General features: G+C 40.2%; 1 protein-coding gene across 2 annotated transcripts; it reads left to right on the top strand.

Moving 5' to 3' along the window:
* Positions 1–42,623: 42,623 nt before the first annotated feature.
* On the top strand, positions 42,624–143,942 carry ITGB6 (integrin subunit beta 6). Of its 2 annotated transcripts, none has more exon segments than NM_001131561.1 (15): positions 42,624–42,924; positions 43,669–43,748; positions 46,495–46,526; positions 47,301–47,547; positions 68,760–68,925; positions 70,171–70,332; positions 73,563–73,658; positions 100,783–100,872; positions 104,658–104,792; positions 105,006–105,423; positions 116,286–116,508; positions 119,005–119,102; positions 130,318–130,437; positions 135,759–135,925; positions 141,774–143,942. In NM_001131561.1, coding segments are annotated over 15 exon segments (2,148 nt in total). In that variant the 5' UTR covers positions 42,624–42,909; the 3' UTR covers positions 141,873–143,942.
* The last annotated feature ends 237 nt before the right edge of the window (positions 143,943–144,179 follow it).

The raw sequence follows: 144,179 nt of genomic DNA, 5'->3' as shown, positions 1-144,179 counted from the left end.
GTCGACTTAGCCAGGTTCTAGTACACTGTTATTTAATCAAACACTAATCTAGGTATTTCTGTGAAGGTACTTTGTAGATGTCATTATTATTTACAATTAGTTGACTTTAAGTAAAGGAAATTACTCTTGATAACAAGTAGGCTATATTCAACCGTTCAATCAATTGAAGGCCTTAAAAGCAAAAAGTGAGGTTTCCCAGAGAAGAAAGAATTCTGACTCGACTGTAGTAGCCACTTCTCCCTGAGTTTCCAGGCTGCCAGCCCACCCTGCAGATTTTGGATTTGCTAGCCCCCATAATCGTGTAAGCCAATCCCTTAGAGTAAATATCTCTCTATCTCTATCTTTATGTATCTATCTAATCTTATTGATTCTGTTCGTCTGGAGAAACCTGACATGATAGACACAAATCCATGTAAAATACACCATTCATTCTATTGATTCAACACAGATTTTCTGAGTGCCTACCACATGCCCCACATTGTGCGAAGTGTTAGGAGTAATGGTAGAAAGCAGCAGTCCCTGATCTCGAAGAGTGGTTTGATTTAAGGCAAGTCCAGGGCAGTGCTGGAAGTTTCCTAAAGAAACGAAATCAGCCCAGAATCTACAGGAATTAGACTCAGACAATGAGTCACCTCCAGCTGCCTTGGCCTGGGGCAGGGACAGCCTGGACGGGCATGGAGCCAAGAGGAATAAAACACATCTGCCCAGGCATCCAGGGCACCCAGGCTTCATGGTGCCAAAAAGAAACAAAGCATGGAGGAAGAGAAACGATCAGGATGGTTTTTCTCACTCTAGGCAACCTTAAGCTTGAGAAAGCTTTCTTCCCCGCAAGTACACAATAATTCCCCTTCCTAGTGTGATGGAATGAACTCACCATGACCTTACTTCCTTTCCAGGAAGTCCAAGAGGGTTCTCATCAGTCCAAAAGCTTCAGGGAAGGCCTGGCCTTGGGCCAGTCATCACACCTTAAGCACTTTAACCTGGAAGAGTGGCTGGTGGGGGAGCAAGAAGAGCCTTTACTCTCCAGCCTTTACTCTAACCATGGCACCTTTTAAATTGGCTTTTAAAGGGAAAATGTTGTCCTGATGTTTGTAAGTCTCAGTTGAAAAGAAATAAGAGAAAAACAGTGTGAAAACAAGACTAACCAGATGATTCAAAGAGAAGGTAGAGGCTTGTTAGTTAGCCTTTCTTATAAGCTAGGTGGTATAGGCCCCACTGGCCCTAGGAAGGCTGTCACCATCGCTTTCTTCCTGAGCAAGAACATGACCATCCCTTTCCTTCTCACCCAAAGGGGAAGTAGCATGAAGAGAATGCAAGGCTCAAATTGGGTGCCACTGCCTGTGTGAGCGGCTCAAGGTTTGGGAAGAACTGGGTAAGCCCATATAGCATCATTTGTGAATGGAAAAAAATGTCACCTTCCTTCAAGACACTTGACTCCCATCTGCATAAAATAGTCTTAAGCAATATGCTAATCTATGATGAGTATAGTTGAAATATCGCCCCCTAGAGTTTTGCAAGGCATAAGCATTCTGGGTGGTCCTGGAACCATTTGGATTTCCTCCTTGAAGCTGCAGGATCGTGCCTTTGCAGTTTCCTCTATTTCAGGGAGTTGCTGTCTTTGGCAGCTTGTCCCATGATCTGTCACCAAGGTGGTTCTAACCCTGCAAAACTTTCTCCAACTTCCCAGTGACCACCTTCCCCCAGGTACACATTACAGCTTTACATTCGTGGTAGCCCTGAGCAGATCCTACTGCAAAGTCCATCACAGTCTCATTCTCTCCCTCATCTGCCTCACCATTTCCCCACCCACCCACGCACAGATTTGGGCTGAATTTGTGTAAGTCAGGTGTAATATCTGTTTACAGGGCTGTTGTCCTTATAAGACTATGAGCTACTCAAGACCAAGAGCCAGGTCTTCTCTCTATATCCTCTATGGCTCCAATAGTACCTACCATCTAATCAATATTAGTAAGTATTAGCTTAATGAAAGGGAGGCAAGTTTTACAACCAACATTTGAATGTGTGACCAAAAAAATGATTCTGCTAAAGTCCTGACTTCCAGTGGCCACCTAGGTGATCTGAGATAGGTAAAAATGCTTTCATAATTATAAGAGCTTACATTTTACAGCACTTCAGTTTATGGAGTCTATACACATATATTTCATTTACTCTTTAAAACCACTCTGTGAATTATTATTAATATATAAATTGTACAGTGGGAAAGCCCAAGGCTCAAAGAGAGCACGTAAGAAGGTAGTAGAACAGCAGTTCACACCAGCCTGCTGACTTCAGAGCCCTGGCTGCTTCACCCTCTGCCACAGTACCTTCAAACCCAGCAAGACTGTTCTGGACCGAGCCCAGTTTCACTACGAGGCATCTGCAGGCTCAGATCTCTCTCCAAAGGAGACCTAATCCCCATGGATTTCCCTTAGTGATACATCAGCCCAGAGTGAAGCCCAGCAGGGTGACCAGCAGGCCAGCTGACCCTGTTTCGCTCCCCTTTCAAGGGCTCCTCTGGGGGATGCCACATCTAGGAGGGTCATGCCCCGGGACACTCTCACAATCCACCATCCTCCAATGGGTTCCTGCTGAAAATAAAGACCCAGACATACTCTCCTCTCAGCCTTAACTTGATCAGCCTGGACTGTGCCATCATTATCCTTCTGAGAGAGGGAGAGAAAAGGCGTTCATTTTGCCTTCATCCTACGCTTCCATTATGATGCCTTTTTGTGTAGTTTGGGGTGGAGGAGGATGCACATTGCAGCTTCGAGAAAGATTCAACTCAGTGTTAGGTGGGCCCCTTTCTCGGAGGGCATCAGATGTTCCAGTCATCAAGCCCTCCTCTCTTTCCCGTGGAGTCTGATAATCGACAATTCTCACCTGTATTGGCCGACAGACCCTCTTAGTCTTTTATTCCTGGCCTCTCAGACTTGTTAGTGAAAGGAAAGAAAAGCTACTTTGATGTATGTGTGCCCTTGGCTTAATGCTGCCTTTTCTCTCCAGATATGTTTTCTGTGCTTACAAGCAGTCCCTGGGAGAGGCCTTTCCCTCAGCCCTTCCTCCAGGCTTCTCAAAGGAATTGCTGCAAATGAGCCGCCGCCGTAAGGAAACCCTAACAAGTGATCAGAGAGCACTAATGGGTCCCAGTAGCACTTCTGAGCCTTTTCACAAATGGAAAAGCAACGTGGAAGTAAGCCTCTAACTGGAAGACTTGAGATATAGATTTGAATTCCTGCTTCACAAGGTTACTGAGAACTTTAAATGAGTGGGTACAAAATAAGTATTAGTTTCCTGCTCTTAGAAAGGTTCCATATAAATCTCAGTTATAGAGAGATCTGTGGGGTATGCATTACCAGAGTGGGGTGACTAAGGCAAGCCCCTGAAAGATAGACCCCTGAGTTTGAGGCCATCATCTGCTACTTAATAGCTGTGTGAATTTAGCAGGGCTATTAACCAATCTATGTCTCCCTGGATTGGGTGAATTCTAGAGCAGTGCCAGCTTTGTAAGGAGCATCTACTAATGCTGTCTGTTGCTATACTATGTTTTATGCTATTGACTATTATTCTGTCTCTATATATATGCATGAATTGTGGTGCTATCAGCAGGTTAGTCCCCAATTTATTTCACAAATATTCTTGCACACCTACGTCATCTAGGAAAATATAGTACAATTCTGTTCTGCAAAATTGTAATTTTTCAGAGTATTAGGAAGTACTCCACAGGGGAAAAATGGTTCAGTAGTTAAAGAAATATGTGATTCTTTGGCTTGATGATGCTCAATAGGTATTTTTACTGCAGAACTTCACAGAATATTTAATATCCTGAATCCACTTCAGGAAGAAGTCTTTCCCTCCACAGACCCATTCCCAGAATTGGTGTCACCAGGATACACTTTGGGAAGTGCTGGTAATAAATAGTTTGGATACAAGTTAATGAGACTTTCTGGCTTGGTCAGGAAAGTGTGTGAGCATTAAAGGTAGGGACACAAAAAAGGACCTCTTGGTGCTGTGGGGCATGTCCAACAACAAAAGCGCAAGGAAGAGCCAGGCTGGGAAGAACTTGGCAGAACTTGCCTGGGAAGGACAAAAGCTACATTGCTGTGAGTTAACGACACCCAAAGGTAAATCAGACTGTAGCTCAGTACAAGCAAAAGAGTGAAAGTAAGAAGGTCAAGGAGTGTGGTGTCAGCTACCATTCAATCCTTTCTTCCTCCTAGCTCTGAATTCAACTCTTATCGAGCACACATGACACCGCAGCACTGTCCTGGAAGCAGAATGCCCTGCACACCCAGGGTTCCAGTGCACTCACAAGTGGAGCCAGGTGGACTGAAGGTAGGACTCTAGGGAAAGACCAGAGAATAAAGAGCTCTAGGCTCCAGGAAGGGAAACATGCTTCAGGCAGAGGACTGGGGAAAAATTCCAAAAAGGATTTTTTTTTTTTTAACTGAGTCTTGAAAGAGGCATGTTATGTCAGGCAGAGGTAGGTGACAGGAAGGGCATTCAAGTATTAGGAATCCCTTGAGCAGAAGTGAGACAATACTGGCAGTGGTTGGTGACAGATGAGGAGTGAATTTGGTTAAGGCATGTGGGGAGGGAGCAGGGACAGCCATGAGTTAGGACTGGACAGTCTTGCTCAGACAAGACTGTAGAGAGCCTTGACAACCCCCTGCCTCTACTCTTCATTCATTCATTTATTCATAAATATTTAGTGAGTACCTGCTATGCACCAGGCATTATACTAAATGCTTGGGGATAGAACAGTGACAAAATGGACAAAGCTCTCATTCTCACAGAACTTATAATTCTGGTGTAGAGAGAAACCATAAACAAATAAACAAAGATATACTACAACATCATGTAGCAATAGGTGCTATAAAGCAAAATACAGCAGGGTTGAAAAATAGACAGTGCATGGGGCGCCATTTCTGATGAGGTGGCCAGGGCTTGCTAAAAGGAGATGACACTTTCTTAGGAACCTGAATGAATTCCTGAATGAAATGAGGGGGTCAGCCAATCAAACAAGCAGAAGAGCTCTGGAGAGTCAGTGCTGATGCCCAAGGCAGTGCCATACTTGGAGGGTACAGGGTATCTAATGGACCACTGTAAGAACTGTGGATTTTATTCTAGTGCAATGGCAGCTTGGGCTTTATTTCGCTGGCCAAGGGGTATTGAAGGTTTCAGAGCAGGAGAGTAATGGAGTAATGTGATATGAGCTGTTGTTTTTGGGCAGTGACTTACCAGCTTTGGGGGAAAAAAAATCACATAGAGGCATCATGCTTGATTCTAATATCCCATTAGACATGCTTAAATGTCCCGTCTCAGCGAGGGCTTTCGAACCCATTCTACCTCCTTGACAGTTCCTATTTCCCTTCCCAGTATTTTTTTTCTCCTTAGCACATTGTACTATCTAAAGTTGTATATATTTTGTTTTTTAAATAGAGTTTACTATCCGTCACCTCCCTCATGATTTAAGCCCTTTAAGAGCAGGGACTCCTGCCTGTTTCACATCTGCCATACCTGCAACAGTGCGCAGCAGAGGGATTCCATAGAGCCTTCTGGAATGACTGAAGGATTTTTCCTTTATGAGCAATTGTCATATGGTCTAGGGCCAGCAAATAATTTATTATTATAGAGGACTTCTGTTATATATATAAATATTTTTTTCAGCATCAAAGCACATTTGTTGTGGGCTGTGTGGTGATCTGAATATAATTATTTTATACCTTGATCTGTTAAAAATACAGAAACATAGGCTAAGCATGGGGTATATTAGTCCCCATGGGATGTAAGACTTCTTCTGACCATATTTTCTCCAGAAGCTCCCAATGCCCCCCATGCCAGGGACTGGGGTGCAGTGGTAAATGAATGTGGTACACCATTGAATACTAGTTGGCCTCTGCTGTTTCTTAAAGCAATTCTATGATTCATAACCTGCATTTACAATTCACTTCAGGGTTGTCACTGTACTTACCGACAGTCTTCAACTGACAGGTTGTATTCCTAAACATATTTTTAATTCAACTGTTTGAACATATTGTCTTATAGAACTTGCATAATAAATGGGGAGAATTTCCAGGCTGGGCCACAAAAGCGCATTTAAGAATAAGGCAATTGATAACCATAAATTTAAAATGAACACTAGAAAATAATACTGTTAGATTACTCACATCAAACAACAAAATAGAAATTGAACTCAAAATGTGTTTTTATGTACCTTGGGTGGCCATTCTTGAAAGAATCTTTGGATTCTTCCAGGTGACCTCATATTTGGTGTCCTATACCAGCACACTTGTCCCCCATTCTTGACTTGTTTGGTCTTCTGTTTGCCATTTCCCTTCTCTTTTGCCAGCTACAGACTTTGTCATCTATTCCTGCCTTGTCTCTCTGAGAGTTGAGGCCTCTCCCACCTCTTTCTTGAACTCTATGGCTATTGCAAAATATTCTCTCATTTTTTTTTTGTTTTTACTTAAAAATAGAGAAAGGAGGTCATAGGAAGAGAGCCAGTCAAGACCACCTGTTTTTTGGCTGCTTCTGTTTGGAAGGATGTGGTCTCTCATTTGGATTCCAATGGAGAGAGGAAAAACTTTCCCATGTCATTCAAGAGTATCAAAAATTGTGGCAAATTTTTTGTTTTTGTTTTTTTTTTTTTGAGATGGGGACTCACTCTGTCGCCCAGCCTGGAGTGTAGTGGTGCAATCTTGGCTCACTGCAACCTCTGCCTCCTGTGTTCAAATGATTCTCCTGCCTCAACCTCCCTAGTAGCAGGGATTACAGGCACACACCACTATGCCTGGCTAATTTTTGTATTTTTAGATGAGACGGAGTTTTGCCATATTGGCCAGGCTGGTCTTGAACTCCTGACCTCAGATGATCCATCCACCTCAGCCTCCCAAAGTGCTAGGATTACAGACATGAGCCACCGCGCCCAGTTCATTGTTTTTTATTTCTTATTTGATTTTTTTAAAATGTAGTGTTATAAATAATCCTTATGATTTAGGTCTATAGATATAATAGGATCAAAATGAATATGAAGGTATATATCGGTTGGTCTCTTTTTTGCCCACAGAATATCTAAGGCAATGTAAGAATGTATTATGTGGTAATGGTGTTCAGCTCTGCTTGGGAATGTGAGCTACAGATTTCTTAGGTCCTCATTGCTTCACATAATAGAAAAATCTATGGGGATGGGGAGACACTTTGCTCCTGTCATCTAGGTGGGGCACACAGTCAGTCTCCCCGGGCTGAACTTTCTTATCTTTCAAATGTGAATAATAATCCCTGCTTTTCCAATCTTATTAGACAGCTGACAGGGACAGAAAGCATAATATAAAGGGACTTCACAAAGTTAGTGGAAAATGGAATTAAAAGATAAAAACAGAAAATATAAACTTTATTTTTCAACATAAGCTTCTGGCTCACAGCTGTAATCCCAGCACTTTGGGAGGCTAAGGCAGGTGGATTACTTGAGCCCAGGAGTTTGAGACCAGCCTGGGCAACAACCCTATCTCTACAAAAAATAAAAATAAAATAGCTGGGCATGGTGGTGTGTGCCTATAGTCCCAGCCACTTGGGAGACTGAGGTGGGAGGATCACTTGAGCCTGGGAGGCAGAGGTTACAGTGGGCGGAGATCATGCCACTGCACTCCAACCTGGGTGACAGAGTGAGACCTTGCCTCAAAAAAACAAAACAAAACAAATGAAAACATAAGCTCCATCAAGTTCAAGACACTTTTATAAGTGATGATACCAGCCATTTAATTCATACCTAAGGAACTGAGAGTCCTGGGAACTTAAACATGCCAATGCAGTCATTTTTACGTTTAATACTTCAGTTAATACTGAAGAAAAAGGAGTGCCCTTTAAAAAATATTTTTAAAGTTAGGAAACAAAAATAAGTCAGAAAGAGCCAAAATCAGGACCATATGGTGGATGCCTAATGATTTCCTATTGAAACTCTCACAACATTGCCCTTGTTTGATGAGAGGAATGAGCAGGAGCATTGTCATAGTAGAGAGGGGTTCTTTGGTGAAGCTTTCCCGGGCATTTTTCTACTAAAGCTTTGGTTAACTTTCTCAAAACACTCTCATACTAAGGAGACCTTGCCGTCCTTTGGCCCTCCAGAAATGCAACAAGCAAAATGCCTTGAGCATCCCAAAGACTGTTGCCATGACCTTTGCTTTTGACTGGTCTGCTTGTGCTTTGACTGGGTCACATCCACCTCTTGGTAGCCATTGCTATGATTGTGTTGTGTCTTTAGGATCATATTGGTAAAGCCGTGTTTCGTCTCCCGTTACATTCTTAAAAGAGATGCTTCAGGATCTTGGTCCCATTTGTTTAACATTTTCATTGAAAGCTCTGCTCTTGTCTGCAGCTGATCTGGGTACAACGGTTTTGGTGCCCATCAAATGGAAAGTTTGTTCAACTTTAATTTTTCAGTCAGGATTGTGTAAGCTGAACCAGTTGAGATGTCTGTGATGTTGCTATTGTTTGTGCTGTTGATCATTGGTCATCTTCAATTACGGCATGAACAAGATTCTTTTCCTCACAAATTGATGTGGATGGTCTGCTGCCATGGGCTTCATCTTCAACGTTATCTAAACCCTTCCTAAAATGAGTTATCCATTTGTAAACTGCTGATTTCTTTGGCGCATTGTCTCCATAAACTTTTCATAAATCATCAGTGATTTCACCATTCTTCCACCCAAACTTCACCATAAATTTCATGTTCGTTCTTGCTTCAATTTTAGCAGAATTCTTGATGCTCTGATATGTGCTCTCTTTGAATTTATGTCTTATCCTCCTTCTTCTTCTTTTTTTTTTTGACAGACCCTTGCTCAGTCACCCAGGCTGGAATGCAGTGGTGTGATGTTGGCTGACAACCTCTGCCTACCAGGCTCAGGTGATCCTCCTACCTCAGCCTCCCGAGTACCTGGGACTAGAGGCGCACACCACCATGCCCAGCTAATTTTTATATTTTTTGTAGAGATAAGGTTTCGCAATGTTGCCCAGGCTGGTCTTGAACTCCTGAGCTCAAGTGAGCCACTCACCTCAGCCTCCCAAAGTTCTGGGATTACAGGTGTGAATCACCTTGCCCAGCATATGTCTTATCCTTCCTAGTCCCTTAAACTAGATCATCTTCAGATATATTGTAACAAGTTAATATGAGCTTATTTTGGTGCAAAAAAATTGAAATGCATGCATAGTTTTTTTCATAATATGCATTTTTTATGAACTTTCGAAGACCCTTCATAGAAAAGAAATTGCCTCTAAGACTTAAAAACCCTAGAAGCCATGATATTACAAATTATCAAAAAAATAACTCTGCCTATCTCTGCAATGCTCTCATAACCTAGAAAGCTCAGTACTCTTACATCATCTAGGAAAGTCCCAGAGTTTGTGCAGGAAGGGTTGAAATCACTTAAAGTCTGATATTTGTTTTGGAACCATTATCAATAACATAAGTAAGTAGTTTAATTCTTAAGAGCTCTAAAGATGTATTTGCAAAAGGAGAGGCTAGAATGAACAAATGCCGTGTTGAGAGAATGCTAAATTTCATATCTGCATTTTTTTTTCTGCTGTCTGGGTTAGGCCATCTGCACTTTAGAATTGGGAAGAGGACAGACACATTGAGAGCATGACACAGACAGAAATCTTCTTATGTCAACTGCAGATTAAGGAAACTTTCTCCCTCTAGGCCTAACTCGGGTGTCTAGAATGTACACCTGCTCATAAATAACAAGAGTATTCACCAGTGTGGTGATTTTCTCCACCTGGGTTATTTAGGGGTTTCAGCTCACTCTGTACATGATTAGTGTATGTCCTTATAGAATAAGTTCTATGATGTATGAGAGAAATTCATGAAGAACATTAGCCATTTGTACCATTCGCCTAGCCAGCCAGAGACCAGTGTGGACACAGCATCTTTTGCTCTAAGACTTATCCACCTGGCAGAGTGTTCCAGCTCACCAAGGGCCTTTCTCAGAGGCAAACCTTGGGACAGACAGAAGACATTGACTGTTGTTGTTGTTGTTTTTCTTTTGCCAAATCAATAGCTGCCTACTGACTGTTGTTTTAAAGACTGAGGACTCAGTGACTTTGAAGTCACGGAGAGTAGGAGTCTGGCATTCTTTTTTTTTTTTTTTTTTTCTGAGACAGAGTCTTGCTCTGCTGCTCGGGCTGGAGTGCGATGATGCAATCTCGGCTCACTGCAACCTCCACCCCAGGTTCAAGTGACTCTCCTGCCTCTGCTTCCTGAGTAGCCAGGATTACAGGTGTGGGCCCCCACGCCCAGCTAATTTTTGTATTTTTAGTAGAGACGGGGTTTCACTGTGTTGGCCAGGCTGGTCTTGAACTCCTAACCTCGTGATCTGCCCACTTTGGCCTCCCAAAGTGCTGAGATTACAGGCATGAACCACTGCGCCCAGCCGAGTCTGGCATTCTTGGCCTGAGGGAGTGATAGTGTGATTGAGAGTGAGCCATTTGTCTGCTCTTAGTATCTATAACAAAGCAGGACTCTTCCAGCTCTACAAATGTCAAGAGCCAAAGCCAACGTCTTAAGCACTATCTGTTCAGATTACCACACACCTCACCAGGTGAGCCTTGGTAGGAAGCTGAGGCCAAGTAGGCCAAATGGAACCTCTGGGCAGATTTGATAGGCCATTTACAATGCTTGTTGAAAGTATTTCATCACAAATCTTTGAAAATCAGAAGACATCATATAAGAAACTAGATTTCTGGCTGCCCGTAAAAAAATCAAAAGATTGTCCACATTGGGCCCAAATTCTGATACGGCAACAGTTAGCTAGAGTTTGGTGGTGGCTGTTCCCTTTGAATGAGGCATGTGTTCTTCAGTTTGCCACAGTCTGCACCACTCCCTATTGCAGGCTGCACCTAGTCTACTTTACAGTATCCTCCTGACTCCTGTAGACATTTGAAATTCCGATCCTTGCCTTAATATCTCTTCCACACCCAGGTGTATTAACCACCACTTTCAGTATCTTTTCTAAAAGCAGACTTTCTGCAGAAAGAGAAATTAACTTCTTGGCATGAAGTAGGTGAGCAGAACACTATTCGCCAGATAGGAGGATCTTGGAGTCCTGGTGAGGAAGGAGGAGGGCCAAGAGACCAGGGAATACCTTTAGAAGGGCAAAGGGTTACATAAAGTAGCTCTGTCCAATAGAAATATAATACAAGCCACAGATGTGAGCTACATATGCAACTGAACATTTTCTAGTAGCCACATTATGAGGAAGTAAAAAGAAACAGGTGAAATATTTAACTGAACATACCAAAATATTTTCATTTCATTATGTAATTGATTTTCAAAATTATCAGTGAGATATTTTACATATTTTTACATGAAATCTCTAAAGTTCAATGAGTGTTTTATACTTGCAGCACATCTCCATTTGGACTAGCCACATTTCAGGTGCTCATAGCCACATGTTGGTAGTTGCTACCATATCAGACACACGGAGGTAGAAAATTAAGAAATTGTTGACCAGCTTACCAGTTTTGCCTAGAGCCCTCACTAGTTACCTTATGAGATTCGGAAGCAAACCACATTTATTGAATGCTCACTATGAATTTTATGTAATAAATATACAACTTATTTCCTTTTAGTTTGCATGTCCCACCACAAAAGACAGCTAGAGCAGAGGGTAAATGCCATTGAAATAGGCCTGATAGACTGCCTGACTCTGTCTGCTGCTGTAGCATGGCTGTGGTATTTCTTAGCCTCAGTTTTCTTATCTCCAAAACTGGTAATAATTGCATCTATCTTAAGAGGTTATCATGAAGTTCATGAAAATGCTTTATAAACTGTAAATAACTATACAGGTTTAAAGAAAGGAAAAATAGCTTTATTTTATTGAATTGCCAAGTTCTGTTCTAGGCACTTTGCACATGTTATCTGTCTTCATCTTTGTAATACCTTTAACAAATCGTACTATTATCTAGGCTTTAAAGAAGAAGAAACTGAGCCTTATAGAAATTCAGCATCTTGTACAAAGTCAACAGGTAATGAGTGGCAGAGCCAATCACAGCTTTGAAAATAGGGTATCTGATATTCATGGCACCACCCTAGTTAGAGAGAGATGGAGAAAAAGAGAATATAAATCTTAGACTTCATTTTCTGAGACATTTGGGTAAATGTTTTAAAGATGAAGAAACTGAGAGCCAGGAGCAGTGGCTCACACCTGTAATCCCAGCATTTTAGGAGGCCGAGGCAGGCAGATCATTTGAGGTCAGGAGTTGAAGACCAGCCTGGCCAACATGGTAAAACCCTGTCTCTACTAAAAAAATACAAAAAAATTAGCTAGGCATGGTGGTGTGAGCCTATAATCCCAGCTACTCAGGATGAGGTTGCAGTGAGCCAAGATCACACCACTGTACTCCAGCCTGAGCAACCGAGCAAGACTGCATCGCAAAATTTAAAAAAAAAAAGTGAAAAAGAAAAAAGAAACTGGGGCTTTATAATTATATCTAGGATCACACATGTGGCAAATTAACAGCCCAGGTAAATTAAGAATTGGACAATCTCTAGGGTTCTCATTCTGGATTTAAATCCATTGAACCACTGAGCTGAAGAAATCTCTTGATTATTAAGATTATTTTTTAATCCCCTCAAAGAAGATTTCATCCCTCTGAAATCAAACCTCTTCAGTGAAGGAAATTAATGTATAGGACTGGCAGGTAAATACATTACCATTTGGTGACTTTGCCTCTCCTTTGCTCAAATAACTACAATCTGTATGTCCATCTTAATTCCTCTTCCTACTTACTGAAGAGTGAGTTACTGCTTCTTTAATGAGTTGATTTTTCATCAATTTTTCTAGCTCCAGCCTAACTCATGCAAATAGATAAGAAAGATTATTTGTGACTAAGCTCCTCCACAATTGCATATAGACACAGTGTCAGCCAAGGCATTATTGTCTCAGAAAGGATGTTATTTCTATCCCAGCAAATGACACTATTCGTGTTAGTCTACTTTTTTTTTAACAATGTCCCCACAAAACCTTCCCACCAAGTGGGTCCCTTTTGCTATGTGCACGCTTGAATCCTTCCCAGGTGGTACCTTTGTGTGTGCTATTCCTCCTGCCTGAAGAAACTTGTCCCTTAGTCTCTCCCACCCAAATCTTGCCTGTCCTTCAAGGACCATTTAGCTGAGGTCAGAGACCTGACTATTTCAGGCAGGAAACAGTCTTTGACCTTCAAGCACATATTGGCCATACCTCTCATTTGAAATCATCTCACATTTCACTTTGTGCTGCCATTGCACTAGTTCGTCTGTGTTGTCTACCCAACTAGATAAAGGTTCCTTGAAGATGAGGCCCTTATATCCACAGTGTTTTACACGTCAGTAGTACTTAAAATATTTTATTGATAAAATGTGTGAATACTTATTCCGTATAGTAGGGCTGGATATAAAATGGGTGTGTAATATGTGTTGAATTAAATAAATTTCAGATTTTGAAAATCATATAGAGTAGTTCTTCTAGGGTAATAAGTCCCTGTCATGTTTTCAAGGTTCTTAATTGTCTTATTCTCCTTTCCTCTGTCACATCTCTATAGACCATGAATGTGAATCACTAAATCTTGCTGGATTTCAAGTTTTCACCTCTGTTTAAGAGTACTTTGATAATGCAGCTCCCCATTTATATTATGCATTATTAATATACTTCAGCAAAAGGCTGGATTATCCTGCAAAGTATGTAATCAGAGTAATATGAAAAGCAAAAAATTGATAAAGAGATTGAAAAACTTTGTTCCTGGTGAAATTGAAAAACTAATTGAAAACTATGACTCAGCTGTCTGCATTTTTTCCTGATTTAACAAAGCAGCACAAAATGTACAGCGGCTGTGGATAAACTCTTAATGCCCTTCAAGGTAATGAGTAACTACGTGTGACTAAGATGGAATTAGGAGAAAGTCTCAGACATTGAAAAAACACAGTTCCCATGTCTGGTTAGTTCTGGATACTCCCAGTTCTGGGAAAGATTATCATATCATATGCTTGAGTGACATCGGCATTCTTATTTGTCAACGAGAACCTGGAAGGAACAGTTATTGTCTTTAATTTAAAAGTAACTACAGTGATAAAATTCAGGGATCTGTAAATTCCTTGGGCTCCCAGAGGGTCTTTCTCTCATACATTCACCCTTTCTCAGGTCTTTCCATATTTTCATCAAGTTCTGCTTGTGAAGTCAGCAAACACCAGGACAGTGAATGTTGGCAAAGCACAACATTCCTTTGGGGTCTGGGTTTTCAGGTCCTTAAAGAATAGATTGAGCAGGCAGTTTTCATGAGAATAGTGCTCAGGCTTACCTTTAAGTAAAACAAATTAAATTCCAATGTGAAGACTGTTATCAGAAATCCCCAAGCCCAACCCAGCTCCTGAACTCTCTGTACTGCTGCCATGGATGTTTCAGACGGTAAACAGAACTTTTAGCCACTTTGATTCACTATACCTGCCTTGGGCTATTTTAAAGTTATTCGACTTTCTAGCCTGTGGAATTGGCTATGGTTTGCTTTCAAAAGCTGCTTTTTAAGTATCTGAAACCAACAGATTGCTCTAGCAGTTTCTCTCCAATCTTCCTGCAGTACCCACACATGTCAGAGAGAAAAAGAGAGGTGCTAGTGCCCCTTCGCCCTCCTGTAGGATAAGCCACTCTCCTAACACTTTGGTCACCACCCTGATGCAGGCCACCTGCATCCCAATCTGGTAAGAGGCTTCTGGTTTCCATAGTTGTCGCCCAGGAAACTTGGAGCCTCCTCTTTCCTCGATCTCTACATCCAATCAATCAACAAGTCCAGTCAGCTCTACCTCCAAAGACCCCAAATCTGTCTATGCTCTCCAAGTTGGATCTTGGAGATCCATCACCATCCTGCCAGATCAGACTCCTGCCTGGTCTTCCTGCTGCCTCTCTTGAGCCACTTCAACCCCTTCCTCCCACAGCAGCCTAAGTTCTCTTTTTTGAACATAAACCAGATTATGTTACTCCCCTGTTTCAAACTCTAATTGCTTCCCATTACGTAAAAAGCAGAAAAAAAAGCCTCCCCTTTTCCTGGACTCCATCATCAGAGCTTACCAAGCTCACCCCTGCTCCTTGCCCAAGCTGCTCTTCTGCCTGGAGTCCTCTTTCCTCTGACCTTTGCGTGGATGACTCCTCCTGCAATCTGATCTCGACTTGTCACTGCCTCCGGGAGGCCTGACCTGGTTTCCTGCTCTAACAGAACCACGTAGTCACCCTCCATCACATTACTCTAAGTCAATTCTCTGAAGAGCATTAGTCACAGTCTGATATTTTCTTATTTATTGTTTTTAACTAGTTTATTTAGCATTCATCTTTCCCCATTAGGATCTCTTTCTTTTTCATCCCTATATCTCCCATGTCTAGAATAGAAACTGTCACATAATAGATGTTCAATAAATATTTTTAATGGATTACTAGAAAAATAATAAATATCATGGCCACTAGTCATTCAGTATTGGTATCTACTGAGCATTGACGCATGCAAGGTTTTAACCTTATACTACACTGACATGGCCATTTGCAATTTAGGTATAACTTTCACCACATTATGTCATTTTTATCCTTTTAGGAAACAGGGTGGGGAAATTAAGGAAAGGAATTAAGGACCTTGCTGTCAAGAAGCTGTAAGCTGCTTTCTGTCTAAAGCCAGAAAAAGGAATATGCATGTTAGAAGCTCAGTGCTTTTCTTGCAACAGGGCCAGTTGAAACTAGAACCCATCCGCAGTCTCCAAGTATTTATTTGCACAGTTGATCTGCGCCCTCTTGATTTTTAGCTGGAGCATCAAGGAGGAGTTTAATGAACAGTGGATGGGCACTAAGGGAGAATTGGGGGAGTTGCAGGACGATGGAGGGAGGCCCAGTAGGGCGTCAGCCCCTAAGGAGGGCAAAGCCAGAGCCAGAAACTGAGGAGCTGTCAGCACAGAAAATTTTAGATCCTCAGGTGCAAGCAGAGCAGCTTTGGGACTCAAACTATAAGAAAATTGCGCAGGGTGGGGTGAGGGTCTTTTCCCCAGTTCTGCGAGGAATGTGGCAGGACCACAGCACAAGAAGGAATGCAGGGAACACAGAGCTCTGTGGCGCTTTGCAGGTGGGGCAGAGGCCAAGGGCTATTTTCGTGACCCTGGAAGACAAGCCCTGAATGAAAGAAGCCTCACAGGAAACAGTTTCATGAGAGATGTTGCAGTGCTCTCTTTTGAGCTGTGCCATAGTCGCAGCCCACTGAACGACATCCCTGAGGTCCCCAGGGAGTTCTACATAGCTTGGGCACCTAAAAGCTCATGGGTGCCCCAGCCAGCAGCTCAGCCACCTGTGCCAGGTGCGCTGAGCCAGAGACTTGGCCCTGAGCAGGGGAATTGAGACACAGGGTACTGAAAGAGGGGCAGTTTCAAATGGTTGACAAGCCATGAACATCCAAGAGCTGCAAACTTATTCTCTGCCTACTTGATACATTCTGTGGGCTCCCCCAAAAGAAGTAGACAAACTTTGAGAAAGGGGAGGTGTGAAGGACAGGAGTCATACAGGTGGAGCAAGTAGCTAGCTAACTCTCAGTGAAAGTGGCATCTAATTGGCTCCCGCAGGCTGGTGAGGCCTGGGGACATTTGGTTACATACCTGCCAAGGAGGCTCAGAAAACAGGTTCAGACCTACCCAGTTGGGAGGCAATTAGGAAGCAATGCCAAGAGGGAGCCAAAGGCAATGGTGAGCAGAACAATAGCCCTGTTGTGGCACCCAGCCCTCCACAGGCTGCCAGACGCAGCTCCAAGCCTGCTGGCTGCTCTGCGTCTGCACTCAGATAGGCATAATTAATTAATAGGAGCTCGCTGTAATCACTTCTGCCCTAGGGCTGCACTCTGCAAAAGTTTACAAAACATAGAAAAGAGTTTCCTTCATTGCAATGTCACTGTAAATTCCCACAGAAATGAGCCCCAAATTGTCAAAAGATCTGTGGCAAAGGGTTTCACTGAGATTGGATCCACGAAGTTATCTATTTAGGAGTTAAATATAGACATATGTAACTTGTCTTTCATGTTGCCAGCAAAGACATTCAAGTTTTGTTTATCAGAAGGCAGAGAGTTTAGTCTATCTATTCTTATATCCTGAACAACCTAGCTGGGATCTTGCACACAGTAGGCACTCAGCATCTGCTGCCTGAAAGAATCAAATTCCAAAAAGAAATGAGCTTTCTTTCTGACTTGGGAGCTCATCTCTAGAGGCAAAACCATGGAGCTTGGTGTGAAAGAGATACATTCCTAATGACACAGAGAGAATCAGGTTCCTTTCACAGTAACCCTCCCTGGAAAAATAAAACAATTCTACTGAAATAACAGTTGAATCCAAGTAAAATAAGAAGATAATGAAACAATTCTATCTTTTGGTATGGGCAACTAGCCCTCACTCTGGAAAAGAGTCACACATTTGGTTTATTGGAAACCTCTGTGTGTGATGTGTATATATGGTTTGTGGGGTGTGTGCACATGTGTGCTTGTGTGCTGTGTCACCAGAATGGCAGAAAGCATGAGTCTATGACCATTGAGCCCTGAGAATGCCACTGCTAAGCAATTGGAATAAAAGTTCATCAGTGGGCAGGACGAAGACTTAAAAGCTAACTTGAGAGCAAGCAATGGGCTATTAGCCATCGTGGAGTAGCCCAGGAATCTCTGAATAGGTCTAAAAGAGAGCCTTAGGTTAGTGTTGGAGGAGGTGAGTGGGAGGGTGGGTCTTTGTGATGAAAGACGATGACAGTGTTCACTGGGTTGGCAGATGTATGCTGCAATGAAATGAGGGACTCACATCTGCATCTCATTTACCTTTCCACAGACAGCCTTCCCTGGGACCGCTCAACAGACTAGCTGGGCACACTAGTCCAAGTAGAATCCAGGCAGTATCACCACCAGCTCTGGGAAGTGTGCTTATCTCAAAGCTTGACTTCATCAAATGAATACCAGGGACTGTCAAGCAAACTCAGATGGTTTTGGGATTGTAGTACCTCGGGGTGTGCCGTAATTGTTACTATTGTATCACTGCAGCAGCTATTACCAGGAAGGCAATGTGTCTTTCAGGAAATGTATCAGTCCTTAAGTGGTAGTGAGACCTTTTAGAGAATTCAGGCTACCCAAGACCCTGACATCAAATTCACAGAATATGTGGCTCCTATGCAACTGGATTTCCTAGAACACCACAAATCTCAAATATCCTGCACCTTGTCCTGTGAGTACTCCATGGGTAGCCCCTGCCAGGGCTTAGTGCTTGCTTTTGGTTGAGAATATGTAATAACCACCCTAGTTTGATAGCAAAACTGAGATTCTTTGCATCAGTTGTTGCTTCTGAAATGATGATGACTCATCTGTCTCTTCTAACTTCAGAGCTGAACGTGAGTCATCAGGGAGAGAAGAGGTGGCTGTACAGACCCTGAGGACTCGGGTTAGGGATTAAAGAGCCATGTCAGACATGACAGGAACAAGTCAGAAGTCCTTAACCACCCTCCCTGAGCTGAGCCCTGTGAAGGGCTAGTTTTAATTTCATCTAGTTTTTCTCTCACCACTTTCATTTTTACTTATTACTACCTATTGAGCCAGAAGTGGAATGGTCAAAACATTTCAAGTGAGGCTGATTTTTCAGGGTATTTACAGTCAGCCTGGAAGCAGCAGGAAGTAGAATTTATAGATTTGCATTACTAGGCAGGCAATTTCCCAAACCTCAAGATTTGAACTTGTTTTTAATTAAATAGATGTATAGGCCTCAATGGGACTAGGTCTCTGAATCCCAGGAGGATCTCCCTATAGATTGAGATAAGATCCTTAACCCAAAGGCATTTGCATGCCTGAGAGATCACCAGCAGTTGGGTGCTCCTATCAATAAGAAAGTTGATTGCAGAGTGAAGTCAATCCCTGGGAGATCAGAAAGGTCTTGGCAGGTATGGAGGGTGTTGTCACACCTAGTACTAGGCTTGAAGGAAAATGTTCTTGCAGCATGACGAGTTTTTTCAGCCATGGAGAGGGAGCATCCATTGGTGATTAAAAGCAGGGCTCCTGGTTGGGTTCAAATCCCAACTTCCATTCCACTGTGGCTAACCTTCGGTAAATTTCTTAAATCCTTTAAGCAAAGCTTTCCTGCTTTTATGATGGGGATAATAACAGTACCGCCATGAAAGACTGCTGTGAACAAACCTGCAATGGCTGCTGATTTAAAAGCCTTTATCTGCACGCATCAAACCACGTTACTCCCTTGCTCAAAACCCTCTCATTTCATCGAGAGGAAAACCTCAATGCTGTCTAGGACCTTCAAGGTTCTGGTTTCCTACTATTTCCCTGGCCTCCTCTGCATCCCTGTCCCATACTCACTGCCCCACCCTCACTGGATGGCCTGCAGTTCTTGACACACAGAACAGCCTGATGTGCAACCACGTGATTCCTCTTCCTGAAATGCACGCCTGCCCCATGTTGGGCTACTTTGTCAGTCACTTTCTACGAGAGGCCCACCCTGACCACACTAGATGACAGAGCAAACTCCACCTTCCCCAACACTCCCTAAATATTTGCTGAATGTAAAGCAGCAGGATCCCAGCTTCCCCCACAGGCCCCCAGCTCTTGCTAGGTGGCTATCTCCAATGTCTGTGAGGCTTGTAGATATGCCCACAAAAAAACAGGGAATTACCACAATCTCCAGGTAGCATCTGTCATTCTGAGTTCCCATGGCTCCATGTTTCTCACTCATAAGCCATTGCCCATCCTTGGGTAGTGAGGGTTCCTGCCAAGGGTACAGTCCCTGCCTGTCCCCAAGGCCTGCAGTTCTCCAGTGCCACAAAAGTACTGGATGCTTGGCAGAGGAGAGAAGAGCCCCTTTGCCAGCAACCTGCCCCTGGGCCCTGAGGCAGTTCACTACTGAGACTCAATGAAGAGTTTTTTATCTGCTTTGGCCATCAGCCCCATGACCACTAGGCTAGAGAGTGGAAGGTATGCCAGCCTTTCCATCTTCCCTACTTTTCTCCTCAGCAGCTTCTTCCCCAATTCCCCTCTCCAGAAGGGGACAAGAACTTTTATGTATGTATTATGTACAAATACCAACAGATACACAGAAATCAACAGCAAGGGTGTGTGGGTGAGGAAGGGGGATGGTCCTAGTAGACTACTAGTGCCCATTTGGTGCCTTTATGCAAATTAGGCAAAGCACCCCTTCCTCAAGACACTTTACCTTCATCTCCTAGGAAACTATCGTAATAAGTGGACAAATCTACAATGTCAAATGTCGACAATACAAATTCTGTTTCCCCAAGTGCCCTGCTATGCAAGACATCTGAATTAAGCTGGCACCTTCCTGCCAGTGGCACACTGTAAGCAGTCAGTACACTTTGACTTGGTCAATTGATAAAGTTTTTCAACGTCAGGAGCACAGTGAACAATCCGGCCCTTCTCACAATTCTGAGTTGTTTGCAGATAACTGATTCTCCAGCCTCTCTCTCTAAATCTATGAAGTCAGGCACAAGGGCACTGTGAGTGTCATGAGGGTCCTGCCTGCCTCCCAGGCCACCCTCAACCACCTTCCAGGTGTCAGCTGGATCATCCCTGGCCCAGAGCCAGGGGGAGTAGGCAGGAGGACCATGAGGGGAGGGCAGGCCAGGTTAGGCCTGGTGCTGACTGAGCCTGGCTTTTTCTGGTCTCTGCTGAGGAGTGCGCAGGGAAGGGTTAGGTCACGCTGCCTGGAAGCCTGGGAGGGAGCTGGGCTGAGGCTCACCCTTCACCCACATTCCACCAGGGCAGCCTCACCCACAGCACATGCCACCACATCAGACCTGCAGGAGACTCCCAGGCCTGGAAACTGGTGGTGGAGGGGAGGGAATGTTTGCATTGTTCTGTTTGTTTGGCTCGAAGAGGAACACTCCAGCTTGGGGCTAAGCAAAAACACATTAAACTGGGATGGCTTTATCCATAGAGGACTAAGATTTAAAAGTGTCTGCTTCCTTCCTGAACAGAGAAGCCAAACACTGAGGAGTTCCCAGCAGGCCTCACTGCCTGTCCGCTCCAGCCAACCTGGTTCCCTCCCCGGGCTGCTTGCTGTCCACACTCTGGTGCCCCACTTTTCTTCCAAAGCTGCCAGCGGAAGCTGAGCAGAGAGAGCTCTCAGTCAAGGGCTGCAAAGGAGGTCCTGGGGTGCCAAGTCCTAAACTCATGACACCGTAGATGTGGGCACCAGCAGCAGCCAGCCATCTCTCTGATTCCGACACGGCTGCAGTGATGCCATCTATAGCATGCACCCCCTGGGCCTTCCACCCTGCACTCAGAGGGTGGGGGAAAGAGCAGGGCCTGCTCCAGAGCGGTCGCCCAGTGATGGCAGACACCAGACACAAAAAGTGAGCAAGATCGTGAGACCCCAAAGGAAGCAGGGATGGAAGCAGTTACGACCAGGGCTCTGGAGTTAAAAGAAAAATCTGAATTCTGACTGGAATCACTTATTAGCAGTATGACAGTGGGCATAATACTAAGCATTGGCTACATTATTTATACAAGGGAAAAAGTAACATTTACCTCAGAGCACCAGTCAGGGTCGCAGCAGGAGAGAGAAACAGCACGTTATTTCAACAGAAAGAATTAAACATAAAGAATCATTGAGTGGGTAGAAAGTTGTTAACTAGGCAACTGGAAGGGTAAAATGCTGAATCTGAGATATCACTGAGGTGGGAACTGCAGGAAGTAGCTGCCACCCTGAGGGCTGGAGAACAAAGGCAAGGAAGCTGGAATTACTAAAACTGAGAAACTTAGAAGAGGCTTCCTGCAGGGCTGACACCCAGACCTCTGAGGACGCACATTGCTGGGCTGGTACAGGGTTGCTGAGTGGGCATGATGAGACTGGTTCCGTGACGGTTGAAAAACCAGCAAACTAGATTCCACTATTGCTACTGGAATGAACCCACTGCCAGGGCAAGGAGGCATTGATGGGGAGACATTGCTAAAACAGGAAACAAACAAGAAAGAGCAGGTCCTCCTCCCTCCCCAAGACTCACAGTCCTCCTCTGTTGCCCCTATTTGCAGAGCCTAACATGAAGCAGCTGGCAGCAAAGTATCAGTGTGACTTGCAGAGTCTCAGCTTCCGCATCACAAAGCGGAGTATGGAGGGCTGGGTCTTGAGCTCAGAGACATTAACTTAACAAATGACCCATTCTCAGGTGGGATTAAATGTATAGAAAATGCTTAGCACAGCACCAGGCACATAGTACCATACTAGATGCCAAATAACTATTATTATTATCATCAGTATTATTTTGATAGATAAGTGGGCTTGGCCATTAGATGGAAGATAAGACAGGCTCTGTGATAAGCTATGAGTAGAGACTAATTTCTGGATTTCAGTTCTGGAAGTTTCATTGAGAATATGATATTCTACGTGTAATATAAAGGGCAAATGTGATATCGAATAGTAGTAAGTCTGTAAATGAGTCATGCAACTTTGATCTCAGTGACGCCCCTCCCTCTCCATTCCTGTGCCCTGCTGTAGCTCACGCATACTTCACCCCTTGCCCAGAGTCATTAATACCCTCTTCCCATTTCCAGTCCATCAAAATCCCTGCCCTAGTTCCACATTCACTCCTACTACACAGCTCTCATCTCATTAGACTCCTACCACCTACAAATGAAAAGCCAAATTCCTAGGACTGACATTTCATATGCCCAGCAATCCCATTTGGAAGCCCGGAGATGGTACTTTCCATTGGCTCTAGCCCCCTCCTCCTCATACCAAGATCAAATGAGAGAAGTGAGGAGTGGGAAGAAAGTCAGGGGAGGGCTGACCTCCAAGGGCTCTCCTTTTGGACGTCCTAATATCAGCTCTACCTCAGACTGTCAACAACGGGATTCATGATCCCTTTGCTTCCCACCCACCTCCAAACCTTTAATAGGACCCTCATCACTGAGGAGGTAATGTTCTAATGCCTTGAACCCAAGAGATGCTGCTCAGCTCTTCCTCATTGCATTAGTGACTTTCTTCTCTCTCTCTTTTTTTTCTTTTTAATGGTGTCTTTTTTTACAGTCATCGTCTACATCCATCAGCTAAGGCTAAAATAAGCTGCAGTGACAATTCCAAAATCTCAGTGGGTTACAATGCCAGTGTTTACGTCTTACAAATATGTGTTAGCTGTGGTTCAGCTGCAGCTCTACCCCACACCCTCTCACTTCAGTACCTAAGCTGAAGGAGCAGCTCCTATCAGTGACGTTACTAGTTTCGTGACAGAAGAAAAAGAGAAGATGGTGAGACCTTGAAGTGGCTCTTCAAGCTTCTGCTTGGAAGTAGCATGTATCACATCCACTTATATCTTATTGGCTAAAGAAAGCCACATTAATTCTGAGTTCAAGAGGATGATAGGCACGATACTCTTTATAATAGGGGCATTGCAAGTCACATGGCCAAGCCTGAAATCAGGGAGCATGAATGCATAATAATCTCCTAGAGAGACTAAATGAATATTTATTTTATTTTAAGTTCTAGGATACATGTGCAGAATGTGCAGATTTGTTACATAGGTAAATGTGAGCCATAGTGGTTTGCTGCACCTATCAACCCATCACCTAGGTATTAAGCCCAGCATGCATTAGCATAAATGAATATTTTGATCAGTAAAACAATCAACTACACCAGCGGTCCCCAAACTTTTTGGCACCAGGGACCAGTTTCATGGAAGACAATTTTTCATGGTCTGGGGGCTGCAGGGTGGGGATGGTTTTGAGATGATTCAAGCATATTACATTTCTCATAAAGAGAGTACAGCCTAGATCCCTCACATGCACAGTTCACAATAGGGTTTACGCTCCTATGAGAATCTAATGCTGTCACTGATCTGACAGGAGGTGGAGCTCAGCTTCACTAGCTTGCCAGATGCTCACCTCCTGCTCTGCAGCCTGGTTGCTAACAGGCCACAGACTGGTACAGGTCTGCAGCCCAGAGGTTGGGGACCCCTGTACTATATTATCCTAGTCAAGGATACCATTACCTCACTCCTGGATCCCAGGGTGTGAAGAAGCTAATCTAATCTGGATCCTACAGAAGTGTTTCCACAGATCCTTTTGGTTGTCCCTGCCTCTAGCATCTCCGTTTTATATAGACAGCAGAGTAGCTGCCACAATATACTTCCCCAAATGCTAATATCACCCTGTTACTCCCTTGTTCAGAACCTTTAGCAGCTCCCTATTGCCAATCAGTTCAAATCTAAATTCTAAGGCCTAGGGCTTGAGGTTTACATCAACTGGTCCTCCCTTTCCTGTCCCACTGCATCTTAGCCCCAACTCCCCACATCTAGCCAGGGATCTGATGGTTTTTTTCACAGCTACTCCAAGATTTTGCCCTGATGTTAATCTTCCTTTGTCTGTGCTTCTTTTGGTCACCCCCACCACCCGACTCTCTCTTTTCCAACCAGTTTGTGTTCTTCAATTTCTTCAAGAGTTGTCTTGAATCATATCTTCCTAAAAATTTCCTGGAATAACTGCCTTCTCTTTACATTCCTCAAAATTCAGAATTACATATCTCTACTCTTGTTTTTATTTTCTGTTTCTAGAATCATTGTGTGGAAAAAGATCTTGGGATTCTCTATTCCACACTCACCACCTCCCTCCAATTTGATATGAGGAAAGTAAGACCTAGAAAAAGAAGGAGCAGGAAAGTCACTCATTTGTTGAGAGGCTAAGTTGAAATGAGGCTTAGGACTTCCTGCTCCTTGTTAGTATTCTTCCCCTACACCAATTTGCCTCTTTTAATTTATATCAATTTCTCCAACTAGATGATATATTACTTTGGGGTAGAGATGACTCTTATAATATTTTATACAAGACCTTTGACTTATATTATCTCTAATTATAACAACAACTTTGCAAGGTGGCAATTATTATCATTTTACCAATAAGAAGGCTAAGGGTTAGATAACGCGAGTAACAGGCCCAAGATCAAATAATCAATAAATGACAAAGCCAGGGTTTATTGAATACCTACTGTGTGTTTGGAATTGTGTTAGTTCTCAATTCAAAGAAATTAAAATAGGGCTGGGCATGGTGGCTCACACCTGTAATCTCAGCACTTTGGGAGGTTGAGGTGGGCGGACCATTTAAGCCCAAGAGTTCAAGACCAGGCTGGTCAACAGGTAGAGACCCCATCTCTACCAATGTTTTTTTTAAGTAGCTGGGCATGGTGGCATGCACCCATAGTACCAGCTACTTGGGAGGCTAAGGTAGGAAAATCACTTCAGCCTGGGAGATCGAGGCTGCGGTGAACTATGATCACACCACCACACTCCAGCCTGGGCAACAGAGCAAGAGCCTGTCTCAAGAAACAAACAAACAAACAAAACAGAAATTAAAATACAATTTAGTTAAAGAACATATGTCACAGCTTCAACGTAGTTCATAAAAAGTCCCAACTGAATAACATACTCAGGACTCTGGAAATTCATATAGGACAGGCATTTTAACCAAAGATACTTGAAGAGATATTAGACATGAACTTGGCAGTTAAGGATGTTAAGGATAAGTATAATCTAACCAGATGTGGTGGGTGGGAGCAGGTATTTCTATGCTGGAAAAAATGGGTTGTTTGGGAAATGGGAAAATTTCTATTTTTCGGGAGGTATAGCTTTCACAGGAGAGTCATGCACATTATGAGAGCCATGCACGTTATGGAAGTCATGCAAAATTATGGAAGGCTTTGAATGTCAGGTTAAGATATTTGGATTTTGTTCTGTAGGTTATAGAAACTCACCAAAGATAGTTGACCTATAAAAAGAGTGTTTTGGCCAGTTGCATAACATGTGAGTGGAGGGAAAGGGCTGGGAGATGTCAGACCATTTAAAGGCTACTTAAAGTGGGTTGAAGACAACTTCATCATCTACCTATGAGCTAAGAAGCTTGGCATGGAGCTGGGCAGGTTTTAGAGGGTGATGGAAATAATTTTTTGGGTACAAAAATTATGACTACCATTTAGGGAGGTGGAGGTTGGAAGAGTGAATTTTTAAAATTGCTTGTCAAAAGCAGACAGGCTGTTTTCTGAAGCATGTGTGGAAGTTAAGGGTATAAAAGTTTGCTCTAAGGGGACATGGAATAAGGGAATAAAGAGTCTGTTCCTAGAGAGTTAAAAGCTTTTACACCCCCAATTCCATCCCACCCTTTACTTGGGCTTCAGGGGTGTTTCTATAGGTTTTTAAAATTGTACCCTTCTCTTTCATTCAGTGGGCATCCACGAGGCTAAGTGTGCACTGCTTTCAACCTAATGACTTCCAGGTTCATGACATCTCTTCTTGCAAATAGCATTCACACACCTTTATCTTTCCCATCCAATTACTTGAAATAATCACATCAACCAAATTTATTTAATTTAACACAATATTCAATTTATTGCCTGAACAAAGATGGCACTGCTCACTAAATGGAAGTGTGGGCCACCCAGATAGGACTATATACAATAGCTAATATTTAAGATGTTCATTCATGGACTGGCACATGGAAATGCAAATGTGGCTCACCACAGGTCATTTAGTGGTGAGCTAGCCTAGGTCATTCAGTACTAAAACTGTAGTATCTGGGCTACAGTTACTAGATCAAGGGCTGGGTCTGAGTCTAGAGGTCAAGGTGTTTTATCTACAATAAAAGTAAAAAAGTATGGGCTGAACAAAAGTTGAATTTAAGATAAATGCATAAATCAATGCATTATTTATGTACATAAAAATTTTTTAAACTTTTCTTTACTGTGTTTTAATTTTCAACCTTCCAGTCATTGATAGGACTCATTTCTGTACTCTCTCAAAACCCAGGGTCTCTCTTAACTTTGTGGTTAAGAAAAATCTGGAAGTATCAGCCTAGCTAATGTCAAGGGAAGTAAAAGTTGATCAAGTAATTCCCAAGTACTATACCCTACTCTGGAAACCCAGGTTATGTTTGTTACTTTCCACAGGGAAAACCTGTACATTTAGTTGGGTGATCCAGGAACAGTTATGTGACCTGAAACTGTATAGCACATGTCTCAATATTATTTCAGAGATAAAAGAAGGAAGAGCTTTTCAGCAGGATTTGGAGGGTCTAAAAATAGGGTCTTTGGCTTACACGACTAGTGTCCTTTCCTTACTTAAGGGTTCGGAACTTGTTCTGTGCGCCATATGCTTTTCTGGCAGTCTAATGCAGGCTATGAATCCCTTTTCAGAAAAAATAATGTTTTAAAATTCCTAAAATAAACTACATACAATTAGGAAGAAAGCCAATTAGACTGAAATATGGTTATCATATTATTGAAAAACAAATTTACATTGTAGTAACACATGTACCTGTTTATTAACACTTTAAATAACAAGGTCACTGGCAGAGCTAATGAACACTGTGATTTTGACACAGTGCTAAGCGTTGACAACCTTTTGAGATATCTGCAACAACTGTAAAGTGATGTGAAAAATATGTGTAATTCCTGTTGGTGAGAGTTCCAAGTACTGCTAATATTACAGTGGTTTGTTGTCTACATTTGTAACGGAAGAAAATGTTTAATTTCACTCTGGGCTTACTGCAAATGAAGATGCAATTTTTTTCCCCCTTCCAAAATCAAAGACTCCTCAAGTTCTATCAGTAGATAAACCCAGGTCTTTAAAATGGGTGTATTAAAGGGTTTTTTCTAGGTAACACATAAACCATCAACACTCACTGGAGACTACACAGACAGCTCCTCAGGAGGCGTGGGGTGCCCCACTGCTTGCCCATGGTGCTTGCTGGCCATCATAAGTGGCTCCTGGCATCATGCCTTACTAAAATGGATGCTCAGTGCGTCTACTCAACAACAGTATGAAGAAGGGAATGGAGAGACAATGAGTGGGTTGGACTTGGCTCACCCTTCCTGCCCTAACATTTGGACACTCTGTGACAAATGCAGAAGGAATTCACTGAAGCCAGCTCAGAGTCCTGTACTGCCAGGAGTGACCATAGAACACAGCACAGGCAAGGGATGGAGCAGTAATGCACCATGGGGTGGGTGGGGGTCCATGCTCAGCCCCAAGATGGAATTCTGTCCCTGCAATAAAGATCTGGAGCAGAAAAGGAACATGCAGCACCCAGCAACCACAGAGGGTGACCACAGAGCTGAGCAACAGCTGAGGCCGCCCAGCTGCTTTTCTGTGGCAAGTCTATCCACATCCGCAACAGACAAGGGATTCACTCATCAGGACCCTGGCTTCATGAGAAGATCATATGTCAGTGTGTGTTTCTGACAAGTGTTGTTAGCAGAAAGTGTGAACCAAAGGTGCCCCCCAGCCCACCACTACCTAGGCCACCAAGAAAAGGAAAAAAAGAGGCTGAATTCACACAGCCTTGTGAAGTTCCTGGCAGGACCAAGTGTTAGAAACTTAGAAACCACAAAGAGTGTAATATAAAGCAATTATTAAAATGAATAATAGTCATATAAACTGGGCGTGGATGAACGAATTTATTGCATTTTGGACACTTTTGCATCAGGAGGACTCATATTTTAGAAAAGAATAATCATAAAAATGGCTGTCATTTTAAAAAACATGCCTACTGTTGCAAGTACCACATGTAATTCTATTTCATTTTATACTCACAACAACCCTTTGAGCACTTCTAGCCCCTGTAGTGAATTGAATGATGACTGCATCCAAAATATAGGTTCACCTTCCCAGAACCTGTGGATGGAATCTTATTTGAAGAAGGGTCTTTGTAGATGCAATTAAGTAAAGGATCTTGAGATGAGATAATCCCAGATTTTTTGGGTAGGTCCTAAATCTGAAGACAAATGTCCTTATAAGAAGAGGAAAAGACACAGAGAAGGAGAATGCCAGAGGAGAAGATGTGAAGACGAGGCATCGAAATGATGCATCTACGAGTTTAGGGATGCCAAGAAGTGCCGGCAGCCCCCGGAAGCTAGGGAGGGGCAGGGAACCCCTTCTCCCTCAGAGCCTCCAGACAGCTTGCTTTCAGGATTCTGGTTCCCTGAACCGTGTGTCAGAAAATTGATTTATGTTGTTTTAGGCCACCCAATGCTCTGAGAATCAGGGAGCTGTTGTTCTAGTTCTAGTACTGAAAACTGCCCATGTGACTCTGGCCAGTCCCTGACTACCAGCGGAGTCCCCTGGGTCAGGTGTGCACACCACCCTGCTGCTCTGCTGCCTGGACAAATCAGTCATTCAAGTTGAATAACACTATTAAAGTAACAATAGTTTAGTATTAAGGTTAACCACCTGCCTACAATCAGACTGCCTGGATTTGAGGCCAACTTTTCCGCTTAGTGCCTATGAGACTGTGACCGAGTTATTTAACCTGAGTCATTTTCTTTTTCTTCTGTAAAATGGGGAGAATTCAAGAGGAGCCTTGAGCAGAAGAAACACATTTGGTAAAAACTAAGGAAGCCTGAAAAAAAGTATGGACTTTAGATAATAATAACGTATTAATATTGGTTTATTAATTGTAACAAATTGGCTAGGTGCGGTGACTCTCACCTGTAATCCCAGCACTCTGGGAGGCCAAGGCAGGCAGATCACCTGAGGTCAGAATTTCGAGACCAGCCTTGCCAATATGGTGAAACCCCGTCTCTACTAAAAATACAAAAATTAGCCAGGTGTGGTGGCACATGCCTGTAATCCCAGCTACTCGGGAGGCTGAGGCAGGAGAATCACTTGAACCCAGCAGGCAGAGGTTGCAGTGAGCCAAGATGGCACCACTGCACTCCAGGCTGGGCAACAGAGTGAGACTCTGTCTCAAAAAAAAAAGAAATTGTAACAAATGTACCATAGTCACATAAGATATTAATAATAGGGAAGGCTGGCTATGGGATATATAGAAATTGTACTAATCTAAAACTCTTCTAAAATATTAAATTACATATTATTATTTAAATGGGGAAAATATCAGTACCTCGCCTCACATTGTGATAAAGATTTATAACAGTGTTTGGCATATTATGAGACATTGTTCGCTATTATTGTTTTAGGGCTGTTATCAGAAACAAGGAATTCGTACTTGCAATGTTCCATGAAACAGGCTAAATAATTTTTTTAAGTGAGATGATGTGACATATTTAGAGTAAGATTGTCTGAAAATGTTATTATAACTGTAATTTTGACTCATTCCAAAGCTGAGTAGAGCCAATGTAGTAACTAAACTTTGTTTCATGCCTCAGTGTTTCCTGGTTTTTAGATCTTTTCAAACTGTGACTCTGACTACTACTGTAATTGCATGTAGCTCATGCAAACAAGATCTACCTTGTTTATCTGAGAAAAATGGAAAAAAAGAGAAAGACTCACAAATTGCAAATATATCTCCTTTTTGTTTCCTATCTGCTACTGGATTCCATTTTTAAAACACCTACATCATATTTTACTTTTTCCTTAGAAAACCAAGCAGAATGAATTGCAGTGACCCTTCTTTACTATTTTGACCCCACAAGGTGGACAAATGACTCTCTCTCTATATATGAATATATTTATAAATATATATGAATATATTAGAATATATATGAATATATATGAATATATATGAATATATATTCATATATGAATGTATATGAATATATATGAATGTATATGAATGTATATGAATATATATGAATATATATGAATATATATGAATATATATGAATATATATATATTCATTCAGATTACTGCAACAATGAAAGAAGCACACTCTTGATAAAACTGGTCATTTTAAGAAGTGAAGGCCTTTCATGAGAATGACGGTGTCAACAGAAGAAAGCCAAACTCATTCAGATTGCTCCCACCTTGCCTGATGCCTGCATCATAAGAAAGCAGCAGAAAATCCAAGTTTGGAATAAAATGCTGCACACTTTCTCACCTGAAGAGATGCTTCCTACCTTAGGAAGAGAATGCTGTTTCTTTAACGGAGCTATTCTTCTGGACCTTCTGCAAGTAAGATGGGTAGATGGACAGACAGGGAGATGACACCTTGAGGACGGGCTATTGTACCAAAAAGAAAGAGACCAAGGGCAGATGCAAGCAGCAACTGGGATCCTCTGCCCAGAAGAAGATATAGGAAAACAATAGATAGCCGTACTCGAAATTCATTTCGCAAAGAAAACCAGTCTACGTCATTCAGTAATAAAACTGTAGTATCTGGGCTATAGTCACTAGGTTAACTATACTAGGTTATAAGGATGGGTCTGAGTCCAGAAATTTATAATGAGCCATCACTACTGCAAGTGTTTTATCTGAACTATTATCAAAATGGACCTCCTCTCTGGGCTTTCCTGAGAAAATGAATCGTCTCCTGGAAAACCCATCTTGAAAGATCTTTGAATTGCAGAACGCACACAACAGGCAGCAGTAAACACATGAATTCACACCCGGATTTTCCTAAGAAATCTGACTACAATATTATCATAGGATAATGAAAATAGTTTTTTGTTTAATTGTTAAACAAAAGTAAACAATTTTCTTCCCTGTGGGGCTTCTTGAAGTGTTTAATAGGTTATAATGCACATTGTGAGTTTCTGATGGAAGATTTAATAGTCTATGTTAGATAAACTGCAGGAGCATTTCATTATCAGGGCAAGGATTAACAGTTCTCTTCAGATCACATTTTAGGAAGCTGTGCTCCTCCTCCAGCAACATTCATAAAAATAAATCCTTCTGTTGGTTAACGTTTAAATCCTGTCTTCCTAATCTTTGGTTGCCTAATAGGGCCTAAACAATTTCAAGACCAATCTATACCATGCAACAAATGTCTAATAATCAATCCACCAAGGTCTGGACTGAGACCAGGGCTGACAACTGCCTTTTCCATGCTGCTGAGCCTTACTCCATTGGTGTCCAAGATAACTTAATTTCATCAACGCATAAGGAATGTTTGCCCCTCCCCCCAATATCTGCAACTAACAGCACTTGTCTTTTATCAAAAAACTTTCCTATTTGTGTTTTGATTGAAACTTTAAAACATCGAACTCCTTGATATAAAGAAAATGATTCATTTCCTTCCTTTAATAAATGTTGAAACTACTGTGAGCCTCTCGCTTCATCATGCCTCGGTTGTTACACCCTCAACCGCTAGGGGGTGCCAGGAAAGGGCCCTGGGCTCAGGAGCAGCAAGGTTCCACCCAGAGTAGTCAGGACGCAGCAGACATTGCAGCCCAGGCAGGTGGTTTTCATACTTCCCCAAACAAGCCTCACATCTGACTGCTCACCGGAGCCGCTTTTTGTCTGGAAGTAATTATGCCCAACAATATATAGATTCGTTACGTCTGTTGTGGTGTAAAAATCTGACACACCGTCTTTAATTAGAGGCCAGCAGAATTTGCTTTAAAGGCTTTTCTTCTTTCTCCACTTCCAAGTCTTGAGACATCACCAGGTTAATGCCATTTTGATTAGCTTGTTAGAATAATTTATTGTTTAGCCTTTTTAACGATTAGGGTGTTCACCTCATACCCAATCCTTTACTCTATTTGATTCCATGAAAACTTACTGACAGGATTCACTGAGTATGCATCTGAAACAATCAGAAAATTCCATAAAATGGCAGTTAAAAGTAATAAATCCTCCACGGACCCGCCCAAGGATGTACCTCAAACATGATCACTGGCTGAGGCGAGAGGATCACTTGAGGTCTAGAGTTTCAGGCCAGCCTGGGCAACAAAGTGAGACCTCCATCTTTATAAAAAATTTTTTTAATTAGTTGGGCATGGTGGCACGTGCCCAGCTACTTGGGAGACTGAGGTGGGAGGATCGCTTGAGCCCCGAAGTTTAAGGCTGTAGGGAGGCTAGGATTATGCCACTGCACTCTAGCCCAGTGATAGAGTGAGGCCTTGTCTAAAAAAACAACAATAAAAAAATAATAATTACTGGCCACCATTTCTCCCAGTTTTTTAAAGGATTAGAACTTTTCCTATTGTTGCAGCTGAATAAATTGCATCTTTAAGCTCAAAAAAGTTTGAAGTCCTTCCACTTTCCAAGGAGTTTTTAAAAGTAAAATATACCCATCTCTTCTGCCTTCTTACGAAGAGTATTTTTTTTAATCTTTTAGGGGAGACTCTTGCTACTGAAACTAACCCCAATTAGTCTATCAGCACAGCTAGAGAGAACTAGAGGACCACAGGGATTTTCCAGGTTTTCTTTTGCAACCAAAAAGTCATGGGGAATTCCAGAACAGAAGATGCTGGCTAATAAGACCTTCACTGGACTAAAGGAATGTTAACACAGCATACAAACAGTCTCCATACAGCACTGGCCTGCATAGTTCAGACCTTTCTGGTTCTACCATGGAATGCTTTTTGCAGAGTTATGACTCCTCATGACCCTCCAAGTTGTTAGAGCAGATTAGAGCTCCCGATGACTCTGCTGATGAGCAGATGGTATTCTCTCTCTGAAACAGCTGGAGAACCCTGGTGGTGATGGTGGGGTTATTGATTCAGGGCCTAAATAACTGCTAGAGTCATCGCTGATTCCTTGATTTCTCTCCCTCCCTATGAGGAATCTGTTTGTAAATCCTGTCTATCTTGGAAATATATCCAGAATCCAAACACTTCTCACTACCTCCTTTACTCCAACCACAGACGAAGCTGTCATAATCTCTGCTGAAACAGCCTGCAATAAGGCCCCCCAGCTTCCATCCTTATCATCTTATAGTCTGTGCATCCTTGCCACCTTATAAGCTACATCATGTCCAACCAAAACTCCATAAAAGCTTCCCTTCTCACTCAGAATACAAATCTGGAGCCCTGACCATCGCCCCCCCGACCCCACCCCTCCCTCATGAGCTGCCCTCTTCCCTTTGCCTGTCTGGCCCATCTCCTCTGGACTCCTTGAGTTCACCTACTCACTCTGCTTCAGCCTCGCTCGCCACCTTGCTTGTTCACAAACCGTCCCGTCCCAGGACCTTGCACTTGCTCTTCCCATAGGCAGGACTGCTTGTCCTCCAGAGAGCCCTGCGATGCCCTCCCTCCTTTCCCCAAGGCTATGCCTAAACACCACCTGAGCAGAGAGGCTTTGCTGGCCACCCCACCTTGGCCACTCTCTGACCTCTTGCCGTCCTTTACTTTTCTCAGCATTTGTTACCATCTGACATCTTTATTTGTTCGTGTGTTTCTTGTCTGTCTCTCCCACTGGAATGTAAGCTCCATGAGGCAGAGACCCTGTCGGTTTTAATCAACACTGTGCTCTCAGAACAGTGCCTGGTCCATTGTGGGGTCTCCACAGGCAGCTGCTGAAGCAATAAATGAGTAAATGAAAAAAGAAGGCTTAGCAGCTCTGCAAGCTGTGAGTGAGTGAACCACTCAGCAATCAGTGTTTGTTCACGCGACGTCTTGCTATTTGTTTCACAGATAGGGCAAAGGGGCCTAACGAGTCTAGTTCTCAGAGTCAATTCAGAATAAATTCACATCCAATGGTATTTTTCTGGAAAATCTCGTCTTTGGATTTATTCCACAAACTAAAAGACAGAAAGAGTTCAATTCTTTTAGACTTCAATATAATTTCTGAACCCTGACTGCATGGGCCTCTGGAGCAGGCCTAACTCACACGACAGGCTCCCTGTAGCTGGCGGTGTGACTGCCAGGCTCCAGAGTAGGGTGTGGTGTGGGTGGTAACTGTGAAGTGCGGGGGTGCCTGTGGCTCAGGGGCCGGAGTTCATCCTGAGTCATCTCCCGACCACAGGAAATGCCCGCAGCCGTGCTCTCCTGGACTCAATGCCAGGCCTGGCTCCTCACCAGCAGGCTCAGCTTCCCCTGAAAGGCCAGGCAACATGTTTTGTTTCATTTTGTTTTTAAGTGATTTGTACTGACTTCAAAGCAGAGAAAGATGGTACGATCCAGGACCACATCTTTGTCTCATTTTTGGCGGCCAATGATCCACAGGATAAGCAACAAACAAACCCAAAAGGAAATCACTAGACACAGAGCTAGAGCTGGAACCAGAGCCCTGAGATAGAGAGGCGAACATATTTTTCAAGTTCCTCGTGGAATTTCACTTCTTGTTGGCATCTTTTTGATGATTCTTTGTACATATCTTATCTACCAGGAGGCGATTTGCAGGGTGATTCTGAACTCAGGTGGGAGGATAGCGGCCTGTCTCCAGGGCCCTGTTTTCTGAGCAGTGAGGTGACGTTCGGAAAGTTGTGTAGCTTTTCCATGCCTCAGTTTCCTTATCTGGTAAATGAAAGTAGAATAGTCCCCATTTTATTGGGGCCTTGTGAGAACAAAATAGGGCTACCCTAATACAATATTGAATGATGCCTGGCACTTGGTAAGTACTCACTAAAACGACCAACAATAAACATGCATCCCAAGTGAAATCAAAGGAGGGTTTACAGGAAACTGAAAGAGCTTCAACCTAGGCTCCAGTGTGCACAGGTGCCTGGGAGTATCTGGGCGCTGCGAGTGGCTCCAGGTGGGATGGAAGCCAGATTACCACTGGGAAACATTTTTTAGAAAGCATTTCTGGTGAAGTGCCTGAGGTGATGTTAAGAAACAAAGAGACTGAAATTTTCAAGCTTTCCGTAATTTGTTGTCATGGGTTTTTCCCCCTCACTTGAAATAAATATACACTTCCACACATGGTTTATTTCCAGTTTTGCATTTCTTTTTTTTTTTTTTTTTTTTTGGAGAGATCTTGCTCTGTTGCCCAGGCTAGAGTGCAGTGGTGCAATCTTGGCTCACTTCAACCTCTGCTCCTCGGTTCGAGTGATTCTCCTGCCTCAGCCTCCCAAGTAGCTGGGACAATAGGCACGTGCTACCATGCCTGACTAATTTTTGTATTTTTTGTAGAGACAGGGATTCACCGTGTTGGCCAGGCTGGCCTCGAATTCCTGACCTCAAATGATCCACCTGCCTCAGCCTCCCAAAGTGCTAGGATTACAGGTGTGAGCCACCACACCTGGCCTGCATTGCTTTTCTTAAAGAAGGCCTCCCAAAAGGTATAATCTTTAGGCCCCACAAAACCTGGACTCATCCCAAAATGGTGTAATGAAATCTTCACCATATTCCTGAAAGGTGGATATTATCCCTCTTTCATAGTCTCAAAACTAAAGTGTTCAGAGATAAACACTCTCTCCACAGATAGACAGGAGGACCTGGCAGGACTGCAATTTGAACCCAGGACTCTCTACGTCCAAAACCAAACTCTTCCCACTACACTCAGCTTCCTCCCATTATGGACATCATGATGGCTTTAAAAAGTAAGTGCCAGACTCAAATGGAGATCCCTACACCAATGTTCATCGCAGTACTCTTCACAAGGGCCAAAAGCTGGAAACAGCACATCCATTGACAGATGATTAAGCCATCAAAATGTGGTATACCCATACAGTGGAATATTATTCAGCCTTTAAAAGGAAGGAAATGCTGACACATACCACTACATGGATGAACCCTAAAGACATTATGCTAACATGAAATAGGCCATTCTCACAAAAGGACAAATATATGTTTCCACTTATGTGGTGCACCTGGAGTAGTCAGACTCATGGAGACAGAAAGTAGAATGCTGGGTGCTGGGGGTTGGTGGAGGGGAAATGGACAGTTATTGTTTAATGGGTGAAGAGTTTCAGTTTGGGCTGATGAAAAAGTTCTGGAGATGGTCAGTGGTGAGGAGGGCACAACAGTGTGAATGCTCTTAATGCCACCAAATCATACACTTAAAAATGGTTAAAATGGTACATTTTATGTTATGTAAATTTTACCAAAATAAACAAAAAAGGAAACTCCAGCCTAGAATGTAAGGCCTAGGCCACAAAACATTTCTTTAGCAGTTAGCACCCTGTGGGCATTGTGAACAAGGATGACAGGAAAGTCTTCTTTAAGGGAATCTTTCTGAAGGTCACAAAAAAAGGAACAACTGTATCTACTTCCAGGTTGCTTGCTCCCCCTGTTACGTACAACCACAAGTCAGCCACAGAATTCTGCACACAACCCATTGTGCAAGGCTGTGGAGCTGCCTCAGAGTGAGACCCAGAGACAAAGCAGCCATTTAGCTTGCCTTCTTTTAGCTACTCAACAATGAAACATTTTCACAGAAAGACACCTGGAGGTGGAAGACTTGTCACCGGTACTTCAGATGAAGCAGGTAGCACAGCAAGGCCCGCCCAAGAGCAGACAGCCATGACTAAAGTCCCCAGGTTTCCAGTTGGTTCCCAGCCAGGTTGACTCAGGGTTTCCTCTCCCAGGAGTGTTGTGAGGTGCCCCGGGGCAGGCCTAGCTAGGGCCTGGACTGTCTTTATTTGATGTGGATGAATGGCTGGATCTGGGAGAGACTCAAGCTAACTGTAGTGACTCAGACACCAGTTCGCTGGCTTCCTGAAGTCAGAGCACCGCCGAGGACAGCCCATTTCTAAGCCTCCGAAGTCAGGACCAGCGAAGGGGCAGAGTGCAGAAGCTCTGCGTCCCTGAGCTCCAAGCTTCTCTGTCCACCCCCGTGCTGCTTAGCTGAGGCCCCTTGAGGAGGGTCAGACTCCCACATGGAGTCACAGCCCCTAGGCTGGGGTTCTGAGCAATCCGGATGGTAGGATTCCATCTGATGAGCCTGACCAACCTGTCTGAAAATGTGGATGGTATGACAGAACCTTTGGATGTTAAGGATTGTAAGATCCTCTCAACCACCCACAAGTAACGGGAATTTGCTGTAAGAATACACATTGCTTTAAAAGAGACGGGATCCTGGGGAAAACTAAGAGCCAGGCCTCCGAGAGATCCAAACTGGACAGGCATTTGGGATCCACGGCAGCTCTAGGCCTGGGCCGTGCTCCTTCCCCCCCGGCAGAGTGAGTTTGTAGATCTGACTCTAGCACTCTTCAGTTTGTGTGGCTGAAGGCCCTTCTTTGCTGATTGCATATTAGTCCTCTCATCGCCCACCCCATGTAGCTTTCTTCTGCCTTGGGCTTCTGCCTCTATGTAGCTGCCGAATCCTCCTAACATTGACTCTGGAAGCACCTCATTCCCTCCAACCTTATGCGCTCTCTCCATACATCCTGCCAGCCTCACCTCCCATTACCAAACTCCTGATTTTCCATTTGTATTTCCCATTTCAGATTCTACATACATAGAAACAGAGGTAAGTAATCCATTTGGCATGGCTAAGGAGACACAGTTTTCATTTGGGGGACTTTACAGGTTGCTGGCATCTCATGGATTGAGAGCTCACGGGACAGGCAGGGCCGCCACCCTCCACAGCAGTGTGGATGTGGTACTTTCCAAAAGAGGACACCAGGCACCCTCCTTAGGAAGCAAGGCTATGTCTTCCCGGTGTCTTGCCCCTTGGTACAAATTAGCCGGCAGTCCCAAGGTGCAAACAGAGTGGATAGATATGCTTTCATAACATTATTGTACTTTATATTGTCTCAAATTCCCCCCTGCCTTTTCTTCATGTTGCATTTTAAGCTTTTTCTCAGCTTTTGGCACAACCCAAGCAGGGAACACATTTTCCCTTTCCTAATTGTATTATTTACCTTCCTAAACCATTCTTTCATTTACTCATCTATTTACTCAATATCCATGAAGTACTTGCTTTGTAACTGGTGAAATACTAGACAACGAAGACTTAAAATTCACCCATATTCTCAATATAAACATTAATTGACTACTTACAAAGTGCCAGGCATTGTGTTACTTGCTGGGAATAGAAAGATTCCTGAGACACAGTCGCTGTCTGATACACAGCAAGAATTGAATAAATATTTGTTGAGTAAAGGCATGTATTTTGACAATTAGAAGCAGAGCAAAAACGGCTATCCTGGGGAATGTCCACAGGAAGGGAGGCCTAGAGAAACCAAAAAGTGTTTCCTGCAGACACTAATGTTTACACTGAGACCTGGAGGGCAAACTGAATTAGCTAAGTGAGAGGTATGAGAGGGGACCCAAGGCCTGCAGGAAGAACAAATGGTTTGTGCGAAGGCCTGAAAATTAGGGAGGGTGTGCATTGGAGGGGTAGCCATGGGGGACAGGGAATAAATCAATCAGTGTGATTATGATTCTAGGACTGAGATGGAAGTCTTTACGTGGGATGGCACAAGTCCATTTAAATACATGGTCAAATTATGGTTTTAGAGTTCTCCTAGGACCTTGTTGTTGCCTGCATCTGGTTGTCAGAGGGACATGAGGATGGTCTAGAAGGGATATGTACCACTTCCACTCATATTCTGTTGGCAAGAGCTGGTTGTTGGGATTTTCTTAGCTGCAAAACAGGCCAGAAGAGGTAGTCTAACTGTTCTCAGGAAGGAGAGATTGTTGGTGGCAGCTAGAACCATGGAGAGTTTCCAGGGAGTGGCATATCCAGAGCTGGGCAGCCACCCTGATCCAGCTCCTCTAGAGTGCCTGCTAGCGGCTGCCAGGGAGGTTTATGGGCAGACAGACAACTCAGGACCTGGGGAAACCTCTGGAACCTAGGGCAGCACTTGTCAGTCCAAGGCAGTCTTGTGGGATGTAAGATCTTTTCTTCCAAAGTGAGGTTTGAAAGTTGCATGTTCAGTCTCCAGACAGAGGTGGATTTTGAGTAGGAAATTGTCAAGAACTATGAAGGGCCTGGGCTTTTACCTGACTTGCAAGCTGACAAGTTAGCTTGTCATGGATTCGTGGGTACTGATGGAGACATGTGATGCCTGCATCACAGAAAAAGAACTTTTTAATTCTTTTTTCTTTTTTTGAAGAACTTTTTAATTCACAACAATTGCAGTGGTCAGAGTGTCAGCACATTCTTTCACCTGTTCCCCAATACCATTTCCCACAAGATGACACAAAAGAAGGAGGTGACTCCTGCACATGTAGTAAGATGTGTTATAAGAGAAGAACTTTGAGTTTAGGGAAACTGAACCTTTTATAATGGGCAGTAAACAGGCCTACTCTTTGTTCTGGAGGTTGACACTGTCTCTGTCTTCCAAAGCTGTAAGCAATTTTTCCTTTTCCCTAAAGAGGGACACTGTCTCTATTTTCAAAGGCTGTTCACTTTATAAACATCCTGGAAAAGAGAGTCTAGAAAAAAGGCAGCCAGGTCCTCTGCTTGTAAGATGTGCAGAAATGAGAGAGACACTTGAATTTGTCTTCCAACAAAGACAGGTTCCTCTTTAGCAAGATGGAGTGTTCTTTAGACAGAAGCTTCTTTTACTAAATCCTTCTCCTCTTGATCTATAGATATCTAGAGGCCCCAGGGCTCAGTCCTCAGAGCTCTTCCCTATATACATTCACTTCCTGGAGGGATCTCATTCAGCCACATATCTCTGAACACCATCAGCCTCATATCTTTAAACCTGTGCTGATAATCCCAAATTTGCAATTTGCTCTTTAACATTGCCCCCATTTCCAGACCTAGATATCAAACCTGCCTATGTGGCATCTTCACTTGGTTATCTTCTAGCCATCTCAAACTTACCATGTTCTTGATCCTCATCCTCCACATGAAACCTGATTCTTCCTCAATGTAACCCCTCTCAGTAAAATGTATCACTCAGCCAGTAAAATGTATCTATGCCAGCCAGAAACCTCTTTCTTTCATGTTCACATCCAATCTATCAGCAGTTTCAAAATAGATCTTGAATCTGATCACCCCCTCCTCCTGCGCCACAAACATCCTAGTCCCAGCCACGATTGTCTCTGTTCTTGACAGAGACGTGCATTCCTCTCTTGCCCCATTCACCTTCCAATCTTGCCCCATACATTTTAACTTCCTCAGCAGCCAGTGTGGTTCTTCTAAAATGTAAATTAAATAATATTATTTCTCTGCTTTCAACTTTCCAGTGATACACAAGGTCTAGAATAAAATTCAAGGTCAAGACCACATATGATCTGACCTCTGCCCTCAAATCTGATCACCCTCTCTCTCTCCCTTCTTGTATTCCACTTGCCCTTGAAAACACCTGCCATTGGGCTGTCTCAGGCCTTCGTAGTTAGCTGTGTTGTCAAAGTCATCGAGGGCTCTCTCAGATGCCAGTTGGTCAGGGAAACCCTCCCTAACTATTCTAAAGAAAATCACACACTCCCTTGCCCCTCTTTCCTTTTACCCAGACTTATTATGATTCATAGCCCTGGGCACTGCCTGATTTTAGAAGTCTATCTCCCTGCACTGCCCTCCAGCCTAGAATATATGCTGCATGGATCAAAAACTTGGTTGTGTTCACTGATGTAGCCTCTGCTTCAAAAATAATATTTGGCACAAAGTAAATGCCCAAGAAGTACTTGTTGAATGAATGGATAATGAATGAATAATAGTTAATACTGGATTTTTAAAATGACAATAACAGAGACACAAACAATTTGTGGCTTGATCTTTCTTCTTCAAGTTAAATCAACTAATTTTATATAAATTTTCTCCCAAAATGCATATCTTCCAATTCTTCAATAATTCTGGATTGTTACTGCAAAATTCTTGCCATGTTTTTCCAGCTTCTTGGATATGATGGAGTTCAAAATTGAACATAACATGGGCTTCTGAGAAAAACCTAGGTAGTCTATAATTAGTTTCTCTTTTTCTTTGGTTTATTTTATTTTTAAAATTATTTTATTTTAGTTTTTATTTTTGTGGGTATATTAGGTGTATATATTTATGGGATACATGAGATGTTTTGGTACAGGCATGCAACGTGTAATAAACACCTCATGGAAAGTGGGGTATCCATCCCCTCAAGCATTTCTCCTTTGTGTTACAAACAACCCATTTATAGTCTTTTAGTTATTTTTAAATGTAGAATTAAATTATTGTTGACCATAGTCCATTTCCTTCTGTTTACAGGTTTCACATGCTTACCTAGGAATGCTCCTTGACAAGATAATCTCCTCAGACATAAGCCCGGTCACAGAAAAGTCTCTCTAAGGTCAGCAGTTTCTAGAGTGACGAAGTGAGAATTCGATTCTTATCTGTTCACAGACTCTACAAATCTCAAAACACCTTCCTGAAGAACACACTGGGGGATAAATACAAAAAACCTCATGGATTTAGCCATAGATCATATATATTTTGAATTGTCACTCTTTCACTCAACAAATAAATATCTCCTATGTGCCAAATCATGAGCTAGAAGTTGGAACAGCACATTGCATAGAGAACTTGGTCCCTAGCCTGAGGGATTCAGAATCTTGGGCACCATCATTTCTGTTTTCATCATTGTTGTCATCAGTGTCTTTTGAGACATTCTTATTTTGATCTCCCTTGATTTTTATATATTATGATTATTTCCAATATGATTTTAAAATAAGAATTTTATACTTATGGAAAAATATATTTCATCTAATTTGAAAAATAAGGAAACAGTGCTTTGCTTTCCCTAGCCTGCCTTCTCATTTACTGTAAGATAATAATTTTTCTTTTTCAGGGTTCATTTTGATTTTTTGCAAAGGATTTAGCAATGAAATACAAAAATCTCAGGTATTTTCATTAAGCTAATTTTTTACTTTCCTCACATATAGGCTATATGCTTTATTTAATATCTTTATTCTTTACATTAAATTAAAATTGTTTTTAAAATGACTGTATTTCTATTGCTGTTTTGACATTTCATTGATCAATATTTCTCTAAAGATATTAACTTTCTCTAGGATGCAGAGAAACTCATAGAACTTACACCAAAATTTCTACTGAATGAATTTCCCCACCTTCTTGGTGATTGTACACCTGCCTTCCTTATAAGGAGAACAAGGAAGTAAATCATGTTGAAGTTGCTTTTAAACACAGCTTTTCTGCTTTACCTGTCCAGGTAGCCTCTGTTTTCATTTCAGTCTTAATGAAAACTTTCTAACTTACATCTCAAGTTCTTTTCAAAGCAGTGTAAGTAGTATTTAAAATGTTATACTTCAAGAAAGAAAGACTTTAACGATATTCAGCTTTGGTCTTGTAACGCTGAAGGTAATTCATTTTTTAATCGGTCTGCACAGCAAGAACTGAAACGAATGGGGATTGAACTGCTTTGCCTGTTCTTTCTATTTCTAGGAAGGAATGATCACGTACAAGGTAAGACCTACATTCTCTGATATATTGCTTTCGTGGTATGCTTGACAAACCTGTCATTTGGTTCAGAAATTAGATCTGAAGTCATATTTTATTTGATCTGTTACATTGCTCTTTTGTCATTGAGTGAACACTTTAACAAATTACAGACAAACACCGGGCAGTTCCCACAGTGAATGCTGTAGGCTTAAGGTAAATAAATACAAAGGTTGCACAGGCATTTTAATGAGGAGAATTAAATAACATTACTGCCCAATGGAACTCAGTGCCATTATGATAACCATTTTTGAAACTTTTCTATTTTATTCTACCACAAGATCTTCCACTTAGGAGTAATAATCTTGAAAGAGAAAAAGGATTTATTTCAAAAACAGAAATATCTTGTTTAAGAAAGAAGCATTTTTTAATGGTTGCAAGTAATTTTTAAAAATTAAAGTGGCACACATTGACTAAGAATAATAAATAGGATAATCCTGTATTTGTGAACTTTCACATTTTAAGAAAAAAGAGGATGATAATTTTGGCTTATAAGACATACATACTTTTTAATAAACATACACATATTTTACATGTGATAGATGTAAAATACAAACTTTTATGTGAATTGCTAACATTTCGAGGACTGATTTTGGATACTAAACTAAACTTTGATGTTGTTTTGTTCAAGTAATGTAAGAGCCATCAGTCTCATAAATGGAATGACTGAAATTGTACTTAATCCCTGCGTCTTACTGGGTCTAAACCTAGGTGGCTGTGCCCTGGGAGGTGCAGAAACCTGTGAAGACTGCCTGCTTATTGGACCTCAGTGTGCCTGGTGTGCTCAGGAGGTAAAATAAATGACCTCAATGTGTTTTTAAAACCTGCGTGCAGTTAAATTCATGTTAATTTCCTCAGTGATATTTCTGATAGTGACTTGCTTTTTTGTGGAATTGTATAAGTAAAACAAATCAGGAAAGGAGAAGGTGAGCATTGGTAGATCAAAATGGCATTCATGTGATTACTTTCAAAAACAATTTGTAGAAGGAGTGGATGTCAAATTATTTGGAAAAAATTTTTAACTTGGGATTTTTTTATTTTACCTGGTTCCTTCTTTTATTGTAAAGCCATTTCTAACAGGTTACATGTAAAATATGGAGGCTGTCTGGATAATCAGAGATCATGGAGATGATATTTTCTAAAGTTAAACATACATTTGATGTTCATATTATAGTTGTATTCCATCTGGGTACCAGGATCCATTCTGAACTACTGCTAGGTTCTAAGGGATGTGTTTTAAGTTTGGGGCAAATATTACTGGTCAGACATTATCCAGTTCTTTTAAAAATGGCATTTTCATAAACTCAGTGACTCTGTACCACACCAGTGACAAAGTTCCAAATAGGAACTCCTTATCTGGTCAAACTGAAAACTATGTGAAAGCAGTATGAAGATGATTGGGAAATACGTACCAAGCCATCCTAAGACACTAGAGAGTGACGTCTAACTGATTCATGGTAAGAAAGAGAGGCATTAGCTTTCTGAATTTTAAAACAAGTCTCTACCCACTGGATCTCACAAAGATAATCTAAACATAAATCAAACCATACGAATACCAAGTGCAGTGAGAGCTGAGTAGCATGCTCAAAGACAAACAAACCTCGACACCAAACTCAGAACTGGGTTCTACCTGTGGAAACCCAAACTCTGAGTTCAGTGTGTATCCATGAAGTGTGGCCTCACAGACAAGAGAGCACAGACGCAGCTCAGTCCCCTACTACGGCCTTGACCAACACAGCCACAAACAAAATTCAAGAGAATTATGCTTTTTTTTAGTTCCTGTATCAAAGCAGGATTGAGAATATACAAGGAGGGAAAAAATCATGTTTTTTGGATATTGACTTCTTGAAGAAGTATTAGTTTCATGCCAGAGAGATACAACAACAAATCAGCCTAGAATTTTCATTTAAATGCATTTTTCAGCATTTACTGAAGAGAGTTTCCTAAGTTGCTGCTGATAACTTTACTTGTGTATAATACTTGGTAGCCAAATTGTTGTCAAATTGTAAAACCAAATTATTCTAAGAGGCCACTCTAATATTAGAAGTAGTTATGAGGATGCCAGTTGAGGCAGTTGGAGCAAAAAGTAAATTAGGCTTCTGCTTAGGGCAGGTAGAAAATGATCTTTTGGCAAAGGCTATGACTAGAGGTGATAGCAATGACACTGTGTTGAGAAGGATTCTGAAGCCTTGGCCAGCCACTGTTTCCCTTGGTTACATCATGGGAAGTTACAGTTTGCCATGCCTGGCCTAGAGCTTCAGACACACACAGGCCTACTGATAGATAACAAATTGTATTCTCAAAATCAATTTCAGAAGAAATCTAACTTTCCTAGTTGATGAAAACAGCAAGAGTGGCTTGGAGTTCTAAGAGGCAAGGAAAATAGTATGAGCATTGGTTTGGTTTTGTCTAAGCATGAAAGTCAATGGGCAACAAGTTCCCCTTTGCATAGTGTCATGCCCGCTCTAGAGCAGCCATGCCTATCAGGTAAGACAGGTATTTAATCTATTAGCTCCATCTCCCTGTTTCGGGTGTTTCAGAATTTGTACGGCCACATCTCTGCTGGGAAAGACTACATCTCACTGCCCCTCTGCAGTTTCCTTGTGGGAAACTCCTGTGTCCCATGCAGAAAAGCAGACTTTTTTTTTTTTTTTTTTTTGAGACGGAGTCTCGCTCTGTCGCCCAAGCTAGAGTGCAGTGGTGTGATCTGGGCTCACTGCAAGCTCTGCCTCCTGGGTTCACGCCATTCTCCTGCCTCAGCCTCCCTAGTAGCTGAGACTACAGGCGCCAGCGAAAAGCAGACTTTTAACCCATCTTTTTCACTTTTCTTCCTCACTTTCAAATCTTGGAGAAAGTTATAAAGGATCTTGAACTAGAATACTTCAAGACTCTGGGTTTGAAGTCCACAGGAGGTCAATTTAGGTGAAGTAATGCTGCAATATAAGGGTAACAGACCAATGCATACAACTGGCAGAGAGTGCTACATGGGGGAGATGTTGCAATCCCTACCCTTTAGGAATCTGCAGAATCTCTCTTTATCACTAGATTTGGGGATTGACACCCTGGAGCCCTTGGACAGTGTGTCAATTCCCAAATCTAGTGATAAAGATTTGATCGTGGAATCAAACCTACAGGTCACCCTGAGCAGATAAATTCATGGGATGATGTCAGCTCTGTGAACCCAACTGTTTCAAGGATCTGGTCATGGCCTGGGACAAAGCTTTAAAGAAGTGAGCTTAAGACACAGACACACACACACACAGACACACACACACACATGCAATTGTTATGTGAATTCAATTGAATATAATTAAAAGGAGACTCCAGTTTTACTCAGAATTTTACTGACAGAATTCTCTGGTTGTTCACCTATAACTTAACTTTAGACCTATAATCAATGTTAGTCACGTAGGGATACAATATGGCAAGATGCTTAACTAGCAAAGTGTGCAGAAAAACTTTCAATTGCTGGTATCTTATAAAGAAATTCAGATTTATTTTCTTTTTCTGGTTATTGTTTTTCTTTTTCTTTTTTAGAATTTTACCCGTCCATCTGGAGTTGGCGAAAGGTGTGATACCCCAGCAAACCTTTTAGCTAAAGGATGTCAATTAAACTTCATCGAAAACCCTGTCTCCCAAGTAGAAATACTTAAAAATAAGCCTCTCAGTGTAGGCAGACAGAAAAATAGTTCTGACATTGTTCAGATTGCACCTCAAAGCTTGATCCTTAAGTTGAGACCAGGTATGTTAGGATTTGGCTCATGTAAATAGATCTAATGTCATATATGGTAATTCTGCTACCCCACTAATGTGTCTTGTATCATATTACATATCATTGATTATTATGACTCGAATTTCCCATTCTTAAGAAAATAGAAAATTGCTAGGCTCACACATTTCTTTATTCACATTGGCCCCTGGCACCCCAATTGTGTTACTAAAAAAGCCTTCTCTAATAGTAACCATATAAATTACTCAAATGTTATTAAGGCTTACCTCACATTTCTTCAAGGGTTGTAATGTAGATTTAAACTCTCTTTTATTTGGTTCCCCTTTTCTAAAATGACACACAAAAAATTCAGCTTATCTTCTATCTAAATGGATGCTAGTTCTCCCAAGGAGATATAAAATATCCTAACTTATCCTCCAATAGTTCTAAACTCACTGCTGAAAGAATTTAATGGGTTGGTTCATTTAGGATCTTGACCACACAGTTAATGAAATCATATGTATTTCAGTAAGTTCTTATTGAGGTGAAATAGCCAGCTGACCCAGCGAGTGGCCAGTAGCAAATAAACCTCAGTGTGTTTTCCTGGGTTTGCTTTTCCTGTTGGGCTTTGCAGGTGGTGCGCAGACTCTGCAGGTGCATGTCCGCCAGACTGAGGACTACCCGGTGGATTTGTATTACCTCATGGACCTCTCTGCCTCCATGGATGATGACCTCAACACAATCAAGGAGCTGGGCTCCCGGCTTTCCAAAGAGATGTCTAAATTAACCAGCAACTTTAGACTGGGCTTTGGATCTTTTGTAGAAAAACCTGTATCCCCTTTTGTGAAAACAACACCGGAAGAAATTGCCAACCCTTGCAGGTAAGTAAATGATTCTCTTGGCATCTTTGTGTGCTGATTTTCTGTGGAGATACTCCTGCTCTGAGCTGCACTTTCCAGGAGCTTGCTAACTCCCTGGCATTTCTGCCTTGTCTGGTTGGATCTCAGCAGTTCTCTCAGGGGACTAGGTTGCTTAGAGTGGAGGTGAGGTCATCTGAACTACATGGTTCTAGCTGTGGGTCCTTGAGGCCTCTGCATTTGCCTCCCAGTATAGGGCAGGATGTGGCAAACCAGAATGTGTGTTATGCAGGCAAGGGAACCAAAACTTTCACCATAGGCTCCATTGGATGGTGCCCAGCCCCAGCCTCTCAGACACTTTCTAGCCTCAGTGGCCACCACTTTCTGAGGTTATTTGAGAATAACCTTCACTTTCCCGGAGTCTTTCTCCATGACAATGACTTCTGGCAAAATAATAATTTTTGCAACTTTCTCTGACATACTTTGGGAAATATTGGTTTCTCTTATTGCTTGGAGAAGGCCAATGCAGCCTTCACTGCTATTAAATTACGTAGTAAATGACTCCATAGGCAATGACTCCATTCTCATATGCTATAATAAGCTATTAAAACCACATATTATGCAGGCGATGGTAGAGGACAAATTGCTTTGTGATGGCTTACCTGTGCAGTGAATGACATGGTCAGAATCAAATATTCTCCTATTGAAAATGAGCTACCATAATGCTCTGTGCCAGATCTTGTGCTGAAAGTTTTACATACATGACCTCATTCAGTCTTCATAATAACAGCAGGTTAAACAGCAGGTTAAAGCTAGTTTAATAACATCAGCCCTATACTCAGAGGAAGTAAGAGGCTCTGAGAGATTAGCTATTTGCCCAAGGCCACGTGACTAATCCATGATCTGTACCAAGATTTGATTTGTCCCAAAAGCAAGCCCATTACTGCTATATATCTAGTATATATGAAATAATTTTCCAAATGTTTATTAATTTATAATACTTTTATACACCAAAGGCATCAATCTCTATAAAAGATAAACAGCTTTTATTATACCATTTAAAAAACATCTCAGTGTAGTTCCCAACTACAATCTAACATAATAAAAAATAATTTAACCATAAAAGAAATTTCTCAGTGATCGTTAGACTTAGAAATTTTGTTTGGTTGCAAGTATCTGAGACAGTGGCTTAAAAAGAGAGCATTTTTGTTTTTTGTGTTTTGTTTTGAAATGGAGTTTCACTCTGTCACCCAGGCCAGAGTGCTGTGGCATGATCTCGGCTCACTGTAACCTCTGCCTCCTGGGTTCAAGCGATTCTCCTGTGTCAGCCTCCCGAGTAGCTGAGATTACAGGCACCCGCCACCATGCCCGGCTAATTTTTGTATTTTTAGTAGTGACTGGGTTTCGCTATGTTGGCCAGGCTGGTCTCAAACTCCTGACCTCAAGCAATCCACCCGCCTCGGCCTCCCAAATTGCTGGGATTACATGCGTGAGCCAGCACGCCCAGTCAATATTTTCTTTTCTCTTCTACATAAAATACAGAGAAAGGCCATTCAGGGGTGGTATGGCAGATCCATAAACATGAGGAATCTAGGCCATTTTCCTCCTTTCTGCTTCACCATTATTGACACTTGGATTTTATGTTCACGGTCCAAGAATGTTGCCGGGGCACTAATCATTACTTCTTCATTTCAGTCAGAAGGAAAGGAGGAAAATAGGGGCAATAAGGGCACTGTCTGCCCACTCGCTTGCAACTCCTTTTAATGTATAGTTGACATGCCTAAAATGCACAGATCAAAAACGTTCAGTTTCATGTGTTTTGATGGTTAAATATACCATTGCAATCAATATCCAAAACATGATGTAGAATATTTCCATCACCTCAGAAATTTCACATTACAGTCAGTTCTACCACTTCAGAGGCAACCACTTTCTATTTCTATAATTTATATTGGTTTTGCCTATTCCTGAATTTTATATAAATATATAATGTAGTATATGGCCTATGTGTTTGGCTTCTTTGGTTCAACATTATGTTTTGAAGATTTACCTATGATTTTGTATGTATCAGGAGTTTGCTTCTTTTTGTTTTAATTAATAATCCATTGTATATATTAACTACATTTTATTTACTCATTCTTTCATTGGTGGACATTTGTGTTGTTTCCATTTTGGGGGGCTATTATGAAAATGCTGCTATGAGCACTTGCATAGAAGTCTTTGTATAGATGTATGCTTTTACTTCTCTTTGATAGACACCTAAACTGGAGTTGCTGAACTGTATGATACTTCTAATTTTTAAAGAAACTACCAAATTGTTTTCCAAAGTGAACGTACCATTTTGCATTTCCTTCAGTAGTGTGACAGGGTTCCAGATATTCTATATCCTTACTGACACTTGGTGTTGTCAGTTTTTAAAATTTTAGCCATTCTAATAGGTGTGGGGTAGCATCTCATTGTAGCTTTAATTTGCATCTCCTTAATGATGAATGATGTTGAGCATCTTTTCCTGTGTTTATTTGCCATTCTTATTTCTTATTTTGTGAAGTTTCTTTTCAAATCTTTTGCCCATTTTTTTAAGATTAGACTGTCTTTCCAATATTGTGTGGTTAGAGTACTTTATATATGCTGGATACAAGTTTTTTGTCAAATATATTTTGCCAAAAAATACATATTTTTGTCAAAAATATTCTCTCCCAGTTTATAGCTTGTGTTTTAATTTTTCTGGCAATACCTTTGGTCAAGCAAAAGTTTGTAATTTTGATGAAGTCCAGCTTATTAATTTTTAATTTTATGGTTAGTATATTTTATGTCCTAAGAAATTTTTGCTTACTGTAAAGATCACAAAGACTCTTCCTATATTTTCTTCTAGAAGCTTTATGCTTAACGTGCTTACATTTAGGCTTCTGATCTTAGATTAGTTTTTGTATTTGGAATGAGAAGAAAGGTCTAGGTTCATCTTTTGTTTCCATAGAGATAGCTAGTTGTTCAAGCACTATTTGTTACACAAGAATTTCTTTTCCACATTGAGTTATCTTAATGTCTTTGTTGACAAGCAATTGACCATATATGTGTGAGTCTAATTCTGGACACTATTCTGTTTCATTGATCCATTGCATATACCCATGTAACCACTAATGCCTCACTACCTCCCTGACTGAGCTTTATAAAAAGTCTTGAAATCAGGAGCATAAATCCTCCAACTTTGTTCTTTCATTTTGTTTATCCTAGATCCTTTGCATTTCCACATAAATTTTAGAATCAACTTGTCAATTTCTTCAAAAAATATGCTGAGATTTTTATTGAGACAACATTGAAACCATAGATCAATTTGTGGGGATATTGAACATCTTACACATATTGAATTTTCCAATCATTTTACATGACATATATCTTCATTTATTCAGATCTTGTTTAATTTCTCAGAGCAATGTTTTGTCATTTTCAGGGTAGATATCTTGCACATGTTTTGTTTTATTTATTTCTAGAGACGTTTAACATTTTTACTTTCGAATTCTTTGTGGATAACATGTAGAATTGCAATTGATTTTGCGTATTCACTTTGTATCCTGCAAACTTCATAAATTTTCTCATTAGTTCTAGTGTGATTTTTATAGATTCCTTAGAATTTTCTGCGTATATGATCACATCATCTATGAATAACAACTTCTTTTTCCTCCAATATCTATGCTTCTTCTTTCTTATTTCTTACCTTATTGCACCGACTTGGGTCTCCAGTACCCTTTTAAATAGATGTAGTAGGTGAGGAAAATCTAGTCATGTTCATGATCTTAGGGAGAAAGGATCAGTGTTTTACCATTAAGTATGTTGTTAGCTAGTGGTTTTTCATTTCCTTCCATCAGATGAAAGAAATTATCTTCTATTCCTTGCTTGGTAAGTTTTTTTAAAAAAAATTATAAATGGTTGTTAAATTTTATTTCCCCAACTTAAGAGGTTTTGCCAGAAATACTCATCACCTTAGACTTGCATCTCATTGGCTGGCACTTAGTTACATGACCACAGTTAACTACAAAGGAAGCACATTGCTAGATGCCCCTCCAAAATCAGCATTCTGTTATTAGGGAAGAAAGAAAGATGGCTACAAGGTGGCATCTACGAGTAGTTCCTGCAACACTGAATACATAGATTTCTATAAAGAGTTATAAAGATTTATACCCTCAAAAATTCTGTATAATAAAAAGTAAGGTATGATTATTGTTATTAATTGCTTGATTCACTTGTAAAGGGAAATAAGCTTGGTGCTAACAACCTCTTAACTATCTAACATAAAAGTATTGCTAATGCTTTTGGCCCCATTTTTAAAATCAGAGAATATTATACCTGAATACAATTTGTATTTAGTTCTTTGGTATATTGTGTGTCTTTCCCCTACAATAAGCTTCCATAGAGAGATTAGTAGGGCAATTCCATCTAGAATTCCAAAGTGCCACCTCTGCCCCGGAGGATATATTTAAAATCATTCCTCATGTCACAGATCAGGTACGATGTAGCAACACGTAGTACAATAATAACCATGGGAACCAATGAGTGTGGAATGTTACCAGAGAAAATAACTAAAATTAACAAGGTTGGATGGCTCAGCTAAACTGGTAGCCCAGCACCTTGAACTAACAATAAGACCCTGTCCTTAATCGGGCTTCAAGTAAATGAAAGCAGTTTTGCTCTTTATTTACCTCTGACTGTACTTTATTCACCTCTGACTGTACTTTATTCATGCATTTATTTATTCATTCATTTCTTCAATAAAAATTTACTGAGTTCCAACTATGTACCAAGCAATGTGCTAGGCATGAGTATATTTGGAAGAAAAAGACCTGGTCCCGGTTCTCAAGTAGCTGAAATCCTTTGAGGAAGCAGGTACATGGTATCGCATGGTGATTAACCACAAGGGCTTCGGAGTCAGCCCTGGATTCAGTCTTGATTCATATATTCACTCATAATGTGACCTTAGGTGAATCATTGCATCTCTCAAGTCTTCGGTGTTTTCGCTGTAAGTCTAGAATAACAATGCCAATCACAAAGAGTGTTTTTTTTTTTTTAAGTATACTTTAAGTTTTAGGGTACATGTGCACAACATGCAGGTTTGTTACATATGTATACATGTGCCATGTTGATGTGCTGCACCCATTAACTCGTCATTTAACATTAGGTATATCTCCTAATGCTAACCCTCCCCCCTCCCCCCACCCCACAACGGTCCCCAGTGTGTGATGTTCCCCTTCCTGTGTCCATGTGTTCTCATTGTTCAATTCCCACCTATAAGTGAGAACATGCAGTGTTTGGTTTTTTGTCCTTATGATAGTTTGCTGAGAATGATGGTTTCCATCTTTATTCATGTCCCTACAAAGGATATGAACTCATCATTTTTTATGGCTGGATAGTATTCCATGGTGTATATGTGCCACATTTTCTTAATCCACTCTATCATTGTTGGACATTTGGGTTGGTTCCAAGTCTTTGCTATTGTGAATAGTGCCACAATAAACATACGTGTGCGTGTGTCTTTATAGCAGCATGATTTCTAATCCTTTGGGTACATACCCAGTAATGGGATGGCTGGGTCAAATGGTATTTCTAGTTCTAGATCCCTGAGGAATTGCCAAACTGACTTCCACAATGGTCGAACTAGTTTACAGTCTCACCAACAGTGTAAAAGTGTTCCTCTTTCTCCACATCCTCTCCAGCACCTGTTGTTTCCTGACTTTTTAATGATTGCCATTCTAACTGGTGTGAGATGGTATCTCATTGTGGTTTCGATTTGCATTTCTCTGATGGCCAGTGATGATGAGCATTTTTTCATGTGTTTTTTGGCTGCATAAATGTCTTCTTTTGAGAAGTGTCTGTTCATATCCTTCGTCCACTTTTTGATGGGGTTGTTTGTTTTTTTCTTGTAAATTTCTTTGAGTTCATTGTAGATTCTGGATATTAGCCGTTTGTCAGATGAGTAGGTTGCAAAAATTTTCTCCCATTCTGTAGGTTGCCTGTTCACTCTGATGGTGGTTTCTTTTGCTGTGCAGAAGCTCTTTAGTTTAATTAGATCCCATTTGTCAGTTTTGGCTTTTGTTGCCATTGCTTTTGGTGTTTTAGACATGAAGTCCTTGCCTATGCCTATGTCCTGAATGGTATTGCCTAGGTTTTCTTCTAGGGTTTTTATGGTTTTAGGTCTAACATGTAAGTCTTTAATCCATCTTGAATTAATTTTTGTATAAGGTGTAAGGAAGGGATCCAGTTTCAGCTTTCTACATATGGCTAGCCAATTTTCCCAGCACCATTTATTAAATAGGAAATCCTTTCCCCATTTCTTCTTTTTGTCAGGTTTGTCAAAGATCAGATGGTTGTAGATATGCGGCATTATTTCTGAGGGCTCTGTTCTGTTCCATTGGTCTATATCTCTGTTTTGGTACCAGTACCATGCTGTTTTGGTTACTGTAGCCTTGTAGTATAGTTTGAAGTCAGGTAGCATGATGCCTCCAGCTAAAAATTGATGAGTTGGCCAGGCGTGGTGGCTCATGCCTGCAATCCCAGCGTTTTGGGAGGCCGAGGCAGGCAAATCACAAGTTCAGGAATTTGAGACCAGCCTGGCCAACATGGTAAAACCCTGTCTCTACTAAAAATACAAAAAAATTAGCCAGGCATGGAGAGACATGCCTGTAATCCCAGCTACTCAGGAGGCTGAGGCAGGAGAATCGCTTAAACCAGAGAGGCGGAGGTTGCAGTGAGCCAAGACTGAGCCACAGTACTCTAGCCTGGGTGACAGAGTGAGACTACATCTAACAAAAAAAAAAAAAAGAATTGAATGAGTTAACGATTGAAAGCATTTGGCATTGGGCCTGACCATGATATGTTCTCAATAAATAGGAGTTACTATTAACAACAACAGGGTGTGATTAGGGGGAGACCAGAGCACTGCAGGGGGTGCAAAAAGTGGAGACCTGAAGGAGAATCATCTATTTGATATCTTAAAAGGTTCAATATGTCCTATTTTCTCAAGATTATTATTATTGGCAAAATTTACCATTAAGGTTATAAATAGCAAGTTCTTTTTTGGTGGCAAAATTATATGTTTTCCATTTCCATTATAGCCCTAACTCTCTTAGTTTCTCTGTCCAGATAGTATACCCGCATACACACATACATACATGTACGTGTCAAGATAAAAAGTCAATCCTCTGATCAAACTAAACCTTATAATTGTAGAATAAAATGTTCTTAGTAGGAAGGCAATTAGAGGTAAAAGGAAAGAGCATAGGATTTTTCAGACCTGGGTTACAATCATAACTTTGGATAAGCAATTACTCTCTTTGAGCTCAGTCTCATTACCTATAAACAGGAACAATAATATTGACCTCCTAGAGTAATTGTGAGAACCAAATGAACTCAGAACAAAACAGACATTCAAAACAAATGTTAATTTTTTCTTGCTCTCATTAACGCTTACTAATTTATCTCTAGTTATTTTAATCTAGTGGTCCTCAAACTTTTAGATCTCAGGACTCCCTTAGACTCTTAAAAATTAAAAGCCCCAAGAGCTTTAGTTTGTGATTATGGTTATATATACCCATAATCATCATACTAGAAAGTAAAACAGAAACATTTTAAAATAATTATCTATTGATTTATTTAATAACTATAATAATAAACCCACTGCATATTACTGTAATATGTTTTTATGAAAAATAACTATTTTCTGAAACAAAACAAAAATTAACAGGCCTTCTGCTCTAAAATGGTGTGGCACTGTTTTACATATTCGGAAATCTCTTTAAGCATCTGGCTTAATGGAAGACAACTGGATTCTCTATCTGCTTCTGCATTTAATCTTTCGCCTTTTTCAAAAATTGAATTCCATGAAGAAAGTCAAACCTCATGTAAAAATATAGTTGGAAAAGGAAGAAGCATATAATGGCTTTTTTCAATAACTGTGGACATTCTTCTTCAATATTACCTTCAAACTAGATAACAGGTGATAGTAGATAACAGGTAAAACTAGATAACAGGTGAAAGTAGTTTCAATGAGGAATCTGAAACATCAGTGAATGTTTCATGTTGTTAATATGAAAAGCCATTGGTCTCTTTTCATTTTGAATGGCTTTTTTTAACCAGTGTGTGATTTTGTAATATGATGCTTTGTCCTTTGTAAAATATTGATTCAGTGAGCTATGCAGACCTTCCAGATTTCATGATACAATATCAAAAAAAATAACATTTGTTAATATCACTACCATTCTCATCAGACAAATCTTATAGAGTATTGAGAAGTATTGTTTTTTTCTATTTTTTATTATTATTATACTTTAAGTTCTAAGATACGTTTGCAGAACGTACAGGTTTGTTCCGTAGGTATACATGTGACATGGTTGTTTGCTGCACCCATCAACCCGTCATCTACGTTAGGTATTTCTCCTGATGCTATCCCTCCCCCTAGCCTCCCACCCTCCAACAGGCCCTGGTGTGTGATGTTCCCTTCCCTGTGCCCATGTGTTCTCATTGTTCAACTCCCACTTATGAGTGAGAACATGCACTGTTTGGTTTTCTGTTCTTGTGCTAGTTTGCTGAGTATGATGGTTTGAGCTTCATCCATATCCCTGCAAAGGGCATGAACTCATCCTTTTTTATGACTGCATAGTATTCCATGGTGTATATGTGCCACATTTTCTTTATCCAGTCTATCATTGATGGACATTTGGGTTGGTTCCAAGTGTCTGCTATTTTGAACAGTGCCACAATAAACATACGTGTGCATGTGTCTTTATAGTGGAATGATTTATAATCCTTTGGATATATACCCATTAATGAGATTGCTGAGTCAAGCGGTATTTCTGGTTCTAGATCCTTGAGGAATGGCCACACTGTCTTCCACAATGATTGAACTAATTCACACTCCCACCAACAGTGTAAAAGCATTTCTATTTCTCCACATCCTCTCCAGAATCTGTTGTTTCCTACTTTTTAATGATTGCCATTCTAACTGGCATGAGATGGTATCTCATTGTGGTTTTGATTTGCATTTCTCTGATGACCAGTGATGATGAGCTTTTTTTCATATGTTTCTTGGCCGCATAAATGTCTTCTTTTGAGAAGTGTCTGTTCATATCCTTTGCCCACTTTTTGATGGTTTTTTTTTTTTTTTTTGTAAATTTGTTTAAGTTCTTTGTAGATTCTGGACATTAGCCCTTTGTCAGATGGATAGATTGCAGACATTTTCTCCCATTCTGTAGGTTGCCTGTTCACTCTGATAATAGTTTCTTTTGCTGTGCAGAAGCTCTTTAATTTAATTAGATCCCATTTGTCAATTTTGACTTTTATTGCCATTGCTTTTGGTGTTTTAGTCATGAAGTCTTTGCCCATGCCTATGTTCTGAATTGTACTGCCTAGATTTTCTTCTAGGGTTTTTGTGATTTTAGGTCTTATGTTTATGTCTTTAATCCATCTTGAGTTAATTTTTATATAAGGTGTAAGGAAGGGGTGCAGTTCAGTTTTTCGCATATGGCTAGTCAGTTTTCCCAGCACCATTTATTAAGTAGGGAATCGTTTCCTCATTGCTTGTTTTTGTCAGATTTGTCAAAGATCAGATGGTTGTAGATGTGTGGCATTATTTCTGAGGCCTCTGTTCTGTTCCATTGGTCTATATATCTGTTTTGATACCAGTACCATGCTGTTTTGGTTACTGTAGCTTTGTAGTATAGTTTGAAGTCAGGTGGCATGATGCCTCCAGCTTTGTTCTTTTGCTTAGGATTGTCTTCGCTAAACAGGCTCCTTTTTGATTCCATATGAAATTTAAAGTAGTTTTTTCTAAATCTGTGAAGAAAGTCAATGATAGCTTGATGGGGATAGCATTGAATCTATAAATTACTTTAGGCAGTATGGCTATTTTCACGATATTGATTCTTCCTATCCATGAGCATGGAATGTTTTTCCATTTGTTTTTGTCCTCTCTTATTCCTTGAGCAGTGGTTTGTAGTTCTTGAAGAGGTCCTTCACATCCCTTGGATTCCTAGGTATTTTATTCTCATTGCAGCAGTTGCGAATGGGAGTTCACTCATGATTTGGCTCTCTGTCTGTTATTGGTGTATAGGAATGCTTGTGATTTTTGCACATTGATTTTGTATCCTGAGACTTTGCTGAAGTTGCTTATCAGCTTAAGGAGATTTTGGGCTAAGATGATGCGGTCTTCTAAATATACAGTCTTGTCATCTGCAAACAGAGACAATTTGACTTGCTCTCTTTCTATTTGAATTTGCTTTATTTCTTTCTCTTGCCTGATTGCCCTGGCCAAAACTTCCAATACCATGTTGAATAGGAGTGGTGAGAGAGGGCATTCTTGTCTTGTGCAGGTTTTCAAAGGGAATGCTTCCAGCTTTTGCCCATTCAGTATTATATTGGCTGTGGGTTTGTCATGAATAGCTCTTATTATTTTGAGATACATTCCATCAATACCTAGTTTATTGAGAGTTTTTAGCATGAAGCGGTGTTGAATTTTGTCGAAGTCCTTTTCTCCAGCTATTGAGATAATCATGTGATTTTTGTCTTTGGTTCTGTTTATGTGATGGATTACGTTTATTGATTTACGTATGTTGAACCAGCCTTGCATCACAGGGATGAAGCCAACTTGATCGTGGTGGATAAGCTTTTTGATGTGCTGCTGGATTCGGTTTGCCAGTATTTTCTTGAGGATTTTTGCATCAATGTTCATCAGGGATATTGGCCTAAAATTTTCCTTTTTGTTGTGTCTCTGCCAGGCTTGTGTATTAGGATGATGCTGGCCTCATAAAATGAGTTAGGGAGGATTCCCTCTTTTTCTATTGTTTGGAATAGTTTCAAAAGGAATGGTACCAGCTCCTCTTTGTACTTCTGGTAGATTTTGGCTGTGAATCCATCTGGTCCTGGGCATTTTTTGGTTGGTAGGCTATTAATTACTATCTCAATTTCAGAACTTGTTATTAGTTGATTCAGGTATTCGACTTCTTCCTGGTTTAGTCTTAGGAGGGTGTATGTGTCCAGGAATTTATCCATTTCTTCTAGATTTTCTAGTTTATTTGCATAGAGGTGTTTATAGTATTCACTGGTGGTACTTTGTATTTCTGCGGGATCAGTGGTGATATCCTGTTTATCATTTTTTATTGTGTCTGTTTGATTCTTCTCTCTTTTCTTCTTTATTATTCTGGCTAGTGGTCATCTATTTTGTTAATCTTTTCAAAAAAACAGCTCCTGGATTCACTGATTTTTTGAAGGGTTTTTTGTGTCTCTATCTCCTTCAGTTCTGCTCTAATCTTAGTTATTTCTTGTCCTCTGCTAGCTTTGGAATTTGTTTGCTCCTGCTTCTCTAGTTCTTTTAATTGTGATGTTAGGGTGTTGATGTTAGATCTTACCCACTTTCTCCTGTGGGCATTTAGTTCTATAAATTTCTCTCTAAACACTGCTTTAGCTGTGTCTCAGAGATTCTAGTACGTTGTGTCTTTGTTCTCATTGGTTTCAAATAACTTCTTTATTTCTGCCTTCATTTCATTATTTACCCAGTAGCATGTTGTTCAGTTTCCATGTAGTTGTGTGGTTTTGAGTGAGTTTCTTAATCCTCAGTTCTAATTTGATTGCACTATGGTATGAGAGACTGTTTGTTATGATTTCCGTTCTTTTGCATTTGCTGGGGAGTGTTTTACTTCCAATTATGTGGTCAATTTTAGAATAAGTGCAACTTGGTGCAGAGAAGAATGTATATTGTGTTGATTTGGGGTGGAGAGTTCTGTAGATGTCTATTATATCTGCTTGGTCCACAGCTGAGTTCAAGTCCTGAATATCCTTGTAAATTTTCTGTCTCATTGATCTGTCTAATATTGACAGTGGAGTGTGAAAGTCTCCCACTATTATTGTGTGGGAGTCTAAGTTTCTTTGTAGATATCTAAGGACTTGCTTTATGAACCTGGGTTCTGCTGTATTGGGTGCATATATATTTAGAATAGTTAGCTCTTCTTGTTGTGTTGATCCCTTTACCATTATGTAATGCCCTTCTTTGTCTTTTTTGATCTTTGTTGGTTTAAAGTCTGTTTTATCAGAGACCAGGATTGTAACCCCTGCTTTTTTTGCTTTCCATTTGTTTGGTAAATCTTCCTCCATCCCTTTATTTTGAGCCCATGTGTGTCTTTGCAAGTGACATGCGTCTCCTGAATACACACCAATGGGTCTTGACTCTTTATCCAATTTGCCACTATGTGTATTTTAATTGGGGCATTTAGCCCATTTACATTTAAGGTTAATATTGTTATGTGTGAATCTGATCCTGCCATTATGATTCTAGCTGATTATTTTGCCTGTTAGTTGATGCATTTTCTTCATAGTGTCAACAGTCTTTATAATTTGGTATGTGTTCACAGTGGCTGGTACCGGTTTTTCCTTTCCATATTTAGTGCTTCCTTCAGGAGCTCTTGTAAGGTAGGCCTGGTGGTGACAAAATCTCTCAGCATTTGCTTGTCTGTAAAGGATTTTATTTCTCCTTCACTTATGAAGCTCAGTTTGGCAAGATATGAAATTCTAGGTTGAAAATTCTTTTCTTTAAGAATGTTGAATATTGGTCCCTACTCTCTTCTGGCTTGTAGGGTTTCTGCAGAGAGATATGCTGTTAGTCTGATGGGCTTCTCTTTGTGGGTAACCCAACCTTTCTCTCTGGTTGCCCTTAACACTTTTCCTTCATTTCAACCTTGGTGAATCTGATGATTATATGTCTTGGAGTTGCTCTTCTTGAGGAGTATCTTTGTGGTGTTCTCTGTATTTCCTGAATTTGAATGTTGTCCTACCTTGCTGTGTTGGGGAAGTTCTCCTGGATAATATCCTGAAGAGTGTTCTCCAACTTGGATCCATTCTCCCCGTCACTTTCAGGGACACCAATCAAACGTAGGTTTGGTCTTTTCACATAGTCCCATATTTCTTGGAGGCTTTGATTGTTTCTTTTCATTCTTTTTTCTCTAATCTTGTCTTCATACTTTATTTCATTAATTTGATCTTCAATCTCTGATATCCTTTCTTCCGCTTGATTGATTCAGATATTGATGCTTGTGTATGCTTCATGAAGTTCTCGTGCTGTGTTTTTCAGCTCCATCAGGTCATTTATGTTCTTCTCTAGACTGGTTATTCTGGTTAGCAATTCCTCTAACCTTTTTTCAAGGTTCTTAGCTTCCTTGCATTGGGTTAGAACATGCTCCTTTAGTTTAGAGGAGTTTGTTATTACTCACCTTCTGAAGCCTACTTCTGTCAATTCGTCAAACTCATTCTCCGTCCAGTTTTGTTCTCTTGCTGGCGAGGAGTTGCAATCCTTTGGAAGAGAAGAGGCATTCTGGGTTTTGGAATTTTCAGACTTTTTGCATTAGTTTTTCCTCATCTTCGTGGATTTATCTACCTTTGGTATTTGATGTTGGTAACCTTAGGGTGGGGTTTTTTGTGTGGACGTCCTTTTTGTTGATATTGATGCTATTCCTTTCTGTTCATTAGTTTTCCTTCTAACAATCAGGCCCCTCTGCTGCAGGTCTGCTGAAGTTTGCTGGAGGTCCACTCCAGACCCTGTTTGCCTGGGTATCACCAGCGGAGGCTGCAGAACAGCAAAGAATGCTGCCTGTTCCTTCCTCTGGAAGCTTTGGCCCAGAGGGGTACCCACCAGATGTCAATTGGAGCTCTCCTGTATGAGGTGTCTGTTGATCCCTGCTGGGATGTGTCTCCCAGTCAGGAGGCACGGGGGTCAGGAACCCACTTGAGGAGGCAGTCTGTCCCTTAGCACAGCTCGAGCACTGTGCTGGGAGATTCACTGCTCTCTTCAGAGTTGGCAGGCAGGGACATTTAAGTCTGCTGAAGCTGTGCCCACAGTCGCCCCTTTCCCCAGGTGCTCTGTCCCAGGGAGATGGGAGTTTCATCTAAAAGCCCCTGACTGGGGCTACTGCCTTTCTTTCAAAGATGTCCTGCCCAGAGAGGAGGAATCTGGAGAGGCAGTCTGGCTACAGAGGCTTTGCCGAGCTGTGGTGAGCTCTGCCGAATTCGAAATTCCTGGTGGTGAGGGGAAATTTCCTACTCAACCCTCAGTAACGGCAGATGCCCCTCCGCCTACCAAGCTCCAGTGTCCCAGGTCGACTTCAGACTGCTGTGCTGGCAGCGAGAATTTCAAGCCAGTGGATCTTAGCTTGCTGGGCTCCATGAGGGTGGGATCTGCTGAGCTAGACCACTTGGCTCCCTGGCTTCAGCCCCCTTTTCAGGGTAGTGAACGGTTCTGTCTCGCTGGAATTCCAGGCGCCACTGGGGTATGAAAAAAACTCTGGCAGCTAGCTCGCTGTCTGCCCAAACAGCCACCCAGTTTTGTGCTTGAGACCCAGGGCCCTGGTGATATAGGCACCCAAGGGAATCTCCTGGTCTGGGGGTTGTGAAGACCATGGGAAAAGCGAAGTATCTGGGCTGGAATGCACCATTCCTCATGGCACAGTCCCTCACAGCTTCCCTTGGCTAGGGGAGGGAGTTCCCTGACCACTTGCACTTCCATGGTGAGGTGACATCCCACCCTGCTTCGGCTCACCCTTTGTAGGCTGCACCCATTGTCTAACCAGTCCCAGTGAGATGAGCTGGGTACCTCAGTTGGAAATGCAGATATCACCTACCTTCTGCATTGATCTCGCTGGGAGCTGCATACTGGAGCTGTTCCTATTTGATCATCTTACCAGCCTTCTCACTACTGCTTTCATATCATCAGTGCAAATGTCAACACAGTGAAGAAGGCAAATGACATCTCTGAATTACTGTGAAAATAGTTTAACATGAAGGACCTCCTGCAAGGTCTCAGGGACCCTCATGGGTCTGTGTACCACACTTTAAACACCACACCAAACCCCCATCACACACAATTTACCTATATAACAAACCCACACAGGTACCTCTAAACATAAAATAAAAGTTAAATACAAATAAAAATAAAAACCACCCTTTTTCCAGGTGCAGTGGCACATGCCTGTAGTCCCAGAGCTGGAGGATTGCTTAAGCCCAGGAGTTTGAGTCCAGCCTGGGCAACATAGAGAGTGTCCAAGGGTCTATAAAAAGAAAGAAAACCAAACCCAGCTCTTTAATCTAATCTTTGTGTTTTCTGGAGTAGCTCATTTATTTTTACTGGATGGAGAGTCACTAAAAATTTATTTCACCCTGTTAAGAATGCTGAAGTGGTTTAGATTTTTGAAAAGAATTTCTTTTGTTGCTGTCTAAGACACAGCAACATTTTGGAGGTTTTTTTTTTTTTTGAGATGGAGTTTTGCTCTTGATGCCCAGGCTAGAGTGCAATGGCACGATCTTGGCTCATTGCAACCTCTGCCTCCCAGGTTCAAGCGATTCTGCTGCCTCAGCCTCCCAAGTAGCTGGGATTACAGGTGTGTGCCACCATGCCCAGCTAATTTTTTTTTGTATTTTTCGTAGAGACAGGGTTTCATCATGTTGGTCTGGCTGGTCTCGAACTCCTGACCTCAAGTAATCCACCTGTCTCTGCCTCCCAAAGTGCTGGGATTACAGGCGTGAACCGCCATGCCCGGCTGAAAGATTTTTTAAACATCATTTTATGTATACTGTGGTGTTTTTTGTTTTGTTTTGAATTTACACCAATAGTAAGTTCATTGTAGTTTTGCAAAAGAGGAAACTAAGCATGAAATGCTGGAATGGGCTGGGCGTGGTAGCTCACACCTGTAATCCCAGCACTTGGGAGGCCGAGGCAGGCAGATCACCTGAGGTCAAGAGTTTGAGACCAGCCTGGCCAACACGGTGAAACCCTGTCTCAACTAAAAATACCAAAAAAAAAAAAAAAAAATTAGCCAGGCATGGTTGTGCATGCCTGTAATCTCAGCTACTCAGGAGGCTGAGGCAGGAGAATCACTTGAGGCAGAGGTTGCAGTGAGCTGAGATGGCACCACCGTGTTCCAGCCTGGGCAACAGAGTGAGACTCCATCTCAAAAAAAAAAAGAAAAGAAAAAGAAAAAAAGAAAAGAAATGCTAGAATGGATTTCCTCTATGTTCACGCACATAAACATATATGAGTATATGGTATATAGTTTCTTATTGCAAAGGTAATAAGCCCATGTGAAAATACAGACAAAAGTAAGAAATGAAAATCATTTCTAACCTCACTCAGGAAAAGACAATATTAATGCTTTAGTATATGTGATTATAGTCTTATTTTATAAATATTTATTTAAAATTTTAACAAAAAATTGAAGTAGTACTTCTTTATATTGTGTTTTATAATTATTTTGCATTTTAAATGCAAATCTCTTTTTTATCTAGGGACACAAAATCAAGTAATTTGGTGAGAGGTGCCTATTTCTTTTAATTGGTAGGCTAAGAAAGTAACAACAAAATATGAACATTTGTTAGAAAATGAACTCTTGCCTGTAATCCCAGCACTTTTGGAGGCCGAGGCAGGCAGATTGCTTGAGCTCAGGAGTTCATGACCAGCTTGGGCAACATGGTGAGACTCCATCTCTACAAAAAGTACAAACATTAGCTGGGTATGGTGGTACATACCTGTAGTCCCAGCTACTTGGGAGGCTGAGGTGGGAGAATTGCTTGACCCCGGTGGCGGAGGTTGCAGTGAGCTGAGATTGTGCCACCACAACCGCATTCCAGCCTGGGCTACAGAGGGAGACCCTGTCTCAAAAAAAAAAAAGAGAGAGAGAGAGAGAAAGATAGAGAAAAGAAAATGAACTCTGATCAAAACATGGGCAATCTGCACTCAAAATTCCCTGGCGTGAGCCATCTCTGACATTCTGTTTTGCTTTAGCTCTCCTATCACTTGAATTTCTTTGGTGAGTTAAATTAAAATTTCATTCCACTTTCCAAAGGCACAGAGTTCTAGTAAAATCTACATAGCAGATAATTCTAACCAACAAAGATGCAAATCTCTCACAAAAAGATAGGACTGCTACTTCTGTGGATCTGGAAGATGCTCAAATGTCATTTTGGTATGGTATGAACCAGTAGCCCCAAATAATAGATTAAACAATTTCCAAGAATAGTTAGGTCCCAGGCACAATGGTGTACCTAACATGATTACATACTTTTTATCTCATATAATCATCATGGCAACTTTGTGAAATAGACATTATGATCATTCCCATTTTATGGAGGAGGACACTGAGGACAGTGGTGTTGAATAACTTGCCCAAAGATAGATAACTGGCTGGGCACAGTGGTGCATGCCTGTACTCGCAGCACTTTGGGATGCCGAGGTGGGTGCATCACTTGAGGTCAGAAGCTCGAGACCAGCCTGGCCAACATGGTAAAACCTCATCTCTACTAAAAATACAAAACTTAGCTGGGTGTGGTGGCATGAGCCTGTAATCCCAGGTACTTGGGAGGCTGAGGCAGGAGAATGGCTTGAACCTAGAGGCAGAGGTTGCAGTGAGCCAAGATCATGCCACTGCACTCCAGCCTGGGTGACAGAGTGAGACTCCATCTCCAAAAAAAAAGATAGATAACTGTTCACTCTTTTTATTCTAAATCCAATGTATTTTCTACCACCCACAGCTACTTCAAGTGCTATAAGGGCAATTAAGAAATATACTGCATTATTGTCATTTAACAAGTTAAATATTTTGAAAAAAATCAGGCTCCTTCCTTATATCACACTTTAAAAATGCATCTTAGATTTGAAGGTGGAAAGAAGTTTGACTGCATCAAAAGTTTTAAGATATATATCCAAAAACATCATGAACAAAATTAAAAGACAAACTACAAAGAAAAAAGTTTAATATTTTTAGGATGGTTCTTTTTTTTTTTTTTTTTTTTGAGACAGAATCTCACTCTATCGCCCAGGCTGGAGTGCAGTGGCGTGATCTGGGCTCACTGCAAGCTCTGCCTCCCGGGTTCACACCATTCTCCTGCCTCAGCCTCCCGAGTAGCTGGGACTACAGGCACCCACCACCACGCCGGGCTAATTTTTTTGTATTTTTTTTCAGTAGAGATGGGGTTTCACCGTGTTAGCCAGGATGGTCTCAATCTCCTGACCTCATGATCCGCCCACCTCGGCCTCCCAAAGTGCTGGGATTACAGGCGTGAGCCACAGCGCCGGGCCAGGATGGTTCTTAAAATTACATTAGAATAAGAAATGTAGCAAAGGATATCAGCTAGCAATTAACAAAAGAAGAAATACAAAATGTTAATAAGTGGAAACAAGCACTCAATCTTAGTAATAATAAAATGAAAATTAAAACTAACAAATGCCATTTTTTGCTAATCAACTAGTATAGTTTTTTTTTTAAAAAAAGATGCCACGCCATACACTAATACCACAGATGGCAATGGATACAAACTTTTTTGGAAGAGTTTGGTAATATGAGTCAAAAGAAAACCCAGCAACTCACAATCAAAAAATTTATTTTAAGCAAGGATATGGAATATTTTGTAAATGTGTATGTAGAAGGATCACTATATTATTTAATTACAAAAATGTTCAAAGTAAATGCTCAGCAATAGAAAGATGACCATATAAACTATGATTAATCTCACAACAATTACAATTTATGTTTTTGATTCTTTTCTTTACACTTTCATATAAAACCTCAATTTTCTTCAATGAACCTGCCTTATTATTTTAATCAAGAAAAAACATTATTCTAGAGATACCATTAGCCAAATCCATTATCTGTACTTAGGTCTGTTCTAGACTGTGTGAAGTGATTTATGTAAGAAATGACAATCATGTTTATTATGCATTAACTCTGAAAAGCTCATCATGCTGTATTCTTTGCCTATTTGATCTCATTCAAGCCTCATGACAACCCTGCTAGGTAGATACAGTCTGTGGTCAACACTTTAGAGTTTCAGTGAAACCTGATGAACCATATTAAAAATAAGAGAATAAGGTTGTCTTCTGAGAGTTAAAGTTAAACATAATAATTAGGAAAGGAAATATAAAAATTACCTGGAAGCGACAGACTGGCCCCTGGACCCAATAGACTAGGTGTATTGATGCAGCTGAAAGGACAGAGAGGCCTAGTGGGCTAGGGCAGGACAGAGAAGGGGATGTCACAGAGGCCAGTGTGGGCCACATCCATCCAAGAGCCTTGGCCAACACACTTCCAGAGCTTCCAGTCCCTTTGGTTGCAAGAGCTTTTCAAATTTGTGTTAGCTGAGGAAGTGGACCACAGATTGGGGAGGGGTCAGATGTGACCAAGAACATCCATTCTGGGGTGGTCGTCTTGGGACATATTGGGCTATGCCATTCAGTGCTGGGTTCCTCCATTTCCCCTAGTTCTGAAGCCTGGGGACACATCCAAACCTCACCTGCTTTCAAGGAAAGTCTACTGATAGGAAGAAAATGATGGTACTCACAGGCACCAGCATTCTGGTCCCAGTGAGAGCATCCTTACTCAGTGTGAAAGAGTCCATGATCATTCTGATCTATCTGTACACACAGTCAATTCTCATTATTCATGGTAGTCATGTTCCGTAAACTTGCTCCAAGCAATGAATTATCGAATATTGAATCATTGCTCCCAAGGAAAATATAGGGTTAGGTTCCTGCGAGCCTCTGGCTATCACATTTTCATCAACAAATCACTACACAACCTTATTTTATGTGTGCTTCTGTTTAAAGATGCCACATGTAATAGATCTCATTGAATTATAAACATTGAACTCCAGACAAAGGCACTATAACTCATGCCTGAATGAAGCTTGTCTCACACAGCTTATTTTCTCCATGAGACACATCGCAGCCTTCTTGCACTTAGGAACACTAAACAGCATTTCAGCATTATGCTTGGGGGCTATTTTAAACAGTGAAACCATCCATGAAAAGCATAAAAATGAAAGAAAGGTGGTACTATGTAGACCGTGAAAAAGACACTGGCTTAGAGTCGGAGCCTGAAATAAGAAGGCAGAGCACCACCGTGTTGATTCCAGTTGGGAATGTGCACATAGGGAGATGCTTTGTTTTGGGTTTTCTTGTTTTGTTGTTTTGTTTTGCCTGTCTACACATGTCCACGAATGACTCAGAAAACACAGCAAGTATTAATTAGGGAGTTACAAATAAATTTTAGCAACTAGGTGAATTCACAAATATAGAATCTGTGAATAATGAAGATCAACTGTATACCTCAGGCAGATGAACTTGATGAACTGAAGCCTAACATTGAAAAATGCACCTTCTCATGCTGGCAAAGTAGGCTACTTGACCTGCAGAGCCAAGGCCCAGGCCCCACATGTGCCCATATTAAGAATCAACCAGTTCTTCCCCAGGCAGCACATCATTCCCTCACCAAGGGCTATGCCTTTTGTCTCTTTGCAATTCTACACCAATGATTCTCAAACTTTAGCATGCATCCAGAAGGCTTAGTACAATACATGCCAGTGAGCCTACCCCCAGCATAGCTAACTCAGCAGGTCTTGGGTAGAGGTTCAGATTTTGCATTTCTAACAATTTACCAGGTGATGCTTATGATGCTGGGCCAGGGATCTCAGGTGGAGAACCTCTCCTCTATACGATTATCCTCATTTTAAAATCCAAAACTCAAAAGTGTTGAGTAACTTGCCCAAAGTTTCATGCACAGCTAGAAATTTGCTTTCAAAATAAGATGTGGCTGAACTCATGATCAGCCTTTTGTGTTCTACTGTAATATCTTTGGTGCAGATTTCATCGTAACATTGTACTTTAAGTAGTGGTTTTATTTCTAGGCTGGCCTATTCAATCGCAGTAGAGTTGGACTCTCAAATCAAGCATGCTGCTACAATTGTTGGGCCCTTGGCAGGCAGACCTGGGAGTACAGGAGGGAGCAGAGGAAAAAGAAGACAGGTTCCTCTCTTGTCTTGCTACAGGGTGATTCACACTTGATGACAGCCTGAGATATCAGAATACAAAGGAATTGTCATTGTATTAACTTAGTGGTGAATTTTGGTTGGGAGCCCATAGAAGGTAGTGATTACACACACACACACACTGGAGTCTGATCACCTGATTATCTGATATCTGAGTTTGAGCCAGTGCAAGACACACAATAAGCTCTAAATAAGTGTTAGCTAATATGGTCAACATAGAAAGGGTTGGGGATGATGTCAACAACCTTAACAATGAGATTCATAGCTGAGTTACAGAGTCAGGCCCTTTAGAAAAACTAATCTTCATTTAGGAGAATGTTGCTAAGCTATCAGATCCATTAATTGTGTGCGGCATCATATTTCATCAATAGTATCTTTGCATCTTACTTTTGCAGTAGTATTCCATACTTCTGTTTACCTACATTTGGATTCAAGCATATTTTGCCATTGACAAATGATGCTGAAAGATTCAATGAAATTGTGAAGAATCAGAAAATTTCTGCTAATATTGACACACCCGAAGGTGGATTTGATGCAATTATGCAAGCTGCTGTGTGTAAGGTATGCTGAAGAGAGTGCTGTTTCACTCTGTTAACATAAAATTCATCTCTTATTCATAATTCTACTTCAAAAAGATTAGCTAATTTCCTTTCCTTTGATCTCTAAATTTCTATATTTCATATTTTTCTTAAAATACACAATTTTTACCAAATGTTTAATTAAATCATGTTGAAATGGGGACTGTTCTTCATGGCTACTGTTTGAATAATCTAAGAAAATTGTTGTATTGGGAAAATTTAGTTGAAACAATAGCTATGCATGATTAATTTTCAAAGATCAAGATCAGATTAGTTTTTGGATTAATCATGACAAAAAAATCAAGGATAGAACATTTATTTTAAAAAGTTAAAATGCTCTGAGTCAGTATATGTTCATACATATGACTACATAGCTATTGTTTTGAACCAACAAAATAAGCTTCGGAAGTTTGCTGTCTCTACAACATCACGGGAACACTGCTTCTACTTGACTATCTGACAAGTATCCACAAGAATGATTCCCCTGTCTTTAGGCAACAGCCCTTCATGAAAAATATCCAGAAATAAACAGGGCTGAAGCTCCTAGAAGGTGGGAGGGCCAAGGAATTAGAGGAGGAAGGAAAGGGATAAGGTGGGATGGAACAGCCAGGATGCATTTTTTCCCAATTAGTTCCTGGACTAATATTAATTAAAGGGGAGGGCTTTACTAAACACCAACAACAGACAATTTTAATTAGCAGGACCTTCGGGCCATACTTTCATAAGCAGTTCTTATCCTTGTATTAGGTTCATAATTTTTGGATGACATCATTAGAAAGAGAAATATGTGCCTAAATGTTGGGTGACATTTTAATGAAACAGGCTTACTCTGAGCCCCTTTAACATTGCATTTTGACGAGTTTGGCTTCAATTTGGATTTGGGACCATCTATGACCTCCTCTGCTCAATTTTTTTGGAGAATTGAAAGCTGGATAGTAAAAATAATTTAACTGTGTAAAAGTCAAGATCAACTGCGTACTGATTGTAGCGGAGCTATATTTTTCTGAAGCATAAATCATATGAAAATGTTATCCGGGAAAAAGCAAATGTCACAGAATTTCATGTTTTATTACAAACATTAATATTATCAATTCACAATAGATAAAAAGGCTAAAATAGACTAGCAATATTATTTTTATAACCTAAATGTGTCCAAGCATAATTGATCCACACTCCGTAAATGCTTGCCTCCCTCCAATATCACACAAATGTTTCTTTCTCACTGCAGGAAAAAATTGGCTGGCGGAATGACTCCCTCCACCTCCTGGTCTTTGTGAGTGATGCTGATTCTCATTTTGGAATGGACAGCAAACTAGCAGGCATCGTCATTCCTAATGACGGGCTCTGTCACTTGGACAGCAAGAATGAATACTCCATGTCAACTGTCTTGGTGTGTAACCTGCACTCTGTACTGTTTTCAGGGCTATAAGTAGGAGAATGAAGCAACAACTAGTTTAATACATGTGAAATAACACACACTTGGTGAAAACAGTGCACATTTTCTAATTTGGGATTAACAAGTTGCCCCCGCTAGATTCTCACCATCCTTAGAGGTTCCCACCGGAGCATAGGTGGACGGTGGGACATGTGGGAAGTTGGATCTGCTATGAACACCATGATCCTAGAACCTCCCCAACTTCTCAAAAAGCCTGGTGCTGGTGAAGCAATACAGGCAGCTCATTCTGTTCTCAGCCACAGCCTCAGAAAGGAGGGACCCAGACCAGAACAGTAACCACATAGGATTTGCGGTGAATGATGGTCCTTGAATCAGACCATGCTTTCATGTTCCATGGGTAACAACTAGTCAGGTATGGCTTGGTTGGTGCTTGTTAACCTTTGGCTTATTTTTTGTCATTTATAAAATGCTAGTGACATTCAAAGAAAACAGCAGACTTTTGTAAAACCAGGAAAAAATTTCAGAGCTCTTTGGACATGCATGATCTCCTCAATAGACCCCTATGTATCCAGCTGCTTTTCCTGAACAAGACCATGAGGCTGCCATGCTTGTGCACATGTTATTCCCTCTGCCTGGAATATCCTTCCCTCCTAGCCTGCTGAGAAACTATTCATTATCCTTGAAAAGCCAGTTCAGTCATTACTGCCCCCAGAGAGCCTTCTTTGACCTCTGCCAGGCTCTGAAGCAATTGTCTTTCCCTTCAGTTGCATACGCAGATGTGTTCTTGCACATCTCTATGTAGAAATATGTTTTCTTACATCTGTCTGTCTTTCTTGCACAATCCTCAGGTCAGGCCTGGTTTATTATCTCTGTTTCCTGATAGCACAGTGCCTATAACACAGTGGGTGCCAACTAATGTATGAAATAGACGCCGGGCGCATTGGCTCACGCCTGTAATCCCAGAGTTTTGGGAGGCCGAGGTGGCGGATCACGAGGTCAGGAGATGGAGACCATCCTGGCTAACACAGTGAAACCCCGTCTCTACTAAAAAATACAAAAATTTAGCCAGGCGTGGTGGTGGGCACCTGTAGTCCCAGCTACTCGGGAGGCTGAGGCAGGAGAATGGCGTGAACCCAGGAGGCGGAGCTTGCAGTGAGCCAAGATCACACCACTGCACTGTAGCCTGGGCGACAGAGCAAGACTCCATCTCCAAAAAAAAAAAAAAATAGATTTGATTTCTGAAGCAGCAGTCTGAGATTGTCATATTTTCCCCATTTAACACTTGGGGAAATATGGTACACAGAATTTAAGTGACTTCTTAGAACAATGCTGTGGAGGCGTAGGTGGGGGAGAGAGAAAGAGGGTGGGGGTGCAGGGGGAGAGAAAGAGGGAGACAGGAACCTAGAATTCTAATGTCAATTGGAAAACTATTCTCTAAAAACTCTCAACAGTTCATTACTCACTAGTATTCCTTGACCTAAATTTCTAAATTTCGACGTGAATGTTTTCCCCAAACATTTGATCAGTAGTATTCCCCAAATGTGTATATTCTTTAATCACACTCTGCCTTTTCATATTACAATATCAGTGAGGATAGCTGCTGTTGTCTTTTAGTCAGTGAGGGGCAAGGAACTGGAAAATTGATCCCCTTTTCATTACCCTTTTCTTGCAACTTTTCAAAAGCACCACAAAAAGCTCCATTTTGAATGAGGCAAGATCATAAAAGCTAACACTACTTATTGCCTAGCATGAACTTCTCAGCTAATAAATGTTCAAGTTGTTCTTTCTGAATAAGTTGCAACAAATCCACAGAAGCCAGAGACCATATCTATGCCTGCCTGCAACATAGCCCCCGGGTCCTCTGAGCACTTCCTGTGTACTCAAAACTCGGGCCAGATTCCTCAGGCCAAAAAATAATACAAGGTGGTTCCTGGCCTTGAACTTACAATATGGTTGTGGGAATTAAACCAACAGATCTGATTCAAATAGAAAACCAGCTTCACTCACCTACGAAGGACTATGTGGTGTGATCCTGGCTAAACACGAACAACAGCTAAAGAGTGTGGGAACACGTGGTGATAAGGAGGGACTGGCACTGGAGGGATTTAGGCATCAGCGTAAAGGATTTTTACGCAGTTGAAAAGCAGAGGAAATGGATACTATTTGGTATCTCTATTAATAAAAATCCAAATGTGATGGAAATCACATATGACATAGCCATTTGCAGTTGGGTAATTTATTGCAGTATTTTAGGCAAAACCACACTTTTCTCTCAACTTGAACCTTGTGCCTAAAGAAGGCTTTAGATGAAAATACTCCAGTGGTACTGAGAATATGTGAATATTCCATATTAGTGTACAGGAGGGCTTATTTATCAGTGTTCCTCCCTTTGGCTGACTTCTGTCATAATTAACATATTCTTAATTTAATTGTTAGCAGGCTAGTACCTCACTTGAGTTTCCTCTGTACATTATTCACATTTAGATTCATATAATGGGCAAATGCCACATAATGTTTTCCAAACTTGAAAAGTAAAGTCCATATTCCAATTTAAAAATTAAGCTTCTTTTATTTTTTATAAAGTACTCATATCACTTGGGAACAAATATGCCAATGGAACAGAAGTACAAGGTAGTTTTCAATTGTCCTGTAAAAATATTGCAGGATTCCATGCAACCAACTTGTGATATTAAAATGGCACTAAAACCAAACCCAGGGATTAGTACAGGAATGTCATAGTATGTCATACCTCAGCAACCCTCATTCCACCTCATCCAATTCCAATAGGAGTTTCAGAGCTACAAGAGTCACCTCAGTCATGTATATCATAGTCCAACAGCCCCTCCCTCGACTGTAGCATTCCTAGCCTGCTGGTAAGTGTCACTTAGAAGGAGAAGAAATGTTTGTCTACCCTTGAAAATATGACACACTGTTGTCTTTAAATAAATTTCAAATGGTCTTCTTAGAAGTGGCAGAGCATGATACACCACATCAACAGGAACTGACTCTTAGGACTTGATTGGATTTATAAGATTTAGAAAAAGATTATTAAACCAACTAAGTGAATAATGCTAATTGTGTACGTGTTTACTTAGAGTGATAGAGCTATAATGCCTGTGAGCATTGAAATGCCAAACTCAGAAAGATATCTTTGAAATAAATATTCCTTTCTTTATTTACATTATTTTATTGATATGATGCAAAATTATATATGTTAATTTTAGGAATATCCAACAATTGGACAACTCATTGATAAACTGGTACAAAACAATGTGTTATTGATCTTCGCTGTAACCCAAGAACAAGTTCATTTATATGAGGTAAGCAAAAATAACTTGGGAAATTCCTTCAAGGAGATTATGTGACATGAAACTTTAACATTAACTCTGTGGGTTTAACACATGGGAAGGCCATTAGATAATCATTAACACATACCAAATGTACTGGGCGCTTGGCTAAGTGGACTCATTTACTGCTTGCAATTTAAATTGTAAACACCTAGGTGCAGTAGGACATAGGGAGCTGATAAGATGGGTTGAGAAAGACTGAGTTAAGGAAATGAAATAGATATGCTGGAGGAGAGTATCAACAAATATAGGACCACCTACCTAAAAGAAAATTTATTATCTGTCCCCTTGAATTATTTCATCTAATGAGGGAGTTAACAGAGAACAGAGAAAATCCTAAGAGTGGGAGGAGAATTGACTTCACCTTCTTTGGCATTTGCAAATTAGATACTTAGAAAAGACACACACGGAGACACAAGCTATTGAGAATTGGAAAGTTAAAGGAAAAAACTTGTTATATGGAGCCAAAAAACGATTTATCCCTTAAACCAGCTGGATTTGCAGCTCAAGTGTTTGAATGGAAGCACCAACTGCAAAAAGGGAATGGTTTCATTAGATGAAGTGCTGTCCCCAAACCACTGTGCAAACTGCAAAAAAATACGATATATGCACATACAAAAGATTTCTGTGGTTTTTTTTCCCAGCCTAGGAAAAATAATATGTCAAAATGCCCTGAACTGATTTACTCCTAATCTGCAGTTTTACAGAGAAGTAAGGAGTCTTTAGCAGGGGCCCTAAAAATAATGCAGAGAAATTAAATAGTCTGTGCCTTCTATGCAGAAGCGTCAAATGCTCCTAAATACAGAGTTTGATCTCTCATTCCTTTTGAAAGGACCTCTTAACTTACTTGGTGACTTCACAGGGCTTCTGAAACTCTGAGATTATGTCACAGAAGGCTTTGATTAAATGCCACTCACTACTAAGGACGGTACAGCCCCATGAACTTGCATCAGATTCTGTAGAAAGCATCCAGCAGGAGATGCTATCTTGCATTTTGAATGAGAGGAGGGTATTGTACTCCCAGGTGAGATTGCCTTCTGCTGCAAACCAAGGAAGTTCCTTGCAATCAAGCTCCATACTTGAAACCTTTGTTCTACGCAGAGACCATGTGGGTTCATCTGATCTGGGCATTTTCTTCAGGCTTTTTAGTATGTGATATTTGTTTCCAATGGTTTTTAGTAGTAGAGTTGCAGTTGAGACTTTTTTTTAAATACCCCCAAATACAATAGTAGTCTATTCTGCCTTTGATCCTTAAGGCTAGTGTGAGAGGACCCTGGGGGTCACAACACGTTCTCCACAGCAAGGCTCCAGTTTAGAAGTGGGAGGAGGAGTTGCACAGAACTTTTCTTCAAAGGGGAGTCTGGGGAATGCGATTGATGATCGTGAACGTAGACTACCATAACTCACTTTGGTAACAGTCTTTAAGACTCACGACTCATTTATACGTCTCCCCAAAACCGCTATTAAAAAGACAGAGGCAGATGAAAAATAACTACATGGCAAAACAGAGTCTGTCGGATTTAAGCTAGTTGCATCCATGATTCCCCCGTTGCAAGGGAAATGATCATTTCCGAGGAAAATGCCAGAATAGAGTCTGCCTCTAATGTAACAGCAGGACATCGATTTTGCCTGTCTTCTAATCTTATTATGAGGCGAATTTATGTTCTGTCATGATCTGTGGTCTTTACCATTCAGCCTTCACTAAATTCAAAGGGACGTTTTCAGGGGGTCATACGACAGTCCAGGTCAGCCACCCACTCTATGACTCTGACCATTTCTTTGTTTTATTTTTATTTTGATGGGCTCATCATTCCATCTGCATTAGTGAGGGCAGGCAGCAGCCTGGCCTAAAGATAATAACAACAACAATGCACATCCTTGAAGCCTTCACACAGCATGAAAATGCTGATCTTCTGTTTTATTGATAATGAAAACTGAAAACGGTCCACTAATGGCTTGTGTTGCCTTTCAATTCACATCTTTTAGAAGGAGCCGTGTGTGTGTAGGAGTCCTGTGCAATTTGATGTTTGGATAACTGTGATATAAGGAACGTAGCTACTGAAGAATCACTGAAAAATAAAACCAGTGATAGAATAAATAAAGCAATTAAGTGGTTAGATCTCATGAAAATTCCAGAAGGAAAATTATTTGCCCGAGTTACACGTTAAGCATAGTTACCTGCCTGCACAGGCCACACAGGTTTAGGTTCAACGAAGGCCCTGTCTGCAGCAAATAAAATTTATGTTGCCCACTCATGGAATGCAGGAAAAATGACTGTTTTTTTTAGTAATTGTGGTAGAATGCTTTGGACCGCCCAGGTATGTAGTGTGCCTGTACATTGTTGTAACAGAGATGAACAGTGAAAAGGATAAAGTAAGCAGTTTTGCCTTCAGTTCAGTATGGCTGTAGTGTGCACCCCAGACTCCAGCCAACAGAATATTTTTGAACAAACTTATTATTATGAATAGTTTCCTGTTTGTCCAATTATAGGGTTCGAAAGATAATGATGATAATAGGCTGAGCAGTGGGTAGTATATTACATTCTAGTGCTAACTACCATTTTGAATCAGGATTCAATTACCCAAGTTTAAAAAAAAGTTTTTATATTTCCTCTGTAGTTTTAAAATGTTTACTGTTAATTTATATTAAGATAGTATCAGGCCACTAAACCTCAACTGTCTTATCTGAATAGTTTCTCTTTCCTAGTGAGCTATTGAGATAAAAAGCAATTAAATCAATATTCTTTATGACATTGTCGAATCATGTTATTAATCACTGTGGGCTATTTCCAAAGCTTTAAAATATCCTATAGCTATTCAAAATATCTACATCTGGCTTGAAAAGATGACTTTAGTGAAGTTATTAGCAATAATTATTATATGACCTGGTATTTGTGATGTAATGCTGAAACACAGCAATTGGAAAGTAAACAAGAAGCATACTGGTACTTCCAGTTTACTCACTAACTTCTATGACCACTGATTAATATCTCTTGGCTATTAGCACAAAGCAATGTTTCTAAAGCATGAGAGAAGGGGAATACAAGCAGGTTTTTATGCAGCCAAAGGGACCTTTCCTCTGGAGACAAAAAACCCTCAATCATTAGCTCTTTGAGGAGAATAACAGGTCTTTCTCATCTGTTTAGGCCAATTCTCGAAGCACAGTAGATTCTCAGTAGATATTTGTCAAATGATTTAAAAATTGTAATAGCTGCACTTCATCTTTTCTAAAATTGGGTCAAAAGAAAGACTTGGAGATTTGCGTGACAAGCACTTGTTAAGATTGAGGAAGCCCACATACACAGAGCAAGCGGGGGCACCTGACTATTGCCAGGACCTTCTGCAGCCCTGGCTGTCCCTTCTTCCATCCCTCCCACATTGGATGCAGATGGCAATAGAGGAAAGAACACTCTGCCATCAGTCTCAGGACCAACATGTTGGAGAAGCTCCACAGCCTTCTAGCAGGCCGTAAAAGGAGCACCCTGAGCAAGTACCCACCTGATGGCCATTAGATCTATAAACAAACATAAACAGCAGCCGCATATGCTATGAGCCTGATGTCCTTGTGTGGCTTGTGGAAATTATCCACCATAAGTAAGTTTCCATTTTTCAGGAATCAATAACCTGGCTGTTATTTTACCTCTTCTTTCTTCTACTTAGTTCTTTTGAGCTTTTCATTGCAGCAAGGGAGGAAAATAGAGAGAGAAAATAAAAATTGGACCCCTTTGCTATTTGTTAGCCTGTTCTATTATTGTTTTGTTTTATAATGTTCCTGTTGGAAAAGATCAAAACAATTTTGCTCCAGTGGAAATCTCTTTATCTCTCTGGCCTCAGTTTTTAGAAAATAAAAAAGACTGGGCCGGAAGACTTCAGCCTCAACAGTCAATTACCTTGATTCTGGAGGAGGGAAATTGCCATGAATTCCAATGACCTCCACACAAATAAAAAAGTTTAGTAAGCTGTAATGTGGCCAATTTTAGGGCATAGTCTAGCTATTCTTTATCCTGTCAATCTCATTCTGTAGTGGAGTATTCCAAACTTGTGATTTTAGTAAAAATAAAATCATCTAGGAGTAAAATGACAACTTCTGGATTATGAGACATCTCCATGGAGGCAATAAATTGCTCTTTATTTAAGTGTAATGGAAAGTATTTTCATTTCTCCTTAATTGATATTATCTGGGAACAAAGACTGAGGAGGGCCAGCTGCCTACACTTTCCTCATTAATGAAAACATCTCTTAGAGAGGGAGGATTTGGAAATAAACCTTATGTCCTCAGATTATCAGTCAGAGTTGTTGGGAGTATTTTCCAATCCCAACCATGAAAAATCATCAGTTACCCCTTAGATCACACATAGTACTTTTCTTCTAAAGAACTCAAAGCCTCATAATTGAGAAAGTAAACACAAGAAAGAAAAAGGTACAGGTTTAAAGCAGGACCTTAATGAGATGCCTGATTAGGCCAATACTTGTAGAAATTTAAAATGGGATTTTTTTTTCTTGAGAGAGAGTCTCACTCTGTCGCCCAGGCTGGAGTGCAGTGGCATGATCTCAGCTCACTGCACCCTCCACCTCCCAGGTTCAAGTGATTCTTGTGCCTCAGCCTCCCGAGTAGCTAGAATTACAGATGTGTGCCACCATGCCCAGCTAATTTTTGTATTTTTAGTAGAGACGGGGTTTCGCCATGTTAGTTAGCCAAACTGATCTCAAACTCCTGGCCTCATGTGAACTGCCCACCTTGGCCTCCCAAAGTACTGGGATTACAGGTGTGAGCCACTGTGCCCAGCCTAAAATGGGATTTCAATAATGCAAGATCTAAATGCTTTGAGATTTACAGATTTACAACACACAGGATATCTAGTATATCATTGAAACTAAGACACTATAGACTGCATAGTCATTTATTCCTTCATTTCTCAAACATATCATGAGTACCTCCTGTGAACTAGGCCAAAGTTTGTGACTATAGAGGAGAATAAGACGTAGTGCCTACCTAAGAAGTCTCAGAGAGCATCAGCAGACTTGTAAACTAATATTTTGTCTATAAAAACAGAATGAGGGCATTTTAGAGTTGTGTTCTGGAAAGAGACTCCAGCTGAGGGGTCAGAGTTTTCATGTCTGTCAATGTTTTTACTCTTTTCTATTCACCATCTTTCTTATAAGGAGCAGCAAATTAATCGGCAATCATAAAACTGCTTTTTATGCTAACAATATCATGGTGTTGGACCAAGCCCTTCACTTTATAAGGGTGAGGGCTGGCGATGATATGCAACTATGACTATGATAATAATAGTGTAATAGGGAATGTTTGTCGAGAGCTTATTAGGTAGCACCCTGGAGGTTCAGGATTTTGCACTCATTTTATCATTTAAACTCCCTCTTATGCAAATTGCATGTAAGAGCCAAGATTTGAACCCAGATAATCTAAATCTACAATCTCAATCACTGAGATAACTCACAATTGAACCTGGGCTGCTGTAGTGAAAAAGCAGACCACTAGACCACCAGAGACACAGATTTTAAAATAATCACCTTTTTTTTTTTTTTTTTGAGACTGAGTCTCCCTCTGTTGCCCAGGCTGAAGTGCAGTGGCACAATCTCAGCTCACTGCAACCTCCACCTCCTGGATTCAAGAGATTCTCCAGCCTCAGCCTCCTGAGTAGCTGGGATTACAGGTGTGTGCCACCACGCCCAGCTAATTTGCATGTTTTTAGTAGAGACTGCGTTTCACCATGTTGGCCAGGCTGATCTCAAACTCCTGATCTCAAATGATCCACCCACCTCGACCCCCCAAAATGCTGGAATTACAGGTGTGAGCCACTGCTCCTGGTCAAGCAACCAGCTTTAAAAAGCACAGAACTCAAGGGTGGAGCAGAGCTGCCTGACAGCTAAACCAATAGATGAATTCCCTGTAAATTGCACAGTGCTTTAAGATCAGGAAATACTTCATCTAGGGTTCTTCCCTATTGCTGTTAATTTGGATGAACAGAGCAATTTAAAGATGCATAGACTTGAAAAAAGACAGACACTTGGATTCTGCCCCGTGGGTTGTTTAAGCTCTGGGTGGTAAGAACAGGCCACACAGCTAGGGAACACTATGCATTGGGTCAGCACATCTAAAACAGCTACTATCTATGGTAATCACAATCTATGGTTCCAATCAAAGTGAGAAATTGGGGGCACGTGGTCTGACCAAGACTATAGGTTTATGATGAGCATATAGTTCAAGCATATGGAAAAATAGAGTAATATAATAAACACTCGGCCAGGTGCAGTGGCTCAAGCCTGTAATCCCAGCACTTTGGGGGCCGAGGTGGGTGGATCACCTGAGGTCAGGAGTTCAAGAGCAGCCTGGCCAACATGGCGAAACCCTGTCTCTACTAAAAATACAAAAAATTAGCTAGGTGTGGTGGCATGCACCTGTAATCCCAGCTACTCGGGAGGCTGAGGCAGGAGAATCGCTTGAACCTGGGAGGCAGACGTTGCAGTGAGCTGAGATCACATCATTGCACTCTAGCCTGGGTGACAAGAGTGAAACTCCATCTCAAAAAATAATAATAATAATAATAAATAAACACCCACATACTTATTCCCAGTTTTCTCACATTTTAACATTTTGCTACCATATTTGCTTTGGATTTTTTAAACAAATGAAACATCCCAGATCTAGTTGCATGCTGTGTAACTGCCCAACTCTGGTCTAGTTCCCCTCTCCTTCTACAGAGGTAACCAGTATCCTGAACTTAGTGTTTGTCATTCTCACATTTGTTTTTTGTGCTATTAAAAATATGTGTGTGTGTGTGTATATATATATATATGTACATCCATAACTAATTATGTAGTTTTGGCTTATAAGCTTAATTTCATGCTGTACATATTATTTTTACCATTTGCTTTTTGACTCAAGTTACATATTTGGGGTTTTTTATTATATTTTCTTAATATGGCAAGATACATATAACATAAACTTTACATTTTAGCCATTTTTAAGTGTTAGTTCTGTGGCATTAAGCACTTGAAGCACTCTGCCATTTATAGAGAATTTATCTATTGGTTCATCTGCCAGATATTAAAACATTGTTAAGCTCAATGCTCTGCTTTTGAGGCTTGTCCATGGAGATACGTATAGCTATAGTTTACTCTACCCCACTGCTATGCACACTCCATTCACAGTATTATGGGCAATGTGTTCATTCTGCAAGTGAGGGCATCAGGTCACTTCCAATTGTGCAGCATTACAAGTGTTGCAGCCATGCACATCTTTGCACACATAATGCTGTATTGAGAAGTGAAATCCCTAGGTCACAGGGGAATGGCATCTATAATTTTACTGAGTTTGCCCAAGTTGCTTTCCAAAGTAGTTGTATCAGTTACTCTCCCACCAGTACTGTAGTGTGGAAGTATGGCCAAAACAAAACAAAACTTTAAATTATTCTTTTTCTGATTTTAAAACTAATATATACTATTTGCAAAAAGAAAAGTGAGGAGGAATACAGAAAACCTGAAGAAGAAAACAAAGATCACTCATAAACTCACCACTCAGACATAGCTAACATTGTTGACATTTTAGAATACGTTTTTCTGGCCGGGCATGATGGTTCATGCCTGTGATCCCAGCACTTTGGAAGGCAGAGGTGGGTGGTTCACTTGAGGTCAGGAGTTCGAGAACAGCCCGGCCAACATGGTGAAATCCCGTCTCTACTAAAAATACAAAAATTAGCCTAGTGTGGTGGCATGTGCCTGTAGTCCCAGCTACTTGGGAGGCTGAGGCAGGAGAATCTCTTGAACCTGGGAGGTGGAGGTTGCAGTGAGTCGAGGTCATGCCTTAATTGTACAATTAAGTATGTTCAAACTTTTTGAATGTTTATACATGTATAGTCTTATAAAGGCATACAAATTAAATTGCATGTAGTTATACATCAAAATTTTTATTGATGAGAGTAACTATATGAAATCAAGATCATCCTACAAAATTCTGAGCCTATAGTTGCCATACTTATAGGTGTCTACTTTAAAATAAAAGCAAACTTGTCCTTTCCCACCAGCAGCCCAAAACCTGCACAAGTACTGCATTTTTACCTCCTGGGTTACTTTTACATAGTCACATAATACTTAGTTACTTTTTTATATTAATAGGACCAACAAATTATTTTCAGTATTCATTTTCTTATGCCTGAAATTGCCCCTTTGGTGAAGACTTTGACATCTGTGAACAAAACTCCTCTCTGAGCTGCTAACTGCTCAAAGCTGTGTAATTACCCTTCTCCGCTTCCTCTGGGTCTCACAGCACAAGGGCACTCCTGCATAATTCAGTTACCCATGTATCCCCTAAAGCCTTTCCTATGGTTGCAGTTGGCCACTCTGTGTGGTGTCTGTGAGGCTGTCCTGGACTATAAGTTTGAAGGGAGCTCATCCAGCTTGTATCACTACGCAGGGGTCTAACAGCAACCAAGAATTTTCCACATGTCATAGCCTTTGAAATAATCACATATGGCATCAAGGCACAAAAGGACAAGTGAAACTGACAACCCCTGGGACATAAGAAGAGTTTAAGAGTATTTTCTATTTTCATTTTATGCCTGATTATCCAGAAAAGCCCCAAATATCTTACCAAGGGACTAGTATTAATGATAACATAGTTTAACATTTTGTTGTCTTGGCAGTATTGAATCTTCAGAAAATAAACGGAAAATTTTGGAATCATTATTTGTTGAGCTTGAACAGTTGAGGTAATTATTTATGAATTCAAGGGTTGGCACACTTTTTTCTATAGGGTTTTCAGATTCAGCACATAAAAATCCAGAAGATCCAGTTAAATTCGAATGTCAAGTAAGCAACAAATAATTATTAGTATAAATATGTCCCAAGCAATATTTGGACCACATGTACACTAAAAATTTTTCATTGTTTCTCTGCTTTCCAATTTATCTGAGCATTCTGTATTTTATCTGGCCGCCTATCTACAAAGGGTGAAGTAGTAAGTTAGGCATTGTGGCCACACGGTTTCTGTCATGATTATTCAACTCTCATTGTAGCATGAAAGCGGCCATGGACAATACGTAAATAAATGAGCATAGTTATTTACAAAAACAAGCAACAGGCCAAATATGGCCCGTGGGACATAGCCAATCCCTGCCTTCATTCGTTCATTCTAGAAATATTTATGTGTTTTCCATGTGCCAAGCACTGGACTAGTCCCTAGGAGTATAGAGGAGAATAAAAAAAGACCCTGTTTTGTCCTCGTGGACTTGTAATCTTGTAGGGGGAAATAGACAAGAAACAATTAATGAAAAAACAACGAATTACAACTTTGAATAGTGTTATCGAAGAAATGGAATAGTGTGCAGCCATGGACCATAATTAAGGGAGAGAAAGTGAAACTTTCCTTGGATAGAATTTTCATGGAAGGTGCCTTTCCAGAAGTGATAATGAGGAAGCAAGCTGAAGGCTGAGGAGTTTTCAAGAGGCAAAGGCATGTGCAAAGGCCCTGAGGCAGCAAAGGACTCAGTTCCCAGTGTGCTTGAGAAAAGGAAAAAAGGCCAGTCGGCCTGGAGTGAGTAGGGGTAGAAGGAGATGGAGCAGGAGAGGTAGGCAGAAACCAGGCCCTTCAATCTTGAAGGCAGTGGGAAGTAAGCAGGGTGCTATTCTATGGGTAGCAGGCATCCAAAAATACTTTTGTTGCTGGGTATAGATGTCACAGGTGTATGACAGGCTGAAAACCTGGGATAAACTGTGGGTATATAGATTTAAAAACCTAATGCCTTTATTTTCCAAATCACTACAACCCCTCTGATAGACTGTTCTACACCAGCAGTTCTCAAACTTGGGTGCTCATTAGAATCAGGTAGGGAGCTTTACTAACAAACCCAATGTGTAGGCTACACCCTGATCCAATTGAGTTAGTATCTCTGGGGCTGAGACCCAGACACCAGTGGTTTTTTCTTTTTTTTTCCTTTTTAACTGGTGTATCCAATCAACCTGGGGGATGGGGGCCTCTTAAAATGCAGACTCTCAATCAAGAGGTCTGGGCTGGGGCCTGAGAGTCTGCATTTCTTTTTTTTTTTTTTTGAGACGGAGTCTCACTCTATTGCCCAGGCTGGAGTGTAGTGGTGCGATCTCAGCTCACTGCAATCTCTGCCTCCTGGGTTCAAGCGAGTCTCCTGCCTCAGCCTCCTGAGTAGTGGGGACTACAGGCACACACCACCACACCCAGCTAATTTTTGTATTTTTATTAGAGACGGGGTTTCACCATATTGGCCAGGATGGCCTCAATCTCCTGACCTCATGATCCACCCCCCTCAGCCTCCCAAAGTGCTGGGATTACAGGCATGAGCCACCGTGCCCAGCCGAGAATCTGCATTTCTAACAAGCTTCCAGATGATGTTCCTGCTGTCAGCCCACAAATCACACTTCGAATATCAAGAGCTGAAACCTCTTTTGCAGTCCTTGCACATACACCTACTTGCTATTTTCTCGTCCCCTTCATTGCCTTCCTACTAGTCATCCTTCAAAGTTTTATTACCTGCCGTTTGGCCTGCAAAGCACATAGGCTGCTACTGAACCCCACATCGCTTCCTATTTTAAAAGAGCTTTCTAAAGCTTTGGGACTTGAATTAGTCAGCAAAGGTCTGCAATTCCTCTCCAAAGGCAAGGTAATCTTATTAAGAGAAGATCTGAAGTATCCTTAGGAACAAAATACTCAATGCAGCCTCTTTGTTCTCTAAGTCTCCATTCTCCAATGCCTCTCTGTACATTGTTTGTCTCAGAACAGTCATGCACGGTGGATCCATTTGTCTTCCCTTATCACTCTGTTACTGCTGCCGAGCACTTGCTCAGCTGTGTGCTCCAGCTTCTTGGCTGACAAGATAATTACATTCTGGGCAGACTGGGAGAAAGACAGGTAGTGCTCAAAAGTTCCGATGCCGACTACCTAGTCATTGCTGGGGCAGACTTCAAGATCAAGCACCTGATCTAATTAGCACACTCCCATCGCTACCTGCCTGCCTATGGAATGCTGACAATTGAAAGCCTGAAGGCAAAGCAGATATCATGCAACCCAGAGACAGACATTCATGCTACGCTTGTGCCAGGAACAATTACATGTTCTTTTTGGAATCTTGGGTGTCCTAGTAACACAGTTGAGCCTGGGGGTAAACTTTTTCATAATACTGGAAGCCCTGCATTTACTGATAATGAACGTGAGAACCAGCAGAATAAAACCCCACAAGAATGAAAGACCTCACGGGAAGAAAGCCTTCTGAAGAAGGACTCATTTCAGCAAACCCAGTCCACCCCTAGCTCTGGAAGAAGCACATGGCTCCATAAAAGCGAGGCTTTGCCGGCAAAGAGCTGTTTTTCTTTGACCAGATAAATAGCACAATACATTCCCCTAGGATTTTTTTTTTTTTTTTTTTTTTTTTTTTTGCATCTGTGCTTTTGCTACTTCCTACATGTCTTTCAAAATGTAGCCTTTGAGTTTGAAAGTCATTACAGCCACAACCCTTTTTCTCCTTTTCTTTTTGCTCTGGGTAGAAAAGTGCTCTATAATCTCTAAATCCTTATAATAAGTGTTCTATAATCTGTAAGTTCATATATAGACATATGCATATGTATATATATAGCATTATTATCTTAAATTTCTAATAAGATTCCCACCCTCACTTGCTGCTGACATTTGCACTAGTTTCTCTGGCAGAGGCCTGGTGGAGAAGAGTGAACAGTGGCTATGCAGTCAACACCTGTTTCTACCATGTATTACATCTGTGACTGGGCAAGGTACTTACCTGTCCAGTTAAAACTAAGGCTTTAGGTTAAAGAAATCAAAAGAACCCTAGTGCAGTGTTATGGTTTGAATCATGTCCCCCTCTTCCTTTAAAAAATATGTTAAAGATCTAATGCCCAGTACCACAGAATGTGACCTTATTTGGAAACAGGGTCATTGTGGAAATAATAAGTTAACCTAATAGGAGGTCATACTGGAGTAGGACAGACCCTTAATTGAATATGACTGGTGTCCTTATATGAAGAGACACAGAGACACCGACACTTGAGGGAGAACATCATGTGACAATGGACTCAGAGACTGGAGAGCTGCATCTACAAGCCAAGGAGCTCCAAGGATTGCTGCCAGAAGCTATAAAGAGGCGAGCATGACGCTCAGACTTCCAGCCTCCAGAACAGAACAATTTCTGTTGTTGCAAGCCACCCAGTTTGTGGGACTTCGGCAACCCAAGGAAATGAACATACCCAGTCAGGCTTACTCATTAACCTCCCTCGGAGGTCAACAATGACATCACAAGTCGAAGATAGCCATTGCCAGGCACCTAACAGAAGTGATCTGGTTAAGAAATCTGGCTCTAGAAAGAGAATATAAGGAAAGAGGATATGAGTGTATGGGTTCAGCCCTACTACTTCCTGGCTGGATGACATCAGGCAAGCTAACTACACTTTCTGAGCCTCAGGATCATGGCCATAAAACAGGAATAATAATGGTACCTAAATAATAGAACTTCTGTGAACAATGAAAGGAAACAACTGCGAGGTCTAAAGGTTAGCTCTAGCTATTCTTTTCCTGGTGGTGGTAGGAGGCAGGTTTTGGGTACCTTTAGCCTTGTCTAAACTGAGGGTTCCCTGAGCCCACTAACCCTGAGTAGATAAAAAGCAATGTGGTCCACTCCCATGTGCATTCCTGCCACTATCCCGAAGCTATAACAAGGTCTCTTCAAGAGCCTTGGGTTTCGGAGGATGCAGGAGGGGCTTGGGGATGTCAAGAGGCTTGTGAGGACCTCTCAATCCTGTTGTAAGGCCCCTGAGTTGGCAACTGCAGCTCCTGAGGAAGTGGGGAGGCATAGAAAGAGGCAGATGAAATTCCTGTGATAGCCAAGGAGTCTGCCGGGTCTACACCTCCCTTGGCTTTGTCCTCGGGTAGAGGAATCCATTAGGAGCTGATGACTCCTTGTGGTCAAATACCCAACAGAATTGAGCCGCTTTCAGAATTACCTGAACTTTCTGCAATTTAAGTGGCATCTTGATTACCTGGAAGCATCCCATTGATGACAACAACAATGAATCCTTCTCTATGCATTTGTCTTGGAATAGTCATACATTCTGTTGGCCCATTTCTATAGGAGTAGAATTGCTAGGTCATAGAGTGTGCTTATGTTCAGCTTTAGTAGATACTGCCAACTAGCTTTCCAAAATAGTTGTACCAATTTACACTTCTACTACAAGTGTATGAGAGCATTGTCAGTTTTGTAATTTTAGCCATTCTAGTGAAGTGAGTGCACGGTGGCATCTCATTGTGGTTTTAATGTATATTTCTCTAGAGATTCCTGATGTTGAACACTTCACATACTTATTTGCCACTTGCATATCCATTTTGATTAAGATGTCTTCTTCTTGTTGATATGTAGATTCGTTTAGATATTCTGGCACCATGTCCTTGGTTACATGCATGTACTACAGATATTTTCCTCCCACTGAGTGCCTCCTTCTCACACTCTTAAAGGCATCTTTTGAGAATAAAATTCTTAATTTTTAAAAACAAATTTTTCAAGCAGTTTTAGGTTCACAGCAAATTGAGTAGAAGGTATAGAGAGATTTCCCATATACCTACCGTCTCCATAAATGTATAGCCTTCCCCATTATCATCATCTCCCACCACAGTAGTACATTTGTCATAAATGATGAAACTACATTGATACATCATTATCACCCAAAGTCCAGAGTTTACATTAGGGTTCACTCTTGGTGTTGTACGCTTTATGAGTTATGTACAATTATTATGTATCCACCTTTGTAGTATCATACAGAGTAGTTTCACTGCTTTAAAACTTCTCTGTGTTCTGCCTATTCCTCCCTCTCTTACTGGCCCCCAATCTCTGGCAACCACTCATCTTTTTACTGGCTCCACAGTTTTGCCTTTTCCAGAATGCCATATAGTCAAAATACTACTGTATTAGTCTGTTCTCACATTGCTATAAAGAACTACCTGGGACTGGGTAATTTATAAAGAAAAGAGGTTTAATTGACTCAGAGTTCTGCAGGCTGTACAGGAAGCATGGCTAGGGAGGCCTTGGGAAACTTACAGTCATGGAAGAACATGAAGGAAAAGCAGGCACGGAGAAGGAGGAAGAGAGAAGGGGGTGGTGCTACATGCTTTTAAACAACCATATGTCATGAGAGCTCACTCACTATCACAAGAACAGCAAGGGGAAACTTCGCCCTGTGATCCAATCACCTCTAACCAGGCCCCTTCTCCAACATTGGGGATTACAATTCAACATGAGATTTGGGCGGAGACCCAAATCCAAACCATACCAACTGCCATATGTAGCCTTTTCAGATTGGCTTCTTTCACTTAATAATATGCATTTAAACTTCCTCCGTCTTCTCATAGCTTGAGAACTCATTTCTTTCTAGCTCTGAATCATGTTTCATTTGATGAATGTACCACAGCCTTTTTTTTTTTTAACCTATTCACCTACTAAAGGACATCTTGGTTGCTTCTGGGTTTTGGCAATTATGAATAAAGCAGGTATAAACATCTATGTACACGTTTTTGTATGGACATAAGTGTTCCACTCCTTTTTTTATACTTTAAGTTCTAGGGTACATAAGCACAAAGTGCAGGTTTGATACATAGGTATACATGTGCCATGTTGGTTTGCTGCACCCATCAACTCATCATTTACATTAGGTATTTCTCCTAATGCTATCCCTCCCCCAGCCCCCCACCCCACAACAGGCCCCACTGTGTGATGTTCCCCTTCCTGGGTCCAAGTGTTCTCATTGTTCAATTCCCACCTATGAGTGATAACATTCAGTGTTTCGTTTTCTGTCCTTGTGATAGTTTGCTGAGAATGATGGTTTCCAGCTTCATCCATGTCCCTACAAAGGACATGAACTCATCCTTTTTTATGGCTGCATAGTATTCCATGGTGTATATGTGCCACATTATCTTAATCCAGTCTATCATTGATGGACATTTGGGTTGGTTCCAAGTCTTTGCTATTGTGAATAGTGCCACAATAAACATACATGTGCATGTGTCTTTATAGCAGCATGATTTATAATCCTTTGGGTATATACCCAGTAATCAGATTGCTGGGTCAAAAGGTACTTCTAGTTCTAGATCCTTGGGGAATCGCCACACTGTCTTCCACAATGGTTTAACTAATTTACACTCCCATCAACAGTGTAAAAGTGTTCATATTTCTCCACATCCTCTCCAGCATCTGTTGTTTCCTGACTTTTTAATGATCACCATTCTAATTAGTGTGAGATGGTATCTCATTGTAGTTTTGATTTGCATTTCTCTGATGGCCAGTGATGATGAGCGTTTTTTCATGTGTCTGTTGGCTGCATAAATGTCTTCTTTTGAGAAGTGTCTGTTCATATGCTTTGTCCACTTTTTGATGGGGTTTTTTTTTCTTGTAAATTTGTTTGAGTTCTTTGTAGATTGTGGATATTAGCTCTTTGTCAGATGAGTAGATTGCAAAAATTTCTCCCATTCTGTAGGTTGCCTGTTCACTCTGATGGTAGTTTCTTTTGCTGTGAAGAAGCTCTTTAGTTTAATTAGATCCCATTTGTCAGTTTTGGCTTTTGTTGCCATTGCTTTTGGTGTTTTAGTCATGAAGTCCTTGCCCATACCTATGTCCTGAATGGTATTGCGTAGGTTTTCTTCTAGGGTTTCTATGGTTTTAGGTTTAACATTTAAGTCTTTAATCCATCTTGAATTAATTTTTGTATAAGGTGTAAGGAAGGGATCCAGTTTTAACTTTCTACAAATGGCTAGCCAGTTTTCCCAGCACCATTTATTAAATAGGGAATCCTTTCCCCATTTCTTGTTTTTGTCAGGTTTGTCAAAGATCAGATGGTGTAGATGTGTGGTGTTATTTCTGAGGCCTCTGTTCTGTTCCATTGGTCTATATCTCTGATTTGGTACCAGTACCATGCTGTTTTGGTTACTGTAGCCTTGTAGCATAGTTTGAAGTCAGGTAGCGTGATCCCTCCAGCTTTGTTCTTTTTGCTTAAGATTGTCTTGGCAATGCAGGCTCTTTTTTGGTTCCATATGAACTTTAAAGTAGTTTTTTCCAATTCTGTGAAGAAAGTCGTTGGTAGCTTAATGGGGATGGCATTGAACTTATAAATTACTTTGGACAGTATGACCATTTTCACGATGTTGATTCTTCCTATCTATGAGCATGGAATGTTCTTCCATTTGTTTGTGTCCTCTTTTATTTCGTTTGTAGTTCACCTTGAAGAGGTCCTTCACATCCCTTGTAAATTGGATTCTTAGGTATTTTATACTTTTTGTAGCAATTGTGAATGGGAGTTCACTCATGATTTGGCTCTCTGTTTGTCTGTTAATGGTGTATAGGAATGCTTGTGATTTTTGCACATTGATTTTGTATCCTGAGACTTTGCTGAAGTTGCTTATCAGCTTAAGGAGATTTTGGGCTAAGATGATGGGGTTTTCTAAATATACAATCATGTCATCTGCAAACAGGGACAATTTGACTTCCTCATTTCCTAATTGAATACCCTTTATTTCTTTCTCCTGCCTGATTGCCCTGGCCAGAACTTCCAACACTATATTGAATAGGAGTGGTGAGAGAGGGCATCCCTGTCTTGTGCCAGTTTTCAAAGGGAATGCTTCAAGTTTTTGCCCATTCAGTATGATATTGGCTGTGGGTTTGTCATAAATAGGTCTTATTATTTTGAGATACATTCCATCAATACCTAGTTTATTGAGAGTTTTTAGCATGAAGGGCTGCTGAATTTTGTCGAAGGCCTTTTCTGCATCTATTGAGATAATCATGTGGTTTTTGTCATTGATTCTGTTTATGTGATGGATTATGTTTATTGATTTGCATATGTTGAACCAGCCTTGCATCTCAGGGATGAAGCCCACTTGATCATGGTGGATAAGCTTTTTGACGTGCTGCTGGATTTGGTTTGCCAGTATTTTATTGAGGATTTTCGCACTGATGTTCATCAAGGATATTGGTCTAAAATTCTCTTGTTTTGTCATGTCTCTGCCAGCCTTTGTTATCAGGATGATGTTGGCCTCATAAAATGAGTTAGGGAGGATTCCCTCTTTTTCTATTGATTGGAATAGTTTCAGAAGGAATGGTACCAGCTCCTCTTTGTATCTCTGTTAGAATTCAGCTGTGAATTCGTCGGGTCCTGGACTTTATTTGGTTGATATCCTATTAATTATTGCCTCAATTTTGGAGCCTGTTATTATTCTATTCAGAGATTCAACTTCTTCCTGGTTTAGTCTTGGGAGGGTGTATGTGTCCAGGAATTTATCCATTTCTTTTAGATTTTCCAGTTTATTCGTGTTGAGGTATTTATAGTATTCTTTGATGGTAGTTTTTATTTCTGTGGGATCGGTAGTGATATGCCCTGTATCATTTTTTATTGCGTCTATTTGATTCTTCTCTCTTTTCTTCTTTATTAGTCTTGCTAGTGGTCTACCAATTTTGTTGATCTTTTCAAAAAGCCAGCTCCTAGATTCATTGACTTTTTGAAGGGTTTTTTCTGTCTCTTATCTCTTTCAGTTCTGTTCTGATCTTAGTTATTTCTTGTCTTCTTTTAGCTTTTGAATGTATTTGCTCTTGATTCTCTAGTTCTTTTAAATGTGATGTTAGGGTGTCGATTTTAGATCTTTCCTGCTTTCTCTTGTGGGCTTTTAGTGCTATAAATTTCCCTCTACACACTGCTTTAAATGTGTCCCAGAGATTCTGGTATGTTGTGTCTTTGTTCTCATTGGTTTCAAAGAACATCTTTATTTCTGCCTTCATTTCGTTACATATCCAGTAGTCATTCAGGAGCAAGTTGTTCAGTTTCCATGTAGCTGTGCAGTTTTGAGTGAGTTGCTTAATCCTGAGTTCTAATTTTATTGCACTGTGGTATGAGAGACAGTTCATTGTGATTTCTGTTCTTTTACATTTGCTGAGGAGTGCTTTACTTCCAATTATGTGGTCAATTTTAAAATAAGTGCAATGTCGTGCTGAGAAGAATGTATATTCTGTTGATTTGGGGTGGAGAGTTCTGTAGACATCTATTAGATCTGCTTGTTGCAGAGCTGAGTTCAGGTCCTGGATATCCTTGTTAAGCTTCTGCCTTGTTTATCTGTCTAATGTTGACAGTGGGGTGTTAAAGTCTCTCATTATTATATGGGTGTCTAAGTCTCTTTGTAGGTTTCTGAGGACTTGTTTTATGAATCTGGGTGCTCCTGTGTTAGGTGCATATATATTTAGGATAGTTAGCTCTTCTTGTTGAATTGATCCCTTTACCATTATGTAATGGCCTTCTTTGTCTCTTTTGATCTTTGTTGGTTTAAAGTCTGTTTTATCAGAGACTAGGATTGTAACCCCTGCTTTTTTTTACTTTCCATTTGCTTTGTAGATCTTCCTCCATCCCTTTATTTTGAGCCTTTATTTTGCATGTGAGATGTGTCTCCTGAATACACACCAATGGGTCTCGACTCTTTTTCCAATTTGCCAGTCTGTGTCTTTTAATTGGGGCATTTACCCCCTTTACATTTAAGGTTAATATTGTTATTTGTGAATTTCATCCTGTCATTATGATGTTCGCTGGTTATTTTGTCTGTTAATTGATGCAGTTTCTTCATAGCATCGATGTTGTTTACAATTTGGCATGTTTTTGCAGTGGCTGGTACCGGTTGTTTCTTTCCATGTTTAGTTCTTCCTTCAGGAGCTCTTGTAAGGCAGGCCTGATGGTGACAAAATCTCTCAGCATTTGCTTGTCTGTAAAGGATTTCTTTTCTCCTTCACTTATGAAGCTTAGTTTGGCTGGAAATGAAATTTTGGGTTGCAAATACTTTTCTTTAAGAATGTTGAATATTGGCCCCCACTCTCTTCTGGCTTGCAGGGTTTCTGCCGAGAGATCTGCTGTTAATCTGATGGGCTTCCCTTTGTGGGTAAACTGACTTTTCTCTCTAGCCGTCCTTAACACTTTTTCCTTCATTTCAACTTTGGTGAATCTGACAATTATGTGTCTTGGGGTTGCTCTTCTCAAGGAGTATCTTTGTAGTGTTCTCTGTATTTCCTGAATTTGAATGTTGGCCTACCTTGCTATGTTGGGGAAGTTCTCCTGGATAATATCCTGCAGAGTGTTTTCCAATTTGGTTCCATTCTCCCCATCACTTTCAGGTATACCAATCAGACATAGATTTGGTCTTTTCACATACTTCCCTATTTCTTGGAGGCTTTGTTGGTTTCCTTTTACTCTTTTTTCTCTAACCTTGTTTTCTCACTTTATTTCATTAATTTGATCTTCAATCACTGATACCCTTTCTTCCACTTGATTGAACTGGCTATTGAAGCTTGTGCATGCATCATGAAGTTCTTGTGCCATGGTTTTCAGCTCCATCAGGTCATTTAAGGCCTTCTCTACACTGTTTATTCTGGTTAGCCTTTTGTCCAATCTTTTTTCAAGGTTTTTAGCTTCCTTGCAAGGGGTTCGAACATCCTCATTTAACTTGGAGAAGTCTGTTATTACCCACCTTCTGAAGCCTACTTCTGTCAACTTGTCAAAGTCATTCTCCGTCCAGCTTTGTTCCATTGCTGGTGAGGAGCTGTGATTCTTCGGAGGAGAAGAGGCACTCTGATTTTTAGAATTTTCAGCTTTTATGCTCTGGTTTCTCCCCATCTTTGTGATTTAATCTACCTTTGGTCTTTGATGTTGGTGTCCTACAGATGGGGTTTTGGTGTAGATGTCCTTTTTGTTATGTTGATGCTATTCCTTTCTGTTTGTTAGTTTTCCTTCTAACAGTCAGGTCCCTCAGCTGCAGGTGTGTTGGAGTTTGCTGGAGTTCCACTCCAGACTCTGTTTGTCTGGGTATCACCAGCAGAGGCTGCAGAAGAGCAAATATTGCAGAACAGCAAATATTGCTGCCTCATCCTTCTTCTGGAAGCTTTGTCCCAGAGGGGCAGCCACCTATATGAGGTGTCTGTTGGCCCCTACTGGGAGGTGTCTCCCAGTTAGGCTACATGGGGATCAGGGAGCCACTTGAGGAGGTAGTCTGTCTGTTCTCAGAGCTCAAACGCCGTGCTGAGAGAACCACTGCTCTCTTCAGAGATGTCAGACAGGGACGTTTAAGTCTGCAGAAGTTGTCTGCTGCCTTTTATTCAGCTATGCCCTGCCTACAGTGGTGGAGTCTAGAGGCAGCAGGCCCTGTTGAGCTGCGGTGGGCTCCACCCAATTTGAGCTTCCTGGCTGCTTTGTTTACCTACTAAAGCCTCAGCAATGGCAGATGCCCCTTCCCCAGCCAGGCTGCCGTCTCGCAGATCGATCTCAGGCTGCTGCACTAGCAGTGAGCAAGTCTCCATGGGCATGGGAGCCACTTAGCCAGGTACGGGAGAGAATCACTTTGTTTGCCAGTTGCTAAGACCTTGGGAAAAGCACAGTATTTGTGTGTGAATGTCCCGTTTTTCCAGGTAGTCTGTCATGGCTTCCCTTGGTTAGGAAAGGGAAATCCCCCTGACCCTTTGCACTTCCCGGGTGAGGCAATGGCCCGCCCTGCTTCAGCTCACCCTCTGTCAGCTGACCCTCTGTCCAGCCAGTCCCGGTGAGATGAAGTAGGTACCTCAGTTGAAAATAGAGAAATGACTCGTCTTCTGCGTCGATCATGCTGGGAGCTGCAGACTGGAGCTGTTCCTATTCAGCCATCTTGGAAGTGTTCAACTCTTTTTGGTAAATTCCAAAGAGTTTGATCACTGGATCATATAGTAAGTGTTTGTTTTGTTTTGCAAGAAACTACCACACTGTCTTTTGTAGTGGCCGTATCATTTTGCCTTCCCACCAGCAATGAATGAGAATTCCTATTGCTCCACATCCTAGTCAGCATTTGGTGTTGTCAGTGTTCTGGATTTGGCCATTCTAATACACGCATAAAGGTATTTCATTGTTGTTTAATTTGCATTTCCCTGCTGACATTTAATGTGGAGCATGTTTTCATATGCCTATTTGCCATCTCTGTATCTTCTTTGGTAATATGTCTGTTAGGGTCTTTGGATCATTTTTTAATTGAAATGTTTGTTTTCTTGTTGAGTTTTAAGAGTTCTTTGTATATTTTGGTAATAGTCCTGTAGTAGATGCGTATTTTGCAAATATTTTCTTCCAGTCCATGACTTGTTTTCTTGTTCTTTTGACATCGTCTTTCACAGGTAGAAGATTTTAATTTTAAGTCCAGCTTACCAATTTTTTCTTTCATGGATTGTGCCTTTGGTGTTGTATCTAAAAATCATCGACATACTCAAGATAATCTAGATTTTTCTACCATTATCTTTTTGGAGTTTTATGGTTTTGCATTTTACATTTAGGTCTGTGATCATTTTGAGCTAATGTTTGTGAAGGGTGTAATAATGTGTCTAGATTTTTTTTTCATGTGGATGTCCAGTTGTTCAAGCACCGTTTGTTGAAAAGACTATCCTTGCTCCATTGTGTTGCCTTTGCTCCTTTGTCAAGGATCAATTGACTATATTTATGTAGGTCTATTTCTGGGCTCTCTATTCTGTTACATTTGTCTGACTATTCTTTTGTCAATACCACACTCTTTGGATTGCTTCAGCTTTATAGTAAGTCTTGAAGTCAGATAGTGTCAATCCTCCAACTTTGTTCATCTTCAGTGTTGAGTTGGCTATTCTGGATCTTTTGCCTTTCCATAGAAACTTTAGAATCAGTTTGTTCATATCCACAAAATAATTTGATGGCATTTTGATTGGCATTGCATTAAATCTGTAAATGAAATTATAAATTTTAAGTCTTATTTATTAATCTTTTCCTTTATGGGTAGTGCTTTTTCTATCCTACTTAAGATATTCTTGTTAACCATAAGGCGGTGAAGATAACTCCCCTGACTTCTACAGTGATAAAAGTCAAAATAGTGATTGTGCTTTTGTGGGGAGGAGTAATGACTGGGAGGCAATACAAGGGAAGATACTAGGGAGCTGGTTATATTCTCTTTCTTTTCTTTCTTCTTTGTTTCTTTCTCTCTTTCTTTCTTTCTCCTTCCTTCCTTCTTTCCTTTCCTTTCCTTTTTTTTTTTTTTTTTTTTTTTTTTTTCTGAAGCAAGGTCTCACTCTGTCACCCAGGCTGCAATGCAGTGGCTGCAGCCCCAACCTCCCAGACTCAAGCAATCCTCCTACCTCAGCCTTCCAGTAGCTGGCACTGCAGGTGCACACCAACATGCCAGGCTAATTTTTGTATTTTTTGTGAAGATGGGGTCTCACTATGTTACCTGGCTGGTCTCGAACCCCTAGACTTGAGTGATATACCCACCTCAGCCTCCCAAAGTGTTGGGATTACAGGCATGAGCCACTGAGCCTAACTTATATTCTATCTCTTGATTTTTCTGGGTGATGGTATTTGCTTGTTTACTCTTTAAATATTTCTTGAACTGTGTATTTATTACTGGCACACTCTGTATGTTATGCTGCCATTGAAGTTTATAAGAAAGAAAGAGAGTGAGAGAAACAGGGAGAGAGAGGGAGAGAGAGAATGCTAGCTGCTGGCTAAAGAGATACAAAGTAATGACAAAAAATACTTAGAAAGATTAGAAGAGAAATTTGTGAACAGATTATATGACATCATATATTCTCAGTCTATGTAAGCCAATCTTTTAGTATTTACTAAAGATTTCAGTAGAATACATATAGTAAGTCTATTTTCAGATTAGAAACATTGATGTTGGTTAATAGTATAATATTGAAAACAAACAGTGCTGTGAGCATAAAATAAAGTAGCATTAGTGACACATTAGTGAGGCTTCATAAAGAGAGTTAAGCAAGCAGAGAGTCTAAAGGGAAGCAGCCGGCTGCTCTGAGCATTTGGTTTTACAAATTCTTTATTAAAATGTGATAGGTTTGATCATTAAACATCATATATGTGTATCAAAATATCACACTGTACCCCATAAATATGTGCAGTTTATTATGCATCCATTAAAATAATAATAAAAGCAAGAAAAAATTGCTGCTAGCTGATATGTGACCACTCGACTTGTGACTTCTCACCCTCAAATGAAGGGCATGCCTCACATGGTCTCTATCAAATGAGGGCTACTGAGCTCTGAGGTAGGAGGGGTCTCTGAGACTATAGTAGAAATGTCACAAGAATGGGCTATAAGGGCCCAGTAGAGTTACTGTCCAAAGCAGAAACCAAATTAAGGTACCCAGCAAGGATACATTTAATACGAAACACTGACCCAGCAGACAGCCAGGTTCTGAAGAGCTACGCACACAGGAGATACAGTCAGAGCAGGAATGGGGGTAATATCAGGAGCTGCCCCTTCTGCAGGTCAGAAAGCCAGGATATCACCAAAGCCAGAGAGGCTCTGTAAGGTCCTCAACAGGAGTCTTTTTGAAGAGAAGGCCAACCAACAGCCTGTCCACAGTTAACCAGGCAGCACGTGTGTGACCGCATGTTCCTCTGCCCTGAGCCAAGCAGGAGTGCACACCTGACAGCTGGTTCTGGCAGCCAGACACTGAGAGGCACCAAACTGGGAGTCCCTCTCTGAGAGGAGCCCAGGATGTGCAGGTGGGAATGCAGGTGTTTCCTCTGTATCACACCTGCCTGCTAAATAGCTCTCTGTCGGTTTCTTGTGCTTTCTCTTCCACAAAGAGGAGATTTCCAGGGAACAAATGCAGACTGTTGAATATATACGTAATCTTTTTGGAGATGGGGGCCGAGTGAAGAGATAAATAGGGCTTGAAGAAGGAAGTTAAGAAAACTAAGGTAATCAGAAAGAATGAGTGAGAAAAGCAACCTCAGGAACTCCTGGGTGGTATGGTAGGGAGGATGGGGAAAATCCATAATTAGGATAATCTGCAGATAGATAGTAGAGAATTCAAGCCCAAGCATAAGACCTTGCATTTCTAATCAGCTCATGCAACATCACGTTTGCAGTGTTCACCTTTTCTAATATCCAAGCACCATCTTTTAGAGTCACAAATGCTATAATTCATCACATCCAGGCATGCAAAATCATCCTTTTTCTAACATTAAACATGTTTAATTACAACGATTTATAATAGTGCGTTAAGACTTTAATGAAAGGAAGGCATTTGACACATGATATTTACAGTAATCATAATACTACAATATTTAAAGTATAAATTTTGACAGTGTTAGAGCAGGAAGCCAAATTGTCCATATTTTTAGTTAATTGTTTGAAATGCTTTTGGGGGAACTCAGCATCCAGAAATTAATTAATAGTTTTCCTCTGCGCAATTGTCAGTGTTAACCACTGGTTACTGCTACTGGCTGCCAACACTTTTATATCGTCACTCTAGTGGAAGTCAGCGATTAATGGCAACCACTTGTCCTAATAGCCAAATGCCAAATGTCATACCACATGCAGGATTATAATTATGCTTTAGGAAGTGGATGGGTTTGGCTTTGTTAGCCAAGAATTAACCGCAAATTTGGAGGCCCACTTGAACTAGTGCTTGCAGAATATATCTGTGACACCTCAGTCCTGGGGTTCTCAGGATGTTTTTCAAGGATAGCAGTTTCATAAAAAGCTAAGAGCCTTGAAATCCTTTTCCTAAGAGACCTAAACGTTTCTTTGTCAAGCTCGAAAGTTTCCCTCTGCCATCTCTTCTGGGATCAGTCAAATTTACACACATTCCAGCTTCACTTAAGTGGAATTCAAGTTCCTGTGTAGGTATTCACTGTTAACCACATGTCACATGCTTCACAGCCCTTTGTGACATATGTTTATTTGAAAAGGTAAGTCCATAAACCAGTGCCTTCCTTGTATTTTATAAGTTTCCCCTGACTCAGGGAAACAAAAGGGGGTCCTCCATCATCAGGCAGCAATGTGGGACACAAAGTAAGGTAAGGAATGTTACCTGGATTACTGCCCACAGCCCCCTCAATAATAAAACAGTGTCAAGGCAGAGCAGCATCTCACACTGTTAAGAGTTCAGATTTTACCAGGCTCAGTGGCTCACACCTGTAATCCCAACACTTTGGGAGGCTGAGGTGAGAGCATTGCTTGAGTCTAGGAGTTCGAGCTACAGTGAGCTATGATCAGGCCACTGCACTCCAGCCTGGGCAACAGAGTGAGACCTTGTCTCTAAAAATAAAAATTAACAACAACAACAAAAATAATTAGATTTCTACTGACTTCAAACTTCAACACAATCGTGACCACTGAAATAAGACGAACATTACAAACCCTCAAATCAAAACCAAAACCCATTTTTCCACACAGGTGTAGAAAGCTTGGACTCACCCAGGGACCCACTTCTAGCAACTGCCTGGGGCACCCTGCATGCATTCTGTGTTCTAACGTTGCCCTGGCTTCATTTGTTCCTCTCCTTGGTTCTCTTTGTCCTAATTTATTTTCTTAGTATCACTATTATAATTAATGATAATTAGCCATTCTAATTTAGTTTTGTGCATTTTCTAAAACACTTACATCTTCTTTAAATAAGATAGAATATCATCATGTTTGAACTATATGAGATGCCTTAAATCCTTTACTCAAAGCTTACTTACTCTTTTCTACATACAATTTTAATAAATTCAGTCATCCAATTTCATAGCACACAGCAACTCAGAAGACCAAGCTGAAAGAAAGAGTGGTTGTTGACATAGTACAGTATAGAAAACCTACTTAGTAGATGTTGAATGCAACAGTAAATAGATAAATGAGTAAATTAGTAGGTGAGTAATACCTTAGAGCTCACCAAGGAGAAGGTAGAAATCATTTAAAAACACATATAAGAAACAACAATGTAACAGTCAGAGCATACTTGGTATGGGTGTGACCTCTCCGGAGATTTCAAAAGCCTTTGATGATTATAGAACCATAGTTTATTTAATTTATTATTATGATTTTTTTGAGACAGGGTCTCACTTTGTCACCCAGGCTGGAGTGCAGTGGCAACATATCAGCTCACTGCAGCCTCAATCTCCTGGGCTTAAGCGATCCTCCTGCCTCAGCCTCCAAGTAGCTGGGACTACAGGCGTGCCACCACACCAAGCTAATTTTTGTATTTTTAGTAGAGACGGGATTTCACCATGTTGGCCAGGCTGGTCTTGAACTCCTGAGCCCAAATGATCTGCCTGCCTTGACCTCTCAAAGTGCTGGGATTACAGACGTGAGCCAGCATTCCTGGCAAAACTGTAGTTAATATTGATAAGTATAACTCTATTCCTTCAAGAAAAAGCCAAAGTATTTTGGGGAATCTTTGTTTAAGAAGACAGGTATGTCTATCACACACCTCATAAAACTTTTCATTTGAAAACAACAAAATTTAAAACATAAAACTCCAGGGTGGGGAAATTTCCAGCTGTCTGGAAAATTCCCTTCTTTGCCGTGCCTCATTCCCTGGCCATGCCCAATGCCTGGAGTGATGATGAACTCATATTGCTAGTTCTCAGGTGGGAATGACGCCTCAGGAAAAAACACTGTGGGTAAAGAATGCTTTCTGCACTAGCTTCTGACTCACTCCACGGTGATGTGGTGGGAGCAGTTCCAACCAACCCCAGCACGGTGCTAGCATCCTGAAAGGGAGCTCATTACCAGGAGTAAGGGAGAGCTCAGTGCAAGCATCCAATCATTCACTCTCTTTCTCCACCAAGCGGTTACTCCTGAAGGCCTCTAAACTGAATGACTTACAGAGCGACCTGATTCCCCTCATTGCCCATGTGCACCAAACCTTGGTTTCTGCAACATTACAAAAAGAGAAGTTCCTGCGTGTGTGCTGAGAATGTTTTGGACAAAGGATGCTTCACGAATGGAAGATGTTATATAAATGCTACTATTATTTGAGACTTGACTCCTCTGGAGATAAAAATCACAGCCTTAGACCATGGCAATCACAGACCCTAGATTTCCCCAGTGCTGACTCTGTCCAGTCCATTTTCCACTTGAGAACAGGAAGCATCACCAAGTAAAGGCTACAGTTTCAGGAGAAAAGCAGGTTTGTTATCACGAACCTGTTTTCCCTGGCCAGTTAAATAGAAGCAATCATAGCCAGCAGGCTCAAACCCACACTTTTCTCAATTACCGTGAGGAAACAAAGATTGACTTACTCTTTTTCTGTTTACAGAATTACGCAAAACTTATTCCTGGAGCTACAGTAGGGCTACTTCAGAAGGACTCCGGAAACATTCTCCAGCTGATCATCTCAGCTTATGAAGTAGGATATTTTACAGCTGGCTTCTTTTTTGCATTTCTTTGGTATTCAAAAACTAAGATGTGATTTAGGCAGTTAAATGTTAGTTACTTGTTGGTAGAGAGAGTGCTTATCCAAAAAAAGTCTCTGCATGAATGCAGGCCAAAATATAAATTTTGTTCATTTTGCTTGCTGATCTTCTTCCTGGAAGGTGGAGCTGAAGATAGAAAAATCATAAAACTGATCATAAAGTTGAGGTTGTTTTTATAATAATAAGCAACAGTAACATTGTTGCCAGCAAAATTTTAAAGGCTCCACGAGTCACACAATTAAGCTCTCCTCCATCTGAAAAAAAATGAAGTTTAAATTGCCAGCGAGTGACAGAGTTATGTAGAGAGCTAACTCTACAGGCTTGACGATACTAGGTCATAACTCAAGCAAAAATACAAGTGTTGGCTATCCACCAAAACACCAGTACACAAAGAATGCCACTTTTTAGTTTCTATACTTTGGGGAACTAGGGACACTTTCCACTGGTTTATGAGTAGGTGTGTAAATTTTTGCTTTGACTTTGGGAATTAGTACCTGAGGACAGAATTCCTCCCTTAAAATTAGAATATATACCTACGGTGTTGTTATGTTCTCATTCTTTGTCTCCGTTTCATAACTCCATTAGTCAACAATGGACGGCCGGTTGTCAATTATTTTTAATTTAGGTTCCTAAATATCACCCCCTCCTCCTTTTTTTTGCCTTTACTTACAAAGAAATACACATACAGAGAGAGAAAGAAGAAGCCCTAAATTAGGATAGGAATGAAAAAAAGTAAATTTTTTAGTAAGAAGTAAAGCTCTACTATTACTGTAAACAGCAACTATGTAAGAACAAGTGAATAACAATTCTCCTGATTTTTGATGTTTTAAAATTACAAAAAAAAGGCCCATCTGTAATATACGCCAACATTTAGCATGTACTGAACCAGCATTCCTTAGCTAAAATGACATATCAGAATCAACATGGAAAGTTTTTAAAAATAGGCCTATCTTCTCACAGACGTCTTTGAAGGACTTTAGGGGAAATGAGAGCTACATATTTTGGAAAGAAAAAAAAAACTCCCCAATAATTTTGACTTTGCCCCACCAATTTTGAAACTCCCCTGAAGGAAGAAAAGCAAGATATTCCTTCTCAAGTACTTCATTTCTTCAGAAAATAAAATACAGATGTGTCCATTAAAATTATAAGATGATGGTTTTGTTTCATTTTGTTTGTTTTACTGATAGCCTCAGAAATTTCAGTTTTCTTATATCACATCAAATTCATCACCACATTAGCTCATGCTTGGAATTCTTCCAGACAGGAATGCTTATCAACAAAACGCTATAAAAACCTTCCTCCCTCTCATGCAGTAATTAAAGTTTTAATGTATAGAATCAAATAAAATCACACAGCAATCCTTCACTGTGTCAGAATGCATGCCATTTTTTCGAATCCAATACGCTCAACAGTGTTGGCCACTAACATCATCAGAGAAACTAAGCAGATTAGAAAACACTGAATTGTCAAAAATATTTCCCCCTCCAGTGAGAGCAGCCCCCATGCCTCTGCTTGCTCTGCCAGAGGTTATGGCTCACTTTAAGATCCCAAATACGTCACATAACTTACAGGGTAGTTGAAATCAAGGCATTAAACATTTGAATTAAATCTTCTGTCCTTGTTTTACTATCTCAGAAATACTAAGAAGTGTCTATTATTCTTAAATGAAACCATCTTGCACTAGAGTTATTATTAGAACTTTATGATTCACAGGGCAAAGTCTGTAATAGATCCTGGCACTAGTTCAAATTATTTTTCTACTGTTATTTTTAAATGTATGCTAAAAAGAATTTAAAATATGGGGACACATAGACCGAATTTCTTTCTAGTCTATAAAAAGAGAGAGAAGGAAAGAGAATACATTAAGAGAAAACATAAAATGCTTCTGACTGACCTCTAGTAGGGCAGAGGTAGACAATTTGTGTTTATAACTTTGTGGCTACAAACTTCAGCTCAGTATTTTACAGTGCCATATTGATATTTTTAAAAACCTTAAATACCGATGTGTACTTATCTGATCATCATTCACTAATTTTCTTTCTTCCCTGATAGTATAATAAAAGCTACCGAAATATCAGCAATTCCCAAGGATAAGTTCCTCTGCTTGTGTTTAAATTCCAGGAGGGAATTGACTTGGTTTCTTTTGTTTTTCCTGGTTCATAAGAGATGCTCAAAAAATGAATGAATGAAACTATGAAAAATACAAATAAGCATTTATGTCCTTTCCTTGGGAAATTCACACTAAAATATTCCTGGTCAAATTTGCAATATGCTGTTAAATTATAGCAATGCTGAAATTTGCTTTATTTGGGTCAGATCATGTCATCCACTAGTCCTCATAATTGCTGTCACAGTCTTCTAGCTCATATCCCTTAATTTTTATTTAGCTCCTGACTCTATCTCCAACATTGCTTCTACTTTAATCTTATTATTTCAGTATAAACAGATTTTGGAGGAAGGCAGGGTCATTTTACTATACATTTGGCAAACTTACACATAAGGTATCAAAGCATCTCATTTCTCCATAAATATAAACACCTACTATATGCCCACACAAATTAAAAATAAAACAAATTTTTAAAAAATTATACTTAAGGGAAATTTGAAGCTGAATGTGCTTTTTAAATGCCAACAAGAAAATGGATATGTGGACTTAAAACTTTTGGATTAACTGAAGTGTAAATTAATTCATAATATTTCTAAATTGTTTTATTCTGTTTTTCTATTTTTCATAATTTGGTTTTGTTCACCTACAATACAGACTTTTATTTTATAAGTGAACAAGGAATAGAGAAAGTAAGATGATAAACTTCTTGAGGGCAGAAAGCGTTCTTATAGTATTCCCCAGACCTAACTCTACACTAAATACATTCCAATATTGATTTTAAGGCACACTTTCCCCCCACATTTTAACATCTCTAAAATTGAGCTCCATCTTACAATTGATGGTGAGTTACAATCACCATTGTGGTGCCAGGCAGCAGTCATGATGTAGTTTTCATGGACTATTGTGATTGTACTTACTTCAATTCATTAGAGGCATTGTTGCTACTTAAGTATTAAGTTTAATTGCTGTTTTAAAATATATTTTAAAATGTGTACTATGATTCGATATTGAGATGAAAAGTTTATTATGTATGCAGAAATGTATCAAAACAGAGCAGCAGGGTGTAAATTTGATATCAATGAAACAAATATTCATTGGTGGAGGAATGACTTCAATTCTGGATTCTTTGCAAAGCAACAAACAGCTGGTTTACGGGAGCTAAGAAATCATGATACACATAAAGGAAGCTGTTGTTAAATTTTGTTACTGAGATATAAGCAAAAGAATTGCCTTTCATATGCCAATCTATGCAACTCAGGGCAGGAGAATTTGCCAAATCCTTCAGAATGGATAAAATGATTTTCAAAGCAATGATAGATGGATAGGACTGATTCATATGGTGTGCAGAAACATCTTGAGGTATTTTGTCATAGTTTAATTGTCATAAGATAATGGTGTATCTTATAATGTTGGCACCTTAGATTTGATAATATATAAAATGTATATATGATTGCTCACTTTCTTGCTTTTGATTGATGATATACTGAATTTCTTTTGACACCCAATTTAGTTTTATTTATTTGTAATTCAATGAACATGATTCACAGTTTCTTCTTCTGGCTATATTTTTGGGGTTGTGACTTCACTGAACTCTTTATGTTGTAACTAAAGGAACTGCGGTCTGAGGTGGAACTGGAAGTATTAGGAGACACTGAAGGACTCAACTTGTCATTTACAGCCATCTGTAACAACGGTACCCTCTTCCAACACCAAAAGAAATGCTCTCACATGAAAGTGGGAGACACAGTAAGTAGCTGGCCAGTAGACCATCTGAATAAATACCTGGATGGTTCAGAAGTTAGCTGAGCTCACTGAAGCTGGATTTCTTTCAAGAATTTTAAAAGCAATTTTCAAAGATTTTCTAGTAAATGCTTTTGGCAAAGCTGATTTCCGTGAAGCCTTGTTTCACCTCATGCATTTTGGTGGATGGAGGGGGATAATTAGTATTTTCTTTTCCAGGCTTCCTTCAACGTGACTGTGAATATCCCAAACTGCGAGAGAAGAAGCAGGCACATTATCATAAAGCCTGTGGGGCTGGGGGACGCCCTGGAATTACTTGTCAGTCCAGAATGCAACTGCGACTGTCAGAAAGAAGTGGAAGTGAACAGCTCCAAATGTCACCATGGGAACGGCTCCTTCCAGTGTGGGGTGTGTGCCTGCCACCCTGGCCACATGGGGCCTCGCTGTGAGTGTGGCGAGGACATACTGAGCACAGATTCCTGCAAGGAGGCCCCAGATCATCCCTCCTGCAGCGGAAGGGGTGACTGCTACTGTGGGCAGTGTATCTGCCACTTGTCTCCCTATGGAAACATTTATGGGCCTTATTGCCAGTGTGACAATTTCTCCTGCATGAGACACAAAGGGCTGCTCTGCGGAGGTAGGCTATGTTGAAATCCATCTTACCCTGTGGCTGCTCAAGTATCAGCAAGGAGCTTGGCATCCTCTGCACCTTCCAGTTTCCTGGGCGTAGTAGGTGCTCAATAAATACTTGCTGATCAGCCTTAGACCTCGGGTAACTAAATCTTCTCTTGTAGGTTTTCTGGCTCTAACATTCACTTGGGGTGAGATTTCTGCCAACTGAACTTATATCTATTATTGTTTCCCCAAGCGTAGATGAAAGATACAAGTGCCTTCTCTCTGGTTGATACCCGGACTCTACAAAAGCGCCTGTTATATGAACTCCATTACCTTCCAGGTTTTTCTGGACCAAGCAGCTGTGTCTGACTGACCTTTTCTTTTTTTTTTTTTATTATACTTTAAGTTTTAGGGTACATGTGCACAACGCGCTGGTTTGTTACATATGTATACATGTGCCATGGTGGTGTGCTGCACCCATTAACTCATCATTTAACATTAGGTATATCTCCTAATGCTATCCCTCCCCCTTCCCCCAACCCCACAACGGGCCCCAGTGTGTGATGTTCCCCTTCCTGTGTCCAGGTGTTCTCATTGTTCAATTCCCACCTATGAGTGGGAACATATGGTGTTTGGTTTTTTGTCCTTGCGATAGTTTGCTGAGAATGATGGTTTCCAGCTTCATCCATGTCCCTACAAATGACATGAACTCATCCTTTTTTATGGCTGCATAGTATTCCATGGTATATATGTGCCACATTTTCTTAATCCAGTCTATCGTTGTTGGACATTTGGGTTGGTTCCAAGTCTTTGCTATTGTGAAGAGTGCCGCAATAAACATACGTGTGCATGTGTCTTTATAGCAGCATGATTTCTAATCCTTTGAGTATATACCCAGTAATGGGATGGCTGGGTCAAATGGTATTTCTAGTTCTAGATCCCTGAGGAATCGCCACACTGACTTCCACAAGGGTTGAACTAGTTTACAGTCCCACCAACAGTGTAAAACTGTTCCTATTTCTCCACATCCTCTCCAGCACCTGTTGTTTCCTGACTTTTTAATGATCGCCATTCTAACTGGTGTGAGATGGTATCTCATTGTGGTTTTGATTTGCATTTCTCTGATGGCCAGTGATGGTGAGCATTTTTTCACATCTGTTTTGGCTGCATAAATGTCTTCTTTTGAGAAGTGTCTGTTCATATCCTTCGCCCACTGGTTGATGGGGTTGTTTTTTTCTTGTAAATTTGTTTGAGTTCATTGTAGATTCTGGATATTAGCCCTTTGTCAGATGAGTAGGTTGCGAAAATTTTCTCCCATTCTGTAGGTTGCCTGTTCACTCTGATGGTGGTTTCTTTTGCTCTGCAGAAGCTCTTTAGTTTAATTAGATCCCATTTGTCAGTTTTGGCTTTTGTTGCCATTGCTTTTGGTGTTTTAGACATGAAGTCCTTGCCCATGCATATGTCCTGAATGGTATTGCCTAGGTTTTCTTCTAGGGTTTTTATGGTTTTAGGTTTAACATTTAAATCTTTAATCCATCTTGAATTAATTTTTGTATAAGATGTAAGGAAGGGATCCAGTTTCAGCTTTCTACATATGGCTAGCCAGTTTTCCCAGCACCATTTATTAAATAGGGAATCCTTTCCCCATTGCTTGTTTTTGTCAGGTTTGTCAAAAATCAGATAGTTGTAGATATGTGGCATTATTTCTGAGGGCTCTGTTCTGTTCCATTGATCTATATCTCTGTTTTGGTACCAGTACCATGCTGTTTTGGTTACTGTAGCCTTGTAGTATAATTCGAAGTCAGGTAGTGTGATGCCTCCAGCTTTGTTCTTTTGGCTTAGGATTGACTTGGCAATGTGGGCTCTTTTTTGGTTCCATATGAACTTTAAAGTAGTTTTTTCCAATTCTGTGAAGAAAGTCATTGGTAGCTTGATGGAGATGGCATTGAATCTATAAATTACCTTGGGCGGTATGGCCATTTTCACGATATTGATTCTTCCTACCCATGAGCATGGAATGTTCTTCCATTTGTTTGTATCCTCTTTTATTTCATTGAGCAGTGGTTTGTAGTTCTCCTTGAAGAGGTCCTTCACATCCCTTGTTAAGTTGGATTCCTAGGTATTTTATTCTCTTTGAAGCAATTGTGAATGGGAGTTCACTCATGATTTGGCTCTGTGTTTGTCTGTTATTGGTGTATAAGAATGCTTGTGATTTTTGTACATTGATTTTCTATCCTGAGACTTTGCTGAAGTTGCTTATCAGCTTAAGGAGATTTTGGGCTGAGGCAGTGGGGTTTTCTAGATATACAGTCATGTCATCTGCAAACAGGGACAATTTGATTTCCTCTTTTCCTAATTGAATACCCTTTATTTCTTTCTCCTGCCTGATTGCCCTAGCCAGAATTTCAAACACTATGTTGAACAGGAGTGGTGAGAGAGGGCATCCCTGTCTTGTGCCAGTTTTCAAAGGGAATGCGTCCAGTTTTTGCCCATTCAGTATGATATTGGCTGTGGGTTTGTCATAAATAGCTCTTATTATTTTGAGATACGTCCCATCAATACCTAATTTATTGAGAGTTTTTAGCATGAAGCGCTGTTGAATTCTGTCAAAGGCCTTTTCTGCATCTACTGAGATAATCATGTGGTTTTTGCCACTGGTTCTGTTTATATGCTGGATTACATTTATTGATTTGTGTATGTTGAACCAGCCTTGCATCCCAGGGATGAAGCCCACTTGATCATGGTGGATAAGCTTTTTGACATGCTGCTGGATTTGGTTTGCCAGTATTTTATTGAGGATATTTGCCTTGATGTTCATCAAGGATATTGGTCTAAAATTCTCTTTTTTTGTTGTGTCTCTGCCAGGCTTTGGTATCAGGATGATGCTGGCCTCATAAAATGAGTTAGGGAGGATTCTCTCTTTTTCTATTGATTGGAATAGTTTCAGAAGGAATGGTACCAGCTCCTCCTTGTACCTCTGGTAGAATTCGGCTGTGAATCCATCTTGTCCTGGACTTTTTTTGGTTGGTAAGCTATTAATTATTGCCTCAATTTCAGAACCTGTTATTGGTCTATTCAGAGATTCAACTTCTTCCTGGTTTAGTCTTGGGAGAGTGTATGTGTTGAGGAATCTATCCATTTCTTCTAGATTTTCTAGTTTACTTGCGTAGAGGTGTTTATAGTATTCTCTGATGGTAGTTTGTATTTCTGTGGGATCGGTGGTGATATCCCCTTTATCATTTTTTATTGCGTCTATTTGATTCTTCTCTCTTTTCTTCTTTATTAGTCTTGCTAGTGGTCTATCAATTTTGTTGATCTTTTCAAAAAAGTAGCTCCTGGATTCATTGATTTTTTGAAGGGTTTTATGTGTCTCTATTTCCTTCAGTTCTGCTCTGATCTTAGTAATTTCTTGCCTTCTGCTAGTTTTGAATGTGTTTGCTCATGCTTCTCTAATTCTTTTCATTGTGATGTTAGGGTGTCAATTTTAGATCTTTCCTGCTTTCTCTTGTGGGCATTTAGTGCTATAAATTTCCCTCTACACACTGCTTTGAATGTGTCCCAGAGATTCTGGTATGTTGTGTCTTTGTTCTCGTTGGTTTCAAAGAACATCTTTATTTCTGCCTTCATTTTGTTATGTACCCAGTAGTCATTCAGGAGCACGTTGTTCAGTTTCCACGTAGTTGAGCAGTTTTGAGTGAGTTTCTTAATCCTGAGTTCTAGTTTGATTGCACTGTGGTCTGAGAGACAGTTTGTTATAATTTGTGTTCTTTTACATTTGCTGAGGAGTGCTTTACTTCCCACTATGCGGTCAATTTTGGAATAGGTGTGGTGTGGTGCTGAAAAGATTGTATATTCTGTTGATTTGGGGTGGAGAGTTCTGTAGATGTCTATTAGGTCTGCTTGGTGCAGAGCTGAGTTCAATTCCTGGATATCCTTGTTAACTTTCTGACACGTTGATCTGTCTAATGTTGACAGTGGGGTGTTAAAGTCTCCCATTATTATTGTGTGGGAGTCTAAGTCTCTTTGTAGGTCACTAAGGACTTGCTTTATGAATCTGGGTGCCCCTGTATTGGGTGCATATATATTTAGGATAGTTAGCTCTTCTTGTTGAATTGATCCCTTTACCATTATGTAATGGCCTTCTTTGTCTCTTTTGATCTTTGTTGGTTTAAAGTCTGTTTTATCAGAGACTAGGATTGCAACCCCTGCCTTTTTTTGTTTTTCCATTTGCTTTGTAGATCTTCCTCATCCCTTTATTTTGAGCCTATGTGTGTCTTTGCACATGAGATGGGTTTCCTGAATACAGCACACTGATGGGTCTTGACTCTATCCAATTTGCCACTGACTGATCTTTTAAATGTATATGACTTTGGAAAAGTAAAAACTAGGTAGACTGCTAAATGAGCATGCTACCAAGGATAAGGAGCACAAAAATATATTAAATGGGCTTTCAGGGCCTTCACTCATTCCACAAATATTTATTAAACACCTACTATATGACACATACTAGGTTAGGCACTGAGCATAAGAAAGATGAGTAAGTGCATATGTGAAAAAGTCTACAGGAAGGACAAAGATGGAAAATTACTCAGAATATCTTGAGAAATTTGAGAAAAATTTAAAGTAGAAATATGTATGTTTTAATATCCTACATAGATGTAAAATCACTATAGTTTTAGGATATATCGTATATGACTATTATAAAATCATTCTTTGATATATATATATATGCACACATATATATAAGTGTAATCCATTCAGAAAAGAATTACAAATATGTTCATATACTCTTAAACAGTACAAATTTGTCTTATAGATTGAAATATTAGCTGAATGCTGAATTTAAGCTTCAATGTCTCTGTTCTTCACACTATGTAAGCAGACAGCTATTCAAATCAGAAAGCCATTATCTTTATAGAAAACTAAGCAAGTTATGTTTTTAAAAGACAGTGTTAGGAACATATAAAAAAGACTAATTTGGGGGGAAATAAAAGACCTGAAAGAAAGAAGCATCAAAGAAATCCAAGCTTTCTGAAAACCATTTGATACCCTTAGAAGTGTAACTACCTTTCATTTCTTTGCTGCTGCTGTTGCAACCAATAAGTTTTTCTGAGAAAATACGCCTTTTTTCCCTCCAGAGAGTGAAAAATTTATGGTCTGTTCTGATGGAGACACATTTCTCTCCCTTTTCATTTAAAGGTTTATTTCCTGGTTTAATAGGTGTGTTTCCAAACCCACATCAGTCCTCTTTTCACATGATGCAGATGGGGCACAATCTGAAGGTGACAAGAAGCCAGCCAAAGGCCGTCACCACATCACAAAGAGGATATATTGGGCAGAATCCCATATTGCATGTCTAATAGGAATCTTGTAATAAAATACATGTTCAAAACACTTGAAATTACCTTTCAAAAAGCTCTAAGTGTAATCTAACAAAATATAATAGAGATACTAACACGACTTATATTTCACCCTTTAAATCTTGGATCTAAGAGATCTAAGGCAGTATAAAATGCTGAACTCTGTTTAGCAACAGAGCTTTCCTTGATGGTCTTTCACCTTATTTTTTACCATGCATGAGGAACAGAAATAAACTAAAAAAGACTTGATCTGTGGATTTTAGCTAGGAAGTTCTGACAACAGTGCCTCTCTTTGAATCAGGTACAGTGATTGCTATTTAGAAAACACGATTCTATTTAGAGATACTATTTAGAAAATACGATTTATTTAGCTGGATTCAGAAAACTTCACCAATGCCAATTTCCTTCAACCATTACTGTTTCTCATAAGCTATTTTGGTTTTTAGTAACATCACAAAGGATGTGGCTCTATAATTAGTAACTTTTCTTTCAAAAGGTATAATGAAAATAAATGCAATTATAACAAATGGTTAACAAATGGTCATGGAGTACCTACTATGTGCCTGGCATTGTGCTTTGTGCAGGGACAAAAATTGTGCCTGGCACTGGAATAGACACTCTACTGCTGCTGTTGTTTTATTTGCAACAGAGGATCAAACATGCTACAGCTCACAACTTGTGTGGATCTCCAGTTTGTAACTAATATATTCAGCAGTGCTCCACTTTTCTGAAGAGCTATTATCGCAATGTTCTTTTTCATACAGCTTCTTTCATCCATCTGTAAGCACTCAAAGATACAGAGCTCCATTGATTTTTTCCTTGCCCAAATTCCATTAGTCTCCTATATTTTGATTCTAAGAGATGGAAACTAACAGGCAAATGATATTAGAGAAACACTTCCTGCCATTATGCACTTACAGTTATTGTCAATGGCATTCCAGAAAGATCTATCCCTCTGAAATAGCATGGTAATTTTTCTTGATCTTTGGTTATCATCTTGTCCCTCCGTGAAACCAATATGAAAGTTTTGTTGTTGTTGTTGTTGTATGAACCACTACTCTAGATAACTGGTTGTTTGAGGATATCAATTAGCAACTTTGGAAACCAGGTCAGTGGCTCTGGAAGGCCAGGAGAGAGAAGGGCTTCTAAATTCTGAGAGGAGCTCCGTGTTTTTGCCATGATGGTCCTTTTCTACTGCTCCAGGAAGGATTTTCTAAATTTCTGCCAAGTACTTCCTACATGCAATAATATACTTGAGCATTCTCAAAGCATTTGGAAGTGCATCTTTCATTTAATAATGTTTGTAAATCATATTAATTTTCCAGAATCAACTGTAATATGGAATTTCTTCCTACCATAAAAGTAAGTTTCCCCTTTTGTTGAGGAAGAAACAAAAAGATATTGTAGTTTAGAAGATCATTTACATGTAAAAATGAAATTAATGGCTTTGGCCCAAATCATTTAATTATTCTTTGCTTTGAATTAATTATGTCAGTTATAAATTGTATAGGTTATGAAATGCAGTTGAAATATATCTTAATATCATGAATCCAGGTAAATTTCAACTCATCTTTCATTAGACAAATAACACACACAAACACACACTTTAAGATGGTGTGAAACTCATACAAATTTAGTGTGTTGCTCGACTTACAGTAATGTTATGTCTGGATAAACCCATTATTTTACATTTTACAATGAGTTTATCCAGACATAATCCTATCATAAGTCCAGAAGCATCTATACATACATGTTTGTATGTGTATATACAGAGAGTATATAGAGGATATATATAGAGAGAGAATATATATGTATATACATATAATCATCCACCACATAATGACGATTTTGTCAACAACACAGTACATATACAATTGTTGTCCCATAATTTTATAATACTGTATTTTTACTGTACCTTTTCTATGTCTAGATACACAAATGCTCACCGTGGTGTTACAATTGCCTCCAGTACCCAGCACAGTAACATATTGTATAGGTTTGTAGCCTAGGAGCAATAAGCTATACCATATAACCTAGGTGTGCAGTAGGTTTACCATCTAAGTTTGTGTAAGTATACTCTATGATGTTTACACAATGATGAAATCACCTAATGATGCATTTCTTGGTACATATTCCCATTGTTAAAAGACACATGACTGTGTGTGTGTATATATACACACATATACATATATATATACACACACATATATATATATATATGCACACACATACCTACAGAAATCAGAATCCAATTTCAAAATCTTTGTGGCTATCATCTTTGTTTTGTGATTTTTGACCAAAGAATTAAGCCCAGGACTCTCCTACTCCAAGTTCCTTAGAGCCCAGTCATCAAGATAGAAAAGTAAGCCACTTACTAGACCAAAGTTTACAAGAGAAAGTCCAGAATTCTTCCGTCTACAGTGAACTTGGCAGTGTCTCCTACAAGTAGAATCCTGTTTCACTTGTGATTTTTTTTTCTACGTCTACTTTGTTTTCAGTAAAAGTATAGGAATTTTAATACTGATAGATAATTTTGTTTACAAATTCTTCCTACTGGATAGTTTTCAGAAATAATGCCAGTAACTAACACTTGTATAGTGCTTATTTATGGGCCAGGTACCGTTCTAAACACTGTTATATACTGTCTTAGGTAATCCTAAATTTTGCTGGAAGAGCAAAACTTGTGAGGCAAAATGCCTAATGCACATTTCTTTCTTTTTTTTTATTTGAAGAAAAGTATCAGTTACGAGAGTTTGCAAATAAATGTTATTTGTTTGAAACATCCAACACCTGTGTTAGTGTCTTGCACATGGCAGGCACCCAGAATAATATTATGGAAATAACACATAAGCCCATTATTTTAAACACTTTTAAAATCATTTTTGAAGTATTTCATACATCATTAAGTGGCCATATCAAAAGGGGCTCTTTAGGATTAGATGGGCTATTTGTCTACAGCAAAAGTGTCCAGGTGCCTCCCTCTTTAACAGTCTCTGCCCCAGGCCTCTGCAACATCACTTCTGTTCCCTTCCTACCTCTCAGTCTCTTCTGTAAGGATCACAATTTTTCTGATCACATTTTAAGTCCTGAAGCTCTCCAGAGTTTTTCTCACTCTACCTGCTTGCCCTAGATGACCTGATCCATGACAGCTTCAAGTACCACCTTTCCCTAATGGATCCCAAACCCCAAACTTCAGGCCGATATATATATTCAACCTCCTACTAGGATGTCCCACAGGCCCCTTGAGCTCCTCAGGGCCAAAAGTGAACTCATCATCTTCCCCACCCAAAGCTGCTTCTCCTCCTCTGTTTCAATAATCAGGTTCTACTCTGTGCCAGGCATTGGTGATACGGCAGTGACCATGAGCTAGCTTCCATTCCAGTTCAGTGAAAAGCCACATCATCCATCTGGCTGCTCAGTCTAGTCACCTGGGGAGAATTCCATCCCTCTGTCTCTTCCCTCAACCCTCCGCCTGGCACCAATCGCACCCACACCCTGAGCATTCCATGCCCAAATATATATTCTTTCCTCGCTGCTCCCATGGGCACTGCCTTGGTTCATGTTCTCATATCTTCTTGCCTCTACTCCTGATTTTTCTGTTTGTAGCTTGACCGTGTCTACTGATGCTAAAAAATGTCTAGACAAAACTTTCAGGATAGAAGCTCTTCCTTTAGCCAATAAGGCTTTTCATGGTCGGATTTCTGACTTTTTGTTATCCTTTCCATTTCCCCACCTGCCACACTCCATATGCAACTTTGGCTCTATCCATAGGAAAGTTCTATGGGTATTAAGCAGGTCACATGATTCCACATGTATTCCTGAAATGCATAGAACCTTTTTTTTTTGTATTGTCTACCCGTATCTTTCAAACTTAGCTCAAGCATTACCTCCTTTGGAAACCCTCAAATCTCCAGTTTAATTTGGAAACTATTCCCCTATGTATACTTATTAGTAGTAGTATTCATTAGGCTGCCTCCTATACTAAATTATAAGTTCGATGACCTTGTCTTATTTAATTTTATATCCTCATACCTAATACAATCTTTGGCACATAGTATATGCTCAATTAAAGTGTGTTAAGTAGTGAATTTTTTGAGCACTCAGTGTATGCCTATGGGACATCTAACTGGTGAATGCAAAATTAGGAGATATATACATTATCTCATCCAGTTACAAGCATTGGAAGTAGACTTTATTCCATCTGTTTTATAGATGAGGCTCTCATGATCACACAGCTTGAGTGATATAGAGGGGTGGGCTTTAATCCAGGTCTGTCTTGCATCATTATCATATGGCATCTTAACTAAAAGCAAAAAATAAAAATAACTAAATAAATAAATATGCACAGAGACACACATGCACATCAAATATCTTTTATGTGCTTTCTGGATTATCTCATTTGGTCTGATTACAAATTCTATTTCATATCATATGTGGATGAAAAGAGCCAAACTCTGTAAAATATTCGAAGAGATTTATTCTGAGCCAAATATGAGTGACCATGGCCTGTGACACAGCCCCAGGAGATCCTAAGAACCTGTGCCTAAGGCAGTCAGGGCACAGCTTGGTTTTATGCATTTTAGGGAGACATAAGACATCAATCAATACATGTAAGATGTACATTGGTTCTGTTCAGAAAGGTGTGACAACTCAAAGGGGACGGGCAGGACTTTCAGGTCATAGTGGTTGGTGATTGGTTGAAAGAGTTTATCTGAAGACCTGGAATCAATAGAAGGGAGTACCTGCCTTAAGATAAGGGGTTGTGGAGAACAGGGTTATTATTATGCAGATGAAGCGTCCAGGTAGCGGGCTTCAGAGAGAATAGATTGCAAATGTTTCCTAGAAGACTTAAAAAAGGTTCCAGATTCTTAGTTAATTCTCTCTTGGATCAGGAATAAGATCTGGAAAGAAAAGACGATTCTCTGCAGAATGTAGATATTCCCCACAAGAGACAGCTTGGTCAAGCCATTTCAAAATATATCAAAGAAATATATTTTGGGGTAAAATACTTTGATTACTTTCAGGACCTGCTATCTATCATGTTGGCATCTTATTGCTACAAAGAGTCTGCTTTGTCAGTCTTAAGGTTTCTGTTTTTTTGTTAATGTTGGTCAGCTGTACCTGAATTGCAAAGGGAGGAGGGTATAATAAGGCATGTTGGACCACCCACTCTCATCACGGCCTGGACTAGTGTTTCAGGTTTAGTTTAGAATGCCCTTGGCTGAGAGGAGGGGTCCATTCAGTTGGCTGAGAGGCTTATATTTTTATTTATGGTTTACAAACATAAAGTAAGCAAGTGGATCTTCAGTTAGGAGACCAGATCTAAGTAAGCACAATTAGCAAGACACATTTGATACAAAATATCTACACTCATACTGCACCCCTCACACACACACTTTTTTCTCATTTTTTTTCTTGTCTTTTGATGACGGTGCTTAAAGACAAAGAGAAAAGATGCCCCTCATCCCCTCAAATCTGCAAGTGTTTTGGGGCTGTGAGAAGCATAGAGCATTTTGTTTTACAGGTAACGGCGACTGTGACTGTGGTGAATGTGTGTGCAGGAGTGGCTGGACTGGCGAGTACTGCAACTGCACCACCAGCACGGACTCCTGCATCTCTGAAGACGGAGTGCTCTGCAGTGGGCGCGGGGACTGTGTTTGTGGCAAGTGTGTTTGCACAAACCCTGGAGCCTCAGGACCAACCTGTGAACGATGTCCTACCTGTGGTGACCCCTGTAACTCTAAACGGTAATGTCTCTGCTTTTCTCCATTCCTTATGTGGATAGGTTTATAGTGATCAAACTTACAATGGCATTTTGTAAACTCAGACCTCAGATTGTATTTGCTGGTTTGGTCTCCAAACATCCATCAAAACACACACAAACCCACAGGGCCTCTGTGATCTTCAGCCTGGAACATCAATCTCTCGCTTACCTCTTTCTCAGTCCTGATTATCCAGAATCACAATGTCACGTTTCTGCTAGAGACTAGCTTGGGGAAGTAGAGCTGATGTCCCACACTGATAACATCAGATCACCTCTCCATTACAATACCAGCTACACAGAAGGAATGCCCTGGAGGTAGACGGATGACACCCACATGCAGTCAGTAGCTTTTCAGGGGAAACAGACAAGCTTCTTTCTTAACTAGAAGTTTATAGCCTGACCTTACTGATTCATTCCTATCTATAGACTCACAGAGGCAAAGAGGCAGAAAGACGATCTTAGCTTTCAATTCTCTCCTGCTTCTTTACCACCCATGCTCTTTGGCGCCTTTCTTTGGTTGCCATTATACACAGCTATTGTGTATTGTGTTTTCTTTTATATCATATGCACAATAACAACAATAAAACCTCACAATTTCTTAATGAAATTGGGGCCACATTTGTAGGTCAAGTGAAGCGAGCCTCCAAAGTGGCTGTTATGATATTGCAGTGGATAATGTATTATGCAGCAAATATGCTTCAGCATTTCAGATTTTCATGAACTCTGATGCCCAAAATGGTGACATTTGCATTTCTGACATAAACAGAGTGAGAAAAGCAATTTTTCACTCAGTGGTTACTCACCATTCAGGTGTCAAAACTTCTCTGCCACTGTCACTGGCAAACTAAGACAAGACGCATGCCAGGAGAAGCATGAGGACATGATTAGGATGATTTGAATAGGATCTAATGGAAAATGTCTCTTCAAGATGTTTCTTCTATTACTTTTCTGTTTTATCTTCTCTATAAACATGATTCAATCTTAAATCTGAATTACAAGATAGGAAATTAACAATCAAAGCCATTTGAATTTGGGGAATCAGGTAGTGACCTCCTTGGGATTTATGTTAGTTTTGAGATGAGTCCATTTTTCCATTTATTCATGCATGTATTCATTTATCAGTGAGGTATTAAGTGCCTACTATATGCCAAGAATCCTGTTATGCCATGGGCAAAGCAATGATGACTGAAACAGCTACAACCTCTGCCTTCACAGGTGCTGGGAGTCTAGTGGGAAAGATAGACATCTTTTAAAGTGATTGCAATGCTGTCTAGGCTGACAGTTTTAATAGGGGGAAATAGAGAGTGCTATGGAACTCTACAGCAGGGGATAAGGCTACCAGACTAGCTAGTGCAGCCATCAGTGAGATGCACAAAGACAAAGAGATATTAAGAGCTTCCACAATCACCAGACCCCTTCAAAGCCACTCCAAATAAATATACAATCTAGATAAATGCAATGTATTTGCAATGCCAAGGCAACTTCACAGTAAAACCTTCCCCACTGCCTGATAGGTTGCTCTTCCTATGGAAAAATCCTGAGGCTTCCACTGCAAAGGAACCGATTGGTCTAAGGTTTAGTGAAGGTCTGCCTAAGGAAGTGCAGTTTCAGCTGAGATTTGCTGAGTTATGGGTGCTGGTGGGGTGTTTCAAGCACTTAGCAGAGCATACATTTCCATGGCCAGAGGAGACAGAGACAGCATGTGTGTCCACAGTAAGAAAACTTTTGCTGTTTTTGAATTACAGCAAGCACAATCTATTTGTAAAGTGATTTTCAGCACAAGATTAATTCAGGGTCTAAATTTTACTTTGCTATATAGATGTCTTTAGAGTAGCTTAATTCTTGGACGATGTTCTTGGAAATGTACTTTTCTATAAATAGTGATCTTTTATTTAAAAGCCTGTATTAATGAGGATTCAGGCTCTAATCCACAGCTTTTGAGATCCACGCTCTAATCCACACCTTCATTAAGACTTAGACTTATTCAAGAGTTACAGAAAGGTGAATTGTGAAAATAATCATATAAGACATATACAAAGTTCACTAATCATTCTTGGAATTCTGGTTAAGGTATAGACCATTTCTGTTAAGAAATTCAAAACTTCTCCTAGTCTCTAATCATATTTTAGGAACATATGCTCTCTGTAGGAAAAAGTAAAATGAAAACAGCTAAATCTATTTATTTTCTTTGATTGTTTGTTTGTTTACTTAACCAATCAGGAGCAATCATTACAGGTAAATGAAAATAGTAGCTATTATCAAGACTGGCTCAGGGAACATTGATTACTGAGTGGAACTCAGAATAATTCAGTGTTCACTTGGACATTACCCTACTATCCTTTTGAAAGTAACAAAAGATAATGACATCTACGAGATACTCCTATAGCACAAATTGCAACAACAGCAGTAAAGCAATATTCAAGCTGCAAATCTATTTTCCACCAGCATGAACTGATACACTGTTGGATACTGTCCACAGGAGCTGCATTGAATGCCACCTGTCAGCAGCTGGCCAAGCCCAAGAAGAATGTGTGGACAAGTGCAAACTAGCTGGTGCGACCATCAGTGAAGAAGAAGGTTCTGCTTGTCTTAAATTGTTTTTCATTTCCTTATGTAGTTCTTGAGAGGCGTAGTTCTTGACCCTCTGTGAATCGAGGGCTATTTAGTAGCTTAACCTTATTTGTACCAGGGCATCAGCTCACCCACATTCATTTTTTAAGAGTAAATGCATCCTATAAGACTAGAAACTTGATGTCTCAGGACACAAGCATTTCAAAGTTGTAGCTATTCTATTTGACTTCAGCTCTGTTGCCAAGTTCACCTCTGCTTAACAAATTCAACTGTAGAGAATTCCAGAATGCTATATTTTTCAAACTAGAAAGGGAGAAAAATTGAAGAAATGGCTAAATGTTAACCCCCAAACCTGAATTCACCCTTTATCATCCAATTGCTTTATTTCAAGATAAGATAAAGCCAACTGTAAAACAGTGTTCCAGATGGTGCCTCCCAGATACTGGGTGGTTTCTGGTTAGTGGCCATTTTTCCTCCCCTCGATATACTTTTATTCCCAACCTTCCAAATATGGGCATTACAATGACCATCCTCAATTCCCTGTTGCCTCACCCCCCAAATACAAGAAAGACCTACTCCCTTTAACGGCTAAGCAAACTTCTCTTGCTTTCATCTGTCATTTTAAATTTAATTACTTAGAATCAGAGTCTAGTGGCAAAGTTTCACCTCAAATATTTAAATAGCTTGTTTTTTTAACTGGCAATACCTTTTAAACAATAATTTGTGGACTTTAAAACAAAGATGATGACTGACTCTTCCAACAGACACAACCTGGGAGAATTTAATTTTGTATCATCCTGAACTCGCTGCATTATCATGCGGTAGAATTGCTACTCTGCACACATTAGAGATGTGGCCAAGATGTAGCTCAGGTGAAGTGAAATAATCAAGCCAATAATGTGTGACCCTCCAGGATGTGTCTCTTGAATAGATGGAATTAGAATACGGAAATTAATCCATTTCCAGCATGGATTGAGTTAATGAACTTTATATTGTTTTGAAGATTACTTACATTGTCTGAAAATTGAGAGTTCTGACTATGCACAATTGGATTACCCTATATGGAGGGTCATGATAAGTGCTCATAAAACCCCTCACCAATGCTTTTCTTGTGACCAAAGATAAACATGCCAAATAGCAGTAAATTGGACAAGATGGTGTGCGCCTTACATTACTACCAAAGGCGAGATACATGAAAGCACTGAGCAGGCAGCCTCTGTGGACTTCCCACATTAGTACCTGGTGCAAAGTCCTAGCATCACCTTCTGGGCTCATTTCACAGCAAGCACTGGGGATATTTACCAAGTGTTTTCGAGAAATGCATAAAAATTGCAAAAAATGCTCTGCAAATTGCTAAGCCTCAATTCACTAGCAACATGGGAAATCTAATGTGTTGAGGAAAAAAAGGAATAAACCTTACATACATGTAAATCATAATGGCAGGAACAAGGTACTTACTATATTTAAGTACACAGGTTTTTTTGGTAGATGATCATAAACGCTGAGATTGGAGAGGAAGACTAGGGCTCCAGTGGCATTTAAAATATTTACATTATTCTTTTTGTGTATTTGACTAAATTATTTCAAAATAGGGAGATACAATTATTTGTAACTCAGCAATTGAAAATAAAAATTGGATTACTAATACCATTTAAAGCACTAATCTGGATGAATTTGAGAGAAAAAATGTTTTTAATTCAGACTGTGTTTAAAAGCCACTTTTCTAATGAGCCTTTTTATAAGCTTTATTTCAAGTTACTCATCCAGTTATGTTACTGATCATACTACCTTGAAATGATCGCATCATATTTGTCTTTTAACAACCTACCCTTCCCCCAACGAGAGGAATTTTATTTTACTCCTGGGGAGTACTCCCCAGGAGAAAAAAAAAAAACAAAACATAACTTTATAATCTGTATGAATTGTTCCTCAATTATGCTGTGGGTGGGCACATCAAAAACATGTTATTAACCATATTCATCCCATTTTACTGAGAGTCTTTTTTTTTTTTTTTTTTGACACAAGGCCTTACCCTGTCTCCCCGGCTGGAGCGTAGTGGCGTGATCAAGGCTCACTGCATTCTAGACCTTCAAGGCTCAGCCTCATGAGTACCTGGGACTACAGGCGCATGCCACCATACATAGTGTAATTTTTTGTAGTTTTTGTACAAATGGGGTTTTGCCATGTTGGCCAGGCTGGCCTCAAACTCAGAGCTCAAGGCATCTGCCCACCTCAGCCTCCAAAATTACTGGGATTACAAGCATGCACCACAGTGCCCAGCTTGAGAGACATATTTTTATTTACCCTAACATACATGTACTCAGAGAATTGTTTCTCAAAGTATATTCCATGCAACCCTAGATATGAAAGCATTACATAGAAAAAGGCGCCCCTGGTAATATAAATCTTAGAAATAGGAAACTAGGTTTCTTGTTTTCTTTGCAGGACTTCTGAGAGTTGTTATGCATTTAAATTAAATGTGCATTGTGAATCATCAGGAATGGCAAGGGGAGGAATTGGAATAAATAAAGGATTCCCAAACTTATCTGACCATAAACCCGTTACTTTTTCCTTGGGAAACGTTGTTGTTTGTTTGTTTTCATTTTTGTTTTTTTGAAAACTGCTAACTAATCCTAGAGCTGAGGTCTTAAACATATGGCCATCTTGACTCAGTGGTGCAGATGCTTTGTATTTTTCTTTTTCTTTTTTTTTTTTTAATTTTATTATTATTATACTTTAAGTTTTAGGGTACATGTGCACAATGTGCAGGTTTGTTACATATGTATACATGTGCCATGTTGGTGTGCTGCACCCATTAACTCATCATTTAGCATTAGGTATATCTCCTAATGCTATCCCTCCCCCTTCCCCCCACCCCACAACAGTCCCTGAAGTGTGATGTTCCCCTTCCTGTGTCCATGTGTTCTCACTGTTCAATTCCCACCTATAAGTGAGAACATACGGTGTTTGGTTTTTTGTCCTTGCGATAGTTTGCTGAGAATGATGGTTTCCAGTTTCATCCATGTCCCTACAAAGGACATGAACTCTTCATTTTTTATGGCTGCCTAGTATTCCATGGTGTATATGTGCCACATTTCTTAATCCAGTCTATCGTTGTTGGACATTTGGGTTGATTCCAAGTCTTTGCTATTGTGAAGAGTGCCGCAATAAACATACGTGTGCATGTGTCTTTATAGCAGCATGATTTCTAATCCTTTGAGTATATACCCAGTAATGGGATGGCTGGGTCAAATGGTATTTCTAGTTCTAGATCCCTGAGGAATCGCCACACTGACTTCCACAATGGTTGAACTAGTTTACAGTCCCACCAACAGTGTAAAACTGTTCCTGTTTCTCCACATCCTCTCCAGCACCTGTTGTTTCCTGACTTTTTAATGATCGCCATTCTAACTGGCGTGAGATGGTATCTCATTGTGGTTTTGATTTGCATTTCTCTGATGGCCAGTGATGATGAGCATTTTTTCATGTGTGTTATGGCTGCATAAATGTCTTCTTTTGAGAAGTGTCTGTTCATATCCTTCGCCCACTGGTTGATGGGGTTGTTTTTTTCTTGTAAATTTGTTTGAGTTCATTGTAGATTCTGGATATTAGCCCTTTGTCAGATGAGTAGGTTGCGAAAATTTTCTCGCATTCTGTAGGTTGCCTGTTCACTCTGATGGTGGTTTCTTTTGCTCTGCAGAAGCTCTTTAGTTTAATTAGATCCCATTTGTCAGTTTTGGCTTTTGTTGCCATTGCTTTTGGTGTTTTAGACATGAAGTCCTTGCCCATGCCTATGTCCTGAATGGTAATGCCTAGGTTTTCTTCTAGGGTTTTTATGGTTTTAGGTCTAACATGTAAGTCTTTAATCCATCTTGAATTAATTTTTGTATAAGGTGTAAGGAAGGGATCCAGTTTCAGCTTTCTACCTATGGCTAGCCAGTTTTCCCAGCACCATTTATTAAATAGGGAATACTTTCCCCATTGCTTGTTTTTGTCAGGTTTGTCAAAGATCAGATGGTTGTAGATACGCGGCATTATTTCTGAGGGCTCTGTTCTGTTCCATTGGTCTATATCTCTGTTTTGGTACCAGTACCATGCTGTTTTGATTACTGTAGCCTTGTAGTATAGTTTGAAGTCAGGTAGCGTGATCCCTCCAGCTTTGATCTCTCCAGCTTTTTTTTTTTCTTTTGGCTTTGGATTGACTTGGCAATGCGGGCTCTTTTTTGGTTCCATATGAACTTTAAAGTAGTTTTTTCCAATTCTGTGAAGAAAGTCATTGGTAGCTTGATGGGGATGGCATTGAATCTATAAATTACCTTGGGCGGTATGGCCATTTTCACAATATTGATTCTTCCTACCCATAAGCATGGAATGTTCTTCCATTTGTTTGTATCCTCTTTTATTTCATTGAGCAGTGGTTTGTAGTTCTCCTTGAAGAGGTCCTTCACATCCCTTGTAAGTTGGATTCCTAGGTATTTTATTCTCTTTGAAGCAATTGTGAATGGGAGTTCACTCATGATTTGGTTCTCTGTTTGTCTGTTATTGGTGTATAAGAATGCTTGTGATTTTTGTACATTGATTTTGTATCCTGAGACTTTGCTGAAGTTGCTTATCAGCTTAAGGAGATTTTGGGCTGAGACGATGGGGTTTTCTAGATATACAATCATGTCATCTGCAAACAGGGACAATTTGACTTCCTCTTTTCCTAATTGAATGCTCTTTATTTCCTTCTCCTGCCTCATTGCCCTGGCCCGAACTTCCAACACTATGTTGAACAGGAGTGGTGAGAGAGGGCATCCCTGTGTTGTGCCCATTTTCAAAGGAAATGCTTCCACTTTTTGCCCATTCATATGATATTGGCTGTGGGTTTGTCATAAATAGTTCTTATTATTTTGAGATATGTCCCATCAATACCTAATTTATTGAGAGTTTTTAGCATGAAGGGTTGTTGAATTTTGTCAAAGGCCTTTTCTGCATCTATTGAGATAATCACGTGGTTTTTGTCTTTGGTTCTGTTTATATCCTGGATTACATTTATTGATTTACGTATGTTGAACCAGCCTTGCATCCCAGGGATGAAGCCCACTTGATCCTGGTGGATAAGCTTTTTGATGTGCTGCTGGATTCGGTTTGCCAGTATTTTATTGAGGATATTTGCATCAATGTTTGTCAAGGATATTGGTCTAAAATTCTCTTTTTTTGGTTGTTTCTCTGCCAGGCTTTGGTATCAGGATGATGCTGGCCTCATAAAATGAGTTAGGGAGGATTCCCTCTTTTTCTATTGATTGGAATAGTTTCAGAATGAATGGTACCAGTTCCTCCTTGTACCTCTGGTAGAATTCAGCTGTGAATCCATCTGGTCCTGGACTTTTTTTTGGTTGGTAAGCTATTGATTATTGCCACAATTTCAGATCCTGTTATTGGTCTATTGAGAGATTCAACTTCTTCCTGGTTTAGTCTTGGGAGGGTGTATGTGTCGAGGAATTTATCCATTTCTTCTAGATTTTCTAGTTTATTTGGGTAGAGGTGTTTATAGTATTCTCTGATGGTAGTTTGTATTTCTGTGGGATTGGTGGTGATATCCCCTTTATCATTTTTTATTGCATCTGTCTGATTCTTCTCTCTTTTCTTCTTTATTAGTCTTGCTAGTGGTCTATCAATTTTTTTGATCTTTTCAAAAAACCAGCTCCTGGATTCATTAATTTTTTGGAGAGTTTTTTGTGTCTCTATTTCCTTCAGTTCTGCTCTGATTTTAGTTATTTCTTGCCTTCTGCTAGCTTTTGAATGTGTTTGCTCTTGCTTTTCTAGTTCTTTTAATTGTGATGTTAGGATGTCAATTTTGGATCTTTCCTGCTTTCCTGCTTTCTCTTGTGGGCATTTAGTGCTACAAATTTCCCTCTACACACTGCTTTGAATGTGTCCCAGAGATTCCGGTATGTTGTGTCTTTGTTCTCGTTGGTTTCAAAGAACACCTTTATTTCTGCCTTCATTTTGTTATGTACCCAGTAGTCATTCAGGAGCAGGTTGTTCAGTTTCCATGTAATTGAGCGGTTTTGAGTGAGTTTCTTAATCCTGAGTTCTAGTTTGATTGCACTGTGGTCTGAGAGACAGTTTGTTATAATTTGTGTTCTTTTACATTTGCTGAGGAGTGCTTTACTTCCAACTATGTGGTCAATTTTGGAATAGGTGTGGTGTGGTGCTGAGAAGAATGTATATTCTGCTGATTTGGGGTGGAGAGTTCTGTAGATGTCTATTAGGTCTGCTTGGTGCAGAGCTGAGTTCAATTCCTGGATATCCTTGTTAACTTTCTGACACGTTGATCTGTCTAATGTTGACAGTGGGGTGTTAAAGTCTCCCATTATTATTGTGTGGGAGTCTAAGTCTCTTTGTAGGTCACTAAGGACTTGCTTTATGAATCTGGGTGCTCCTGTATTGGGTGCATATATATTTAGGATAGTTAGCTCTTCTTGTTGAATTGATCCCTTTACCATTGTGTAATGGCCTTCTTTGTCTCTTTTGATCTTTTTGGTTTAAAGTCTGTTTTATCAGAGACTAGGATTGCAACCCCTGCCTTTTTTTTGTTTTCTATTTGCTTGGTAGATCTTCCTCCATCCCTTTATTTTGAGCCTATGTGTGTCTCTGCACCTGAGATGGGTTTCCTGAATACAGCACACTGATGGGTCTTGAGTCTTTATCCAATTTGCCAGTCTGTGTCTTTTAATTGGAGCATTTAGCCCATTTACATTTAAAGTTAATATTGTTATGTGTGAATTTGGTCCTGTCATTACGATGTTAGCTGGTTGTTTTTCTCATTAGTTGATGCAGTTTCTTCCTAGCCTTGATGGTCTTTACATTTTGGCATGTTTTTGCAGTGGCTGGTACTGGTTGTTCCTTTCCATGTTTAGCGCTTCCTTCAGGAGCTCTTTTAGGGTAGGCCTGGTGGTGACAAAATCTCTCAGCATTTGCTTGTCTGTAAAGCATTTTATTTCTCCTTCACTTATGAAGCTTAGTTTGGCTGGATATGAAATTCTGGGTTGAAAATTTTTTCTTTAAGAATGTTGAATATTGGCCCCCACTCTCTTCTGGCTTGTAGAGTTTCTGCCGAGAGATCTGCTGTTAGTCTGATGGGCTTCCCTTTGTGGGTAACCCGATCTTTCTCTCTGGCTGCCCTTAACATTTTTTCCTTCATTTCAACTTTGGTGAATCTGACAATTATGTGTCTTGGAGTTGCTCTTCTCGAGGAGTATCTTTATGGCGTTCTCTGTATTTCCTGAATCTGAATGTTGGCCTGCCTTGCTAGACTGGGGAAGTTCTCCTGGATAATATCCTGCAGAGTGTTTTCCAACTTGGTTCCATTCTCCTCGTCACTTTCAGGTACACCAATCAGATGTAGATTTGGTCTTTTCACATAGTCCCATATTTCTTGGAGGCTTTGTTTGTTTCTTTTTATTCTTTCTTCTCTAAATTTCCCTTCTCACTTCATTTCATTTATTTCATCTTCCATCACTGATACCCTTTCTTCCAGTTGATCGCATTGGCTCCTGAGGCTTCTGCATTCTTCACGTAGTTCTCGATCCTTGGCTTTCAGCTCCATCAGCTCCTTTAAGCACTTCTCTGTATTGGTTATTCTAGTTATACATTCGTCTAAATTTTTTTCAAAGTTTTCAACTTCTTTGCCTTTGGTTTAAATTTCCTCCTGTAGCTCGGAGTAGTTTGATCGTCTGAAGCCTTCTTCTCTCAACTCATCAAAGTCATTCTCCATCCAGCTTTGTTCCGTTGCTGGTGAGGAGCTGCATTCCTTTTGAGGAGGAGAGGTGCTCTGCTTTTTAGAGTTTCCAGTTTTTCTGCTCTGTTTTTTCCCCATATTTGTGGTTTTATCTACTTTTGGTCTTTGATGATGGTGACGTACAGAAGGGTTTTTGGTGTGGATGTCCTTTCTGTTTGTTAGTTTTCCTTCTAACAGACAGGACCCTCAGCTGCAGGTCTGTTGGAGTTTGCTAGAGGTCCACTCCAGACGCTGTTTGCCTGGGTATCAGCAGCGGTGGCTGCAGAACAGCGGTGGCTGTACAACAGCGGATCTTGGTGAACTGCAAATGCTGCTGCCTGATCGTTCCTCTGGAATTTTTGTCTCAGAGGAGTACCCGGCCGTGTGAGGTGTCAGTCTGCCCCTACTGGGGGGTGCCTCCCAGTTAGGCTGTTCGGGTGTCAGGGACCCACTTGAGGAGACAGCCTGCCCATTCTCAGATCTCCAGCTGCGTGCTGGGAGAACCACTACTCTCTCCAAAGCTGTCAGACAGGGACATTTAAGTCTGCAGAGGTTACTGCTGTCTTTTTGTTTGTCTGTGCCCTGCCCCCAGAGGTGGAGCCTACAGAGGCAGGCAGGCTTCCTCAAGCTGTGGTGGGCTTCATCCAGTTCGAGCTTCCCAGATGCTTTGTTTACCTAATCAAGCCTGGGCAATGGCAGGCGCCCCTCCCCCAGCCTCACTGCCGCCTTGCAGTTTGATCTCAGACTGCTGTGCTAGCAATCAGCAAGACTCCATGGGCATAGGACCCTCCGAGCCAGGTGTGGGATATAATCTCCTGGTGTGCCATTTTTTAAGCCCGTTGGAAAAGCGCAGTATTAGGGTGGGAGTGACCCAATTTTCTGGGTGCCATCTGTCACCCCTTTCTTTGACTAGGAAAGGGAACTCCCTGACCCCTTGCTCTTCCTGAGTGAGGCAATGCCTCGCCCTGCTTCGGCTCATGCACGGTGCGCTGCACCCACTGTCCTGCACCCACTGTCTGGCACTCCCTAATGAGATAAACCCGGTACCTCAAATGGAAATGCAGAAATCACCCGTCTTCTGCGTCGCTCGCGCTGGGAGCTGTAGACTGGAGCTGTTCCTATTCGTCCATCTTGGCTCCACCCCCCTGCTTTGTATTTTTCACACCCTCCCTGGACCTTCCCAGGCCCACCTCCTCCCCTCTGTTTTCACATTTCTTCCTTCTCTGAGTATGGTTCCATGGACTGCCTGGTATCTTATTTTCATTGTATTATTCTAGAGCAGCACTGTAGACATTCACAAAGGAAGGGAAAAAAGAGAGGTCCATTTTCTATGAACAACAAAAGAAATTATGCAGCGAATTATGCAAATCTGTTGTTGCACATTTGATAATACTATTTCAATACCCAAACACCATGGAACAGACTACATCTAGAGCCATAACAGTCATGAAAAGGAGTGGTGAAGTAATTAAAGAAACATGGGAGTTGTGACTCAAAGATCATATTCTGCCATTCCATTAACACTTAAATAACCCTGACCAGGTCAAGTAAGCCTCTCTAGGCTTCAGTGCAGCTATTTGAAAGAAAATTTTTAAAAACATGGTTAATATTACTGAAAGGAGTATGATAAGCCATCACATATTTCCTACCTCAGAATAAAATATTTCATTAAATATGTTCAAGGCGAGCAGAGTGAGCCTGCGCTGTTCCCGCAGAGAGAGGGAAAGAAGCAAGAAAACACTCCAATAAGAAAACGCATAGTCCCCAAGACTTCATGAACCCTAGTTAATTGGAGGGGCAAGTGAACAGGAGATGTGGTAAAGGCCAAATAAAATGGCCAGCGTATGAATTATATATGCAATACCATTTGCAATCAAACATGAAATAACACACATCTCGCCAAATCTCCTAATCAGAATCTCCTTTTTAAAAATACTTATTAAACAACTCACTAAGTGTACAAGCTGCTGTGCACACAACCAACTTCTCAGATCAGGATATCCAAGGGTGGGTCCCCAGAATCTATATTTTCAAAACTCCCAAGTGACTTAGATGACCATAATCATTTGGCAATGACTAGACTATGATGATTTGTAATTAGATTTCTTAATATTCCCATGTAATAGATGTTTCTAATGGGTTCAAAAACAGTTTGTACACTTAAATCTATCACCCGAAATTTTATTTACAATGCTAAATGTCTTGCGGGTTCCTGTTTTCATAGATAATACAAAGCATACTTCTTACAGACACTGTTGGGTTTTTCATCTCAAACAAAATGTAAAGACAGCAAACAGAAAGTTAATATTTCTATCTATGGCTATGGCATTTTTGACCAAAAACAGACTATTATTTAATTTTTGTTAGAATCAGAAAACACATTAGATTCTGCTTTATTAATGTTTTTATTTTTAAGCTAATGAGAGTGGTTATAAGTCTAGTAGGAGTATGTCCAAGATTATCAGGGGCAGCCCCAGTTTTAATGTTCTGATCCATTGTAGCATAACACACTAACTTTGGACCTATGTCCTAAAAGTTTAGATTAAGAGCCAAAGCTTCTACTTACAGGTTTCTGAAAAACAGTGTTTGTAACCATCATTGAAAAGTCTCCAACTTAAAAGATAGGAGAACAGTTAAGCAAATTTGTTTGGTTTTCTTAATTAGGAGAATGCCACATAATTTTGGCGTATGTCCTGGACTACTAAAATTTCTGGTAGATAGTACTGGCATCTCAGATTGGCCATTTTACTTTACTTTTAATTTCTGTCATGACATTCATTTTCTGCCTCTTGAATGAGCTCAATAAGGAAAAATTCCCACTTGGAAAAGATTTAAGGAAAACTGGATTTTTTTTTTTTTTCAAATTAAGAAAGAACTCTACTGAATGATAGACAAACTGTCACTGTAGATTTATTTACCTTTATCCTTCTGGTCCCTGAGCTACATAACGCTTCAGTCTCAGTTTCCTGATATTAATTTATGTTACTGTTACCACAATACATGGCCAGCAATCTTGACTATGCCGTTGTGAGAAAGGCCCCTTTAAAAGTATCAGTATCAGTTTGAACTGTGCAGAAATGTAATCTAGACATCTTTCATGCTCTCAGCAAAGAACCTATAGCCCCCTCATTACCATAATCAGGGCCATTCTATTCCCAAGGCAGCTGTGGGTGCCTGCCTTGAAGTACGTTCAGCCTGTTGCAATCCTGCCCATATCCGTTTGATAGGTGCATTTGATGGTCAGTCCAGATTGACCACAACTGGAACTGTTCTTCTGGAACGTGAGTGAAAACTAAAACCTCACTTCATGAGAAAAAAAAAACCTATGCCTCTCCAATTCTCATTCTGCAATATTGAAAACTCTAATTTACATATTAAAACTCAATACTACTTTGTTTTAAAAATAATCTCTTTTGGAATCTTGTTTAACCTAATGAATGACTCCTTTATCTGCAGATTTCTCAAAGGATGGTTCTGTTTCCTGCTCTCTGCAAGGAGAAAATGAATGTCTTATTACATTCCTAATAACTACAGATAATGAGGGGAAAACCATCATTCACAGTATCAATGAAAAAGGTGAGTGTTTTGCCTTCCATTGCCGATGGCAAATGATACTACACAGGAGAAGAGAAAGCAACCAGAAAATCACTCTGGGTAGCATGCCAGGAAAGACATTTCCAAAATTTTGATGAAGTTTCTTAAAGTTTCCCAGGGATTGAAAGATGCCAGTTAGAAGGTTCAGTATGTTCCAGTGGGAGGCCGAGGCGGGTGGGTCACTTGAGGTCAGGAGTTGGAGACCACCCTGGCCAACATGGTGAAACCCTGTCTCTACTAAAAATACAAAAATTAGCTGGGTATGGTGGCCTGTACCTATAATCCCAGCTACTCGGGAGGCTGAGGCAGGAGAATTGCTTGAGCCTGGGACGTGTAGGTTGCGTTGATCCAAGATTGCGCCACTGCACAGAGTGAGATTCTGCCAAAAAAAAAAAAAAAAAAAAACCCAGCTAAGATGACTTGTAGTCACAGCAGTCATCATCTTCCTGAAAGCTGACTGATGAATTATAGAAAGGTAAGTAGATTAAACGATATGTAAGCAAAAGGTTTATCTTTAGGAAAGGGTAACAGAGAAGAGTGTGTCCGTTTTTTTTTAAAGAGTGTGAATCAGTCAAACCTTGGTTCCAATCCTCCATTATTTAATAGCTGAGTGATGGCTTGAGTCTCTGAGTCTCTATTTCCTCATCTGTAAAATGGTACAGATAATAGTACTTTTTTCTAAGTGTTGACTCAAGGATTAAGTGGAATAACGCACATAAAATAGTGGCAATACCTAACTCACGGTAATGGGTCATTAAATGATAATGCTGAATCAGAAAAGACATTAAGCAGCAAGTGAGGAAGGATGTCATCTAAAAGGATGTCAAGAGGTCCATTGCTCCTGTGGATTTTCATCCACACCAACTCATAGAGTCAGTTTGGGACTTGGGAAAACCTTAAACATTTTGCATTCAGTGAAGGGGAAGGAGAAGTTTATATTTAGTAGAGAAGAAAGTAGGTGCGAAGGTATTAATACTTTGATTGAGGGGGATTCAAATGTTAGTGGGTATCAGACTCCCTTGGGGAACTTGTTAAAAATGCCTATATCCTGAGTCAACACCATCTGATGTGTGGCCCAGGGCTCTGCATTTTAACAACTACCCTCGCAAGCCTGATACAAATGGTCCCAAGATCTCCCTGTGAGTGACAGCCCTAACAACACAGACTGCATTCTCATTTACTCACAGGTGCCTCATATTTTCTGTCTTTAATTAGTGATGTGTTCCTCCCTAAACCATTCCTGCAGATATGACAGCTACATTAAATCAGACCTCATCAGACCTTGTTTGCAACCTCCTTCTCCCATCAAAAGCTTGGAGCCTAAGTTCTGACCCAGACAACAGCAACAAGGCCAGGCCATAAGGCAGATAGATGTGTTTTGTTGTACATGCTTGCTTATCGATGTGCTGATAAAATATTAAGTCCTGAACTTAAAACCAAAAGTATCAAATTGGCATCACTTAAGAACATGAAAACCACAGCAATGTCAAAAGAACCAAAAAGTAGGTTCAAGACCATTATATCCCAATCAAGAAAACATGATCAGAAAAATGTCACATTGCAGTTGCTGAGGGCAAGGGAGAGATAGAGGTTGGCACAATCCAAGGAATCTGAAGATGATTGTGAACTTGGCCTTGAAGCTCAGGTATGCCGAGTGCCCCTGGAGACTTGCTCTGGAAAAATCTCATGTAAATCAACTCCTTTGAAATGCATACATAAAATGAGTCTTGTGGCCATTCATTAGGGAAACATAAGGAGAATCCTGCTGTACAAGGAGAAATTACTTTACAATACCAAAAAAGCCTGCCTGCTCATTATCTGTCTTACAAAATAAAATTCTCCAACTACACTCCCAACCCTCTGTGACTGTGGCAGTGACTTTAGCAAGTTATCTTGAAATCAAAGCCATCCCTTACAGTATTGATTCTATTGAAAAAAACCAGTTTCAAACAACAAAAACAAATTTCCAGAATAAGTTCTGCTTTTAATTCAGAGACTGTTGTATCTAGTTGGTGATTTTTTTTTTTCGGTGAAACATGCCTTGGGCTAAATGCCTCCTCATTACTAAGCTGTTGTCTGTTCTTTTATTCTTCCACACAATACGAGTGGCACCGCAACATGCCATTCTGCAGAGCACGCACAGATGCCCTGATGCTTTTTATTATGGCGTGTTATTATCCCCATGCTTTTGTAGTAGGGAAAACTGAGGGGAAAAATAACCTCCCTGAGGCTTAACAAGAGTCACCTGACAGCTTCCAGGCTCCCTCTTCCTCAACAAATGTCCGCATGGTTGCGTAGGCCTGGCACTTCCAGGGGCCAGCAGAGCAGAACCTGTCCCCAAGAAGTCCATGGTCCCTCCTGTCTCCTGTCTCACAGCTTTCAGACTACAAAATCCCAGGGTGGCCTGGTGGAGGCTTGGGTAGAAGAGGCAAACTGAGAAGTGAGAAAGGGGCTGATCCCCAGGATCCTCTAAGCATATTGAAAAAAAGAACTGAGTGAAGAGTCGCCACCAGGGTGCTTGTGGACACAGGTGGCTTCTTTCATCTTCTTTCTTTCCCCCACCATCTGGAGGGACTTCCAGAGCATAAGAGCCACAACAGAGTCAAGGAATGATAGGCTGGAAGGCTTCCTGGCTGGAAAGTACCAGCTAGGGTAGATGCTATACCCACAGGTTCCAACTAGGAGGCTCCAGGCCCTTGAGGTGATGAGGATAGAAAAGGGGAAAGAGTGCTGTATTTGCTGTAACAATAGTAATATTAATTATTATAATAGCAGCTCTCATTTTTTGAGCCCTTACTAATACCATTTGCCAGATGTTGTTCTATATATTTTACATGTATTAATTCGCTTAATATTCTTAACAACCATATAAAACAGGTACCACTATTATTTTCATTTTAAAGGTAAGGAAATTGAGGCATAGAGACATTAAATAATTTTCTAGGTCTGGCAGTAATTACGTGCCAGAGCTGGTTGGAGGAGCTCTGGCAGCCTGGCCTGGAGCCCATGCTCTGAACCACTGTGCTCTACTGCCTCCTACTGGCTGTACAATCATCATAACTATCTGAATCACAAAAAGATGTTAGATCAGCATCATCCAACAGAACTGTTAGGCAAACCCTATATGTAATTTAAAATTTTCTAGTAATTACATTAAAAAGTAAAAGAAACAGGTAAAATGAATTTTATTTACGATGTTATCCAAAATATTGTCATTTCAACATGTAATCAGTATAAAAGCTGAGATATTTTACATTTTTTCATACCAAGTGTTCAAAATCAGTGTGTATTTCACCCTTACAGCATAAGCTACTTGGGAAAAGTCACATTTCAAGCACTCAATAGGCACATTGAGCTACCAGATTGTGCAACACATGTAGCAGAGTTAGATACTCAAGACCTTAGAAGTAGGTGCTGCACCAACCTGGACTCAATAGGCCACATTGCCCACAGTGATAGAGGTGACCCTCTTCTTCCATGTAGAAATCCATTTTCAGTCTGAGCATCTCAAGAAACATCTGAGTATGAAAAGTGACTATCTCTATTGTGTAAGACCTGCTCTGGCACTTGGGCCAACATCTTTAATTGAGAAATGTACAATTCCTGAGGACTTTCAGTTCTTAAAATAATTATCTCTGCCAGACCGCACCCATTTCTTCTTTAGTCACTTCTGGAGAACCCTCCTAATTCATGTCTACGTGCAGGATTGTAGCAAGCTTCATCTTGCTTTGAACAGGAATATACTATGCCCCACCCCAGGCATTTCTTAGCCAAAGATGTAGCCAGTATATATTCTCATGACACAAGCCTGCTGCTTTATTTGCAGGAATGTGCTAACCTATTAGAGGCAGCTATGGTTCATTTGCTATGCGAGAATATAGTCTTTAGATCTTCATACAGTAATAACTATGTCATTAGCTCCTTTACTTATTTCTGCATAATCTCTTTACATGGTTTCTTGGCCAAAGAACAAAAGTGTGTGAGGCCAGGCATCATGCTGTTAGTGGGTAATTAGTCCCACTCAGATTCACATCGACTCCACATCCTTACCTTAAAGACAGCATGACTAGTCATATATGTATAACTCTACTTATTAAATATCTAAAAGCAGTAAGACTTAGGATAAACTAAACATCATTCATTTCCTCCCCAGATCCCATGGATTTTGCCTCATTTCTTGCAGAGGGATGCAGATATCTAATGATAATTTTATGTGGGATTTTTTTCCATGAAAGTAAGAGGAGAACATAATTATAATGTTTCATTAAGAAATGTATCATCTCCTAGGCATATTGCAAGGACTATTAGTCATTCTGCTGTGAATTAGGAAAGGTACTGTATAATTGCAAAATTACATTAATATCTTCAATAGAGTCAAAATAACATTTCACAGAATATTCAAGTTGAAAGTACCCTACAGAACATCTACTTTCACAGACTTGGCTGAAGATAAGAATCATTTAGAATATTTAATAATACAAAATCGGTGGCTTATCCAAGACCCACTGAATCAGAATATTGGGGAAAGGGTCTAGGAAGCTGTGTTAGTAAGCAAGAACACTTCAGCTTATTGGTATCATCAGAAAAGGTAAGGGAACACTGAACTTTGTTTTACAGATGAAGGGCCTGGGGCTCAGAGACGTCAAGGGACCGGATCACATTCACACAGCTACTGTACATCAGATGGGAATTGAATCTACCTCTCCTGAATCTAGTCTAGGAACTTCCCCAAAACCATACTACTGCATTAGGGTTCAACAAAACACAACTGAAACCCATCATTGCCTTCTGTCTATAAAGAAAGAAGGAAACAGTAATTTTTTCCAAGGGATAGGTTTTTATATAGCTTTTAACATAGTCTTCTAGACTCCCCATGATTCAAGAAGGTCCATGAAAAACTGATGACATGCAGCACACACACACACACACACATACTCCATTTCTGCTTTATCGTGGACTCAGAAGAGACCATTTTTAGTGATTAAACTAGTCTTTTTCTTAATCCCTTAAATATTCCATGTGCATTAATTATCACTCTTTTGGATTCTCTTTTAGAGTCAACCATCAAGTCTATATCCATTTACTTCAAATAACTAAATTCTTCCTTTATCTTTTATTCTACTTTGAGGAATGCAGGGCTATTCTTCAACAAGTAACTCATTTTTAAAATTTAAGCAAGGCGAAAATGGTGTCAATATTTATCCTCTGCTGCAGAAAATGTAGATGAAAACCAACAAGAAATGGCTTTCCAATGTCAAAATGTTGATTTTACCACCTTCTTATAATTTTCTTTATTTCTGCAGATTGTCCGAAGCCTCCAAACATTCCCATGATCATGTTAGGGGTTTCCCTGGCTATTCTTCTCATCGGGGTTGTCCTACTGTGCATCTGGAAGCTACTGGTGTCATTTCATGATCGTAAAGAAGTTGCCAAATTTGAAGCAGAACGATCAAAAGCCAAGTGGCAAACGGTATGTGGAAACTTAGGGCTACTCCTTGTCTAGGGGAGAAAGAGGCTGGTGGGAGAGATTGAGGGGCCTCAGCTTTCTTCTGCTCTGAGAGTTCAAATGTCACATTTTTTCTCTCCAACTCTCGCCATGACCCCAACAGCTTTGATTTCTGTTCTGCTTCAGGGGCAAAGGTCCAGATGACCCTCATAGCTTATATTTGTCTTAGTGCGGTGGGGATTTCCACCACGATGAGGAGTCTCATGAGGCTCCTGAGACAGCTGCTTAGGGACATTGGGGAAGTATATTTTTACCCAGTGCTTCCTCACCACTAGGAGTATCCCTCAGGCCCCATTTGATAAAGCACGGGTGCTGTATCTAAACATTTCCATAAATTGGTTATGTTATAATGAATGGAATAGTGTTCATAAGTAGTATGATAATTCATGCCAATTTCTTTGGAAATACTTGTTTCTGATGTAATAGGTTACAAAGCAAAATTGAGATGATTTTTTAAATGCCATGCAGTTATTTTTTCTGAATAACGTAAGTTTTAAACAGAGACCTGAAGAAAACCCCAAAAGTATTAACCTTTAAATACATAAACTCAATAGAAATAATTTAAGTGCCTTCTCTTCACAAGAGGCAATCAGAAGGTAGGACTATAATTTTCTGTGTTTCTTTTCCACAGGAGAGATAATTACATTTCTAGAGACCCATAGAAACAATTCCATAGTTTTAATTTCATCTCTCTATCTCTAATGGTGTGTCCAGGTATTTAACAGCAATTATCTTACATTGCTGATTCTAACAACAATGATATCACTGGAGAAAATACAGGCAGACACAATGCTCCTTTGGATTTGTCTGCCCAAATAATTCGATGTTAGCAATTTTTATAGCAATGCCTTCAATTCCTAAAGCAAATGGAATTTTCCATTTTTGATAAATTTATCTTGATAAGGGATGTTTCTGTTGTATGTGGTTATTCTAAATTAATGATAATATATGGTACAGGACAATGAACACTGAAAATTTTTATCTACTTTATCTTCCCATTAAAAATGCATTTAGATACAACAGCCAGATGTAATGTATGGATCTTGTTTGGATCATGATTTGAACAGTCCACCTGTAAAAATACATCTTTAAAACAACTGGAAAAAGGCTGGGCATGGTGGCTCACACCTGTAATCTTAGAACTTTGGGAGGCCAAGACAGGAGGACTGGATCACTTGAGCTCAGGAGTTCGAGTTGGGCAACATGGCAAAACCCCATCCCTACAAAAAGAAATACAAAAATTAGCCAGGCATGGTGGTTCACACCTGTAGTCCCAGCTACTTGGGAGGCTAAGGCAGGAAGATCACTTGAGCCAGGAGGTCAAGGCTGCAGTGAGCCATGATCATGCCATTGCATTCCAGTCTAGGTGACAGAGTGAGCCCCTGTCTCCAAAATAAATAATAAATAAATACATAAAAAGACTGAAAAAAGATTAATACATGCTGGGTATTAGAATGATAGCAAATAAGTATGGTTGATTTGATTAGGTATGATAATGTCATGGTGACATTGCTAGAAAATATCCATATTTTTTAGAGATGCATACTGAAGGAGTGAAAGGAAATGAAAGCTGGGGTTCGCTTTGAAATAATTCAGCCAAGAGAGTGGAATGGAGGGATAGTTGAAGCAGGTGTGGCAGAATTGTGATAACTGTTGAATCTGAGCAATGGGTCTTTGGAGGTTTGTTATATAGCTTTCCTCTTTTTGCGAATGTGTGTATTTTCCACAATTAAGCAAAATCCCTCAGGAGAATATATAATTTACTCATCCCTAACAATGTAAAAGGTAAACAGATAGGTTATCTTGGTGACTTAGAACACAGTACTAATGAGCCCAAAGTTGTAGGACACTTCACTTCACCTGACCCCTGGCCACAGATGTTATTTTTGACTTTCATCAACTCTCCAACAAATGCCTTGCCATGGTTAGAAGGGCAACCAGGTAAAAGAATATGGTTAAGTTGCCACAAAGGACAATAGCAGCAAGGCCCATGATATAATCCTGGTATTTCCATTTTGAAGAGCTAAACTGAGGCTCAGAGAAAGTTAAGGGACTTCCCTAACTTTTGGTGCATGGTTAAGCTGAAGCCTAATTGTTCATTGTTCTTCTAAGCACAGCCTTTGGTTGACCCTCCTAGAAATAATAAGCAGGTGTTCCACAAACACACACTTGGGCAATTATGTGATGTGTATCTACTAACCAGCACATTTCAATGTTCTCATACAGAGGCATAAATACTGACAAGTGATTAATATCTTTAAAATAACATTTTAATTAACAGTTAATTTCCCCAAAAACATGAATTGTTCTCCCTCAGGATGTAGAACATGACTGAAATTCAAATGCTGAATTTTTGCTGTTTCTTCATCTAACATGCGACCCGAACATGCATTAAACAGAAAAAAAAGCATAAATGGAAAATATTATTCCCTTATTAAATTGAGTTTCTTTGAATAACAAATGTTTGATGTTCCTGACTAGATAATGACTGGGTAGTAATTATTCACTTGGATACAAAAAAGGTTTAACTCAAATAATTCAGTTTAAATTTCACTAACATCCTACTGGAAAAAAATGTCACTCACTGCACACATTTAGGGGTCTTCAATTTAATTGAGTTTTTTCCCTAAAACCTATTTCTTCTTGAAGAAGTGAATTTGACTGGTCTTTGAAACCCAGTGCCCTCCAGGGACAATACAGACAGTCAGGCCTCCTGGCCATAGGACTGCATTGGACTCATAAAGTGACAGGGCTTAAGACAGAAAGGTCTTCACTCCTACCTCCTAAAACATTTCAGAGCAGCTGTAAAGAAAGGTTATCTTTTTTATTATGCTTTAAAAAATAATGCCCACCCCCACATATTCTTTATGAAAACACAAATGAAACATATTTAAATTCATCTTTGATTAGAATTTTTTTTCTAGGATGACAAGTCATTAACTTGAGGCAAAAAAATGTTCAGCCTGACATTTCTTGCAGTCATGAATTGATTTTGTACTGTGCTAAGCAAATCAGGTCTGCGTTTGGCAGTTGGGCGATCATTAAGGAAGCTGTGGGTCATGACAGAGTTTTCCTATTACCACTTTTTCAATCTTGAAAAATGTGTCATTGCATTTGCAGAATCCACAGCCTAAATTAGCACTCTCAGACACCTGGGGGAATCAGCCTGGTCACCCCAGATGGTTAGGGGAAAACTGACCTTTTCTGAGCAATAGATTGCACACTCACCTGAAATAGAGTAGGACTCAAGCCTGCATTTCTGCTGGAAAGTCTGTGTAGAGAGGTTACAATCAGCAGAGCACTAGAGGAGGCAGTGTGGACATTTCCACACCTCCTCCTGGAACAAAACCCAATGTGAGTGCATTATCCTGACCTCTGATCTTCAGCTGAGGCCAGGAAATACCCTACTACACACAACAGCAATAGGTACTTGCTCTTCGTCCACTTTTACACTTCCACCTTAACCTCTTACTCTAGTGAAGTCTGCTTTACCCATCACTCCCTGTAAGCAATGTCTTGGCCCTAAACCAGTTTTGCAAGGGACTCCCAAAATATTGCAAACCTGAATGAATGAAGTTGCTTTAAAATACAGAATGAAAACTCCACCATCAAAATTAAACATTCAACTAAATATCTACTAAATAACATTGTGTTATCTTGTCAATTGCAATTCAAGTCACCTCCTCTATAATGCATATCAGTTATATTAAGTGTGGGATATGGGTGTATTGTAGTATGTTTGACATGATATAGGGTGCACCTACAAACAAGTACCTGGTCCTACAGAGCTCTAAGCTGGCCCTGCTCACAGCTTGTGTCCTCTTTCCAAGTGTCTTTTCTGTTCACAAAGGTGGGAGCTTCCCGGAGGAAGCGGGAAATTCCTCCAGGACAGGCTTACCCTGTCATTGCTGGCCTGAACCTCTTACTTTTTTCCATCTTGTTTCTTCAATTGAGTCCCTCATTCTCATGTAACCAACTAGATTCTCTCAAATTTAATAGAATTCCATGCATGATTTTTGTTTGCAAATGAGACTCCACCTACATCTAAATTCACATCAGTCTGCCCTTTGCCTTCAAAATCTCAAATTCTTAGGGCAGCAGGACTAGATAAGATCTGAAGGTCCCTCAGAATTAACCAGGCTGCTCTCAGGAATAGAAGCAATATACCATCTTAGCTTTCACCTATCATCCATCACCAGCCAAGGAACCTCTTTTCTGTTTGGCTTTATTATAGAAATAGCATATCTCTTTAAAGGCACATAACAAAGGTAATATGTCACTTAGTCAGAGGTCAGGCCACTGGCTCTGGACAACATAGAAATGGGTGCAGGTGTGATTCCCACTCACAATGAGGGCACTGAGGCCAATGAGTGGGAAAGACTGGGGAGCATTTCCGGTTTCATTCAATTCTTTTAAGAGCTGAAAGAAATATACTGAGCAAGCAAAGACAATTAAGGTTTTTTTTCAAATCCACCCCTAGAAATTTCTACCATAGCTATCATTCATGGAATGAGGTGATCAAAGTATAAGATTTTAACTTAGAAGGTCAGAAGCAGTACCTGGATTCCATACATACTCAGTAATGGGCTTAGAAATGTTAAGTGTACCAAAGCCCTGGGGGAAAATATCTTAATAATCCTCTCTAAAACCTAAAAGAAAAGGAAATTCCAAATGTAAAGAAAAGCTATAAATAGGAACTAATGAGAAGAGGCAGCATTTATGGAGCATTTGCTATGTGCTACACACAGTGCTAAAATACTTTACCTGGACGAGGTAGGAACAGATAGGGACACCAAGGCTCACAGTGGCTTCAGTACGGTCATGTGGTGGAGCTGGGTTTGCACCCAGACTGTTGCCATAGCCTGTGTGATCAACCTTGGAAAGTGGGAGAGAAGAAACTGTACCTTACCCAGACACCTTCCTCCAGCCTGGTACAACTAGAGAGGCTTGATCCTTCTGGACCTTCTGGTCCTTTTGGCTATAGCACCACTGCTATTGGCACCTGGAGGCACATCTATAACCCAAACAGCACAGCTGAGCTACCCAGGAGTCCCACATCCAACCTTCCCACTGCCCCCAAGGCAAAGCCATTTTTCCTGGCCTGCCTTTGGACTGCAACTCTTTCATGACCCCAGGGTCCTCCATACCAGTCTCTTGTGGTTGTCTTACACAGTGCTGTACATAGTAAGCAAAAGACAGCTGGTTCTTTGGCTACCCAGGGCAAGTGTTAGCTGTCCAGAGGATGGTTCCTCACTCCTCCCAAGCAACTACTTTCTCCCACTTCTGAGTTTTGATTTTATCTTAGCATGATTATTTGTGCCCTTCTTTGATGCCTCTCATCAGTAACACGTTTGTTAAAGGCAGATACTGTGTCGTTCATTTTTGTATGTTCCTACCAGTTTCACTTTTCCTGTTTTTTACTTTTTTGGCTTTGATTTCACTTTTGGTTCATCTATCACTGTTCATGCCACTCATTCCATACATACTGAGTACCTGCTTTGGGCCAGGGACTCAGTGCTGGGAAAACAGCAGTGAGCACAACAGCTGAAGCCTTGATTTCTATCTGTAAATTTGTGCATTACCAAAAGAGGTAAGATTTTTAGAATATACATATGGGACTTGTTCTGTATATTTAACAAAATGAAAATGTATAAATTGCAAAACACTAAACGTATGAAATACCAAATTAATCAAAATTGTTCTAATGGTTTCCAAGACTGAGCTTGACTCTCCTCTTCCAATTTGCACTATGTATTAAAACAGTATAATAACAAAATGTACATACTTTCACTTGAATCTTTTTTTTTCCCAGGGAACCAATCCACTCTACAGAGGCTCCACAAGTACTTTTAAAAATGTAACTTATAAACACAGGGAAAAACAAAAGGTAGACCTTTCCACAGATTGCTAGAACTACTTTATGCATGAAAAAAGTCTGTTTCACTGATATGAAATGTTAATGCACTATTTAATTTTTTTCTCTTTGTTGCTTCAAAATGAGGTTGGTTTAAGATAATAATAGGACATTTGCAGATAAGTCATCCTCTACATGAAGGTGAGAGACTGTTGGCAGGTTCAAAATAATCAAGAAAAGAAATATCCTTAGCAAAGAGATGACTTTGAGGATCATTTGAGGAATAGTAATTCTGTTGCATTAATGCTTCAAAAAATCATCAAAATGATTCATAGGGGCCTGATTTGCATTTGAAAAATGTTTGAAATTAGAATCTCATTTGTTTCAGGAATGCAGCTACCTGAGTTTTTTGTCTCAGCAAAGTCACAAAGCCCATATACTCACATTGTGTGTCTATACTTGCCAATTAATTCTAAACTTGTAGGAAATATGCCCTCTCTTAAAGGAGAATTTTTAAAAAAAATCTCTGAGAAATGAGATTCTGAGTTTACTTCAGCTAAAAGGTTGCAATTCTTCTGAAGATATCTCAAATATAAGGTTGAACATTAAGTGTTAATAATTTTTGTGAATTTATACACACCTAAGCGTTAAGTACACAAATATTTTATTTGTTTTACAAATGAGGAATAAGTAATTTATAAATTAAGTAGTTACCTATAAAAATAAAAAGATAACAACCCTATCATATAGCTTATTTTTAAATTACCTGAAAAACGATATTCTACACTGTTTCCTTTTTGACTCTGAGTTTTCAAACTGTTACTTCTCCCATATTTCTCAATCCATTTCACTCAGTTGCACAGTCTTTTAAACCCTGTAATTGTCATACCAAAGTTTCTTTTTTAAAAAAAATTACTTTAAATGTTTAGTTTATTCAAAGAGTGATCCAATAATATAAAAGGAACATGTGTTAAACACAATAAAATTTTAAATGGCTCTAAATCAAGCACATCGAGAGTATACAAGTCTTAAAGGCTTTTTAATACATACTCTTTTCCCATCTATGTAACCCAACTTGCACATTGCAGCTGCATGTGGTGAATATGCATCATATATTTACTTTAAGAGGTAAGATTTTACTTGCAAAATACATGTGCAAATTAGGGATCCATCAGTTGATGGAGGAGATGGACTCTAGAATATTATTTCTTGTGGTTATTACTCCTTTACAAAGCACTTTCATCTCACTTGATCCTCATAAGGAAACTAAGGCTCAGAATGAGTAGAGCTGGGTTCAGAATCTCGCTCTTCTAACTCCAAGCCATCTCCTCTTTCTACTGCAGGAAACTGCCTCTTTTGTCAGTGAAGTAATAGAAAGATTGTGTTAGTTAAGCAATAACTATTATTTGTTTGAAAATGTATGAGACTAAACAAATAGCATTTAAACTGCCGGCATACAGATGAGATATTGTACTTTTGCGCAATGTTTATTACCTTTGATTAAATTGTAATGTGAAGCTTTTACTAGGTGAATAGTTCATTATGTAGTGGAGGCTTTGTGGTTGTCCATTGAATTGTCACAGCAAAATCTATAAGTTTCTTCTATTCTACAAGATAGATCCATATACATTTGATCACTTGGAGACTCTTTTTTTTGCTGGTTTCCAGATAACTCAGGTAAATCAGACCTTTACGGAGTACAGGGCTAGGTGAAAGAATTACTAAACAATCACCTTGAAAATCCGAAGGGCTGATATACCCTTTATGTTCCTGACTGATGCACAGAACCTGGGGAAAATCTACAGCAATATACAGGTTGCAATGCTGATAACACAACAGCAATCCTCTCCTCTATGTGGACTTACTGTTGTATTTTTTTATTATTATTGGAATGGGATTTTAGAAAATAGAAGTTACCTTTGTGTGTGTTTTAGGGAAGGTAGAGAAGAATCTGCTCTTTCTCTGAATACTGTTTTGACCCCAGGCAGGACCTTGGAAAGGCCAAAACATTAACAGTAGTACTTCTGTTCACTGAAGAGTTATGTTACATGAAGATAAAATGGTTTGGTTGTGTTTATTATTATATTTTGTGTTGATGTAAATAAACATGGTAATTTAAACAATGAACCTTAGATGGATGATAGTTTCTTTTATTTGCTTGGCACAAAACCCTCTTCTTGGATTTCTGGATTCCTCTGTGACCTGTTCTGACTGCCTTGATGGTCTTGGTCTGGGGCCAAGGAGAAGAGGAAAAGGAGGCAGCCACAGAAGGCAAGAGACAGCAGGGAGCGGGCCTGGACATCACCATTTTGTAAAGTCAAGTTCTTTAGAGTTAGTGCTATAAACTGAAATGTATCACCTTCC

Source organism: Pongo abelii, chromosome 11 (genome assembly GCF_028885655.2).
Source record: "Pongo abelii isolate AG06213 chromosome 11, NHGRI_mPonAbe1-v2.0_pri, whole genome shotgun sequence".
NCBI lineage: Eukaryota > Metazoa > Chordata > Mammalia > Primates > Hominidae > Pongo > Pongo abelii.
Note: the sequence above shows the minus strand (reverse complement) of the source record. Positions and strands in the feature narration are given on the sequence as shown.

Bases quoted from the DNA above. Each gene is read 5' to 3' on its own strand.
- ITGB6 (XM_024242886.2), top strand. From the start codon at position 42,864: ATGGGGATTGAACTGCTTTGCCTGTTCTTTCTATTTCTAGGAAGGAAT. The intron at 42,925-43,668 runs GTAAGACCTACA...GTCTAAACCTAG, and splicing joins AAGGAATGATCACGTACAAG to GTGGCTGTGCCCTGGGAGGT. The intron at 46,700-47,300 runs GTATGTTAGGAT...TGGGCTTTGCAG, and splicing joins GATCCTTAAGTTGAGACCAG to GTGGTGCGCAGACTCTGCAG.